Source organism: Talpa europaea (genome assembly GCF_964194135.1).
Source record: "Talpa europaea genome assembly, chromosome: 15".
Taxonomy (NCBI): Eukaryota; Metazoa; Chordata; class Mammalia; order Eulipotyphla; family Talpidae; genus Talpa; species Talpa europaea.
In genome coordinates this window covers 35,495,216-35,639,394 of record NC_140083.1, presented here as the reverse complement: position 1 = coordinate 35,639,394, position 144,179 = coordinate 35,495,216, and the positions used below count along the sequence as shown (strand labels likewise).

The 144,179-nt window shown below is 41.0% G+C and overlaps 2 protein-coding genes and 1 pseudogene across 10 annotated transcripts; 1 reads left to right on the top strand and 2 right to left on the bottom strand.

The window, feature by feature from the left end:
- Window positions 1–26,867: 26,867 nt before the first annotated feature.
- MDM2 (MDM2 proto-oncogene) lies at window positions 26,868–44,930 on the top strand (the record flags this gene model as incomplete). 6 transcript variants are annotated; one of them, XM_084255350.1, is made up of 10 exons in its annotated part: window positions 26,868–26,948; window positions 29,603–29,677; window positions 31,556–31,689; window positions 33,633–33,682; window positions 34,466–34,524; window positions 34,657–34,753; window positions 36,804–36,964; window positions 41,966–42,121; window positions 42,638–42,712; window positions 44,355–44,930. In XM_084255350.1, 10 exons carry the CDS (start codon window positions 26,868–26,870, stop codon window positions 44,928–44,930), a joined length of 1,464 nt encoding a protein of 487 aa, XP_084111476.1. The 6 variants fall into 6 exon arrangements, with proteins under 6 accessions (XP_084111476.1, XP_084111477.1, XP_084111475.1 ...); XM_084255351.1 differs by having other exon boundaries at window positions 34,457–34,524; window positions 41,966–41,980; XM_084255349.1 differs by having other exon boundaries at window positions 34,457–34,524.
- Window positions 44,931–55,630: 10,700 nt separating this feature from the next.
- On the bottom strand, window positions 55,631–111,095 carry CPM (carboxypeptidase M; the record flags this gene model as incomplete). Of its 3 annotated transcripts, XM_084255019.1 has the most annotated exons (8): window positions 55,631–55,870; window positions 58,691–58,839; window positions 61,782–61,934; window positions 65,151–65,321; window positions 66,015–66,199; window positions 68,562–68,734; window positions 77,715–77,812; window positions 110,933–111,095. In XM_084255019.1, 8 exons carry the CDS (start codon window positions 111,093–111,095, stop codon window positions 55,631–55,633), a joined length of 1,332 nt encoding a protein of 443 aa, XP_084111145.1. The 3 variants fall into 3 exon arrangements, with proteins under 3 accessions (XP_084111145.1, XP_084111146.1, XP_084111147.1); XM_084255020.1 differs by lacking the exon at window positions 61,782–61,934; XM_084255021.1 differs by lacking the exons at window positions 66,015–66,199; window positions 77,715–77,812; window positions 110,933–111,095 and having other exon boundaries at window positions 68,562–68,610.
- A 344-nt stretch (window positions 111,096–111,439) lies between these two features.
- On the bottom strand, window positions 111,440–137,616 carry LOC311185347 (acyl-coenzyme A thioesterase THEM4-like; annotated as a pseudogene). The gene is made up of 4 exons: window positions 137,526–137,616; window positions 130,496–131,068; window positions 111,852–111,976; window positions 111,440–111,766 (listed from the first exon to the last, which is right to left on the bottom strand). The product of its transcript is annotated as an acyl-coenzyme A thioesterase THEM4-like (transcript).
- Between the last annotated feature and the right edge of the window lie 6,563 nt (window positions 137,617–144,179).

The window sequence follows — 144,179 nt, the reverse complement described above, 5'->3', positions numbered from 1 at the left end:
AATCAAAAGATGGGAAGAAATAGATTGACAAGTTGACTTCATCAAGACTGATAAATTTGAGCAGCACATAAAAGTTTAGTATGAGAAAAGGAATTAATAAGTTACAGGATTGTAAATGTGAATACTTGTACAACAGGTTTAAGCAAAATTTTTAAATGTGGGATAATATTTGCCATATATACAGCACAGAAAGGATTGGCATTTATATTTATAAAGCATTTCCAAAAAAGGAAAACTCAAATAAACCAATAGGTACAAGGAAAAATAATAGAATAAATTATTTATATTTGAATTATTTATTAGAAAATAAATCCATTATATCATGGCCAATGAACATATGAATAGAAGCTGAACATCACCAATTACCAAGAAAAACTAATTATTTTAAGAACATTGAGAGAGCAATTTCAGCTATTATATTGGCAAAAATGAAACATTAATAAAATGTCTGGAAAACATACACACACTGATAGCAGGAATATAAAATAGGTAGGTCCACATCGAAGGGCAATTTGGCCATACTGAGAAAGAAAAATTCACATGTGCTATCAGCCAGCAACCCCAGACATTAGTGTCTACGTTAGAAAAACAATGACCTTTGTGCATAAGAAAACATGTACAAGCATGTCCCGTGCAAAGTTCCTCATGGGGGTAACTGGAAACCATGAACTACAGACAGAAGGCTGCTGAGAGGGTGTATACTCCAAGGACATAAGCAGTGGTAGGAGGCAGTCACAAGCATAAGGTAGGGCTAAGTCCACCTGGGTAGAGCTCCACAGCATTCTACTGGTTAAAAAGGTTAGTTACAGATATATCACTATGATACTTTTTTATGCAAAAAAAATATGAATGACACCACAGAATGAAATGACCTATTTCCAAATGGATACATGTAAATGTGTGTAAGTGCATGAAAGAAATGAAAGGAAGCTAACCTAACTGATAACCCTGGCTGCCTCTGGGGTAAAGAGGCTCAGCGATGTGGGTGGGCTTTGAAGGGAACTTCTCCTTTTCTATAATATTGCCCTCTTTCTCACAAGCAGAATTTCTGTGTTACTTTTTTAAATTTTATTTTTAAAAAGTAAGTCAGTCTTCTGGTCAACAACTGATGCAGATGAAATGTGTATATTCCTTTTAAATATATAGAAGTGCTACATCAAATAAAATTCAATTACATACAAATGTATAAATATAAATTTGAAAAGACATACATCGGGCCTCCCTGGTGGCGCAAGGGGTTGAGACACAACCTATGAAGCTGTCCGCAGCCACTGCAGCACTAGTTTGAGGCCCCAGCCAGGGAGCTACCCACATGGCGCAGCAGACCTCTCCTGACTCACCTGCTGCTCCCCTCAGCAGTGTATTTCAGTCGATCTTTCTGTTCTGTTCCCCACTTTGTCTCTGGTGCATCCTCTCACCCCCCCACCTCTGGCCTGTACCCCAGTTCTTGTATGCATAAATAAATAAATCTTTAAAAAAATAGACACACATATATAGCATAACTTAAACGCAAGAAAGTAATATTTTTGTACCAGAAATTAAAACGGAGTCCCCAAATCTAAGCAGTGAGAGCTAAAGCAAGGATCTCAACAAGCAAGCAAAATGGGATTAAACTTTGTTACTGGAGGCAAGACTTTAACCTATAAGTTGCAGCATCAGAAGCTAACAGAGTGTAGAGTAACCCAGGTCAAAAGGGACATCATGCTGGAAAGCAGTGGATGTGAGCACAATTGACATATAATAACCCATGGTCAGGAGTACCTCTCTGGCCCCCATATTATAGTGGATGAGGATGAGGGGAAATTAGCAGGGACAAGGGCAATCTAAAAGAAAGACTGAACATTTCTTTTTATCTATCTATCTACTTGTCTATCTTCTATTTATTTTTTTAAACCAAAATATTTAGTGTACTACTAATTTTTGAAATCCTAAGATGAGCTGTTAAATATCACAAGCAACTATGAACATTGCTATTTGAATGAGACTGGACACTGTTAAATTGTTTAAATGATCAGATTTATACAATATTGAACATTTAAATAGTTTTCCTGCTCCAGGTACAGTCAGGAATAAATGTAGGCAAAAGTAATGTGCGTGTTTTTATTTGTCTGAGTGGCAGTGAGTTAATTGTGCAACCCCACTACTTATATAACAATCCATTATGATAGTGTATATTGGTATATTTCCCCCACATTGTCTATGGTCACAGCCGATTAGAGCCGGTAAGGCAGCTGTCCTTTTGGTCCAACCAATGAAAGTAAGTGTACCATGCTGCTGAGACTCAGCTGCTGAGTGCTCTCCTGAACAATCCTTTGTTGAGCTTATGTTTGTATTAGGTCATTTGTAATTTGTCATTTGTGTTTCTTTAGCTTAACTTTCTGCTGTTTATTTTGGGTTGTAGGAAGCATTTTGAACCACATGGCAGACATACTCTGTGTAAGTGATGGTGTTGGCTCACAATAAAGCAACAAAGAATTCCAAGCTTTTTTTTTTTTTTTAAGTGTTAGAGTGACGTGAAGTAGGGGACTGACGCAAAGAAGATGCCCCTCCTCTTCTAAGTCCAGTCATGTTAGAAAAAATGTGAAGCTTTAGATCCACATTCCTATGAGGCAACTCCTCATCATGGAGAAGGCGCAGTGCCTTTTAAACCACTTTGAAGGAAAGCACTAGAAATTTCTGAGCCGTTGTTGTGGTTTGTTTCAACACCTCAGCCACCAGCAATAGCAGAAAACAGAGTGGTTGAACAGACTGCTGACCTCCTAGGCAGGATTTCTCTGATTCATCAAGGTATCCACTGAACATAGTGTAACAGGGTGGTCCCGAGGAAAGGGGGAGGTTCCCTGCCCCACCCAAGGGAGGGTGGAGCTGAGCAGGGAGAGGAGAAGCTGCAGAAGAGACTGAGGAAGGAAGCAGGATGGAGCCAGGAGACCTGGAGGAGGCACATGGAGCCTAGAGACACGTGAAGAAACTGTGCTTGTCTTTTGGTTGTGGACTGGGTGACACAGATGTGGGTGAGACCTGTGGGGAGGTGACAATGGCAGCTTTTATCTTGATGTTGATTTTGCTCTTTTCCTTCCGGGCTTGTGTGGTTGTTTTTGACCCTTTTCTGTGGGTCCCCGCTGGAAGATGCTTTAGACTTGTGGCAGGCTTTGGGGCCTTATTCTGGGCCGATCCCACATGGATGGAGTTTTACCCACGAGGGGACGGGTAACTTTGGGTGCTTCATTTAGAAACTAAACTCTTTGCCTTACCTGTATTGTTTCCTAGTTTTATTAAAGATCCTTCCCATTAAAGTCTCCTATGTTTTGTGTTGATGCGGCGGATGGCAGAACCCATTTAGAATAGGCAGGTTTGTGGGGTTTGGGCTACCCCTCTCCCTGTCCTATAACAATAGCAACAACCACCCCAACAGCCTTGGGAGGAAGACTTTAATGCCTCCCAGATACTGCTCTAGAGTCCTGCACACCAGTTCTACTTTGGTGAGATTTTGATTTGAAGCCCATGCCAAACTGCAGTGCAAAGACTCCATCTCTGCCTAAACTATCAAGTCTGCCAGTTCTGGGTTGTACCATAATTATTTACTTGATAATATAAATAATGATTCTCAGTATAAGTACAGAAATGATATTATTTTGTTAGAGTGACTTAATAAAGTGCCACAAACTAGGTGGCTCAGAACAGCAGAAATTTATTGTTTCGCAGTTCTGGAGGTCAGAGTTTGAAGTGAAGATGTCAGTTGGGCTGTGTTCCTCTAAAAGCTCTAGGGAAGGGTTTGTTCCCAGTTCCTCTCCTAGCTTTTGGTAGTTCCTTGCTTGTGGCAGCATAACTTTAACATGACAGTCTCCTTGTGTGTCTGTGTGTCCAAATTTCCCCTTTATAGAACACCAGTCACACTGGATTTGAGGTTTCCCCTACTCTATTGTGACCTCATCTTTACTATTTATACCTTTAAAAATCCAAATAAGGTCACTTTCTGAGAGATACTGGGAGTTTGGACTTCAACATATGAATTTTTAGGGAACATATTTCAACCCATAGCACCTACCTATCTTGTGTTATTCAGGGGGCAAATCTATGTAAAAGGATATTGGCTTACAGAATCATTGGAAAGGCTGAAGAACCAGCTTGGTAAGTGGGCAGGTACAGGGGAAGCTGGGCAGCAGCCAAAACAGCTGTCAAAATTTTGTCCCAAAATCTCGTTCCAAAGTCCGGTGAGGACATTTTTATAGGACCCTGTAACCATAGCTTACCCTGCCCCAGAATTTCAAAATTGCTATACTGTAACTTCCAAATACCTTCAGTCACCCAACCCAAGAATGAATTTTTCAAGATGTTGGTTTTTATATCACTATTTCTCAATTCTAAGACCAGGCTGTAAGCCTATATCCTAGCTGCAAGGGAGGCTGGGAAAGCAAGTGTCTCAGTTTTGCTTTAAAAGTATAAGGAGAAGGAAGTTGTCTTTCAACCAATATCCATAAAGTGGAGAATTCCTCAAATGTGAGAGGAGGTTCAGAGGCTAAGCAGTCAAAAGAAATAACAAATGTCCATTCCAAAATATGTTTATTGTCTCTGTTGTTGTCCAGGCAGGTAGTCACTGGAATCCTAACATTTGCACCATAAGCAATTCCTCACATTGTTAGAACTAGGCCTCATTAGGACCATGGGTTCTAACCATTAACTTCTCCCTCCAGTTTCTTAGGACACATCCACAATATATTTTTAAAATGATTTATTTATTTATGCATACAAGAACTGGGGTAAAGGCCAGAAGTGTGGAGGGTGAGAGGATTCATCAGAGACAGAGTGGGGAGCAGAACAGGCAGATCTACTGAAATACACTGCTGAGGGGAGCAGCGGGCGAGGCAGAAGAAGTCTGCTGCACCATGTGGGTCACCTCCCTGGCCGGCTGGGGATCAAACTCGTGCTGCAGAGGCTGCAGATAGCTTCATAGTGCTGTACTTGACCCCTTGTGCCACCAGGGAGGCTCCACATCCACAATATTAGATAACATATTACATATTAGGATTAACTAGGGCAACATAATTACAGGTAAGTAGCAGAGACTTTTATTTATTTATTTTTTAAAAGATTTATTTATTTATTTATACAAGCACTGGGTACAGTCAGAAGCACGGAAGGGTGAGAGAATTCACCAGAGCCAGAGCAGGGAGCAGAACAGGCAGACTGATGAAGTACAATGCTGAGGGGAGCACTGGGCAAGGCAGGAGAGATCTGTGTGCCCTGTGGGACCCTTGCCGGCGGCTGGGGATTGAACCGGCGCTGCAGAGGCTGCGGGCAGCTTCGCAACACAGTGCTCAATCGCTGCGCCACCGGGGAGGCCCAATAGCAGAGACTTTTATAGACGATTGTAATATAATCATTGGTAACCCCAAAATGAAAAACTGATGAAATGGATAATTTTCTAGAAAAAAATATAAATAAAAAATTGAATTCAGGAGAAACAAGAAATCTAAACAATCATTAGAGACTCCAACATCAAAAGTTATCTCTAAGCCTAGATCATTTAATAGACCAGTTTTATCAAGACTTTAATGAACAGGTAATTCCAGTTTTATAAAAGCTATTTAAAAAAATGGAAAAAAAAATCTCAATTCACTTTGTAAGACCATTAAAAACTTACATGTAAAAAAGATGACAAGCATATATAAGGGGAAAAAAAACACTTAGATCAATACCTCGACCAAAAATCCCTAATTTGTAAAGTAATGTCATTTCAGTGAAAAAAGTGCCAAAAAAGGAAAATCAATGTAATAACAGCACCTAAAAATAGTGCTAATTAGAAATATCTGTATAGATCCTTCTTCATTTCAAAAGTGTGATGATTGGGTACTCAAGTCATGTGTAAAAGTGTCTCCCTCCGATCTTGTTACTATGTCAGCACATTTTTGTCTTAAATGATATTATTTATTTTTTTAAGATTTATTTATGCATACAAGAGCTGGGGTGTAGGCCAGAGGTGCAGGGGGGTAAGAGGATTCACCAGAGACAGAGTGGGGAGCAGAACAGGTGGACTGACTGAAACACACTGCTGAGGGGAGCAGCGGGAGAGACAGGAAAGGTCTGCTGTGCCATGTGGGTCGCCTCCCTGGCCGGGGATCAAACTCATGCTGTAGTAGCTTCGGAGTGCTTCGTCGTGCTGACGCTTAACACCTTGTGCCACCAGGGAGGCCCTGTCTTAAATGATTTTAAAAAAGTATCAGTATAAAAAGTTTCTTTTTAAAATTATTCTGTAATCAAATATGTTTTCTTGAATGCACCGTGAAATCCCCCTTTTCACTGGAAGTAGGCTCCCTCAATGACCTCTCAATCCAAATACATAATTTTTCAGGTCTTTTAGTTATTAAAATAGTCTGCTTTCAAAAGGAAAAAAAAGAAAAAATAGCCTCATTTCAGTTATTAAAATTGATTCATTTTGAAACCTCAATTCATATCTGATGCAAAACATTCCTCCTTCTCCCACCAAGACAAGCTGAACTTGCAGCTCTGGTAAAGTGGAATTGGGGGTGGGATGTGGGATGTGCTTATTGCATCCCATTCTCTCTTCCCTGTTCTTACTGTGGTATGTAAAATTCCAAGTGTGACCCTCAATGACCCCTGTGCTTGCACAATACTCTCCCTTTTGAATATGTGTAGAAACTGGAAATATGATGAGATCTTATGCTGAAGGTTAAGTTATATTACATGGCAAAAAAGAAATTATCTGGGCTGGTCAATCCTAATCACAAGAGCCTTTAAACTCAGCGTTTTCCTAACTGGTAGCAGAGGAGTAAGTCAGAGATTCAAAGTATAACAGGGACTCAATGCACTGTTGCTGGCTTAATGAAGGGGGCCACATGCTAAGAAAAGCAGGCAGTCTCTAGGAGCCGATAGTGGCCCCCATCGACAGACAACAAGGAAAAGGGGACCGCAGTTGCACAGTTACAAGGACCTGCATTTAGCCAACAAGCTGGAAAGCAGCTTCTTGGATAGAGTTGCCAGAGAAGAAACCCCAATGGTCAGTGATCTATCTGTAAGGCTTTGTGACATCTGTGTAGAGAAACCAAGTTGAGCTTATAGGACTCTGAGATAACACACTTGTATTCCTTTAAGCTACTGTATTTGTAGTAATTCGTTACACAACAGTAAAAAATAAGACAAAACAAATGACTGTTACTACTTTGGGGTGGAAGGAAGAGAGAAGAGAAAAGAACCTTTCCCGGGCCTCCCTGGTGGCGCAGCAGTTGAGCGCCGCCCTGTGGAGCTGTCCGCAGCCTCTGCAGCATGGGTTGGATCCTGGACACCGGTGAGGAGCCCATATGGTGCAGCAGACCTCTCCTGCCGTGCCTGCTGCTCCTCTCAGCAGTGTATTTCATCAGTCTGCCTGTTCTGTTCCCTGCTCTGTCTCTGGTGAATCCTCTCACCCTCCTGCGCATCTGGCCTGTACCCCGGTTCTTGTATAAATAAATAAATAAATCTTAAAAAAAAAAGAAAGAAAAGAAAAGAACCTTTCCCTACATGATTGCCCTTGAAGCTTGCCCTCTCATTACTTGGACACAATCACGGTTCCTTTAGTATAAATAACTCCAGCTAGGAGGTGGACACATTTCTGACCCTTTTCTGTTGGTTGCCATGGCTTTTCTGTTTCTTACCAATTGGACATTAGTTCCCTCCTTTGGCCTAATGTCCAGAAGCTAATTCTCTAAAAGGTTCTATGGCATGTTCCTGGCAGGAAGTTGGACATGGGAATCTAAATGAAGCTCAACTTCTTTTGCCCCAACTTAACACAAATACACTTTCTGTAGTCTAGGCGCCAAGGTTCTATTTCCAAGGCAGTGGCCATCTTATGGCCTGAAGCAAAATTTCTTACTCCCTGCCATCTTCTTCAGAGGCCACTGACCTTTGGGAAATTTCAGCAACCTTCCCACACCAAAGCGGGGAAATGTTACTCGACCTCACTATGTCTCTTTTGCCAACTGAGTGGCTCAAAACTTTTAGACAAGCTATAATCACAAGTCTTAGATTTTGTTGGAGGATAGGAAACTCCTTTTCACTCTTCTAAAAGGTGACCTATTTTGCTCCTGGTCCTCCCTTAAAATTCAATGAAAAAAGTTATCAAACCAGTTGAGCCTGTGCAGTCCCTGAGGGAACTGAAGTCTCAGGTCAAGACTTCGACCTTATTTGAACTCATATGCGAACCGAGTAATTGTTCTCATCAGAGCAATGTCTCCATTGAAATCCCTGAAATACTGGGCCTCCCTGGTGGCACAAGAGGTTGGGCACCACACTGTGAAGCAGTCTGCATCCTCTGCAGCAAGAGTTCCATCCCTGGCCGTCCAGGGAGCAACCCACATGGCGCAGCAGACCTCTCCTGTCTCGCCTGCTTCTCCCCTCAGCAGTGTACTTCAGTCAATCTGCCTGTTCTGTTCCCTGCTCTGTCTTGGGTGAATCCTCTCACCCACTGCATCTCTTGTCTTTACCCCAGCTCTTGTATGCATAAATAAATAAATCTTTAAAAAAAAAAGAAATCCCTGAAATATTGATAACTCCTAAGGATATCAATTATGCTTAATAATTATCCTGTTATCCTATTCTTATTACAAATTCATCAGTCTTAAAAAAAAAAAGACCCATTATAACTAAGTAGAGTTAAACAGAGTAAAAACAAGATGGTTCAATATTAAAAAATCTATTACAATAATCTTAACATCTTAATAGATTAAGGAGAAAATTCACTTAATTTTCTCCAGATGCAAGAAGAAGCATTAGATAAAGTTGAACACTTTTTCATATTCAAATAAAAAACTTAAACCATGAACAGCAGGAAACTTATAATGTAAGGAAGGGCATCTACTAGCAAAAATAATGATGAATATGCTCTGAACTTTTATCCATTCTTTCTGTATCCCCCCCATCCATTAATATGTATCCCCTATTGTGTACAAGCATTTTAAAAATCAATAAAAGGGAAACTGAAGAAGTGACACATACAGGTACAATATTTACATCCTCATAATTATAAAATGGAACACCAGGCACCCAACTCTTAGCTATTACGAGGATTAACTCACATAATCTATGTGAGGTTCTCAGCACCCTGCACATGTAGATTGGGACCAATCTACATGTAGAACACATAGTAGATGCTCAATAAACACTGTGCTCATGAAAGTAGAAAAAAAAGGGGAGGGGAAATCTACCTAAACCTTACAGTAAACATCAAATCTCAGAAGCATTTTTATTGAAGTCCAGAATAAGACAAGGATGACCACTATTATTGCTGCTATTCTATAATATATTAACTTTTCTAATGGTTATAAGAAAATGAAATGATACAAGAGAGACAAATTGATGATTTTTAAATAGATAACACCATTTATATAGAAAATTCAAGAACATCCACTAAAATACTCATAAAACAAAATGCAGCGGCATTGCTGGCTGTTAGATCAAAATACAAAAATTGATAATTGTCTATGTAAGGAATAATGAAATAGAAATAAAGTAGGAAAAAGATGTAATTTATAACAGCAATAAAACTATAAATTACTTTTAAAAAAGCTAGCCATAGATACAGAGATTCTAAGGAGAAAATGATAAAACATAACTAGAAGATGTAAAGGGAGATATGAAAAAAAATGGAGCTACCCGTCATGTTTGTGCCTGGGAAGAATTCATACTGAAAAGATGTCAGGGTAACCTGTTAACCCGATGCAACTGGAATCAAAACCATAACATAATTCATTTTTATGAACTAAACTGATTTTAGAAGTGACATCCAAGAAGAACCCAAACAATATTGAAGATAGGAGAGCTTTCCCTGTTAGATATTAAAATTGAAAGAAAAAGCCTGTATGTATATTTAGCATTTGCTGAAATTGTGTCTTTTTAAATAACACTATTCATTTCCAAACATTTGGAATGATACTCGGAATTTGAACTACTTCTGTAATGTTAGACAGACTCAGAAACATTATGAAACTTCCAGAACACTGAAAAGTTGAGATACATCTTATTTTTTACAATTTTCTTTACAGATTAGCCTGTTGTCATTAATAAATACAAGTAGGTTTTGAACCAGAATAAAAGCCTATTGTGGATGGGTTTGCAGAGTTTAAGACCCAAAGATTATAAAGGTATCTACATCTCTTGGAACAAAAGGAGGGTATCAACAATTTAGCAGAAGTTTGTCCCCAGAAGAACAAGGGCAGAGTGTCATGGGCTAACTATGGACTGCAGAAGAACAACAGCAGCAGTTTTTACTTAATGTAAAAGTCACAAAATACAGGAGATGCTTTTAGAATGTGCAGATCAATACAGTATATTTTCTCATTTTGCTTGACGTTTGCAGTATTTCCTGACACCTTCAGTTTTGTTTTTTTTAAAAGATTTATTTTTATTTATTTATACAAGCACTGGGTACAGTCAGAAGTGCGGGAGGGTGAGAGAATTCACCAGAGCCGGAGCGGGGAACAGAACAGGCGGAAGGACCGAAGTACACTGCTGAGGGGAGCAGCGGGCGGCAGGAGGGGTCTGCACGCCATGTGGGACCCTCCTCTGGTGGCCGGGGAGCAGCCGGGGATCAAACCAGCGCTGCAGAGGCTGCGGGCAGCTTCGCAACCCAGTGCTCAACCGATGCGCCACCGGGGAGGCCCTACCTTCAGTTTTTATGTGGCCCTGTGTTGGCCTTTTGGTCATTTCTCTTCTTTTTTTGCTGGGTCTAAACTAACCCTGCTACCATATCCCAGATCACACGCCTCTCCTTTGAAGAACTCACTAGTTTTTTAAAATGTTTAGCCAATCATCACCTCAAAAGATCAGTCTCCAGGGCCTCCCTCGTGGCGCAGGGGTTTTAAAGACAGCGCTGTCAACCTGTTGCCAGCCACTGCAGCATGAGTTCGATTCTGATTCCAGGGTCCCAGGCTTGCTAGGAAGCAACCCACACCATGCGGCAGACTGCTCCTGCCTCTCCTGCTGCTCCTCTCAGCAATGTATTTCAGCAGATATACCTGTTCTTCTCCCCACTCTCTCTGGGGAATCCTCTCACACCCACCCCCAACCTCTGGCTTACACCCCAGTTCTTGTATGCATAAATAAATAAATCTTAAAAAAAAAAGTCTCCAGCCTGGATTCAGTTCCACATTTTCCATCACAGAACTTTTTGTTCCCTGGTGTGAAAGGTTCGGCGCGGTAAAGAAAAGGAGAGCCAGGCTACATTTCTCAAAGGGAGGGAAAGTTTATTGCGCTCCGGGCGGACCTCACAGACCCAGGCAGGGGTCAATGGAGTCGCGCACATTGTTAGGGGGAAGCAGGGTTTTATAGGGCGAGGAGAGGTCAGGTGGGTAGTTGGGCTCCTAGGGCAGGAAAAGTTTGTAGGGCAGGTAGAGGTTCTTTGTCTGAGAAGAGACTCCTAGGGGGAGGGGGGAGGCTCATTGTCTGAGTCCTCCAGGCAGGTATCCGCATTCCTGCCCCCCAGGTGGGCTTCCTGGTTGGCTCCTGCATTCTGGCTTCCTGCATGGACCTTTCATGGTGTATCTTCCAAAATTCAATAACCACCCAACTTTTCATTTTCCTCCAGAATTTTTGTTAACAGGATCATCATTCTCTTTGAATTGAAATTTATTTATTTATTTTAAAAGATTTATCTATTTATGCATACAAGAGCTGGGGTATAGGCCAGAGGTAGGGGGTGGTTAGGGGGTGAGAGGGTTCACCAGGAACACAGTGGGGAGCAGAACAGGCAGCACTACTGCAATATACTGCTGAGGGGAGCAGCAGGTGATATAGGAGAGGTCTGCTGCACCACATGGGTCACTGCCCTGGCAGGCTGAGGGATCCAATTGTAACAGGGTGGTCCCCAGGAAAGGGGGAGGTTCCAAGTTCCCTGCCCCACCCAAGGAAGGGTGGAGCTGAGCAGGAGGAGAGGCTGCAGAAGAGACTAAGGAAGGAAGCAGGTTGGAGCCAGAAGGAGACCTGGAGGAGGCGCATGGAGCCTAGAGACACGTGAAGAAACTGCGCTTGTCTTTTGGTCGTGGACTGGGTGACACAGATGTGGGTGAGACCTGTGGGGAGGTGACAATGGCAGCTTTTATCTTGATGTTGATTTTGCTCTTTTCCTTCCGGGCTTGTCTGGTTGTTTCTAACCCTTTTCTGTGAATTTGTTATAGGACAGGGAGAGGGGCAGCCCAAACCCCGCAAACCTGCCTATTGTAAATGGGTTCTGCCATCCGCCGCATCAACACAAAACAAATGACACTTTAATGGGAAGGAACTTTAATAAAAACTAGGAAACAATATAGGTAAGGCAAAGTGTCTAGTTTCTAAATGAAGCACCCAAAGTTACCCGTCCCCTCGTGGGTAAAACTCCATCCATATGGGATCGGCCCAGAGCAAGGCCCCAAAGCCTGCCACAAGTCTAAAGCATCTTCCAGTGGGGACCCACAGAAAAGAGTCAGAAACAACCAAACAAGCCCGGAAGGAAAAGAGCAAAATCAACATCAAGATAAAAGCTGCCATTGTCACCTCCCCACGGGTCTCACCCACATCTGTGTCACCCCGTCCATGACCAAAAGACAAGCGCAGCTTCTTCACGTGTCTCTAGGCTCCATGTGCCTCCTCCAGGTCTCCTTCTGGCTCCTCCTGCTTCCTTCCTCAGTCTCTTCTTCTGCTTCTCCTCTTCCTGCTCAGCTCCACCCTCCCTTGGGTGGGGCAGGGAACCTCCCCCTTTCCTGGGGACCACCCTGTTACAGGTCCCCACTGGAAGATGCTTTAGACTTGTGGCAGGCTTTGGGGCCTTGCTCTGGGCCAATCCCATATGGATGGACTTTTACCCACGAGGGGACGTGTAACTTTGGGTGCTTCATTTAGAAACTAGACTCTTTGCCTTACCTGTATTGTTTCCTAGTTTTATTAAAGATCCTTCCCATTAAAGTTGAAAGGTCCATGCAGGAGGCCGGAATGCAGGAGCCAACCAGGAAGCCCACCTGGGAGGCAGGAATGGGGATACCTGCCTGGGGGACTCAGACAATGAGCCTCCCCCCTCCCCCTAGGAGTCTCTTCTCAGACAAAGAACCTCTACCTGCCCTACAAACTTTTCCCACCATAGGAGCCCAACTACCCACCTGACCTCTCCTCGACCTATAAAACCCTGCTTCCCCCTAACAACGTGCGCGACTCCACTGACCCCCGCCTTGGGTCTGTGAGGTCCGCCCGGGGCGCAATAAACTTTCCCTCCCTTTGAGAAATGTAGCCTGGCTCTGTTAGGGGGAAAAGGATGTCCCAAAGCAAATTCCATATAGGCTTTGTGGACTCCACCCCCACCCCAGGTCAAAGCCAAAGACACTGGGAACTCCAAATCCCATCACCACCAAAGGAAGGTGGCTGGGACCTGAGGGTGGGGTTAAGCAGCCAGGTGGATACAAAAGGCAGACACGTGGGCTTTGAGGAGCCCCCATTTTTGGCTCTCCACCAGCTCGCAGCGTCCGGCCAGCTCTGAGAGTGACTTTGGTTTTCCAGGTCGTCAGATCGGGTAGGACGCATTAAAGACTTTATTTCCCTATTTTCTCCCTGAGTTGTACATTTTCCTTATTTCTTTTTCTCTTGTAAATAAACCTTTTATTAACCCTTTTGTGTGTGTCTGTAGTAGTGATGCCGGAATTGTCAGGCCTAGTCTCTCAGCCAGGAACGGATCCCAGGCTGCAGGGCAGCACTGAGCCCCGGCTACTAGACCCCCATGGGTTGGTGTCTCATGAAGCCGCAGCAGGAACTTCGCAGACGCTCAGGCAAGCAAGCAAGAAGAGGCAGGTCAGGTTTGTTTAGAAGAAAAAGTTTATTGAGGAGGAAAAGAGCAGAAATAAAGTGGGACTCCCAGGCCAGGGAACCAGGCCTGGGAGGGGCAAGGAAGCCAAAGTGGAGTCGTGTCTCAGGGAATATATACCTTTTTCCCCTCATTATTCTAAAGTTCCACCAGTCTCTCTGTGATTGGTTAGTTCTCGGCTGTCTCACTTAATTTGCAACTGAGTGGGGATCTTCACATTCCTTATCTAACAGCTTTCTCTTTCCCCATTAGTTGCATCTTTAAATTTATGGCCCAGTCTTCTGGATGGGCATCCCTGCATTGAAGTTAAACAGCTGCCCTTCTAATGTGACCATAAATTAAACCACTCTCCATTTCTCCAATCTCCGCCTCCCTTTACCACCTGAAGGAAACCAGGACTAGCATTAACAGTATTAATATTATTCGTGGTCCTGGGGTGTTTGTTTTCCTAATGGAATTGGTTATATTTCTTTGGTTGTCCTTATCTCTGAAGCCTCCCTAAATTCTTCAGAGGTCCCCTCCTGCACTGTCCCTAAAAACTGCCTAATAACCCTAGCTTGCCCTGTCTCGGTAGAGTATTCATAAGTCCCTTTAAAGCGCGCGGGTGAGGACCCACAGCCAGGAACCCGTTTAATATCGGGGTTGCTCTATAACAGCTTGGCGCCTAATGTGATTTGCAAGTTTCACCCGTGGTTGACCAGCCCAAAGTAATTTTTCTTGCGTTGGTCACCATAAAAGCGCATTAGGTCTGCAGGACTCGCAGTGAAACTCTTTGTTTCACGTCTTGAAAAGTTTTTTTTTCCCCCCGCGCATACGGCTGTTGTGGGTGTGGTTTTGACCTAAACGTGGCCTCAACCATGAACTTCAGCAGTTTAATCCCTAACTTGAGTTCTTTCAGTTTTATTCCGGCCTTGAATTTAAGTAGCCTTTTTCCATTAAATATTACCACCAGTTTGATAAGTGTAAATAATTGGATTAGACCTAGTTTATGGCACATGATTTTAATTCCGTATACATATGTGAATGGTTTACAAGCCATCCCTTTGCAGTCTGTGCTTCTGGGTGTTTTTTTGGTAATGTGCATAGGCGCCATGTGCTACATTCTTGTTTCTATGAGAAGTAGTGGTTATACTTCACATACTGAGAATGTGCTGCAACAAATTCAAGCTCTTAACTTAGCTATGAAACAAAAAAATCAGGCTTTTGAGTCAGCTTTTCAAAGCATGCAGGATCAAGTGCAACGACAAAATCAGACTTTTGAGTCAGCTTTTCAAAGCGTGCAGGATCAAGTGCAACGACAAAATCAGACTTTTGAGTCAGCTTTTCAAAGCATGCAGGATCAAGTGCAATGACAAAATCAGGGCTTTGATTCAGCTATTGGCAGTGTGAGGGACGAAAATCGTAACGTTTGTGAGTCCACCTTTAAAAGTGTGCAGGACCAGATACAGGCCGCCCTCCATAAATGGGATATGACGCAGAAGAAGGCTAGAGTAATGGTGCAGAGAAGAGATAAATGTTCTCCTTCCCATGAGGACTGCGGAAGGGCAGAGTTAGAAGAGGAGGAAGAGATTCGTTTGCTAAATACCTTAAACTCATCGGGACAAAGGCCTTCTCCACGTGAAGAGGCCCCTCCCGCACAGACTCCTGAGGCTTCAGGACAAAGGCCTTCACCACGTGACCAGGCCCCTCCTGAGGCCCCTCCCGCACAGATTCCTGAGGCTTCACAGCGTCCATTGCCCTCCAGGGAGGTAGTTATCATGGCGTCTCCTCCCCACACTAGGAGCGGCACCCATTTTGGCAGTAACAACCGCTCTGTGGCAGGACAGTTTCCTCTTCGCCAGCTGCCGATAGGTGGCGTGAATGAAGAGGGGAGACCTGCTGGGTACTTTTGGTCGCACCATCCTTTTTGCACCGGGGACCTCCTAACTTGGAAGAACTCTGTTCCCCCGTACCGGCAGGCTCCTAAGAGGATGGCGGACTTGTTTGCCTCCGTTTTTCTCTCCCACCGCCCTAACTGGGCAGATATACAGATGATGTTTCAAGTTTTACTAGGTCTAGATGAGCGGAGGATAGTAGTGAGGAAAGCCAGGGAGGAGGCTGAACGTCTCCGCCAACAGGATAGCCAATCCCCAGAGCCACAGATTGCTGTCCCAGAGGTAGATCCTAAATGGGACCCCAACAATGGAGGAATGGTGAAGTTGGATCTCTATAAAAAATGTTTATTGGTAGGACTGGAGCAGGGAATCCCCAAACATAAAAATTTTAACAAATTATTGGACCTTACACAAGGGGCTAATGAGGATCCATCAGAGTTCCCTGAGAGGATTATTCAGATGTATACAGACCACACGGATATAAATCCGGATGCCCCAGAAAATGCTCGTTTGTTCACTATGGTGTTCATCACAAATTGTGCTTCAGACATAAGGAAAAAGTTAGCAAAGGTAGATGGCGTCACAGAGATGAGTCCGTCCCAGGTAGTGGACTTAGCATTTAAGGTTTATAATAATAGAGAGGACAGGAGACCGAAACCTGCGACTGTTTTTGTACAAAGAGAGCACAGGCCAGGGTTTCGGGAAAACAGTAATGGACAGAGACGTGAACCCCTAGGAAGAGATCAGTGTGCTTTCTGTAGGGAAGAGGGACATTGGAAGGACAGTTGTCCCAGGTTACAGGGCAGAGGCAGACGCAGTAATTCCAGAAGGCAGGATAGAAGACTGAGGACACCACGACAGGATGATTCACGTAGGGGTTACAGGAGGGAATATAGGAGGAGTACACAGAACCAGGAACCAAGGAGAGAGGAGAGAAGACAGATGTTAGCACAGAGTAGAGGCTCAGATGATGATAGGGAATATGGACAGAGAAGTCATCGAGAGCCCAGCACAGAGGACAGGAGACCAGTGATAGCACAGAGTAGGGTCTCAGGTGAAGATAGGAGGGAATATAGACAGAGTAGAAGGAATTGGGAGCCAAGTGTGGAGGAAAGGAGACAAATGATAGTTCATGGAGAAGGTTCAGATGAAGAATAGGGGTGCCCAGGGGTTCCACTAGATCTTAAACCCATCAAAATAATCCCCTCGGAGCCCCGGGTAACCCTCGCTGTGGGGGATCGTCTGATTGATTTCTTGGTGGACACTGGAGCAACATACTCAGTTTTGAATTTGAAATTAACTAAAATGAGCAAAAAGACTGCAGCAGTCATTGGGGTTACAGGGAAGTCACAACAGACACCCTTCCTGCAACCTTTGGAGTGCCGGCTGGGCACCACACAGCTCCAGCACAGCTTCCTATACATGGAAGAGTGTCCAATCCCTCTCCTTGGTCGTGACCTTTTAAGTAAGCTCAATGCACGAATTATATTCTCACCCAAAAATCAGAGGTTTCATCTACAGGTTCCTCCAGAGCATGCTCTGCGGTTCCAGATGTTGCTTACTCAAGATGCTCCACCAAAAAGTGAAATTTTACCTCCAGAAATTGTTGAAAGAGTAAGTAAATGGGTATGGGCTGATGGAACCCCAGGACGTGCGAAAAATGTGGAGCCTGTAAAGATAGAAGTGATAGAGGGGAGCAAAACCCCGAGAAGGAAACAGTACCCCTTAAGGGAGGAGGCCTTGAGGGGAATTGAGCCAGTATTGAAAAGGTTCCTTCAATCTGGACTCATTCGGCCCTGTCGCTCACCGTACAATACTCCAATTCTGCCAGTGAAGAAACCCCATACAGGCGAGTACCGTTTTGTCCAAGATTTAAGGGCTATTAATGATATTGTTCAGGATTTACATCCCACTGTGCCTAATCCGTACACCCTATTAACTGCCATACCTGGTGACTATGGGTGGTTTTCAGTATTAGACCTGAAGGATGCCTTTTTCTGTATTCCAATTGATGTCCAGGATCAACTGCTTTTTGCCTTTGAGTGGCAGGACCCTAAGTCCAAGAGCACTCTCCAGTATTGCAGGACTGTGCTTCCACAGGGATTTAAGAACTCCCCAACTATTTTTGGGGAAATACTGGCTAGGGATCTCAGGAAGGTTCAACTAAACCAGGGTGTCTTATTGCAATATGTAGATGATTTATTGATTGCAAGTCCAGACTACGAATCTTGTCTGGAAAATACCATAGTGGTACTGAACCACCTGGCAAAATGTGGCTACAAGGTGTCACCTAACAAGGCACAGATATGCAAACAAACTGACGTATTTGGGGTTTGAAATCAAGAAAGGCAGACGGAGCCTGATGACGGAAAGAAAACAGGTAATTTCAGCCCTTAGAATCCCCAGTAACCGGCGACAGTTGTGCGGATTTTTGGGTATGGCTGGGTTTTGTAGGATTTGGATTCCTAATTTTGGACTAATAGCAAAACCTTTATATGATGCTCTCAAAGGCCTGGACTCTGAACCTTTGTCTTGGACTCCGGAATGTCAAAAGGCTTTTGATGAAATAAAAGTAAAGTTGAGGGCCTCCCCAGTGGAGCAGCGGTTGAGCGCTGGGTTACGAAGCTGCCCGCAGCCTCTGCAGCATCGGTTCGATCCCCGGCTGCTCCCCGGCCACCGGAGGAGGGTCCCGCATGGCGCACAGACCTCTCCTGCCGCCCGCTGCTCCCCTCAGCAGTGTACTTCGGTCCTTCTGCCTGCTCTGCTCCCCGCTCTGGCTCTGGTGAATTCTCTCACCCTCCCGCGCTTCTGACTGTGCCCAGTGCTTGTATAAATAAAATAAAATAAAATAAATCTTTAAAAAAAAAAAAAAAAAAGTAAAGTTGATTTCAGCACCAGCATTAGGACTTCCGGATCTTAGGAAGCCATTCAGACTTTATGTACATGAGAGACAGGGGATTGCCCTAGGAGTGCTGATCCAATTGTTGGGACCAGAAATGCAGCCCATTGCATATCTGTCCAAACAGTTGGACCACACCACTAAGGGGTGGCCTCCATGCTTGCGTGCTGTGGCTGCCACTTGTGACCTCCTACATGAGGCAGAGAAGTTTACATTGGGTCAGCCCATTACTGTGTGTGTGCCACATCAGGTCTTGACATTGCTGGAGCAGAAGGGTGGACTTTGGTTAACCGCTGGGCAAATGGGAAAATATCAAGCAGCTCTGTTGGACAATCCTAATGTGAAACTGCAGGTTTCTAATTCCCTGAATCCTGCCACACTGCTTCCAAGAAATGCAGACGGACTTGAGGATGACACTTTAATCCATAACTGTTTAGAAACCATAGACACAGTGTATGCCAGCCGACCAGATCTAACGGACCAGCCTCTGCCGGATCCAGAGTGGGAGCTATTTATAGATGGCAGCAGCTTTATGGATCAAAGCCGTCGATGTGCTGGATATGCAGTGGTGACGCTCCAGAACACCATGGAAGCCAAGGATCTTCCGGCAGGTACATCAGCACAGAAAGCCGAATTAATAGCCCTGACCCATGCCTTGGAACTCTCAAAAGGTAAAAGAGTCAATATATTTACTGACTCAAAATACTCTTTTATGATTCTCCACATGCATGGGGCCATTTGGAAGGAGCGGGGACTTCTTACGGCTAGCAACAAGGATGTCAAACACCCATTAGAAATCCTGGCCTTGTTAAAGGCAGTAGCTTTACCATCAGCTGTCGCTGTGATGCACTGTCCTGGCCACCAAAAGGGTGGGTCCGACTTGGCAAAGGGCAACAGGGCAGCTGATCGGGCAGCTAAGGCCGCTGCCCGTTCTGCCCTCCAGGGTGCACTCATCCCTCTTGTGGACCTGACTCAGTATGCTCCTGAATATACCGAGCGGGATGAGGAGAGAGCTCGTGCATGGGGATTTACTGAGTTTGACCCCAGCGCTACTTGGAGAGTAAACTCCCATGGGATGATACTCCTCCCGGAGGCCCTGGTTTATCCGGTGCTAAAACATCTTCACGAAGGATCCCACTATGGGAGAGATGCCTTATTAGAAACTGTGCGCCCATATTTGAAGGGACCATATTTGTATAGAATAGCACAACAGATCACCCGAGGTTGTCAACTATGTGCCAGGAATAACCCCAAGACTGACTCCCACCCTAAAGCCACTGGGGTTCAATATCGAGGCAAGTGCCCTTTTGAGGACTGGCAGGTGGACTTTACACAAATGCCTAGAACAACAGGCAACTTCAAATACCTGTTGGTTTTTGTGGTTACGTTCTCGGGATGGGTGGAAGCATTTTCCACAAAGACGGAAAAAGCTTCCGAGGTTGCAAAACAGCTGCTGAAGGAGATAATTCCTCGCTTTGGGTTGCCGGATTCTATCCAGAGTGATAATGGGCCAGCATTTGTCTCTGATGTTACTCATGCAGTAAGCAGTGCGTTACAGATCAACTGGAAATTGCATGCTGCATGGAGGCCGCAGTCTTCTGGACAAACGGAGAAAATGAACCACACCTTAAAGAAAACCTTGGCAAAACTGTGCCAAGAAACACAGCTTCGTTGGGACCAGGTACTATCCCTTGCCCTCCTCCGCATAAGAGTGGCACCTAGAAGTGGGCTACAATTAAGCCCCTTTGAAATTGTGTTCGGAAGACCCTTCCAGGCCTCAGTTCTGAAAGCCAGTCCGGAAATAGCTCAAGATTGCCGGATCACACAATATGTGAAACACATCCAGGAGGTTCTGGCAGTAATTCATAACTTTGCAACCTCGAGAATCTCTATGCCTCCTGATCAACCATTGCATCCCTTCAAACCTGGAGATCAGGTCATACTGAAGACCTGGCGGAGTGGGGATGCCCAAAACCAGCTGTCAGAAAAATGGACTGGTCCATATGACGTTTTGCTATGCACACATACTTCTCTGAAACTTGCAGGTATAAAACCCTGGGTACATCATTCCAGAGTTAAGAAAGCGCCAGAAGGAACTGACCCAGAGACGAAGTCCCATTGGTCTTGTGAACCCATTGAAGACTTGAGATATTTATTTAAGAAACAGAAAGAAACTTGAATGTTACTGACTTCTTTTCCAGTTATTGTTGCAGGATACCCAAGAACTCGTTTTTTTTTCTGAAGAAACCCTGAGAAAAAAACTAACATGCTCTAACCAATCTCTTCCTTTCAAAGTTTAGGAGATGTGAAATAACAACTAGGATCATGCATATGCTGACAGTATTTTTTTTTACATAGAAAGGTTTTTAATCTTGATTTTGTTATTTCCTATCAACTTTTGTTTTTTTTACTTTGAAGTTTTTTTTTCTGCTTGTTTTTTTTTTATTGTTACTTTGGCCTATCAGACAAACTGCAGTTGTATGGGATATCCCATGCGTGATGAATGGTAACTAAAGAGCTCTTTGTGTCTATATGTTGTCTGTATGTCCTTGTGTCTAACCGTCTTGACCTCCAGTGATCGACAAATTGGTATACATGGTGCCCATAGATGTTGGGAAAAAAAAAAAAAGTCTCCAGTTATGAGAAAAACTAAAGGTTATGGTTTGATTGTCAACATTGTGCTACTGAACTAAGCCGGTGCCTTCATAGAGATTGAATATTGTTGTTTCTGTTAATTTTCTGATATTTATGGCAAAGCTTCCCAGAAATCTAAATTCAAGTACAAATTTGGTAGCCTGTCATTTGACTGATGCAAGGAAATTTTGTGGAACCTCAGTAGAGCTCCTGAGACACTCCACAAAGTTTCTCCTTTTCCTCCTGGGAAGGCATTACATGAATTTGTTCTATTTGGCTTTTACCTAATAAAGTAAAACTGGAAGGGAAGCATTGTCACTTGGGAAAATGGTAAAACTTTGGTATGTACAAAATGTTAACAGTAGTATCTGGTATGTATGTAAATTGTCAATGGTGATTGTCACCTTGCAATATTGTATAATTCAATTGTTTCACATCTACAGAAATTGTTTCTGGAAATATAGGGAGAAAAGGTCTCAACAGATTCCTATTGATGGAACTGTTGAGAGTAAAAAACTTTCCTACAAAGGACTGAATAGACCTGGAAATACACCTGACATTTACTAAGGTTTCTTTGACATAATACTGGAAATTTTTTTATGCATTCTGTCCTGAATCCACGAAGTTTTTGTTTTGAATAACCAGGATCTGCAGAAAGGTTGCAATTTTTTTCCCAGCAAAGCTAACTTGTCACGTTTTCTCTCCCCTTGATACCAACACAGCATACAAATAGTGGTAGTAATTTTTGCTACTTATTTCAGAGTCTGTTTTTGCATAACTTCCATAGGGATTTTGTCTGTTTTAACAAAAAAATTGGACGTGAGTTAGATTGTGTGGCTTTGTGTGGAGTTCTTCCAGAAAGTTGAAAAAGAGCTGAACCAAGAAGAGGAGAACCTGTTTGCCTTGTTTGTAGGGTTCCAGAGACCTCCAAAGAAGGTGAGGAAGCTTGCCTCCATTGGCAGGACTGGACAACCCGGCCAACGAAAATGCCCTGGTACCTTAGAGAAGAGGAAAGCCCAGGTGGAGTCTGATGAGACCAACTTTATACCTGAAGCATACATCGACTGGATGCCACCGGTTCGCTTTGATCCTGTATGGAATATTTCAACAAAGCCAGCTAAAAATTGCTGTTAGTTATTTCTACCCTGTGATTTTATGCAAAAATAGGAAAAATGGTTTAAAAGTAGATTTAGTTTGCAAACTTTTGCTTTGCTGTTAAAAGTTTGGGATCAAGGTTGAGAAAATTTGTGTTTTTACATCAGTTGAACCATTTTAAGATTTTTTTCCTGTAATTTTTACATATCTGCTGTCTTGTTTTGGCTAACGCCTCCAGATTTTTTTTTGGCTTAAACTGATGAACTATTTTTCCTGGAGTGGAGGACTTTTGCTTTCCACAATGGACAAATAACTGGAGAGACTGGTTTTCTTTCACACTGGAACCTGACAAAATGTTCATCTGAGACTGCATCCCAACCTCCATATATTCGATCTTCATCACCATGGAAATGGTGGCAAAAAGTGAAAGGGGGAAATTGTTAGGGGGAAAAGGATGTCCCAAAGCAAATTCCATATAGGCTTTGTGGACTCCACCCCAGGTCAAAGCCAAAGACACTGGGAACTCCAAATCCCATCACCACCAAAGGGAAGGTGGCTGGGACCTGAGGGTGGGGTTAAGCAGCCAGGTGGATACAAAAGGGAGACACGTGGGCTTTGGGGGGGCTCTCTCTCCATTTTGGCTCTCCGCCAGCTCACAGCGTCTGGCCAGCTCTGAGAGTGACTTTGGGTTTCCAGGTCGTCGGATCGGGTAGGACGCATTAAAGACTTTATTTCCCTATTTTCTCCCTGAGTTGTACATTTTCCTTATTTCTTTTTCTCTTGTAAATAAACCTTTTATTAACCCTTTTGTGTGTGTCTGTAGTACAGTATTCATAAGTCCCTTTAAAGCGCGCGGGTGAGGACCCACAGCCAGGAACCCATTTAATATCGGGGTTGCTCTATAACAGCTCTCCTTTTCTTTACCGCGCTGAACCTTTCAAAAGTCTCATATGTTTTGTGTTGATGCGGCGCATGGCAGCACCCATTTAGAATAGGCAGGTTTGCGGGGCTTGGGCTGCCCCTCTCCCTGTCCTGTAACACAACTTGTGCTGCCTCGGCTGGCGCCAACTTGACACCACTGTCTTTAACCCCTGCACCACAAGGGAGGCCCCTGAATGGAAATTAGAGTCCTCCTGCTAGGGTCCTATGACAGCAGATTCATAACCATCTTTTGTACCTCTTGGAGCCTCAGGTAGTAGTTACACATGGTTAAGTTTTTCCTTCCAAGTCATTAAAGACAGAATCCTTCTGTTATAGAGCAACCCCGATATTAACTCGGGTTCCTGGCTGTGGGTCCTCACCTACACACTTTAAAGGAACTTATGAATACTCTACTACAGACACACACAAAAGGGTTAATAAAAGGTTTATTTACAAGAGAAAAGGAAATAAGGAAAATGTACAACTCAGGGAGAAAATAGGGAAATAAAGTTTTTAATGCATCTTACCCGATCCGATGACCTGGAAACCCAAAGTCACTCGCAGAACTGGCTGGACGCTGCGAGCTGGTGGAGAGCCAAAATGGGGGATCCCCAAAGCCCACGTGTCTGCCTTTTGTATCCACCTGGCTGCTTAACCCCACCCTCAGGTCCCAGCCACCTTCCTTTGGTGGTGATGGGATTTGGAGTTCCCAGTGTCTTTGGCTTTGACCTGGGGTGGGGGTGGAGTCCACAAAGCCTATATGGAATTCGCCTTGGGACATCCTTTTCCCCCTAACACTTCTTTGGTCCACCTCTTTCCCTAACACTCTAAATCCTATCTTTTTTTTTTTTTTTCTTGTCATCTGCCTTTCTTTTAGGGCTCTATCAGGGAAGAGTTAATTGTTATCATCCTTCAAGGCACAAAATATGTCTGATTCTCTTTGAGGCTTTTGTGAACTGCCAGGATAGTCACTGAGTAATCCTGTCTTCCAACGCTTACAACATATATCGTGTTCATTTGGCATTAACAAATGCCAACTTGTATAATTTAATTAAAGAAATTTTGGTAAGCATTTTATTTTAAAAAAATTAATTAGACTAGCCTAGCCTGATAACAAATTTACCTACAAAAGTTGAATAAATGGAAAAATTTGTAACTCAAAATTTTAACATTGCATTATAACATATGGTTCAGGTGCGCATATTTAAACATCCACACCTGCATACGCTGCGTAAGTTTACCTGTAAAGCCTATCATCAATATACGATTGATCCCTTTTACCACATTTACCTCTCTTCACACCCCTTCCCTTTTGTCTTTGTGTTGACAGGGGCCCGTAGACAAGTTTTTTCAGTTTTGAGTGACTAATACAGAAAATATATACCAACAGGGATACATTATACAAACCCAAATATTCAAAAAAGCATAGAGTGGAAAAGTAACCGTTTCCTTAAATCCCCAACTGTAACCATCAAACGCTTAATTTCTCCAACTGCAACATTTGTTTGCCACCATACACAAGCCAACGTTTCGCTATTTTAATCTCACTTTAATGCAACGTGTTTTGAGTTAACTCATTTATATGAAACGCCAGCGGCTGGCGGTGTGGGCTTCATCTATCACACAGAGGCTCATTTTGGTTTCTTTTTTGGTAGCGGGTCTTAGCATTTGCCCGACGTTTCCATCGCGGTCGGGAGGCGTAAACACATAAAATTTTAAAAAATCACAAGAGAACTTATGGGACTTCTGTAACAGGGTGGTCCCCAGGAAAGGGGGAGGTTCCCTGCCCCTCCCAAGGGAGGGTGGAGCTGAGCAGGGAGAAGAGAAGCTGAAGAAGAGACTGAGGAAGGAAGCAGGATGGAGCCAGGAGACCTGGAGGAGGCGCATGGAGCCTAGAGACACGTGAAGAAACTGCGCTTGTCTTTTGGTCGTGGACTGGGTGACACAGATGTGGGTGAGACCCGTGGAGAGGTGACCATGGCAGCTTTTATCTTGATGTTGATTTTGCTCTTTTCCTTTCGGGCTTGTTTGGTTGTTTCTGACTCTTTTCTGTGGGTCCCCACTGGAAGATGCTTTAGATTTGTGGCAGGCTTTGGAGCCTTGCTCTGGGCCGATCCCATTTGGATGGACTTTTACCCACGAGGGGATGGGTAACTTTGGGTGCTTCATTTAGAAACTAGACTCTGCCTTACCTGTATTGTTTCCTAGTTTTATTAAAGATCCTTCCCATTAAAGTCCCCTATGTTTTGTGTTGGTGCGGCGGATGGCAGAACCCATTTAGAAAGGGCAGGTTTGCGGGGCTTGGGCTGCCCCTCTCCCTGTCCTATAACACTTCCACGAAAGGAAGCCCCAAGCGTCCCGCGCTCAAGAAGGCGGTGGGCAGGGCCGAGCTCCGCACCAGGCGCTCGCCGCAGCCGGGGCCAGCGGCGCGCGCATGCGCCTCCTCCCAGCGGCGCAGGCCGCGGAGCCGTGACGCGCGCGCAGCTCCCGACCGGCCCCTGAGCCGAGGGGCGGGGCCAAGCTCCCACCCCAATTGGCCGCGGCGACGGGGCCTGGCGCGCGCGCACAAAGGCCTGGATGGGCCGCGGCTTCCGGCGCGCTCCTCGCGGGCGATAGGGGGCGCGCTTCGGGCGCGGGTCGGCGAACTCGGCTCTTCCCGGGGCCTGTGTGGCCCGGGTGGCTAGAAGGAAGATGGGGCTAGAAGCCGAGTCTGAGGGGTACCCCTAACCCCTCTGACCGAGGTCCTGCCGCTTTCGCCGCAGGAACCTCCTTCTCAGGACCTAGTGCGTTCGAGCGCCCTGTTGGCCTGGGCCCCGCGAGTGAAATGGTCGCCAGGGTTCATGGCGTCGGGCTTCCGCGCGCCCCGTGAAAGGAACTGGGGAGCCTCGGAGACCCCCCCAACTCCTGACGCGGAAAACTCCGCTTGGTGAGAAGTAAGTATCGGCCAGGGGGCGCGTGGTGGCTCTGGGGCTGCCGTGCGACGTGGGTGTTCCAGCTCGCGCTGGCCCCCCCCCGCCTCCGGCCCGCGAGCAGCCTTTGTGCGGGCCGTGGTGGGGGGCCGGGCGCGCGGGCTCGCGGAGGCTTTGTTGTGAGCGGCGAGCCCGTCGCCGCCCGGGAGGAGGGCGGGGTTTGGGGGCCGGCGTTCCGGAGCTGGGGGTCGGGGGGTGGGGCTCCGCTCGGGGTAAAGGTCACGGGGGCGCCGCGGGACGCCGGCCGCCTCAGGCTGTGGTCCCAACCGAGACAGGTGCGTGGGGTGTAGCCAGGCGGAGCTCCGCGCCGAGCCCGGGCGTGAGTGGGCTGGTTCGGTGGGAAGGTTGACTCAGCTTTGTTGCGCTGGTCAAGTTCGGACACGTTCCGAATCCGCAGTAGAAGGAGCTAAGCCCCGACTTGTCTCCAGCTGGGGCTATTTAAAGGGCGCCTCTTGCTGGCTGTACACACTGGCCTTGGAGATTCGTGCCTCGAGCACAGACGTGCAGCTCTCCCTCCCGATCCAGGTAAGGAGCCCCTTGTTTATTGGTTTTGCTTTTCAGTAGAGGCATTATTGATGTCCTTTCTACCCGAGTTTGCCTTTTTCACAGATGTTTCAAGTTGTTGTCATGTGTTTTTTTTCCCCCCCTCTCCTTGTAGGCAAATGTGCAATACCAACATGTCTGTTTCTACTGATGGTGCTGTAAGCACCTCACAGATTCCAGCTTCGGAACAAGAGACCCTGGTTGGTATTTTTGTCTGAAAATATTGTTTGAAAATAAAGTATTCCCACTGGAACGAAATGGTTCTTGAAATGAAATTTTATGTGTCAAGTTTCAGTTCTGCCATTCAGGCATGGGGTAAAGGTTAGCTGTAAGAATCAGTGTTTTCTTAGTCCTTTCACACACTGAATATAAAAGTGAGTTTCATTGCGTTCTTAAACATGCATAATAAAGCTTTGTTTAGTATATGATTGATATTTGTCCCCCCTATTTTGACCTGTTGGTATTTAATTTTTTAAGGAGTTTCTGAAAGTCGGAAATAATTCATGCTTGTTATAAAGATATTAGAAACGTACAAAGTAAAAACTGAAAATTTCTTTCAGACATGTCTCCTTTTAAATCTTTTTTCTATGTGCATGCCACTCCCCATGTATATTTGCACATATGAATTTAAATCTGTGTTATTGTCATGCATGTTATTATACAAAAGCAGTGTTAAACTAAGATACTGTAAATAGCATCCTTGACAATAAATCTACAGAATTCTTTTTATTATTTTTCCAGAATTCTTTTTGATGGCTACATAGTGTTCCATAGCATTAGTACACGTTTTAAAAAATTTGTGCCTTTAACTGATTTCTTAAATGCCTTTAGTTTTTGGGTATTAAATATAGTGCTGCTTTTTACATGATCCTTACACAAATGTTATGTGGATATTCATGTAAGAAAAATTTTACAGAAGTAGAATTCCTAGCTGTTAAAGTGTACACGCTTATTTCATTATTACTCATAACTTGCTCACCAGAAGATTGTAACTTCTGCCAGCACTGAATATTGCTGGTCTTTGTTATTATTTTGCCATTTGTGGGGAGAGGGTAAAAGCTACTGTAAATTGTTTATTTCTTCTGGGATTCGCCTTTCCTTACCTGTTGACTTTTCTCTTACATTTATTGTAGTTTGTTAATTTATAGTAGTTCCCTTTGATGTGAATTTGTCATTTACAAATGTTATATTTAACTTTATGCCGTCTTTACCCCCATGAGAAAGTTTTTATGAAGTCAGATGTGTTCACTTGTTGGATTTTGAATTTTATATCTTACTTTGAAAGAAATCTCCTATTCCAAGATTATTCAAATAATCCTGTGTTCTAGTATTTTTTTATTATTACATCTAAATTTTCTCTAGGATTTTTTCACTTTAGATGTAAGGTTAAGAATGGTATTGTCTTTTATAAGTTTTCTTACTAATGCATGTCTTTTGAGTTTTACTAAACTGATGGCTTTCCATTATAAGTTTTTTTTTTTTTAGCATTTTTTTTATAGAGGCATGTTTTATTTATTTATTTATTTATTTGTGTGTTTGTTTTGTTTATACATGCACTGGGTACAGTCAGAAGTGCGGGAGGGTGAGAGAATTCACCAGAGGCAGAGCGGGGAGCAGAGCAGGCAGAAGGACCGAAGTACACTGCTGAGGGGAGCAGCGGGCGGCAGGAGAGGTCTGCGCGCCATGTGGGACCCTCCTCAGGTGGCCGGGGAGCAGCTGGGGATTGAACTGGTGCCGCAGAGGCCCCGGGCAGCTTCGCAACCCAGCGCTCAACCACTGCGCCACCGGGGAGGCCCTCCATTATAAGTTTTTAATTTGAATTGTTTTATGTAGTTTGAAGTTAATAGAGCATATATAAAATTTTAGGAGAAAGGTAATTTTTTATGTTTTCTGAGGTTTCTACTTTGAATAACCTGAAAATAACCACGTTGAAAAGTGTGATCAGAACAATAACTAAGTGCTACATTTATTGTATATTTTAAAAAATTTCAGTTATTAAATTAACTGTTGATTAGCTGGAAATAGGCAGTTTTCTTAAATCTAGTTTTGAGAGATAGATCCCAAACTGGATGCTGTCAAATTCAAAGTGAAACAAAGGACTGGAGTATATTAAAAGAGGTACACAGGTCCCAATCCATTTAGGGGTGTCAGACTGTAAATGTACTTGAGCGTCGATAATTTTTTTTCGCAACATATAGCACTGTCTGGTGCATGGTAGAAGCTTGGTAAATGTTAGGTAGATACTGAAATACACCAGCCAAGAAGCAGCATGATATTGTAGGAAGAAAATGCCAGATTATAGTTGAGGGAAAGGAGTTGAAATTTCAAGCCCCTTAATTAATCTTGTCAGTTTGGGCTAGGTAGGTTTTTTAGCTTTCAGGAAAATAACTTGTAGAGAGAAAAGACTGGTAAAAGGACCCACCTAAAGATTTATTCTTTTCTCTTAGAGTCTGTAATTTAGCTAACTGTAAGTTTATTGAAGTATTCCATTTATGGCTGCTTGAGTTTAGCAGATTGTGGGCAGATGATGGAAATAGCTGGAGAAAAAATTCCCACTGCCTTCGTATGGGTACTGTTTCTCATTGCAACAGATGATATGTGAGGATTCTTATTATTTGCTTGATAATTAGATTTAGTATTTCCCCCCAGACCTCCTTCACAGTTCGTGATAATCATTTTATATAGTGTATTACATTTAGTAAAACCTTTATGACTTATTTCTTGAGGTCTAACCTTGTGGGGTTTTAAACTTTGTGTCTCTACCTTATTGAAATTTTTTATGGGCATGTTTGCTGTTGGGCTTATAGTTCTGGAATAATTTTAATGTGTAATACCAATTCTTTGTTCTTTCTAGGTTAGACCAAAGCCATTGCTTCTGAAGTTGTTAAAGTCTGTTGGTGCACAAAAAGACACTTACACTATGAAGGAGGTAAGCTGAACTAGAGGTTAAAGAGATACCTGATGTCTTACGAGTTATATATAGTTGTGGGAGAAATTGGCCATATAGAGGAATTTTCAGTAAGTAGCAGTGTTAAGTATTATGATCACTTAGAGTATAATTTTAAGCTGGAAATTCTAATTATACTTGAATTTCATTTCTCAGCTAGGAGAAATTTGAGATATTTACACTGAACATAGTATGATATGAAAACACTTGTGATATTTGGTGACAAAAACAGGTCTTGCTGGTAAAATGTGATTTGTTGCCTACAATTGTAATTGGAGGACAAGCTAAATTTCAGTTAAAAGTTAGTGAAAATAAAGATAGAAAATCTTTTTCCATACAAATTAATGGACCCCCTAAATTCTATCCAAGAACTTCTTGGGCATCCGTGGATCCCAGGGTAAGAGCTTCTGCACTAGAGGGACATGAGTACAGTATACTGATCTTTCTGGGATAGAGGTGAGCTGATTCATGAACATATGATCTGTTTAATGAATACATTTCAATGTATAATTCTCTAGCTTTAAATTTGGGCACAGAACTATGATTTTCAGTGAGAGATTGGGCCATCTTAGGCAAAATTTCAATATGAATGAAATGTGCCTGTTCCCCATCTCTCCCACTGAGTTTATGGAGTTCCTATTGCTTGAAGTACCAACAAATGTTACCTGTATCAGTATAGTGAGAAGAGATTCCGGACCCTTTTCCTTTTCAGCCACACTTTTATAAACTTCCTTGAGGGATGTTTGGTAGAAGTTTAGGTTCTCTTTCCCCTTTCCCATTACCTGTCAGCCATCTTTCCAGTCTGAAGTTATGTAGGAGTATTTCTTTATATCTGAAGCCTGCATAGCCAGTTGAAGTCTACAGAAAGTTGCTTGCAGAAATGTGTTAAGTTAAATGATGTTTTTGGGATTCTTAACTTGAGTTTGATATTTAATATATAATGATGTAAGGAAACTAAAGTATGTATCTGGTATAAGCAATAAGAAAAGACCATCATGAAGAATAAGAATGCTTATGCTAGATCATAACAGTAATGTATATGTTGTATTATCCAGTTGTAGAATCTTTGTTCTGGGGTTTATAGGAGAGAAATGGAAGCTAATATGGGGCAGTAAAAAGAACCTGGGGTTAGGAGTAAGAAAAAAATGGGTCAGTTTCCTTGTTTCTAATCTATGAAAGAGGAATGAAACAATACTTGCAAAAGTATATTTATGAACTGTAAAACACCATACATATTTAGGTGGTAGCCAGTAGGTTTCTATGTCAATATCTTAAAATGTATTGCTGTCTATTTTATCTTAATAGAGGACACAGAATATAGTTTATATATTCAGGGTCATTATTTTTGTTATTGTTGCACAGATTTTATTTTGATATCTTGGAGGACTGACTTCACATTTACTGAAATCTCCCAAACTGTTGTAAGGATATAATTGGTCAATTTCCTGTCTGTCTTATCTGTAATGACTTCTGAGGCTATTGAGGTAGTGTGGTGTTTGTACTATTTACTAAATGGCTTCAGGTCACTGTGATATTTATGTTTTTGATTCTGCTGCTTTTCATTGCTATCATTGGTTTTGCATTTTGCTGCTTTTTCTCTCTAATACCTTGATATTAGCAGCATTAAATCTTCAGGAAAAAAGACATTTTAAAATTTATTCAAGTAAGTTGGAGAAGCAGTGTCTTTTCTTCAATCAAATTAAAAGGAAAATATTTAAAAGCAACTTTTTTTAAGAGTGTAGAATGGTTATCCTAGATGGTCATGGATGTAGGTGCTCTTTAGATAAATGACATCATTGAATGTATTTGAAACTAACAATAAATTTTAATTAATCATCAGAAATCATATTTCTATTACAGGTTCTATTTTATCTTGGCCAGTATATTATGGCTAAAAGATTATATGATGAGAAACAACAGCATATTGTGTATTGTTCAAATGATCTTCTAGGAGATTTGTTTGGAGTACCAAGCTTCTCTGTGAAGGAACACAGGTAAGTTCTTCAGTTTTGGCCATTGTAAAAAGCCATTGGGTAGCAGTATAGCATATTGCTTGGGAACTTGAGCTCTGGAATCTTACAAACCTGAGTTTGAGACCTACCTAAGTCATTTACTAGTTGCGTGACCTAGATAAGTTAATTTACCCACTCTAAACCTTAGTTTCCCCAGTTTGTAAACTAGGAATAATATAAATATGTGGTTGGAGGTTATGATGATACAGTATATGAAGAACATGTGTTTGGCATTGAGAAAGCATTCGTGTGTTAGCTACAGTTACTGCGTATTAAAAAATAATATTATTGCGTCCACTTTCAAAGCAGTCTTTATACCACCATGTGGTAAAGGCTTAATTTGAGCCTTAGGTACGTTAGTGATAATTTCCGCTCTCAAATACCATGATGGCGCTTAATCAGTTGAATTTAACCCAGATAACATTTGTAGAATTCTTCTACTGGCAACTGAAGAATGTTTTTTCCAGTCATTTTTATATTTGGAATTCTTTGTCCCATTTGGTTTAGCACAGTGTGGAATCATGCATGTATATCTTAATAAATGGAGTGAATACCTTATACTTGAAACAGTTAACTAGGTTCTACTAGTATGTAATTGATCAAGAAGATTATAAAAAAGATGGTAATAAAATGGTATGTTTACAACTTGAAAACAGCTTCGTTATTTTATACATTCATTACTGAATATTGGGAAAAGACAGAAAGCTTGGAAAATAGGGAAAAAAATGACTAATTTGTCATCAAAAGGTAGTTTACCAGTCCTTTTCATGTGCCTGTTTTAACCAAGGTGTGAAAATACCACATTTGATTTTTGTCTTGCTTAATTTAATATTATATAAGCATATTTCCATGGACAAACCACTTTTGTCTAATATTTTTTTAAAAATTTATTTTACTTATGCATGCAAAAACTGGGGGTGTAGGCCAGAGGTTTGGGGAGTGAGAGCATTCACCAGGGACAGAGTAGGGCGCAGAATGCGTAGATCTACTGAAATACACTGCTGAGGGGAGCAGCAGGTGAGACAGGAGAGGTCTGCTGCACGATGTGGGTCAGCTCCTTGGCCTGGGAGCAAACTCATGCCGCAGTGGCTGGTGATAGCTTGATAATGAGACTTTAATCCCTGCGCCACCAAATAGGCCCCACTTCTATCTGGTATTTATGTGATTTTATACCTGACGTTGAGATATAAGCTCTACATTTGTAAATTTAAGAAATAACTATATTAGTCATCTCGTAGCATTTGAGTATTGACTTTTCTGGTAATGTTTAGATGTGTAGTTCCTGATACTGAAAACTTTAATTCTAATATTTTGGTGGGAACATTAAAAATGATGTCTTGTGACCAGTAAATATTTCCTGAAATTGTTAAAAAGAAGGAAAAATGTACCATGGTATCAATAACTGTTGGAATAAATGAATTGGCTTTCCGTTAGGTTATAAGCTCCAGGAGGGCAGAGATTTACTTACTTCATTTTTTTGTTTTCTCCAGGTTCTAGAACAGTGCCTGGCACTGTTCAGTCTGTATTTATTTAATGGATGAAAACAGCTTTCTAATTTTTAAGATTAAGAAAGAGAATCCACTACATGAGTGATTTCTAGCACAGAGCTAGAAAATTTCTGCTTGACAGTAATCTGTGTCCTGCACTCACACTCTCTGGAGTGTTTTTGTAAAGTACAAACAAGGCACATTCTGGGAAATAGAGATGTGAAATCTTTTCAGCTAAGAGAGCCCTTGGTGTTTATTAAAAACTGTTGTATGTAATTGTTGTGATTGGTGCTTTTTAGGTCCTAGACACTTGCCAGTGACGTAAATTAAATGCAATAATTTAAAATTTAGTTTACGTGTAGTAGATCATATGCGTTTAAAAGTCCAGTTCAATATGTTTTTAAAATGTACATTTGTTTTTTTCCCCCTTCCTACCAGGAAAATATATACAATGATCTATAGAAACTTGGTAGTTGTCAATCAGCAGGGTAAGATAATTTTGAATACCATAAATATATACTGTAAAAATATTTTAAAGCTATTTTGTGTATATGCTGTCATTCTGAAATTGTCTCTTTAAAAGTTGCTTTAATTTTAGTGAACGAGAATGACGAATTTAAGAGGAAGAAATACGCATCACCTAAAATAACATGATACTAAAGTTGTAATGTAGATTTGTGATAATGTAATTAAATATTGTGTTACCCATCAGTTTAAGCCTTGGTATATCAGAATTAGAATTTGTTTTGAAAGGTTGATATTTAAAAGGTGTAGATCTACCTTGAAATATGTACTGAAAGGCTTTAGGAACTAAGGTGAATTCCATTTGAGTTAGGTAGGACTGTTTGAAAGGATGGATAATGGACAAGACTTTGTTTACTAATATGTGAGTAAGTGACATTTTACTTCCCTACCTCTAGACGTGTGGTTCTCAGCTGGGTATTTTGGGGTTGCATATCCCTTTGATAATCTGATAAAAGCACTGGGTTCTTCCAAAAAGAAACACATAAATATGCAGTGATAAGCTGGTAAATATTTAACAGCCACTCTCAGGGAAAAGCCCTTATTTGTAGTGGTTGTTAATGTCAGTTGTATAAATAGCTCCTACTATGGCCATTTCCAAGCTACAAGCATGGAGTTGGGAAGAGATATATACAGTCTGCTTGTGAATACTGTTAGATGTTGGCTCCAATATGCTAGACTTTTTAAAGCACTTTACACATATTAGCCTACTGAATTTTCACTTTTTTGTTTCCTATTAGAACCATCAGATTCAGGCACACCTGTGAGTGAAAACCGGTGTCATCTTGAAGGTGGAAGTGATCAAAAGGTATCACTTTGAAATAAACTCAAACCCATTCTGTTAGATTTCTTGAAAATTGGAAAGGGTATTTCAAACAAAGATTCTTTTTTTTAATTTCCCTGATGTTAAGTTTGTGGGTTTTTCCCCCTTAATGCTTAGGACTTTGTGCAAGAGCTACAGGAAGAGAAACCTTCGTCTTCAGATTTGGTTTCTAGACCATCTACCTCATCTAGAAGGAGAACAATTAGCGAGACAGGTATATGTGAATATTTAATTTGCACTTTAAAATAACTTTTTTAGTGTTCATTCTCTAATGAAATGAGTTCATTGAGGATCAGTAAAATTGTGCTTTTTTTAGTTTAAATGGATTTCAGTTTCATTATTTTATAAAATACACTTGGCTTAAAAATTGTTTTCTTTAGCAACATTTTTGTGGTTGATTACAATAGACACAGTTTACTGTGCCTCGTTGGAGTTGATCATTAGTGAGCTCTCTTTTTATTCAAGACAATAGAGGACAAGGATATAAACTGATTTAATCATTATTTTTAGTCACCTTGGCAGTCATCTTTTACAGACAAAAGATAACGGAGGACGATACTGTTGCCTGATGAGAAAAAGTCATAACTTCAAACTGATTCAGGAGAGACTTCATCAGATTAATGATGTAGAATGGATAAACCCAGACTAGAACTTGAACATAAGGGCAGCAAGAGCAGGGGTCCTCTTATTAAATACCTGGTACTGGTATAAATGGGTATTTGGGGAAAAAGATCATTATATTTGTACCTTATGCCCAAATGAATTGCAAAGGAAGTAATGAAGTAATTTCAATACATTTGAAAAATACTTGGACAGTAAGTCAGAATATTAAAAATCCAAATAACATAGAACAAAAAGTCCAGAAGTTTTTCATAGTAAGTGCAAACTAACATATATGAAGTGATTTTACAGATACTAAAATAGGCCAAAAGTTATTTTTTTCTGGTCTATCATATTAACAAAGATAAATTTTTTTACTCATTCTTGTTAACCTGTTTGTTGGCACTTAATATATTAATTGGGATACATGGTTAAATCTTTGTGGATTATAAAAGAGTTGGAATTTCTACCATTATCCTAGTAACACCACTTCTAGGAAGCTGTCCTAGGGATATTAATGAGAAACTCAAAGATGATATGTATCGATATTATGTATAGGATTACTTAATCACTAGGAGGTATGAAACTTTTTTCATATGCTTCTAATCATTTGTATTATATGAATTACCTTTTTATTCTTTGACTTTTTTCCCACTCAAGTGTGTCTTTTACTTGATTGTGGTAGGGCTTTGTATAAAATAGATATTAACCGTCTTCTACTACATATGTTATTTTCTCCTAGTCTGACATTTACCTTTTAAGTTTTTTTTTTAATGTTTTTTTTTTTTTTTAAGAGGCATGTATTTTTTTTTATTTATTTGTTTGTTTGTTTGTACATGCACTGGGTATAGTCAGAAACGCGGGAGGGTGAGAGAATTCACCAGAGCCAGAGCTGGGAACAGAGCAGGCAGAAGGACCAAAGTACACTGCTGAGGGGAGCAGCGGGCGGCAGGAGAGGTCTGCGCGCCATGTGGGACCCTCCTCTGGTGGCTGGGGAGCAGCCGGGGATCGAACCGGCGCCGCAGAGGCCGCGGGCAGCCTCGCAACCCAGCACTCAACCACTGCGCCACGGGGGAGGCCCTACCTTTTAAGTTTTATGGTATTTTGTTTTCTTGTAAATTTAATTAACATAGTCTAATTGTGATTGTCTTTTTTCTTGAAGATTTCATAGTGTCATATCATACTTAATCACCCGGTATTATAAGAATATTCTTTTAAAAGTGCTTGAATGGTTCTTTTTTGTGTGTGTGTTCTGTAATCCATTTAGAATATATTTTGATGTCTGATATAAGATAGGACTCTCATCTTCCTGAGAGATGTGGTAATCTAACTTTAAGTCAGAGATAACTTAATGTAAAATGAAGTGGACTGTTTTCAACAGTTTGGATTTCTGTTGAAAATACAGGGTACTGAGGAAATTGTGACTTAATGGAGATGAAGTTCTACAAGCTTAAAAACCTTAAAGAAATACAGTGATCTGCTCTAACATTCAGTTGGACAAATCTATTTAAACTGCTAACTTTTGAAATGAGTAATTCAGTATTTTTCTGTTTAATTTCATTGAAATTAAATTTTAGTACAAATAGAAACTCGACAGTTAAATTTTAAAATAAATCACAAAATAGCAATCAATGTAATTATTCTGTTTTCCCTTACATGTCAAGAAGAAAATTCAGATGAATTAACTGGTGAACGACAACGAAAACGCCACAAATCTGATAGTATTTCCCTTTCTTTTGATGAAAGCCTTGCTTTGTGTGTGATAAGGGAGATATGTTGTGAAAGAAGCAGCAGCAGTGAATCGACAGGGACTCCATCAAATCCGGTAATTTTCTTGTTTTAAATGAAACAGTGCTCTTATTTTAAAGATCTGGTTTTGGCAGTTCTAATAAGCATTCAAGTAGAATGCACATATGAGATACGTGATTGCTAATATACACAAGTGGTCCATTTTTCTTTCAAATAAAACTATATAGATCTTCCCTACTCTCCATCTCAGGCTTGAGAAGGGTAAAAAAAATAGTGGAATTGGGTGGGGGGAGGGGTGTATATTGAAAACAAGTTTTTGTTTTTTTTTAAAGATTTATTTATGCATACAAGAACTGGGGTGTAGGCCAGAGGTGCGGGGGTTGAGAGGATTCACCAGAGACAGAGTGAGGAGCAGAGCAGACTGATCTACTGAAATACACTGTTTAGGGGAGCAGCAGGCAAGAGAAGAGAGGTCTGCTGCACCATGTGTGGCATAGAACTCGTTCTGCAGTGGCTAGTGATAGCTTGATAGCGCTGAGACTTAGGGCCACCAGGGAGGCCCTGGAAAAAATTTTTAACTATTAATAGTAATGTCACCCTACTACATATTGGAGAATCTTTGGGCAATTTCACCAATAGTAAATTAAAATAAACTGGAGTTTACAGTAGTCCGAGAATTCAAATTTAAAAGTTTACTTTTAAGGGCCTCCCTGGTGTTGCAAGGGGTTAAGATCCGCACTGTGAAGCAATCTGCAGCCTCTGCAGCACGAGTTCCATCCCCTGCCAGCCAGAGAGAAACCCACATGGCACAGCAGACCTCTCCTGTCTCGCCTGCTTCTCCCCTCAGCAGTGTACTTGGTCATTCCGCCTGTTCTGTTCCCCACTCTGTCTCTGGTGAATCCGCTCACCCTCTGCATCTCTGGCCTATACCCCAGCTCTTATATGCATAAATAAATAAATCTTTAAAAAATAAAAGTTTACTTTTAAGAAAATACAGGAACAGGGCCTCCCCTGGTAGTGCAGCACTTGAGCGCTGGACTGTGAGGCTGCCCTCAGCGTGTGCCGCGCCAGTTCAATCCCTGGCTGCTGGGGAGGGTCCCACGTGGCACGCAGGCCTCTCCTGCCATGCCTACTGCTCCCCTCAGCAGTGTATTTCGTCAGTCTGCCTGTTCTGTTCCCTGCTCTGGCTCTGGTGGGTTCTCTCGCCCTCCTGCGCTTCTGACTGTACCCAGTGTTTGTATAAATAAATAAATAAATAAATTAAAAAAAAAAAAAAGAAAATGCAGGGACAGAAATGAAAATTGGTTAAGTTAGGTATCTTAGATTTCTCCCATCCAAGTACTAACCAGGCCCGACCCTGCTTAGCTTCCGAGATCACACGAGATCGGGTGCGTTCAGGGTGGTATGGCCGTAGACAAGTTAGGTATCTTAGATTTCTAAGGCAAATTTATCTTGAATATTTAAAGTGAAAAAACCATTTTTTCATTATAGGTATCAGTAAGTGAGCATAATCTCAGCTTCAGGTTTACTGAATATAGGTGTAGATATGAGGGAAGATCTGCTTACTGATTGCACAGATGATGAGAGAGTGTCAGTATTTTTTGATTATTGATACAAAATTCCAAAGTGTTAGCCAGAAGTAAAATTGTTGGGATGTCACTGAAAGAAGTTTGGTAAAACTTTGTTAACAAGAATGCTTGACAGATGGAGTATTTTCTTGTCACTAAACACTTTTCTTTAAAATGTTATTAAATTTGGAATCTTATTTGTGATGACAGCAGTGTCTCGGTCATTCTGAATGTTAGGGATCACTTTATAGTTTCATAGTTATACATATATATATATATATATATATATATATATATATATATAGGTGTGTGGGGCTGAACTGATTGTGATAGTACATTTTTCTCTTGCAAAGCAGTGATTTCATGGATACAGATGTTACCACTAGGGTTAGTATTTAATACAGCTGTTACCTGTGTAAGCCACTAGATGGCTTGGTGAGTTCCTCTTAGAGCAGATTCTTCAGTCAGTAGACAATTGTCTGCCAGGTTCCATTTGGCACTGGAGATAATAGTGGTAATAAAGATAGGCACAGTCCAGTCCTCATGGAGAGATAGATCATCACCAATTAATTAAAATTTTAATTAATGCTATAAAAATATATAAATAATCTGAAATTTGAATCCAATTAAAACTTGATGTGTACTCAGATTTTATGTTTGGATAATTTTATTGCTTACAGATGGTTTAAGTAAAATTTCCCATTAAACTTAGTCTTTTGTTAAAGTTATTTCAGAATTCTAGCTGAAACAAGATATTAAAAGATATTTAAACTCTTCATTCTTGGTTTCTACCTGGGACACTACCTTTTTGGAAGCAACATTAAGGGCATTTTTTTCTTATTGTTTGTCCTATACTTCTAAAAATCCTGTCTATTAAAGTCTGTTGTTCTTCAAACAAGGGATCAAAAGACGAAAATAGCAGGCAAACTATAAATCGGAGCCATTCAGCTGGGGAGGGGGCAGGAGATGGCGAGGGATCAAAACCTGGGAAGGGAGAGCTCAAGAGACTGATGATGGTTCACGGGTGTCTCGGTGGTAGTAATTTTATGAGGATTACACACTTGAAAGGAGAATGAATGATGATGTAAAAAGTATATAAATTAAAAAAAAATCTTTTGTTCTTCAGGCTAAGTCCCTAGTTGTGAAAACTTTCTGTCGGGCCAATTTTTTCCCCCCTTCATTTTAGCTTGCCTCATATAAGAATGCTGTGGTTACCATTTGATGTCCACATCAAATGTTTGTGAAGATAATTTAAAGGGAAGTGCACTTGCTGTCCATCTTCCTTTTGAGTTTTAATAAATTGGAGAACTAAGTTCTAGGCTTGATGCTAGGAAGTTTATCTCAGGTGGGAAACGTGTTTGCAGGAGGGAACTTGATTTCTAAATGGGAAAACAAGGATTTGGGTTTGAAGTAAGTTTAAGATCCTGTAAACTGATGATTGTCACAATGGGAATTCAGGGAAAAAAAGGTTTTGGTTTTTTTTTAACATCAGAATTTAAGATCTTTCCAGACCAAACCTGTCAAGTGCTTTTAAAATACATACGTTTAAACGTTTCTGCATCATTCTCTTTTGAACTTTAACTAATTTTTTAAAAACAACTTAATAACTTTCTTCATAGTCCCCTTAGAACAAAGTGGGCAAGCTGTATCTGAGAAGGATTGGATAGTAACTATTTTGGCGATGCATGCCATAAGGTTCCTGTTGTAATTACTGAACTCTACTGCTGTAAGGCAGAAGCAGCTATACATGACAGGTTAACAATTGGGCATGGATGTGTTCAGTGGAACCGAAATAAGTGTGTAGTGCACCATAGAAGATGCTTTTCTGCGACTTAATTTTTCTAGTGATTTACCTCATTCAAAATTTGTGCATGAGGAGTTAGTTTATTGAGATATCCATTTTATTTACTTTTTTAGAGATGTTATTCTGGTTTGACTGGTGATTTCAACCTGAGAAATTGAGTCCTTGGTAGGAATTAGAATTGCTTTAATTTGATAAATGTTATGTTTACTGCTTCGATCTTTATATATAAACTATTACATATGATGGAAGTTTTAGATATTATTTAATCTATACTTCTTTCATAGTTATGAAGCATTGTGGCCTTCACCAGTTAAATATATTCAAGGTTAAAAAGTCATTTAGTGGCAAATCAAGAATAAGAATGTGTATGTTGACTTCTAAACTAGAGTGCTTTTTCTAGTTCTAGACTTCTACTTTTGTACATGTCCCTACCCTTAGCCACCGACAGCAAATGAAGTCCTAAAATGAGAAAATTTTTTAAAGGATTTATTTATGCATATAAGAGCTGGGGTACAGGCCAGAGATGTGGGGAATGAGAGGATTCACTAGAGACTGAGTGGGGAGCACAACAGGCAGATGTACTGAAATACACTGCTGAGGGGAGCAGCGGGCGAGGCAGGAGAGGTCTGCTGCACCATGTGGGTCACCTCCCGGGCTGGGGATAGCTTCATAGTTCTGCGTCTTAACCACTTTCGCCACCAGGGAGGCCCCTAAAATGAGAAATTATATGAGCAGACACAGAATTGTAAAAGGAAAAAAAATTGAAAGGTTGTCCAAAGAAATTATTCTCAGTGTTCTTCAAAAAACATAAATCTTATAATTATTGTATTCATTGTGGCTACTATTAGTCCACCAGTCTCAAGATACAAAGATGATATGGTCTTGATGCTTAAATTGTGTATATTCAGATAAAAAGTGTACATTCAAAATTATGTTTTGCATTATTTACATTATTTACATTCATTCCATTCAGTGGTGTCAGAAAGATAATTAAAGTTGGAAAAGCTCTTTAAGTTACCATATGGGCAAAAGCCTTGTCAAAAAGGGCTGCACAGGACTTAAAACTGTCAAGTTATTCCAGGTAGAGTGGAAAGGTGTAGAAATTGACCTGTGAAGTTTGGTGTAGGAGACAGTCTAGATTTGGCTGGTTGTTCATGTTTAGTGGAGGGGAGTGAGTATTTAGTTGGAGATAAGATGAAAATGTTAATTCAGTTGTATGTACTTGAATGCCAAGGTCATTTCAGCATTTTTCCTTTATGTAATACAGTTTTGAACAGGGAAAATAATGTAATAAAAAAGAATCTTAATCCAGTATCTGTGTGCAGGGTGGATCTGAGGAGGGAAGTACAAGCACAGATGAGAGTCGGGAAGCTATTATGGAGGCCAACAGGCAATACAAAGTAGCTTTTTTTTTTTTTTTTAAGATTTATTTATACAAGAACTGGGGTACAGGCCAGATGTACAGAAGGGTGCAAGGATTCCCCAGAGACAGAGCGTGGAACAGAATGGGCAGACTGATGAAATACACAGCTTAGGGGAGCAGTGGGTGCGACAGGGAGAGGTCTGCTGCGCCATGTGGGTTTCTCTCTGGCCAGCCAGGATCTAACCTGTGCTGCAGGCTGCGGACAGCTTCACAGTGCAGCGTTCAACTGCCTGTGCCGCCAGGGAGGCCCTAAAGTGGCATTTTTGTTTCTTCTGATTTTAGGATCTTGATGCTGGTGTAAGTGAACATTCAGGCGATTGGTTGGATCAGGATTCTGGCTCAGATCAATTCAGTGTAGAATTTGAAGTTGAGTCCTTGGATTCAGAAGATTATAGCCTTAGTGAAGAAGGACAAGAACTCTCCGATGAAGATGATGAGGTAGTGTTTTTTTCCTTAATTCTGAAGTTGCTAAATACCTTCTAAATTATTGATTGGTGAGATAGAAATGCATTCAGACTTTACTTGAAATCTTTGCTTCTTCATTTGTTTAAACTAGAATAATGTTTTGTGGACTTGAGGCTTTTCCTTATTTATCTTAAAACTGCTTATGCCAAGAAGTCAGTAGACCTTAATGAGGATTCTTAGTCTACTCAACAAATACTTAATTAAATTTTCATCTTTTAATATTAACTAACTTTTCATAAAAGTCAGATATACTTGAAATTAACACGTAATATCTCGAATGTGTTACCTGGAGGTTACTACCTTCAGCACTTTGTTTCAGTTTTATTTGATATCTCCATATTTATAAAATTAAAATGTTTGGGCTAAATTTTTGGCTTTATTCATTTTAAATACTTTTCTGTTGAATTGTTATAGTGAATAAGGTTTTCATTTTTTCCTTCCCCTTTACATTCATTCCATGAATTGATGCTAATGGATTTATTTTATTAGGTATATCGTGTTACTGTGTATCAGACAGGGGAGAGTGATACAGATTCATTTGAAGATCCTGAAATTTCATTAGCTGTAAGTATACGTTTACATTTTTAAGAAATTGAAAATGTCTTTGAGGTCAAGATTAGAAAAATGAGATGAGGTAATTTTATAAAGCTAAAATAATTTTTAAATTTTTTTTAAGATTTATTTATGCATACAAAAACTGGGGTACAAACCAGAGTGTGGGAGGGTGAGAGGATTCACCAGAGACAGAGTGGGGAACAAAACAGGCAGATCCACTGATACACTGCTAGCCCGTAATTGAACTCATGCTGCAGTAGCTGCCGATAGCTTGATAGCACTGAGACTTTAATTCCTGTGCCACCAGAGAGGCCCCTAGAATTTCAGCTTTAAAAGAACTTTATTATGGAAAACTTCGAAGTATGTACAGCACAGAATAGTCTGTGTATATATCTCTGGTATCTTTAGATAATGTGGTAAGATTTGCCATTAAAGAAGTACTTAAACTTTTACATTTCATGCTTTACTGGGTTTCCAAGGTATTAGGTTTTTTTTTTTTTAATTGTTGCTTTAACTTTTGTTCTGAATGTTGTCTTTTATTATATTTGAATAGGAAATCTCATTTTTTGGTCTGAATTAGAAACTGTTATTTTTATTTTTATTTTTTTTTAGAGGCATGCTTTATTTATTTATTTTATTTGTTTGTTTGTTTTGTTTATACATGCACTGGGTACAGTCAGAAGTGCGGGAGGGTGAGAGAATTCACCAGAGCCAGAGCGGGGAGCAGAGCAGGCAGAAGGACTGAAGTACACTGCTGAGGGGAGCAGCGGGCGGCAGGAGAGGTCTGCGCGCCATGTGGGACCCTCCTCCGGTGGCCGGGGAGCAGCCGGGGATCGAACCAGCGCTGCAGAGGCTGCGCGCAGCTTCGTAACCCAGCACTCAACCGCTGCGCCACCGGGGAGGCCCTAGAAACTGTTATTTAAACGCAAATCCGAAGGTGAAATTGTAACATTGTCAAAATTTTTTTTTTGCTCTGTTAGAAAATAATCCTATTGACTCATTTGGTTACGAGAAATGTTTCAGACATAGCTCTTGCACTTTATTGAACTCTTTGAAACACCCCCCCCCCCCACCTGTCCTCACTATCACGAGATCTTTATTTTGGGAGCAGAAGAAAGGATAAACAACTAAGGAACATATGTTTTAGATAGTGAAAGGGACAGTAATTTTTAATTGGCATTGATGGTTAAGAATGTTTTTGTCATTCCTTTGTGGATGAGCTTAGGGAACACTGAATCCATCCCTGGTTTTAGAGTACTGACGAGGGAGTCTTAGTGGTAGATTGAGCAGTATTGTCTAGCTTGATTGGGTGGACATTGGCTACAATATACAAGGGTGAACCTTAAAAGGAAGTAAAGTACAGAATAAAAGATCCCATAGCACTTGCTTCCGCTAAATGAACAAACTGTATCTGTGAATACATGTTTGTATATGATTTGACTGGAAAAAAAAAAAAGTACTAACAATCTCATATTTGAGGAAAGACTGACATGTTGTATATTTTATGTAAAGCATGAAATTCTGAAAATTGAGCTGTGTGATGATAAATTTACTTTTTATATACCTTTACATTTTACATACATTTACCTTAGGCTAGCATTACTCTAATTAGTTAATAAAGATTTATGGAAACTGTCTTATTTCATTGAAGGACTACTGGAAGTGTACTTCGTGCAATGAAATGAATCCTCCCCTTCCACCACATTGCAATAGATGTTGGGCCCTTCGTGAGAATTGGCTTCCTGAAGATAAAGGAAAAGAAAAAGGGAACATGCCTGAGAAAGCCAAACTAGAAAACTCAACACAACTAGAAGAGGGCTTTGATGTTCCTGACTGTAAAAAACCTACAGTGAATGATTCCAAAGAATCCTGTGTTGAGGAAAATGATGATAAAATCACACAAGCCTCTCAATCGCAAGAAAGTGAAGACTATTCTCAGCCATCAACTTCTAATAGCGTTATTTTTAGCAGCCAAGAAGAGGTCAAAGAATTAGAGAGGGAAGAAACACAAGACAAAGAAGAAAGTATGGAATCTAGTTTTCCCCTTAATGCCATTGAACCTTGTGTGATATGCCAGGGTCGACCTAAAAATGGTTGCATTGTCCATGGCAAAACAGGACATCTTATGGCATGCTTTACATGTGCAAAGAAGCTAAAGAAAAGAAATAAGCCCTGCCCTGTATGTAGACAACCAATTCAAATGATTGTGCTAACTTATTTTCCTTAGTAGTTGAGCTGTCCATAAAAGTTGAATTATATATTTCTAACTATATAACCTAAAAATTTAGATGTGAAATTTTTTATTTTTTCATCTATTTGAGTGAGACAGTATCTCCATGTAGATACCTTTTCTGTATTAAAATTTACCTACTTTGGGAGGACAATGGAATAGTTAGTTCTGTTTAGGAAAACTACATTTCTTTTTTATATTTTATATATTTTATAATTAATTTAATTAGAATTGGATATATATCTCATCCTTTACTCCATCCCTCATTTTAAATCATTTCCACTTCCTCTTAAATGGGGAGTATCTGATCTTTTTAAAAAATAAAGTGGTGCATTGAAACATAACTTAGTATCTTTTTGTGAAAGGAGAAGAAATTTGTATGGAAGATGTAATACTTACATTTTAGATACTTTTAACTTCCAATTCCTAGTTTATCTTTTTCAGAACCTCTTAAAATATTTCCACTTAAAAAGAAATTGTTAAATTTGGTACCATGTAAATAAAAATGCACTTCTCATTCTCCATTTCTTCTCAGTATAGTAAGAGCTAGGTGGTCATGATGTCAGATGAGAAGTCTTGAGCAAGACAGTACTTTATCAGCAAGACAATACTTTTCATTTATCAGCAAGACAATACTTTTTAAGAGCCTCACTAGAAGAACGTGGAATTATTCTAGAGGTCTAGTCTGTATATTAGGCGCGTTCCACACTTAATTTAGTGAAATCTATTGTTTTCCCTCTTTTGGAAAGCGATTTTTATTTTTTTAGGTAATATTGGTTTACCTCAGTATACATAATGCAGAAGTAAAAAAACAATTCTCAGACACTTTGAAATACCTTCTTGAACTGGGTTGGTTACCTGGTTCTTGGTACTTACATGAGTATCAGACCTTTGTTTAAGGCCAGTTTTAAAAATCCTTTAATTCACAAAAACTAATTCAGAAATTTAATAATAGGGACTGTTCATTTTTAAACTAGCAGGAAATTTGTAACTTCTCTAAATTGGGCAGAAATTATATGTCATTTCAAGAATGAAGAGATCAGGACATAGGATTTTGAAATATCTCAGACTGCATAGATTCACATCTTGATTTATTACATAAATATGAATCTTAAGAAGAACCACTTTGATTAGAGGTCCTGGTGTTTTTCTCCTATATGACAGATGTACATACTGAGATGCAGACACTGCTCGCTTCGGCAGCACATGTACTAAAATTGAGATGCGGACAGTAAGCTCATCTATTAAGTTTGCAGTAAAACTGTGGAATAATTTTGTACAAACTTGTGTGTGCTGGTTACAAACAGTGCATTGTGTTAAACTTTAAAAACAAATACCATAGACATACTTGATTTACCCAAATGGCTGAAGGAATCAGTACCTTAGCTACAAAATGATCCTCAAAAACATTAAAGCTTTATTAATTTGGGATTTATAATACTAGGACTAAATAGAATTGGTCCTTTGTGAGAAGGAAAGATTAAATGTATGCAAATAGATAACATGTAGCATCCCTGTGCTCTCATTACTAATATAGTCTTGTCTAAATTTTTAGGATTAGTATATGTTATTTATTGATAAATAAACAATTTATTAAATGGGCGACTAATTGTTTTAAGAATGTGGTTATTAGCTCTTACACTTCTTCCATAATGTAATGAGTTTTGTTAAAATAGAAATTGTATTTGGTTTTTTCGTTTCTGTTTTTTTTTAAAAATAGAAATTATGTTTGAATGTCATCTTTTTGGCTAATCAAAGGTGCAAGTCTGAATGTGTTTTATTGGAAAGGCCATACCTGTCCAGTCATCCCTAGTTATCTATGGGGGTGGGGTGGTCTTGGTTTCAGAAAACCTCACCCAGCCCCATAGCAAAATTCTTGGATGTTCAAGTCCTGTATATAAAAATGACATCATACTTTCATATAAGCCTTTATACATTCTCATATACTTTAAATCGTCTCTAGATTGCTTATACTACTTGATGCAATGTAAATGCTGTGTAAATAGTTATCATGTGGTATTGTTTAGGGAATAATCACAAAAGAGTCTATACCTGCAACCTTAGTAGGCCTAACTACATAGTGGTTTTTTGATTCATGGTTGAATCAATGCCTGTGGAACCCACAGACTTGTCGGCTTGACTGTACGCATATCAGTGGGCAACTTGATGCAATTGGGAGCCTTCAAAGCATTGAATAACACCGCCTTGAGAGAGTAATTTTACATTTTAGTAGGGGTGGGAAATGCTAGTTTCTTCTTAACCTTGTTCATTTATGTTTAGGATATAGCAGAATGACTTGAGTAGTTCTCAGCAAGTGATAGTGAAAAGTCTGGAAGGAATGTAGCCAGGGCACTTGTCAGCATGAAGAACCCTATTGTAATTGCCTATTTATTTCTCTGTTATCTGTGAAGCTAAATTCTATGAGGACCTCTTGATTGTAATACACATAAATAGGAGCTCAATAGAATGAATCAAAGCATTGGGACTGAATCTTGAAGCTCTCTTTAAAGCAAAGACCTCTGTGCCCCAAGCCAGATGATTCACTGGTTTCGCTTAGATTTTATTTTAACAGGCATTTTATTTTATTTATTTATTTATTTATTTTTTTAAATGTAGATTTATTTGTTTGTTTGTTTTTGTTTATACATGCACTGGGTACAGTCAGAAGTGCGGGAGGGTGAGAGAATTCACCAGAGTCAGAGCCGGGAGCAGAGCAGGCAGAAGGACCAAAGTACACTGCTGAGGGGAGCAGCGGGCGGCAGGAGAGGTCTGCGCGCCATGTGGGACCCTCCTCCGGTGGCCGGGGAGCAGCAGGGGATCGAACCGGCGCCACAGAGGCCGCGGGCAGCTTTGCAACCCAGCGCTCAACCGCTGCGCCACCGGGGAGGCCCTTAACAGGCATTTTAAAGGTATTGATTTGTGTTTAGGTTTGAAGGCTGGTGATAACTGCAAGTTGTCATGGCACTGTGTTGTGAAGCATTTGTAGTTGCACTTTCTGGCATGGATTGCGTTTTTTGATTCATGGTTGAATCTATGCATGTGGAACCCACATTGGACTCGGAGCTGAGTTTTGATTTAGTTCTTACAAAAGAGTACTTAACTCAGCTTAAAAAAGAAAAATTGTTTAAAGTTTGTGGCTGTGTATGTAACTACCATATAGTCTGCTTCATTTGTTTATAGGGAATTTTTTACATTTACAAATAATGCTGTGAAAAAGTAAGTGATTGAAAGCACATTAGTAGAAGATGCTCAGAAGTTTTACAAATTGTAGAATGGACTACTAACAGGAGCTAATGAAAAGCAACAGAAAATAGAAAGCAGTGTGAAATGATAAGCATATGAGAGAGTCCCCATGTGTTCAATAATTTATTATAAGTAATGGATTTGTAATGGTGTATATAAATATTGTTAGAATAACATTTTGAGTTAGGAACCATACTTGTAAAACATACTTGAATTCTTTTTCTTTTTTAAAGATTTATTTTTTTTTTAAAGATTTATTTATGTATACAAGAATTGGGGTGTAGGCCAGACCACTGCTGGGGGTGAGAGGATTCACCAGACAGAGTGGGGAATAGAACAGGCAGACTGAAATACACTGCTGAGGGGAGAAGCGGGCATGACAGGAGAGGTTTGCTGCACCATGTAGGTCAGCTCCCTGGCCGGGGATCAAACTCATGAGGCAGTGGCTGGCGATAGCTTGATAGTGCTGTGTCTTTAACCCTGTTACCACCAGGGAGGCCCCATACTTGAGTTTTTTTTTTTTTTTTTTAAATTTTAAAATTTTTTATGTCATTGTTCATTTTTAAACAATATTTGGTTTCTCCCACCCCCTCAGGTATAGTCCCCTTAAGAGTTTCCTTCACCAATGCACCAGTGCACCATCACCTCAGTCCCCTGTGCTCTTCTTCCTCCTCCTCCCCTGCAGGATGTCTCTGATTCATAATTGTCTGTTTTTGCTTGTGTTTTGTACCATTATTAATTTTTTACCCGATGTCTTACTTGGTTCCCCTATATTCTTGCTATAAGTGAAACCATCCGATATTTTTCTTTTCCTTCCGGCTTATTTCACTGAGTATAATTCCCTCTAGCTCCATTCCCATTGCTGCAAATGGCGTGAGTTTATCTTTTTTGATTGCTGAATAACATTCCATTGTGTATCCATACTTGAATTCTTACTGCCCTCTTTTAAAGGTCTCCCTTTTAAAAATTCACATTTTAAAAATTTATAGACATACTCCCTTCATCCTTGTTTCACTTCCATTCGTCTGCCTTCTGAAGAATGACTATTCTCTCAACAACTTAAAGTCAATTTATCAAAATATTTTTTTTCACGTTTCCACATTTTCAACTTTGTCTTTTTCCTGTTACAGTTTATTTCTTGGTTAAATTTTAGTACTTTTGTGTGTTTGCTTTTGGTTTATACCTTCTCAGACCTCATCCTGTATTACTAGGACTTCCTTCAAGATGATAGTAACATCTGCCTGAATCAGCTTCACTGACTGGTTTTCCCCATTTTTGATTCATTATAGATTATTTACAGATTACGTTCCTTCCCTTATTTGAATATATTTTTTAAACTTTATTATGTTGTTTGTTGAATATTATCTCAAATGTTCTGCCTGATCATTTTAGACTTGCAGAACTCTGTGTGAAACAGGTGCTTTTCTTTTCAATGTCTGTTGACAGTAACAAAGTTTTATTTGCGTCCTTACACTGCCTTGACTTAGTTTTCATCATAGTGGAGTAGGAAGGGCTAAATTCAAATACTGAATCTGGTACTTGCCTAGTCACCTAGAATTAGACACAAATGTATATATAGCGCCTCAGATGAGGTTTGTCACTTATTGAGAGCTTCTAGTAAGTGACAGTTTAGTAATATTCTTGTAGACATTCACCATAACTTCCAAAATTCAGCTGAGGTAGTCTTGAATTAATCTTTTTCCCCCCTACATTATCTCAACTCAGGTGTTCTGTCACATTTATACTTGTATGTTCCTTTGTATCTTGTCTCCACAACAGACTGTAGCATCCTTTGGTATCCTTCCATGTGCCTGTTCTGTGCACAGTGGGGTTCAGTACAGGATGTTGATTAACAAAAGCAGCCATGCAGTTTTCTCTAATTTACAAGGAGTTTTTAGAAAGTCCTCAAAAGTATTCTGTGTTCCATAAATTACCTAAATGACAAAGTAGAAACTACAAGGAAATCGTGGTCTTTAAAAATTACAGTGTCAGAATTGGGAAAGTTTTTTAAAAAAATTCCTCTGCATTAAACTCTTTTACCTCTTCTCACAGTTTATTTTGTTTGAGACATGTGAGATCTATTTTTAGCTAAGCACTTTTTTATCCCCCAGGCAGAAGCATCACATTGGGAGTTCTCTGAAGGTATCCACTAATAGGTAGATCTCTTAACAGTATGGACAGAATACTCCCAAAAATGGATTGCTGGACTAGAGAGCAAAGAAATGATAGGCATTTTATTTTCACTTTGATCTTGAAATCCTACACAATCTTTCAAGCATGAAGATAAATTCCATAAAAACTATTCACTTGTGTTGAAGGACAAATACTGCTGTCAACTGGAAAAGAAAAATTGACATAAGTTAATTGCTATTTTAGTATAAATGCTGGAAATGTTCATTGAATAATAAGGGGTTGGTAGTAATGGGTGTCTAAGGAGGTGCACATTTCAACATTGAAGTCTAGCTGAAATTTATCAGGTAATTTTGCCAAACTGGTTCCATAATAGAATGAATTCTTTTGAAAATAGAAAAATTGTTGGAAATTTATTTTCTAAATTGATATTTACCACTTTTTAGAAATTGGTGTCTGTAAATTATCCATTTCCTTGTCTGTATGTCTTATGTACTATTTGGTTAGCATGTTTTAGAAGGCACACATGAATTGGAGCCCAGCCTCTCCTCTGACTTGAAATTTGGTACTAGAGATTGCACTGATAAAGGCTATTTCAAAACCAGTTTGAAATTAATAATAGAACAAAAGACTTCCTCTATTTTCCAAAATGTGTTTGAAAATCTAGAAATGTACTTTCAAAGGGATGGTACCAATGATCAATTATTTAAGAAAATGGTTCCATGGCTAAGTATGTTTGGGAAATCCATTTCATTCCTATATGATTTCTCAGACCCTTTACAAGATCAATGTGCATTGTGAATATGCAAAGTTCTTTCAAACTAGCAGGCACATGTTCATCCATCTGTTTGATGAACAAATTAATTGGAAATATATTAAGAAGGCTAAATATCAGATAATAAACTTTTCCGGAAGGACTTTGAGTTTTGAGTTGTTGCAATATTAGTGACTCATGAAAGGTCATAAATTTGTTTCTTTCCAGCTTTTATTTGGTGGTAATCAATTCTAATATGTGGCCTTTGTTACACTTGCAGAAGTGTTAGTTTTCAGGATGTAATGTAATGGAAAGAAAAAAAGCATTCATTGTTTATATGAATATTCTTTATTGAGGATGAGAAATATTCTTAATTTACTCAAATCAGAGGTAGTCATGGCCCCTACCCAATTAACTTTACAGTCTTAGAAACTTGTGCATTTTAAGCTCTTAATAATAGCACAAAAGAAAATTGAGGAAACTTGTTAAGTCAGCTATGAAACCCCTATGAAAAGGCTTTGGAGTACACATCCTACGACATAAGGTGGTTTGTGAGCAATACAATATAGTATCTGCTTATTGGTCACAAGATGCAAAGTCCATAATGAAGTTAGATCCTTCCCCAATTTCTATTAGGGAGCTCTTTTGTTTTCAACAATCCTTTGTGAGGAAGTTATAAGGAATCTCATAAAATAACCATCACCTATATTGTCACTGTATAAAATAACCCAAATTTTTTCAATAAGCAGCTTACCCTAATGCAGTGAGACAGAATGCTATGCGCATGTGTGTGTATGTGTGTTCTCTAGGAAAAGATAGTCCAGAGTCAGATACTTTTACACTGAAAAAATAGACCTAATTTCTTGTATCATTTTGGGGGAACTGTTACAAATGTAAATTTGCTTCTGGGGGGAAAAAAGCCACAAGGTTGCTTTTTTAGAAAGACTTCAGAAATGTTGAGGAGAGGCTCTTAATACTTCTGTTTTATCCAACAGTTCACATCTGAATGTGATAAATTAAGCACCAAAATCAACACTGATACTTATTGCAGCAACTTAACATTTTTCCAAAATACTCCCTACCTCCCAGCACTTATTCATGCTACCATTTATCTTGAGTAGGTACATGAAAAAAAGCTGTTTCCTTAAATATTATTAAATCATCATTCTAGCTAGTCAGTGTTTCAGTTCTCAGGCCAATTCTGTTTGTATTTGAGGCAATTTGGTCTTTAATAATGTAGCACCAAGATCGAACCAAAGTGTGACTATCATATGCTGCTGCTACTGACAGTCATAGATCAGTCAAGCAGGAACCTTCGTTTTATAGGTAAAGAAACTGAATGTTAGATGGGTTTTAAACCAGTGCTCCTGCCTTATAATTATTCTTTCACATGCTATCTTTTCTCCCATTTGAAAGCTTTGCCATGTTGGTTTCTCTATAAAAGAAATACCTGAATTTATTGAGAACCTGGGGAGCATAACTACCAGATTAGAGAGTGGGGAACAGTAGGAAATGGCAGAAACTTGGGTAGCTGGTCTGACTATGGTTGGAATTCCATTATTGTTTCTTCTACTGGATACTTCATTTGATCAGTGGAGGGTATAATGGGTTCTTCTATACTTTCATTACAAACTGTCAAGCATGGTGTCATTGATGCATAATATCTATCCTAAATCTGCTAAATTAATTCAGGTATGATTTGGAGACTTACTTTGCTTGTCTGAATGATTTTAAGTTGATACTAATAACATTTCTGATTTTAAAAACATTTTTTAAATTTATTTTAAGGATCGTGAACCAATTCAGATTTTGGTTCCTGCCCCTTCAAAAACCGTTATCAAGGGTGCCTCCCCGGTGGCGCAGTGGTTGAGCGCTGGGTTGCGAGGCTGCCCGCTGCCTCTGCAGCTCCGGCTCAATCCCCGGCCACCGGGCGAGGGTCCCACATGGTGCACAGACCTCTCCTGCCGCCCGCTGCTCCCCTCAGCAGTGTACTTCGTCACTCTGCCTGCTCTGCTCTGCTCTGCGCTCTGACTCTGGTGAGTTCTCTCACCCTCCTGTGCTTCTGACTGTACCCAGTGCTTGTATGGATAAATAAATCTCAAAAAAACAAAACAAAACTGCTATCAAGGAAAAATGAGAACTTGGAATGCCTGATTGAAAAGTTGTTAAGGGCTTGATGGTAAACCAAATTGAGTTTTATATACTTTTATATGTAATATATCAAAATCATTTTTGGCAATATTAAGATACTTTCAGTATATAATAAATTACTTTTTATTTAAGTAAAAGTCAAAATATTGAGGTTACCAGATTTTATAAGATGAGGTTGAGAGACCACAAATTCTGCTTATATTAATGTGTGATTTTGTTTGTGTAGAATAAGCTTAGCATAGGGGTAGCTCCTAAATGCCCAAGTGTTTCCCATACATCTGTGGTTCTCATCATTCACTCCGTAACAAGTCCAGTATAGTTACATTTCCAGATCCTATAGAACTTTATAGAATAACAAAGGCAGTTCATTTTCCATATGCAATATACAACACTTAGAAATTTGCTTGCCAGAGTTGCTTTTATCCCGTTTGATGCTCCTCTGTCAATTTTTTTTTTTAAGATTTATTTATACAAGAACTGGGGTACAGGCCAGATGCACGGGAGGGTGAGAAGATTCACCAAAGACAGAGCTGGGAACAGAACAGGCAGACTGAATAAATATACTGCTGAGGGGAGCAGCGGGCGAGACAGGAGAGGTCTGCTTGCCATGTGAGTAGTTCCGAAGCTGGGGATCGAACCGGCACTGCAGAGGCTGCACACAGCTTCACAGCGCTGTGCTTAACCACCTGCGCCACCAGGGAGGCCCCCTCCGTCAATTCTTACATAAAATGTTTTTAGATAGGTTAAGTACAGGCTCTCATAATGGAGAACAGTTGCTTCAAATTGAGTACTAGTTGTAAATATTTTGTTTTCTGATTTTAAAAGGTAGCTTGTAGTGTGTTAACTGGTAACACACAATTTTATTATGAACCTTTGGGTAAATGCAAAATCCAGTAAAAGCACTGTATTTACATTTATTTTTTGATACACATATGAAAATATTCTGACAGTTTTACTAATGAGCTAGAGATTGCCAAAACAATACTATTTTCATAAAATGATTCAAAGCCTGTATGGGGTAGACTGGGAGTGGCAGGCTGCAGGAATTCTATTCATTCATTCCCTAGTATGTGCTAGGCTCTGAGAATACAGAAATGAAAAGTTTCAATAAGCCCTGGCTTCTAGGAACTCAGTCTGCCCCCCCTCCTCCCCCCAAAAAATCACAAATGGAAGTAGATCTTAAGACTGTTATAAATTCAAAAATAATTTGGGGAGCAGAGGAAAGGCCATTTAACCTCAGTTTGGGAGAGGGTGAAATGGATGGTCAGTAAAGGCCTCCTAGGAGTTGATACCTGAACTATTAAAGGAGTAGAAAGGCAATATAGTGGGTCAGAATGGCACACCAAGCACAGGGGACACAAACAGCATGTTATGTGAGTAGGAACCACAAGCACTTGATGTTTGATGTTGTTTTAGGCAGCCCTTAATCCCTTCACCAGTACTGTGTGTAGGATGGATTTGAAGAGGATAGGAGCAGGAGACTAGTAAGGTGGTTGTAGTGGTGCAGGTGAGCTATGGCGGCTGAAATGAGGCAGTCTATGCAGCCTTGGAAAGAGGGCAGAACCAATTTATAATACATAAATTGACTTTTCTGACCAGATATGTGGGATAAAGGAGGAAGAAGTACGAAGGATAACTTTCAGGTTTCAAGTAATTGAGACAGAACACAGGAGAAAGAGCAACTCAAGGGAGAAAAGTATGTTTGATTTTCAACATGAGTTTGAGGTATCTGGGCCACACCAGGTGAATATGCCCAGTTGGACATAAGTCTGCAGCTCAGGTAAGAGGATACAGTTACACATTTGGGAGTCATCAGCATAACAGACTTGCAGAAAGGCAAGGACTCAATTGACCTGGGGCTCTATAGACGCAACCTTGTCATCCCCTGAGGCTCATATTTTCTTGTGCCACTGAGATATGGTTGCCTTTTTTCCTCATATTTCCTTAGAAGATTTGTAAAACTCCCCAGTGTTCTCATTTTCCTCCTGCACTGAGAACTAACATTTGGCACTTTCTCTTCACACATAACCCTCATGGCAAGGCGATTAGTAAATGTTCATCTTCAATACTTGTATTCATCTGGCTCTCTGTATACAACATTAAGTCCTTTTTTCTTGTAGGAACATTTTGTTTCTGAAGTTTACTTTCTTACAAATTTCTAAGATTATTTCAAGATTAAATGTAAGTGGGTAGTACTTGATAGGTTGATGTCTTGCATTCATCATCAAGACCAAATCATTACTTTTGTATCACCACACACTAGTTGTTGCAGGATTTGGAAGCAACCAATTCTCTTCTGAAGAAAGGATGGTGGGCTTTATCGAGTCAAGGTCCCACGGAGAGCCTTAGCGTTGCAGTAGCCTGTCGTGAGTGATCCCTGATTCCAGGCGGTGATGAGAGCTGAGTTTCACATTTTGCTTTATTTGAGAAATATGTGAAAAAGAGTCACCAAAAATACTAACAGACTAGACTGTGTTACAGCCGAGTGACTTGGCAAATTATATAGAGGGATGGTAGGACACAAAGGATTTGATGGTGGAATGAAATCCAGTTGCCCTCTCAATGGAAGTAAAATATCCTTTTTAAGAGCACTGAAGTTCTGGGATTTTTCTGGAATAATCACCTTTGTTAGGAATGGATTGTGCCCAGGGACTGTAACCTAAAAGAAAATAAGAAACAATTATGTTTTTTTTTTTTCCTTTTTTTTATAGAGGCATGTTTTATTTATTTGTTTGTTCGTTTTTCGTTTATACATGCACTGGGTACAGTCAGAAGCGCAGGAGGGTGAGAGAATTCACCAGAGCCAGAGCGGGGAGCAGAGCAGGCAGAAGGACAGAAGTACACTGCTGAGGGGAGCAGCGGGCGGCAGGAGAGGTCTGCGCACCATGTGGGACCCTCCTCCGGAGGCTGGGGAGCAGCCGGGAATCGAACCGGCGCTGCAGAGGCTGCGGGCAGCTTCGCAACCCAGCGCTCAACCGCTGCGCCACCGGGGAGGCCCAGAAACAATTATGTTTTGTGGTGCTAACACTGAAAACATCGACACAGAACTAAAATGCAGCTTTTATGAAACATATATAACAATCTCCTGGGCTTCCATGGCTAGTAACAGCTTTAGTTCTGCTTGCTGAATGAGTTATCTGATGTCTGTTGATATGGACCATAGTTTTCAATGCTATTGCCAAGAATTACCAAGTGAAATAAAAACAGATTTGGAGATTTATCTAGAGATGTAAGTAAAGAGAAGGAAGCAGACTGATTTTGCCCCCATCATTTTCATGGAGAGCAAAGGTGAACAAGAGTAGACTCTTTCCCTTTGTCTCAAGTCTGTACTTAATATCCTCATTGGGTATCAAGATTTTATAAGTGGAATTTTTTTCTCAATTCATTTTTTTTAAAAAAGATTTATTTTTATTTATGCATATAAGAATTGGGATATAGGCCAGAGGTACGGGGAGGGGGGGTTGTGAGAGGATTCACCAGACAGAGTGGGGAGCAGAACAGTGGATTGACTGAAATACGCTGCTGAGGGGAGCAGCGGGCAAGATAGGAGAGGTCTGCTGTGCCATGTGGGTCAGCTCCTTGGCGGGGGATAGATCTCATGCCACAGTAGCTACTGATAGCTTGATAGTGCTGACTTTAACCCCTGTGCCACCAGGGAGGCCCTCAATTCATTTTCCCTGCAGCTGATCTTGGAGTACAAGTTTATTGATTCCTTAAAAAGCTTGGTTTTATCTGGCTTTATTCATAAAAGTCTGAATCTTCAGCCAGATTTGTTTCTCGGTGGAGAAAATGATCAGGAAAAATAGGACAAATGTTAAACTAACTATAGACCATGTCCACTGAGAAATACTTTTATTATGTATGGTAGAGAGGGAAACAAATGGAGAACAACATTATAGAATCACTAATTGCTATTAATTTTAGCCATTCATTTTAGTTTTCAAAGTCTTACCTTCTAATCTTGTTCTAGAACTAGTAGCTAAAGGCAACATGTACTATATTAGTCTAATGGAAAATGAACAATTTGTAATTTTATTGTATAAAGGTGTGGCTCATTTCTCAGACTGCATAAAAAATTTGGATTTAGGTATAAAAGAAAATCCTTTTTTTTTTTTTTTCACAGAATAGGAAAGTCTCAGTAAATAACAGGGTAACAAAGGGCATTTTTAGGCAAAGATTGCAGAGAGTTGAGGTCTTTCAAGCTCTAGTCATCTTCTCAGTAGGAAGAGAGAGTCTCAAGAAGAGTATTAGCAATTGGGCCTCCCCGGTGGCGCAGCGGTTGAGCGCTGGGTTGCGAAACTGCGCGCGGCCTCTGCGGCGCCGGTTCGATCCCCGGCTGCTCCCCGGCCACCAGAGGAGGGTCCCACATGGCGTGCAGACCTCTCCTGCCGCCCGCTGCTCCCCTCAGCAGTGTACTTCGGTCCTTCTGCCTGCTCTGCTCCCCGCTCTGGCTCTGGTGAATTCTCTCACCCTCCCGCACTTCTGACTGTACCCAGTGCATGTATAAACAAAACAAACAAACAAAACCAGCAAAACAAATAAATAAAGCATGCCTCTATAAAAAAGAAAAAAAAAAAAAAAAGAGTATTAGCAATTGATGAACCCCTCTACTGAGCACTATGGTGAAAAACTATACTTCACTGAAGCTCTGCTTCCCACAGTTTTGTAATCTGAAAGCCATCCTTTCATTACATCTAAAGATGAAATGAACTAGAAGTTAGTTTTGCTACAGCCATCTCTCCCAGGAGTAGAATGACTGCTACCATTGACATCAGAACCATTTAGCAAAGTAGAAGAATTGTTAGTATCTTAGAGAAATTCATAACAAGGAAGAGGAAGCACAATCTGACCAAAATCAAGTACACAGTAATTTAGTTTGTTCAACTAGTTTTGGCTCAAACTAGTCCATGCCTCTTCCAGCACTATGAAATGACTTAGAAACAAGCATCTGAATAGAGTGAAAAACTGGAATTTTACTTGCACCTATTGAAAAAACTCATTCTCATCTTCTAATGAAAGAACTGCAAAATAGATCTATCCTTTCCTTAATATAGCGGTAAAACTTACAGATCAAATTTCACTTATAATGAATTCTAAGGAATGTGTCCCCATTCACTTTTTGATAGCAGAAATAGTTCATGGAATGGATATTAAAATGGTATTCCATGAATCTGGGAAGCATTTTGGCTGTGCTGTTAATCTTCTAAAAAAAATCTTTATTCCTATTTTTATCATAAAAGGTTATCCCAAGATAAAGGATTTTATTTTAAAAGTCAGTGGCCAATTGGGAAGAAACATGATTTGTTCTGTCATTCCTACCTTTCTCAGCTCTTGCCAGTTGTACATTTGATGCTGTCCTTTGCTTCTGTTCTGACATACCTACTTTTGGACTTTTCCTGACTTACTTTAGATTTCTTCTGGGTGAGTAATTATTGTGAGTTCTATATTTTAATAATAGTAAATAGGACTGCATACTTACATTTATCTTATAGGACCCAGGCAACAGAAGGAGATAATACTCTCCAAATTTGTTGGTTCTATAAGGGCAGATATGTTGTTTGCCTTCGACTTCTACAATCACATTGGGTAACGGATTTTTATTCTGATCAAAAACTTGACCCTTTACACCTGCAAGACAAAAAGAGAAATAAATGTTGATGCCGTATTTCATGGCATATGAAAAAACATAATTATTTAAGAAAAATATGCTTGAAATTTGTTACCTTTTTTGAGTTTTGTAAGTGTTTGAGAAGGAAGATAAACTTTTAAATTGAGATATAATTGACATGCAACCACGAATCTGTTCCCTTTATCTATGAACTTGATTTTTAAAAATTTTATGTATAAGTGAGACTATATGTCTATGTCTTCTTTGACTTATTACATATAGTATAATATCCTCAAGGTTCATCCATGTTGTCATAAATGGCAGGATTTCATTCCCTTTTTTTGGCTGAATAATTCCAGCATGTATATATACCATGTTATCTTTAGTATAGAGGCTCCTCTGAAAATAAAAAACAGAACTACTGTATGATCCAGCAATTTCACTTCTGGATACTTATATAAAGAATATGAAAGCACTAATTTAAAAAGATGTGCACATCTATGTTCATTGCAGCACTGTTCTCAATAGCCAAGATATAGAAACAACCCATTGATGAGTTATTAAATGAAGATGTGATATATATACATGATGGGCAACATAGACATACACACACACAAACACACACAGATGCATATATACATCAGTGAAATCTTGTCATTTGCAACAACATGGATGAAACTTGAGGGCATTATGCTAAGTGAAACAAGTCAGAAGGAGGACAACTATCACGTGATTTTACTTGTCGAATATAAAGCAATAAAACAAAAACAAACCTTTAGTTCTGACAACAGAATAGTGGTTACCAGAGGAAAGAAGGGGGTGATAGGGGTAGAGAAGGTAGAGAGGGTAGATTAAGTGGCCATGGAAGGTAACTAGGTATTTGGTGGTGCGTGTGGCATATATAGTTGCAAGGTGTCAAGGAGTACAGCTGAAACTTACACAGCGTTGTATACCAATACTATGTAAGGAAAGACAAAAAGGTGTTTACTCCCATTACTCATAAATATATTCTTTGGCTTCCTACTGAGCACTGATAAGGAGAGAACTTTCTACCAAGTAACAATAACCACACGATATCAGTATTTTTGAAATAGGGTTTCATTAAGTTAGAAACAAATGCCTGTCTTAAACCACAAGGGGGCATGGTTGACATGCTAACAGACATATTTTTAACTGAGTTGTGTACATCTGATTATAGGAGCAAACAGCTAGATAAATGTGTTATTTTTTATAACACCTAGTATAAATGGACTTGTAAGCTCTCCAAAATAATATGAACAGTTTTGCTGCAATTTGTATGTTATTTAAACAGTTTATAAATCTCCTTCATTGGCAATATTATGTCCAATACTTCAGAGTCCACCTTAATTCAGCACTTGGCAAACAACCTTTACATCAAGATTGAAATTCCAAAAACAGTAGTGCAGTTACCTGGAGCATATTTCATGTTCAGTTGCATTCCCATGTTGACGCTGATGAAGGAAGAATTTTAGAAAATAGGCAGAGTAACACACTAAAGGATCAAAATAGATAGAAATACAATAGAAAGACTAATTAATATGTGCCTCATGAGGAAAGTCTAGTGGAGAAACACCAGAATGCTAAGCAAGAAAGACCCAAAACAAAGTTTGAAGACATAATGGGAAAGGAGAAAGACTAATAATTTAATAAGCATTATTAAGATGCTGGTGGAAAAGATCTTTTTGTAACCTATATCATAAATGACTCCTCCCAGTTTACCAATAACTTCTATGAACTTGTATTCAGGGAATGTGGGGCTCGGGTTGGAGATGCAGGCATGAAAGGGAGAAGGGACATCCATTTTAGGGATGTGTGGCCAAGTGAAATTTGTAGTTAGCTTTTTACTCTTACCCTGTGCTTTGTACTTGGCCCTAATATTCTGCTTCTGACTTTTCTCTCTCTCTTTTATTTAGCAAGTGGGAAGGTCTGATGTGAAACATGCTGAAAATTCTAAGAATTATGCAACTATGCAGCAAGCCCAGGATGGAAACCTCCGCAACACAAACATCTTCCACTTTGACTTGATATGGTAACGTAACTATCGTGTCAGATCCTGATCTGATTCTTCCTCCAAGTTGTTCTGAATGAAGAAAGGTAACTTTAACTCTGGCAATGCACACAGCCTGCACACCCTGCCCGGGGAGACACAGTCTGGTTAAATAAACCTGAACTGTGAAGAGTCCATCCACATCACCAGCAGTGTGTTCCTCCCCTGTGCAATGGTTTTCACAGTGTGGTGGCTGTCCCAGCACCATCAGCATCACCTGGGATGATGTTAACATTCTGGAGCCACTAAATGAGAAACTCTGGGAGTGGGGCCTAGTAGCTATGTTTTGACAAACCATCCCAGTGAGTCTGCTGCACACAAATTGAGAACTACCCTCTTTCCCATTTATTCTGTCCACTGTGATCCAGGCCAGACAACAGTCAAATAACAGGCTGGGACAACACCCAGTGCCAAATGATCTGGCATAATCGAGGGTCAGAGGGGTTGAAGCTAACGGTGCTAGGTCACCATCCCAGTTCTAGGGAAAAGTGCAGATGAATGTCCACTATTTTCCGGGTCTGTGATACTGTGTGGCAAGTGACAAGCAATGTTGATGTTTTTCTAAGTAAGTGACCATATAACAAAACAAGAACTCATTTTTTCTGCTCTTTCTGCCAGATTTCCAGGTAATTCAACATGTATGAATGAAAGTACTCCAGATTTTACACCCCTATATAAAAGTCACATGCACCATGCTTTCTCTTATATGAATTGGTGGGCACTGCCTTTCTCACACGCTATAGATATTTATGCAGAGAGAATTTTTTACCATTAGTTCTGGTTCTAAAAATGAGGCAGCGCCTAGAAAAAACAGGGGCATGCATTTTCTCAACCCAAAAGTTTACGAGATGCTGTATTTTGTTAACAAAGAATTACTAAGGAAAGCTTACAAACCTAGGTGCACCTGTTTCATATATTCAATTAATGAGGCTCTGTTATCATTCCAGAAAGATGTAAGCTTCTCTGCACGAGGGTATTTACAGCACGACAACTCCAATGTGATTTCAAAACATTGAGCCCAGATGTAGTTGTAATCTTGCATTCCACCTAAACACAAGCATATTTCATATTTTTAAGGTCTAAAATTGGAGTGGAGACAAGTATGGACAAGTGAATAAGACAGTTGCAAGGAAAGTACAGGTAAACAGGAAAAGATGAATTTGACATACTAGCATGGAAAACCATTCTATTACCAAGGCATGACAGGTAATCCTAAATATTCCCATATGGGTAATGGAGCAGACCCAAGTGAAGTGTGACTGCACCAAAGTTAAAGGAAGTGTCCTTTTTCTGTGTGTGTGTATCTAATATTACAAAAAGGATTCTTCAGATTACTGAATTACATTTTAAACAGATTTAGAAATATTTTAACAGAAATATTACTCTAAGTCATTCATTAAAAATTATGTAATACTAACTATATTCTAATTTCGGAGACTATTAATGGGCAACATTTACTGAGTGTTCATTATTGCTAGGGACTGGCTGAAGAACTTTGTATCAACTCATTAAATCCTCACAGCAATTATTACCTGCATTTTACAGGGAGGGATTGATCACAGATGGTAAGCAACTTGCCCAGGGATTCCAATGGGTGAATGGCAGAGACCCAAGACAGGCTCTTACCCATCTCACCAAGCTGCTTCTGGGGCTGAAAGAGAGGGGCATGGAGCTAACTCTTCGAGGGCAAAGACCCCCCTGTTGCTTCTGGGGCTGCTCGCTTTCTAGTGCTTATCTCTGGAGACCCTATTTTCAAAGGGTTATAAACAAAACTTTTTATATTTTAAAATCTCTAAATTGGTATGTCTTAAATTGGATGGCTGAAAAAACATCACATCATCAGTTTGGAAATTTTTTACTTTTTTTTTTTTTTAAAGATTTATTTATTTATACAAGAGCAGGGGTACAGGCCAGAGACGCAGGAGAGTGAGAGGATTCACCAGAGACAGAGTGGGAAGGAGAACAGGTAGACCTACTGAAATACACTGCTGAGGGGAGCAGTGGGCGAGACTGGAGAGGTCTGCTGCGCCATGTGGGTAGCTCCCTGGCAGGCTGGGAATGGAACCCGTGCTGCAGAGGCTGTGGACAGCTTCACAGCGCTGTGCTCAACCCCCTGAGCCACCGGGGAGGCCCAACTTTCTACTTTTTTCTTGGTGGTACATTGTTTTACAATCAGTGACATCTTGGATTTGATAAAATACAGTAACTTTGAAGGAAGTAGTTATACTTGATATCTGGCAAGAAGATGTGTATTATGTATTCTCAGTTCCTTTAGGGTACCTGGGGACTACTGAAATAGAAAAAAACTCAAGAAAATTATCAAAATATTAAATGAGGACCTCCCTGGTGGCACAGCGGGTTGAGTGCAGTGCTGTGAAGCTGTCCGCAGGCTCTGCAGTGCGGGTTCAATTCCCGGCTGGCCAGGGAGATTCCCACATGGTGCTCAGGACCTCTGCTGTGGTGCCAGCTGCTCCCCTCAGCAGAGCTTTCGGTCCGTCTGCCTGTTCTCCTCCTCATTCTGTCTCTGGTGGATCCTCTCACCCTCCTGCGCCACGAGCCTGTACCCCAGCTATTGTAGAAAATAAATCTTTAAAAATAAATAAATCTTAAAAAAAAATAAATCTTTAAAAAAATATTATATGAAAATATTATTTGAATATCTTGTAGGTCCAGATTCTAGCCAGAAAGAACTTTCTATTTCTTTTATCTGTTTTTATATTTCTCTTTGATCTCTTTTCCACCAAGAAATAGAAAGGGAAAAAAAAAGTGGAGAGAAAAACAAAACAAAAGCCCTTGTCTGGAAGACTGTGTCTCACGTCGAATGAACTTAAATAGCAAAACAGATGTGTAAAGCATGCAGGATTGAAAATACCAAGTGTGGAGAGCATGTAGCTCTGGACAAGGTAAGTTAGGCCTCTGAGCTTAAGCAGAATGCTTTGTTCTAAGCTCAAAGGAATTGGCTCTGCCTGCTGTTTTTCTCAGAAGGATACACAGCTTACACGCAGGTACACCTGGCAACAATTAATTCCCTGCAGCAAAATTAGGTTCCTACCCATACATCTGAATTTGTCCTGGCAGTTTTGGGCAGTACACATAAAAGACAGCTCTGCCACTGAGCAGAGGGGACACTGTCCTCATTATGAAAAATGACAAAGGAACTATTCCAAAAGCCCGAGGTTGGGGTGGAGAGGCCGTCTCTTGGACAACAGAAATTTGGGATGTAGTAGTGTCTGCTTGGCCCTGCTGTGGTCAGTCGTGGTCTCTGCTTATTTACATTACCCAGAAAGCTGGCAGAGTGCTGCCGGGACACGAAAGTACTAGAAATGAAAGTACCAGCTTGTGCAAGACTAACTTGTAGCCTGTGCATCCAAAGTGACAAGTGGGGAACTGGTTGTGTGTAGAAATGCAGACTGCAGCTTGCTCTTGGATGGGTCAGGCCATAACCAGTCTCCATGGGGGAACTTCTCATGGAAGCAATGGAAACCCAGTTCCAGCCCATCTGCCCTCTCACCTTCCATCCTAGGTCCCTTCTCTCTCTCAGTTCCCGGACTAGCACAAGCTCTCTGACAAACTCTTCTGTTTATTCCTTCTGTTAAGAACATTCCCCTTCCTATGTCCTCAACCTTTTTCTTCACCTGGCCATCCTCTGCCAAGGGTGGAAAATGGGAGCCCCCTCCTACATCCAGCTGGAAGAGCTCTTTTGTTTAGGCTGCAAAGTGACTTCAAAATCACAATATTTTGTGTACAAATTCAGCTTGTTTTACAAACCGGAAGAGCTGGCATTATTGGAGCCTCATGGCAAGATGGCAATTAATTGGAAGTAGCAGCTGTCCCCCATTAGGTGACACATAAGCAATAAATTTCTCCAAGGTCTTCACTACTCAATGTTGTTACTTTGGCTTTATACCCATGTGGTACACAGCACCTTCTCTAAATCTCTACTTGTATCCTAATTATACTGTCACCACGATTATTCATTTGTATATTACTCTTCCCTAAGATCTTTCCCGACAGTTCCTGGCTTGTCGTAAGTAAATGCTGAATAAGCCTCAGAATGAATAAAGGAACAGGCAGTAATGAACAATTCTGGGTATCCCTCAAACACCAGTTACCCCTGCTGCTCTGTGATGTTAGGTGACAGAGACATAACTGAAGGGGCTGCACTATGCCTCACAAACTTTCATCAAGTGCTGGAGTCAACAAAAACCAGCTGGTACCTCTGGGTGGAGACAATAAGAAAGGTAGAAAGGAAGAGAAACTCACCCTTAAGTGGATACCAAGAGTACCCATTTATAATTCCATTTCGAGAGTTCATTTTATTTTTACACTCATCTCCTTTCTTCATGACAGGATTTCTTGAAGCATAAGTATGTGCAAGATATTGAAAAACATCATCATCAGGGGTTAAACTCCGCAAGTGTAAGGTCCCAGTTGCTGTACATGAAAGACAAACCGGGACCTTTCAGTTGACTTCAGAGTAAGAGGGAATATGCACCAGCAAATAAGCAAGGACATCATCTCATCACACACCAAGGCTCTAATTTCCCCAGAGAGAAATCCTCTACCCTCTTCCACCAATGCACCCTCTCCTCTTCTTCCTAGTTTTTAATGAACACACAAAGTGATGGACAAAAGGTAGATTATATTCAAACTCCTCCAAAGCCAGCTTAAAAATTAAATATTCTCTTACTTAATCTTGCCGATTTCTGGAGGCCAGTCAACTGTCCTTAGGTCCTACAGACTAGGTTAAGTGAAGCCTCTGTAATGTTTTAAGTCTTTAGTTTATACTGCATCCCACAGAATTTGAAAAGGAGTTCTAAGCTATTACGCATCTGATCAGCAAAGTCAGATTTTTTCTAACTTTAGCTGTTTCCCCTTGTGTGATAATCCACATCCTGACTATACTATTCACTGAAGAACATCCAGAAATCCTGTTGTCGCTCTGCCACACTGCCCTTCTACTGTTTATAAATTGCAGGAAGGTTGGCTTTGGGCTGGGAAAAGGAGGCGCTCTCTATCCCGACCAGAGCAGTTAAGTGGGGTGGAGGGAGGGGAGGAGTTTGAGGAGTTTCACCATTTAGAGGCAGAGTTTGCAGCTCGTTCTGGAGCCGGCCTGTGTGCGCTTACCTGGAACACCATTATCAAACGGGTAACTGGCTACCAGGGCACCGCCGTGGAGGTTCGCAGAGAGGACGAATGTCTCTGTTTTCAGCCACTCCATGACTGCCCTGGTTTCAGGCTGAGTTGATACATTATTAAATTCAAAAGCATCGGGGAAGTTTCTATTCAAGTCATAGTCGTTACTATTTTCCCTTTAAAAGAAAGAAGTTTGAGGGTTTACGGATGGTATGTGTCTGGACTCAGGTGTTTTCCCAAATATGAAAACGAAGTTGGTGGGTGGCCACTCAGGGGCTCCAATGAGCCACACTTGGGCACTCACACCTCTGGGGGGACTTGCTCTGCCCATGGGCCAGTAACTATTTGATGTAAACAGGGGTTTGATAAATGTTTGCATTTCAGAGCTTTTAATCAGGGAACTCTGAGACTCCCAATACTAGCCAGCTGGAGATGCCACATGAAGAAACAGAACCCGGGTGACTCCGGATATGTGGTCCCAGGTTAGCTGTCTCAGCCGACCCCAGCGGAGGCCCCAGACATCATGGCATCAAGATTAGCCATCCCCGCCCTGCCCCAATTCCTAACTTACAGAACTGAGAGTAAATTCGGGGGTTACATACTGATTTTTGGTTACATAGTGATTGATAAGAGAAACAACAGGGATGTGCTACTTTATACAAATGAATTTCTGGAAAGTGGACTGGTCATGTTTAAAATAAAGTTGAAAGGAACCAAATGGTGAGATTTTATTTTTGATGAAAGTAAGCAAATTTTAAACTGCACAAATATATATTACATTTGAGAAATTCCAAACTTCCTGAGGCAGATTGGAACAAAATAAACTGTTGAAATCAGAAAAACTGTAATACTCACTCTATTTCTTGTTAGGTCTGGTTTGTTCTGGCCTAATGAAAGAACGAGTATTTACCGAGGGCATATGCGTGGCCTCAGGGACTCAGCAACGGTAAACATAACACACAGGATTCCTACCCTCAGGTAGCCAAGCATTCAGTGGGGAGAGAGGCATTTATTATGCAAGCAATTAGACTTTAAAAATTGTGTTATAAAGTTAAAAAGCCAGGTAATGAGAGAATGTAACTGGGGACCTCATCTGTGAAAGGTCAGGGAAAGTCTGTTTAAGCAGTGTGTAGGGTAAGGAAAAATGTCGGGCTTTTCTGCTCTCCTGCCATCAGGATAGATGATGGATCCTTGTGGTCCTGAATGCATGCCTGATGGCGGGCACCTGGAGTAGGGTGTGGGCATAGGTAGATGGGATTCACCTGGGCTGAGACTGGGCTTTTAAGGGCGGCGTCACGGGGATACCAGCAGAAGCCAAGAAGCTGAGAACGAACAGAAGCCGAGAGAGAAGCAGAGAAGGCCGGAGAGCCCAGATAGAGTGAAGACTTGCTGGGGGCTGGGAGGCCTGCCAGCCTCCCGGCCCCCCAGCACCCCTGCCTGCCATATGCCTGGTGAACCCCAATAAAAGACCTGCAAAAGCCACTAAGGACTCTGACTCCTCCTTTACCCGGTCTGCATGGGATCAGAAAACCTGCACTGTGGTCCATTCCTGCCTCTACAAGTGGAAGGAGTGAGGAGTGGAAAATGTAGGTGCACAGCGTCAGAGATGAGAAGGAACTTGGAAGTTCAGAAGAAGATGGTGGTTGCAGGGGGAGAAATGGGGTGGGCATGAAACTGGAGATACCTTCCACCCCAACCCATGGCTCCAGCACTGGGCCCCATGAGCGGATTGCAAGCAGTGTAAGGGCAGCTGGTGGTGGCATTTTACCCAGCGGGGCTCAGGTGGGGCTCAGGTTGCAGGCAGAGGCCAGCAAGGAAGGTGAATGGGTGGCTCCCCTGCCAGCTGCCCCAGGGCATGCAGGCCCTGGCTCGGGGCTGTAGGTAGGAGCACGGGACCCCACTGGGCCAGGTCCAGCAGTGTGGCTCCCTCCAGCTGCAGGCAGTAGAGAGGCCTGCGGATTTGGTGCCTGGATCCTAGAAAGGGCTGTAGATCAGGTGGAGCTATGAGCTGGTTGTTGTTAGGTCCTATCGGCCATCCCCAAAACAGTCCAATCAGACTTGCGGGTGGGGTGGGGGGAACCCTGAAAGAGGATATATGGCGGGCATGAGCCAGTTTGAGACTGGATGCCAAAGAAGAAAGAAGCATGCAGAAGCCAACCTCAAAATATGCCAAAAAGCTTTATGGGAAAGCCAAATTGCTTTGCAGAGGCCAGAAGCCCCCTCCCTCTGGTCTGCTGCTGACACCAGCTGAGAGAAGCCCCAGAGGCCCCAGGCCTGGTGTCTCAAAGAGCTGTTCCGTCTTGGTGTGGGCCAAAGACTCACAAAGAGCTCTACCGCTGGTCTGTTTCAGGCATAGGAGTAAAGCAGCTTCACGCAGGATTTTACTTTTCCTCCTCAAAGCAATGGGCAGCCCTGAAGAGTTTTCAGCACAGCAATGACAGGACACAGCCTAAAAGCTGGTTCACTGACAGGTCTGATGGGGGGATGTTGTGTTGCTTTGTTTTATTTTTAAATAAAAGTAGGCTGGTGCATCCTTACCTTCCATTACTATAATAACAGTCAGGCTTTTTGACAGCTTCGAATCCATCTGGGTTCATTGAAGGCATGATATGTATCCGGGTACTATTGATTAGTTTTGTGATTTCGGGGTCTTTTCCATCACTAGTTACGAGATACTCAATTAAATGAAGCAGCAGTTCTCGGCCTACAGTCTGTGTGTGATAAAGAAAAAAGGGGATATTATTTACTTAATCAGAGGAAAATAGCCATATTTCCTAGCCAGGAGCTCTACACTTGATATCGAAGGCTAAACCCAGCTGTGAGATCCCTGTTTCTCAAGTGTTCTGATACCCTGGGCAAGTGATAATCACTAGCTGTGCTAAAAATTATTTGTCAGTTATTTTATTTTATTTATTTTTTTAAAAATAGCAATGAGATATATCTCACACTTGTGAGAATAGTGAGAATATTTTATTTATTTATACAAGCACTGGGTACAGTCAGAAGCGCGGGAGGGTGAGAGAATTCACCAGAGCCAGAGCGGGGAGCAGAGCAGGCAGAATGACGAAGTACACTTCTGAGGGGAGCAGCGGGCGGCAGGAGAGGTCTGTGCTCCATGTGGGACCCTTGCCGGCGGCCGGGGATCGAACCTGCACTGCAGAGGCTGTGGGCAGCTTCGCAGCCCAGTGCTCAACCACTGCGCCACCAGGGGAGGCCCGTAATTTCTTTTTCTTTCTTTTTTTTTTTAAAAGATTTATTTATTTTTACAAGCACTGGGTACAGTCAGAAGCGCGGGAGGATGAGAGAATTCGCCAGAGCGAGAGCGGAGAGCAGAGCAGGCAGAATGACGAAGTACACTGCTGAGGGGAGCAGCGGGCGGCAAGAGAGGTCTGCGAGCCATGTGGGTCCCTCACCTGGCTGCCGGGGATCGAACCGGCGCTGCAGAGGCTGCGGGCAGCTTTGCAACCCAGCACTCAACTGCTGCGCCACAGGGGAATTATATTCCCCGTAATTTCTTATTTTGAGAAAATATCAAGTTCACTAATTTTAGTTTCATTGAAGTTTCACTTCAATTTACATTTCAGTTCAAATTTTCTTGAGTTTATTATGTTTAACTCAAGTAAAGTTGAATTTTGTATTTATTTAAAAATACTATACATGACACATTTAAATTTTATATCCTACTTCTTTTCATTTGCTTACTACAGAAATACATCGATGTCTAGAACAATGTTTGGCAAATATAATGGTGGTTATTTCTGAGTGACAGTATTCTAGATGATTTTTATTTCTACTTATTTCTCCAGTGTCACTTCTTAAAGAAAAACTGTTATTTACACACACACACACACACACAAACACAACAATAAAATCCTGAGTGTTTCCAGGAAACAAATGTGTAACCAAGGTATTTTCTATTTGTCTCTATATTCCCAAAGAAATCAGTAATTTCTCAATTGCAGAGGAAAAATAAAAATCTTGGCTGTATAATAAAAGAACCAATTAAGAGTCAGACAATTTAAAAAATGCTGAGGTAAAGAGATGAAATTTCAGAGGGAGTTAAAGTCCCATTTTTTGTTGTTGAGCCATATTTTACTGCCCTGGTAAAAGCAGATTCATGCCAAATATTATTCAAATTAATTCTTTTCAACCTTAATATGTTGCAAACACTCATTCATGTTTTATGTATAAACCTCTCTTCATTTAACATAAAGTCTTTGAATATGAAACCTTAGATAGTTCAAATTTTGAAAAAGAATGTGGTCAAAACTGTCTCCATTAACTTCACCAGTCTCTCATTTAGAACACACTCTCTCTCTAAGCATGTAGACTTAATCAAGGAATCCCTAACTCAGAGACTGATAGTCTGGAGGAGCTCACCATTCTCTGGAGTCACTGATAATTCACCCAGTAGTTAAACTGGCAATAACCCAGGAAGCAGAAAATAAATTTTGGTTCACTTCAGTCAAGTTAGAGGGCCTCCCTCGTGGCACAAAGGGGTAAGTCTCAACACTGAAGCTATCTGTTCAGATAGCTCACGAGTTCGAGCCCCAGCTAGGGAGATACCCGGGCGTAGAAGACCTCTCCTGACTCGCCCACTGCTCCCCTCGGCCTTGTATTTCAGTCTGCCTGTTCTGATCCCCACTCTGTCCTGGCGAATCCTCTCACCCTGCTGCACCTCTGGCCTATACCCCAGTTCTCGGATGCATGAATAAATAAACCTTTAAAAAAGAATTTACTAACTAGATAAAAATGATTATTCTTGTTTTTCAGAGAATTTTTATAAACAATTGAATATTTTTGAGGAAACAACTACAACTTAGGCAATGTGTTGAGAGTGAGAGATAGCAAGAAAATTACCCAAAGTCACATTGCCTAACTGAGGACATCTTGCTATCATCTGAGATAATGGTAGAAAAAAGCTTGGGAAGTTGCATTTGGAAGGACAAGCTTTATTGTTTCATTTGAGTAAGTGTAGAACTTCTATTGCGAGGTGACAACACAGTCAGCCTTTATCAGGGCAGGGCAGGCATGATTTCAGATATGTCCTGCTACTTATGTTAACTATTAAAATACCCTCTAGATAAAGGCATTTAGACACACAACTACATCTCACAAACTCTTTCATACCTGGCAGGCTTGTGAAAATGATGTAACCTTTATTTTTAGGTTGAAAATTATGGACACTGTTGTCCAGGAAAGGTTTTTCCTTTCAACCTATATACCTCTGGAATACAATCAACTATAAATGTGAACATTTATAAAATGTGAAAATCTGAGGGCTACATGGATATTTCAAAAGTCCAGGCCAAATAAACCATCACAGTAAAAAGAGAAATCACTGTTGTTTACAAACAGAAACTTTAAAACATCTCTAGTGGGTAATCAGGACTCAGAATTGGCAATTCAGTTAAGCTGAACAGACACATATGGGATACCTACACTTACACCTCTTCAGACCATGGACCCTGGGAGGCCCAGGCACCTTGTGAGCCCATCCTCCAACCTGTACTTTACCTGTCACTGGATTAGTTTAGGCCTACAGCTGTCAACCTTAAGCATAGAGCAATCCTCACTTCAGTATTTCCATTGGAGAGGAATTAGAGCTGTATTAACAATCTAGAGATTGCCCAGTACAAAATTTTTTTCCCTATAAAATTTTAAGCAGGGCTTCCCTGGTGGCACAGGCTGGTTGGGCACAGCGCTGTGAAGCTGTCTGCAGCCTCTGCAGCGCAGGTTCCATCCCGTCAGGTCGGGAAGCTACCCACATGGTGCAGCAGACCTCTCCTGTCTCACCCACTGCTCCCCTCAGCAGTGTATTTGGCTCAGTCTGCCTGTTCCCCACTCTCCTCTCTGGTGAATCTGCTCACCCTCCCACACATCTGGCCTGCACTCTGGTTCTTGTGTGCATGAATAAATAAATCTTAAAAAAAAAAAATTTAAGCACATGGGATAGGGGACAGGCACAAAACAGAGGGGGGAGGGCTTTAGAAAGGAGCAAGGAGTGATTTTCCTAGGCCCCACGTTTAGGGCCTGTACTCATGTTCAGGCTGAGAGTAGTAGATATTCCCAGTTTCAGGGCACAATTCCAGTTTTCAGTAAAGTTCTTATTGTATGTTATTAGTCACTTTACTACAAAATCAGCCAGTAGCTGAATGAGCTCATCAGTAGGGTTAGGGGTACACAGACGCACTCCCTAATGTTCTGAGTATCTGTGGAATGAGGGAATGGTGGCGCCCACTCAGAGTGTGCTGGCATCATCCCTTCATTTAAAACCAGTGATAAGACTTGAGGTGTGTCAGCAATGCCAATTAGGGGTTTACATAAATTAAACCTAGAATTAGAGCTTCTACAATTCCACATACATGTGTATGCAAAGGAGGACCTGGATGAACTAGAAAAACAGCTGCCAGTCTCATTAAAACGAGGATGGTAGAATCTCAGGCACTTGTTCCTTATTCTGAAAACAGCATAAACACCAAGTGGCAGAGGGTGGGAACTCTGTCATAAGCTACTCATTGTGATTCCGCAGCAACCATGGAGGGGGAGGGGCAGAAAGGTCAGAGAAGGGACTTGAGGACAGTGTTACTATAAGAGCTGACTACTTTTCTATGTGAGGAATGAACCCTAATCTCAACAGTTCTAGAACTGCATAGCCATCCACACAGTTAATTAGCAATCACACATTTATGTGCTAAAATCAATAGAAAGAACATTTCAAAGGCTGGGGAGAGCAAAGGAGGCAGATCCATAGCTGGATCTGCTCTTTGCCAACACTGGATTCAGTTTATAACAAAACACAGACCTGGATTCCCTTTTTGGTAAATGAGACAAACAAATATGCCTTCTGTAGAGGTGGTCAGAAGTGACCACTAAAGCACGCAGTGTAGCTCTGTGGCTACAAGTGTTGGCGATTGCTACTACTTTCTTGTAAGGTTCTATAACTCACCCGTGCCTCAAGCAGGCAAGAAAAATATCTGCAATAGTGCCTTACCCTTTGTAAGAATAAGAGAATAATGAAAATCATACAGAAAAGAGAAGGTTTAACTTCATTTCTTTTGTAACAATATTTGCCTACAAATGGGCATTTTCAGTTGATTTTGCTAAACACAGTTTGCTTTTTTGCATCCTGAGTGTAACCAAGCTAATCAACCTGACACTTACCATCAGCCAAATTAACTCATCTTCACAATTTCTAAATGCATGTTAACCAAAATGTTTCACCTAAATCCAACAAGCATTTAGATCTATCTTCCGACTTGAAGTAAATACAGCCACAATTCAATGCACAAGGAGAGAAACAAAAAATCCAGAATTTGGGACATTCTGTAGGACTGATAACTGATCTCCTTGTGAAACTATTGAAGTCCTGATTAAAACTAGTGTCATGAAAAGATTCTTTCAATGCTAGATTAAAAGAGATTCAAGGTACATAGCAACGAATGCTATGCATGGTCCTGCACTGGATCCTGATTTGGATAATTCTGGGGGCATTTTGAGGAGAACTGGAGAAACCAGAAAGTAGAATATATGACAGGATAAACTGGGGAGGGGAGGGCCAAAAGCAAGGTAGACTAGGGGTGTTTGAGTGGTGGGTGTGGTTATGGTAACAACACCTGAGGGGTGTTGTTATATAATGTAAACAAATATTAGAGCAAAAATAAATAATAATGATAAAAGTAATTTTATTTATTTAATTTTTATATAATTTATATATTTTTTACATCATTGTTCATTTTTGTACAATATTTGCTTTCTCCTCTCAGGTGTAGTCCCCATAGAATTCCCACCACCAAGTCACCTGTGCACCATCGCTACCTCTTGTGCTCCTCCCTCCCCTGTTTTGATCCCTCTCCTTTTCCTCCCCTGCAGAGTGTCTCTGATTTATAGTTACCTGTTAATTTTTTAAAATTTATTGTTACTATTTTTTTCCCTGATCCCTTATTGGGTTCCCCTATATTCCTCCTAGAAGTGAAACCATCAATATTTTTCTTTTGATAAAATCGTAAAAGGTCACAATGGAATTCCCAGACATTACCTCCCACATTGTCAGATTCCAACAGATAAAAAAAATTTGGAGCAGTGAAAAAAAAAAGAATAAACCTTTATTGGCACAAAGGGTATGTAGTATTGATACCATAATTGGAGGTTTTCCAGCCTAGTCTCCCAGCCAGGAACGGATCCCAGGCTGCAGCTGCAGCAGCACTGAGTTGCAGCCACTAGACCCCCACGTTTGGTGTCTCATAAAGCCGCAGCAGGAACTTCGCTGACGCTCAGGCAAGCAAGCGAGAAGAGGGAGATTTGTTTAGAGAAAGAAAAAGTTCATTAAGGAGAAAAGGATCCAAAATAAAGTGGGACTGCCAGGCCTAAAAGTAGAGTGGTGCCTCAGGGACTATATATCTTCTTTCCCTGATTATTCTAAAGCTCCACCAGTCTCTTTGTGATTGGTTAGTTCTTGGTGGTCTCACTCATTCTGTCTTAATGTCTCTGTGCCCAGAACTAAATCTCTTATCTTAGCATCCTTTCCTTTATTGCCCTTGCCGAGGAACATCCCTGTCCCTTGTCCAGGGGTGTTTGATTAACCCCCTTTGGAAGCTGTTGCCCTTATCTCTGGAGCTTCCCTTATTCCGTTTGTTGCCCTTATCTCAGAAGCCTCTAACTCTGCCCAAGCCCCTGCCTGCACTGTCCCAGAAGCTGTCTAATTAACCCTAACTTGCCCCGGGACACAGTATTGTAATATTAACTTTACAATGTTACAGCTAGCAAATTAATATATAACTTATTAGATAAAAGTGCACACACACAAGCATCTGGAAGGCTACAGAATAAGGAATTAAAAGCACTCATTTCTCAAAGGTCAGTATACAACTTTTTAAAAAAATCTGTATGTTTTCTAAGATGTACACATGTTGATTTAGTAATAATAACAGGTTATTTTTCACTTCATAAAGTCCTGCTTCTACAACAAGGCATAACGAAGTCAGGTAAAATGTCACGGGGGTGCACAAGCAGACGTGACCAACCAAACTGGGCCTTCCTGGTGCCACTGATATGCACTGTCATCCAGCCCAGGTATTACGTGTGGGGCGCACGCACACACACACGTGCACAAACTCTCTGGGGTTAAATCCGGGAGAGAAGAAACATTTAAAAATAATGTGGTTAATTCTATCCTGGGAGCACACGTACCTGCTGCTGGGATCCTCGACATGAGGCCCACAAACCAACGCCTAAGAGATTCACAGACCCTGAGATCAGTTTCTAAGTTTGTGGCAGAGACGCAAGGGAAGGTTGAGAACTGCTGTCCTAAAATGCCCGCTATGCTGCTTTTAATAGCAGGCTTTTGAAAAATCTCTTTGACTTCAGAAAGATCTAGACAGAGGAATAAGGTGGTTAAGCCCCTTGGAGTGAGCCCTCCCTGCTCCTGCGTTATGTTTTCACCAGCCCCAGTTCCCAGCAGCACCAGGAGGAGGGTAGAATATAGAAGGATCAGAAGTTTCCAGCTGCCCAGAGCCCCCGGACACTGCTACCATCTGGGCTACATGGGGGCAACCGGGCTTCAGATCCCCTCCCCAAAACATACAGGCTTCTCCCCCCTGCCTAATCTCAGTCCTCAAAGAATAAAAGTGAACCAGAGAGCCCTGACTTGATGAGATACACTAACTACCCAGAGAGCTAGATGCCAGGCAATTGGGAAAGTGCATGAAAGGAACAAGCAAACACAGGGGTGAGTGAGGGAATGGACTCTTGCCCATGTTTCAAAGTATCACTTCAGAGGGTTAATTTCTGAATAGCAGACTGCGACCTCCGAAATGCCAGGAATTCAATAAATAAACTACAGAAGTCAGTGAGCCCCACATGTCTCTTATTAAAAATGGACTCCCGGGGACCTTGATCAATAGACTAGATAGCAAGCAGGAGAGGAAGTCTGGGCTGCTGTCTGTACTAAGCAGTTGTCTTATTAAAAACAACTTTGGTCAGACTCTCAGAAATAGTAAGGCCTTTAAAGGCACAAAAAAGTCACAGGGGGTTGAACTTCCATCCACACCACAAGTCAGGTTTAAAGACCTCTCCCTTTCTTTCTTTCTTTCATTGTTCTTTTTTTTTTTTTTTAAGATTTATTTATTTATGCATACAAGAACTGGGGTTTAGGCCAGAGGTGTGGGAGGGGGGGGGTGAGAGAATTCCCCAGGGACAGAGTGGGGAGCAGAACAGGAGGATTGCCTTTATTAGAGGCAAATGTTTGCATCTGAGCACGGGTGGCAAGGAGCCTCTCTCAGCAGGACAGGTTGGGTGGCATACCTGGAAAGGGCAGGCTGTATGTGTCACCAGGTGGGTCCTTCTCCAATAGAGCCTGGGTTAGGGGAGGGTGAAGTTGGGACAGGAAGCTGGGCACGGACTAGAGCGCGCCACCCACGCTACTGCAAACTCACAAGTGCTGTAACAAGCCAGCAGGTGGGACTTACTGGAATATGCATTTACTTTGACATTCCTTAAAGTTAAGTGTAACCTATAGGGTATTATGCCTATTCCTATGTAAATTTTCTTCACCAACGATTGGGAACTCCCTTTTCCTTCTACTTGATGGCCCAGTTGTGTGGAGTTCTGGTGACCAGGGCATAGTGCAGTTGTTATCTTAAAATACCACGAGGAAGGGAGGTAAGAAAAAAATTGAGGGTCTTCAAATGCCTAGTGATGTGCCTAGGAAGGAGGGAATGGTAAAAAGGTATTTTGCAAAAAAAGAAAAAAACCAACAAGCCTACTCCTCCTCCCCCACACAAAAAAAACCCACACAAGCAAGCAAGCAAGCAAGCAAAGACCTGTAACAAGGGGCCTCCCTGGTGGTGCAAGGGGTTAAGATGCAACCTATGAAGCTTACTGCAGCTGCTGCAGCACGAGTTCGATCCCCAACCAGGGAGTTGCCCACATGGCACAGCAGACCTCTCCTGTCTCGCCTGCTGCTCCCCTCAGCAGTGTATTTCAATAGATCTGCCTGTTCTGTTTCCCACTCTGTCTCTGGTGAATCCTCTCACCCCCCACACCTCTGGCCTGTACCCCAGTTCTTGTATGCATAAATAAATAAATCTTTAAAACAAAAAACAAAGACCTGGAACAAAACAAAACCAGAATTTATTCCTGCTAGATTGGGAAAGCGGCAAGACATGACTACAGAACAGAAGAGTGTTTGTGCGTGGAGGCCATGACAGAACCCTCAGAGTGACAGTTTAAGTTTAAGCATTGACTTTGCGATTAAAAGTGACAAAAGCATTTTTTAAAAAAAGTTATTAGGCATTTGGGTAGTTATTAGGCATCTTGGATCTTCTGATTGTTTTGGCTTCAAATATAATACAGTTCCTTTGCTGGGGCCCCGGGGTGCTGACCTGGGACGGCACACAGACCCAGGAAGGAAGGCGTGCAGGGACTTGACAGTTCAGAGCGGCGCTGTGGGTCTTCCTGCCCCACAGACAAAACAAGCTCGAGTTGCCGTGACAGGGCCCCAGGTAAATAGCCAAATGGTGCTTTAGTTGCTGACCTACTTCTTTAAGTTCCCTCTGAAGATTTCACAGGTGGACCTTTCCAGATTCTTTGTTAAAATTCATGTGCTGCTTTCTGAACATTTACACAGAAGCTCAAAAAGACTTGAGGGGAAGTTTCTCTGTCGCATTTCAGATATTCAGGTCACATACATACCTCATCTCCATGCATATTTGCCACGTACTTGAACTCCGGAATCCCAATTCTGTGTTCTTTTGGAAACCGCCCCACGACAAGAACCCAGAGGTTTCTGCCTTTACAAAGAAAGAAGAAGATAAAAAGAAATAAGTTGTCTTTTAAAATGACAAATGAACTATAGGAAAATGAAAATTGAAAACAACGTAGTTTCTCCTTCCTAAATACTTGGAGGTTTCCTAGCGACTGATACTCAGATCACTAACACCTCCTTAAAATGCTTAGTTTATAGCCAGTCAAACCATTTCAATTTAGCCCAGATATTTAAACTCATGTTTTTATGTGATTTCCTCAAAGTTGAAGACTAGTTACTAAGGAAGGTAGTTCTCATTTTTCCAAATTAGTTATATATTTTGCTCCGATTCCTAGTGCTTTATAGGAACAATCTTGCTAATTCACACAATAATGCAAATTTCAAATATAGGTGATGGTTGCCCAGGAGAGCCTTTAACTCACAGTGCAAGGAAAGGGGGGAAATAAAAGCAGCAACAAGGAAACATGTAACAAAGAGGGAGATGGCTTTAAATTAATAGGTCCTAAATCTTATATTCAAACGCTAACATAACAGCCCCTGGCTATGCTGGATGTGGGTGAGTCATGTCCAGTAAACTGGGGACACCATCCATCCTACCAACGCCTCAGAAAAAATCTCTAAGTTCTAGTGTGGCCATAGATGGGTGGAGACTAAAGATCAACGAGGATTTGCTCTGTGTAGAGGATACAGTTGGTCTCTGGCTCACAATCTCTCAGGTAGTCCCCTTGTCAGACACACTAAGATGGAGATTTAATGAAACTTGACAGATGAGAAAATGAATCTTTAGAAAATATTAAGTAGGGCCTCCCCGGTGGCGCAGCAGTTGAGTGCTGGGTTGAGAAGCTGCCCGCAGCCTCTACAGCGCCAGTTCGATCCCCGGCTGCTCCCCGGCCACCGGAGGAGGGTCCCACATGGCGCGCAGACCTCTCCTGCCGCCCGCTGCTCCCCTCAGCAGTGTACTTCAGTCCTTCTGCCTGCTCTGCTCCCCGCTCTGGCTCTGGTGAATTCTCTCACCCTCCCGTGCTTCTGACTGTACCCAGTGCTTATATAAATAAATAAATAAATCTTAAAAAAAAAAAAAGTTAAAAAAAAAAGAAAATATTAAGTAATCTGCTTATGACCACAGACAGCCAATAAGAGGCTGTGATTTGAACTGCAGAGCTGAGATTTGAATCCTGGCCAATTTGACCTCAAGTCCAGTATCCTGATCACTAACAAGACTGCCCCTTCTTCAAGAGGCTTGGCTTCCTAAGCAATTAAATGAAGGGATACCTTTCAACTTTAAAATAATCTCTTTTAATAAAACACTATAAAACTAGAGATTGGGATATTTATATTTGATATTATATATACACAAAGTTCAAATATCTATGATATCTAAACCTCACACAGTATTCAAGAGCCCACAAAAGGAATTAATGGGTTGATATTGAGCTGGCTTCTGAAGGATTTCACCTCTAGGTCCATAAAACAGGGGTCCCACAGGCTGAGGAACACTCAGTTGTCATGAAGAAAGCAAAGTGAAACTGATACTTGATTTGCATTTTACCATTTATTCCTACTTTATTATGACAGTACTTGAGGGAAATTTGTCATGCTAAGGTGACATGTTATGTTAAATTTAGTTACTGAATTCTTAGAAAAGACCCAGAAAATGCAGCTGATCAGATCAGTGCTACCTGTTCAGGGCAAAATCCTCACTCCTTCACTTACATGTCCATTAATTAATTAATTAACCAATTAATTTATTGTTTGTCAAATGATCCTTTTCTGAAACATTTCCTTTTTAGCTATTAACTAGCTAAACATTCCACCCCACCACTATTGAGGTCATCTATGAAGTTGGGAGGGTAGAAGCCACCTGTCAACATTGCAGCCCACTGATGGCCCCAGGCTCTCTTTAATGGTGCCGGAGAGCTCTCTAGTTCACTATTGGTGAACTATGTGGGGCTATGTTGACAGTCTCATCAAAGAGGCAGTTCCACTGTACTTGATGTTTTTCTGCTTCTTTCTGACTCTTGGCAGGTCCCTGAAGGTTGTAAGGGCAGAGGCCAAAGGTATCACCTGGATCTGGGCTCGTTTGTTCTGAATGGTCATTTTCATTGCCTCCTCAAACTGTTCCAATCACCAGTTGCCTTGGTGATATCATCACTAACTTTTTTTGGGAGACAGACCCAGGTTGTCAATCTTGTGGGTCAGGGCAGACTTGGTACTGACTTCCCTATGGCTTCCTCTCTTTGATTTCACTGGGGTTGAACTTAGATGGTGCAGTGGAGGCAGCTGGTGTCAGATGAGCCCTGATTTGGGACAACTGAAGAGTCACCTTTTTCACCTCTGAGCCAACAGCCAAAAAACACACCCATTTATTAAGTACGACTACATAAGGGCATTTAACCAGGTGATCAGATTACATAGAAGTGTCACATCTCCTATGTCCAGGGAGTTGCTGATTTACTGGAGAACAGCAACATGCAAATATAATTACACGAGAGTGTGACCTCTGGTCACAGAAATGTGTGTAAGTCACTGTTGTAGGTACAGACTAAGAAGAGATGGTTAACTTTTTCCAAGGAGGAGATCATGAAAGCTTTACAGATGTAGGTATTTATAACTTACTTTTGAATAGAGTTCTAAAGATGATTGAAGTTACCATGTGGACAAGCACAATTCATCCAGTGATCTCCCACCAGAATCACCTAATTAGAATCTTCCATTCCCAATTCTCAGGTTATTTGGAGCTTCAGTTCTTCAAAGCTCACATTTTCTGAAGCAAGTGAGGTTAGTCTATCCAAAAGGTTCAGATAGATTTTGCTTAATAAGCCCAGAGTAGGCCTCTTGTTCCCTGGGTATAGGAACTAGGGATCAATCAAAGCTCTTTGAGCCTTGGGAGGGCTATTACCATTACTTAAAGACTGCAGATTGTTTTGCTTTGAGAGTAGTGAGGTTCATGAAGCACAGGGCAATCTTCTGTTCTTGCCTAAGTCTTTTATTCCTACTTAATTGAAGAAGATCCTTATGCCCTAATTGAAATAATCACTGCTCTCCTTTTCATGACTTAGAATAGTTGGGAGTCTCGCCCAGTTCTAGGTATATCAGCAAACATGTTGTAGGGTAAGTGAAAAAGTATCAGGCTTTTCTGCCCTCCAGCCATTAGCATTAATGATGGATCCCTGGGATCCTAGATGCATGCCTCACGGCGGACACATGGAATAGGGTGTGGGCATGCATAGGTGGGCGCACCTGGGCTGAGACTGGGCTTATATGGGCGGCCTCATGGGGACGCCAGTGGAACCAGCAGAAAGAGTAGAAGAGAAAAAGCGCAGAGAGAATGAGAGTAGCAGCAGAGGAGAATAGGAATGCCAGAGAGCCCAGAAAGAGTGAAGACTCGCTGTGGGCTGGGAGGCCTGCCAGCCTCCCGGCCCCTTGATACCCCTGCCTGCCATGTACCTGCTAAAAGCTCAATAAAAGCCTGAAAAGCCACTGAGGGCTCCAGGACTCTACCTGTCTGCTTGGATCATAGAGCTCTTGATCTGTGCCCTTCCTGCCGCTACACATGTCTTCTCCGAGACTCTCATCTCTACTTTCAGAGTAAGGATGAGGTCACCTCCTCCTTACCAGTCATGTGAAGTCTCCCCTTCTCTGTCCTTGAAACCCCAGGTCTCAAAACAAAGACAAATACTTCTGGTTTCTCCATTTGTCTTTAGAATGAACAATCAAATTCTTCATACATTTGTTATGTTTCTCCTTTGCTAACCAGTCAGATTGATTAGTCATGTAGTCCGAGAATAACCCAGAGGGGTATGGGATGATTTCTTTTGTGCCCTGACACAAAGAACTTTTACTGAGTTATTAAGCCTGGTTCTTTTGCAACTGGGGCTCCCTCAGAACAAACAGTGGGCAAATCGGTGTCCTGCCCCAGAAAGCTTCATGCGGGCAGTACAAGTGGCAGTAGGTTGTGGGCATTTTACTGCCACCCACCAGGGCTCAGGCAACAGGCAGAGGCTACCAATGATGGCAGATAGCAGTGGTTTCCCTACCAGCCACCCCAGGGCATGCAGGCCCTGGCTCAGGGCTTCAGGGAGGAGCACCGGGCCCTACTGGGCCAGCTCCAGCGCTGTGGCTTCCTCCAGCTGCAGGCAGTAGAGAGGCCCGTGGATTTGGTGTCTGGATCCTAGAATGGACTGATCAGGTGTGAGCTGTAAGCTGGTTAGTAAATGGTCCAATCAGTGATAGGATTGAAAATGGTCCAGTCAGACCTGTGGGGTAGGGGCAGAGTAGGGGTTTTGGGGGGAGGGAGGAAATCCCTGAAAGAAGATATAAGGCAGGGCAGGGACCAGTTAGATGCTCCGACTGGCATACTCAGGCTCACTCTGTTCCTGAGCTGGACTCTGTTCCTGACTTCTGAAGAAAAAGAAGCATCCAGCAGCTGACCTCTGAAGAAAGAAGAGAAGCCAAAAAACTTTGCAGAGGCCAGGCCGCCACACCTGCCTCTGGCTTGCCTCTGACACTGCTTGAAAGGCCCTGGGCCTGGTGTCTCAGAGAGTTGTTGGTGTGGGCCAACAACTCATGGAGAGCTGTTAACACGGCATTTCTGACACTACCACATCCTGGTGACCAGAGCTGTCCAGCACTGCTAATGAGTGACCTGCACTCTGTCTGGGTCACTTCCAAGAGCTGTTAATTGTCTGGCAGTGCCTCCCAGTGCTGCTGCCTCTATTGCTGTCCAGTCCAGCATCCGGTGCTGTCCATCCTGACTTCAGACTGTTGCTGTGGACTGCCGTGGCATCATCTCAGTGGCTCCGCCTGTGAGCACATCCAGCTGCGGTGAGTTGGCTCCTGGCCTGCAGGCCACAAGCATTTTGTTTAGGACTTCTGGTCACTATGGACCCTACGTGGGATGAGCTAGCCCGGCACTTGTGGCCTTGGGAACTCTCTGTTTCCCCGTTTGTTAAATAAACTGCATTGTTGTTCCCTGAGCCTGAGTGGTCTTGCAATTGTGCGTGGGTGAAGAACCACAGTGACCTGTTCTCTATCTGGCCATTGTCCTTTTGACAATATTGACCTACTATAACCCCCCTCTCCCTGCCCTATGGCACTCTTTCAGTAGCCTGATGGCCAAAGTAAAGGTAATTTAAACAAGATTTTTTTTTTCTACCATTGTTGCAAAGGCTACCTTTATTTGCAAAAGCAACAGCTAATTCCAGTTGTGCCAAAGAGTTCTCAAATGTTCAGCCTCTTTTCTTTACTACAAACTAAATTTTGATTCCAAATATTTCAGTGTATTCAGGAGTTCACTGGGGGGTTGACACAAATCCCAGGATGTGGCATGGGTCTCCAACTAACTGGGTTTGCTTGGGGGATCAGGAAAAGTTTACAATTTAGAATGATTCACAAGATCCAAAAACAAGCAAGCAGACAATGCATGCTACAAGATTCTGCAGGAGTTCAGAAGTGGGAGAAGCTTGGAAAAATGATGGATAGCTTCAGTGGGTGGGGAATGAAGGAGTAATTCCCACATCAGAATTACCTGGGTCCTTATAAAATGCCAATTCCTGAACTCCAACCTCCATGTCCTTAATCAGACTCCACGGAAAAGTCTGAAACCTGCATTTAACAAGATCCTTTGGAGATTCTGAGGCCCAGTGAAGTTTGAAAACTGCTAAGACCGAAGCAATGAACCTCCAGACAGATTTGGGAAGCAGTTGATCTTTATGTAAAACCATCTCATTTTACATATAATCATGAGCATATTTTGGTGTTAACACATGCTGTTCTTTCTTTCGTTTTTTTTTTAAAGATTTATTTATTTATGCATACAAGAACTGGGGTGTAAGCTGGAGGTGCTGGTGGTAAGAGGATTCACCAGAGAAAGTGGGGAGTAGAAAAGGCAGATCTACTGAAGTACACTGCTGAGGGGAGCAGCGGGCGAGACAGGAGAGGTCTGCTGCGCCATGTGGGTCACCTCCCTGGCCAGCAGGGTATCGAATTCATGCTGCAGTGGCTGGCAAGAGCTTGATAGTGCTGAACTTTAACCCCTGTGCCACCAGGGAGAACCCCCCTTCTCTTTTACTTTTTATATGAATAACTTTTATAATCAGATTTTATAGTCACAATTTAAAGGTAAACTTAATGAAATTCTTTTTTTCCTTGGTTGAAGTCATTGCATTATCACATACGTTTCAGGAGCTCATTATTGGGAATCAGCATGGGTATCAACTATATTAAGTGCACCACTTAAAGTTCAAATCTATCCTTCACCTTACTAGTGCCCATTTTCCCTTCTCTTCTCCCTTCTGGTAACCACTCACTGATCTCACAGCCTCAGCTTTATTTTTGTTTAATTTAGTTTAATTTGTTTAATTTTGTTTAATTTAGTTCATCTGTTTGCTTGTATTCTCTATATACCACTTCTGTGTGAAATCATATCGTATTTCTTTCTTTGTCTGACTTATTTCATGAAGCATAATTTCCTTTAGGTCCATCTATGTCCTACCAAATGGCAGGATTTCATTTTTTTTAAAGATTTATTTATGCATTCAAGAACTGGGGTATGGGCCAGAGGTGTGGGGGGTGGGTGAGAGGATTCACCAGAGACAGAGTGGGGAGCAGAACAGGCAGATCTACTGAGATACACTGCTGAGGGAAGCAGCGGGCGAGACAGGAGAGGTCTGCTGTGCTATGTGGGTAGCTCCCTGGCCAGGGATCAAACTTGCACTGCAGTGGCTACTGATTGCCTCATAGTGCTGCATCTTAACCCCTTGTACCACCAAGGAGGCCCCAGGATTTCATATTTTTTTCATACCTGAATAATATTCCTGTGTGTGTGTTCATTCCATGAGGCTTAACTGACATTTCCTGTTGAGTGAGCCAGACTTGCCTATGAATATAGGAACTTGTCAAAAAGGAGCTCAGGGGTCCTGCTGCTACTGTGCTATGAGCAAGTGCTTGCTCTGCCTGGCAGCAGTGATGGCACTGGGCTATGTGTGCTGAGGGCAAGTCTAAATTCTACTTAGGGACCTCTTTTGTGACTCAGTTTAACGTATGGGTGTTGGGACAGAGGGACAGGAGGCATCTGTGCCCTACCTCTAGGTAGGTTTTAACTCTAACTCTTGCTGCACTGGAGTTTCCCACTGCACAGAGATCTTTGTGTGGGGTCCTATCTGCTGTGAGTGTGAGCCTGGGCCAGAAGAGGCTGGGGGACTCAGTGGTCATCACCAGGGCTGCTTCAGGGGTGAAGCTGTGTGTCTGCAATCTGAGAGCCATTCTACCTGCACCTTTTCAACTAGTCCACCAGCAGTAGACCCAATGGCCACCTTTACACCCAGCATTCCTGGCTTCTTGTATACACTGATGGACCCGGCCTGCACTTGGAGGCCTCAGTCAGCTGAGTGTAGCAAACCTGCTAATGAACATGGGGCTGGGGTTGGGGGGTAGAGACTATCACCTAGGATTGCTGCACCTTCATCAGTCTTCACAGGCATCTTGTCATCCTAATCCCTCCCCTCCTTACTGCCCAGTGGTCATTCTCTGAACTGTGTAATTTACCTTCACACATTTTTCATTCTTTGAGGTTGTAAATGTAATTGCTTACTTGTATAATGCCTGTCTCAATTAGAGTAATGCACAAGAGCACTGTCTGTTGTGTTCGCCATTTTGTTTGGTTTGCTTGTTTTGTTCAGTGCTATATCCTTGGCTCCTAAGGGTGCCTGGTGCATAGTCAGTGTTCAATAAATATCTATTGTAGCATTTCCAAAGTCTTTGGCACATCTTTAGAGCTATGGTCTTTCAGTCAATACTGGCACATCAGCTCCATATTCCTTTCGCTGGCTTTCAAGGTCCTCTATCACCCCACTTTCATCATATTACCCACTAACACAAATGCTCCCACTGGCGTCAGGATTCTTTCTGTACCCCAGGCTCAGCCTCAATCTTTGTATCATGCTTAACCTAAAATGCATCACTGGATTTCTTGCCTTTCTAAATCCTAGGTATTCCACAAAACCTAACTCTGATAAAGCTCTCTAGATTATTCACTCATCCTGATTTCTCCCTCTTTAGATTAGATCTTTAAAATGACATCTCAACCATTGCCACTGAAAATCTAGTCAGTTACATCAACAAAAAAAAAATTCTGCCTCTTGGTTAGCTTTCTATTTCGTGTAGAAGAGTCTGGTTTTCTTTTCTTTTTTTTTTTTTTTAAATATTTATGCATACAAGAGCTGGGGTACATGCCAGAGATGTGGGGGCTGAGAGGATTCACCAGACAGAGTGGGGAACAGAAAAGGCAGACTGACTAAAATACACTGCTGAGGAGAGCAGCAGGCGAGTCAAGAAAGGTCTGTTGCACCATGTGGGTTGCTCCCTGGCCGGCCGGGGATTGAACTTGTGTTGCAGAGGCTTCAGATTGGGGTTGCTTCATAGTGTGGTGTTTAGTCTCTTGCACCACCAGGGAGGCCTGAGTCTGGTTTTCTCAATTGGGTCAGCATTGCCTAATCTGTCATACCCTTCTTCTCCTCTACTGTGTCCACCACGTGCATCCTGGTCATCCTCCAGAACTTAGGTCACCTTCCTAGCAAAGGTCTCTGCATTCTTGGTCCAACCATCCATGCCCTATGGACCTCAGATGTGGTCCCTTGTGACTTGCTCTGGCTAATGAAGTGTGGGTAGAAAATGACATGCTACTTTGAGAAAGAAGCTTTACGAGCCAATGCATGGGTGCCATCTCTTTTCCATTTATCACAACATAGAGCAGCCTCTATTAAAATATTGCCTATCAGCTTAGGATATGGAAGGAAGATGCTAGGGAGAAGAATCACAACTTACTGACATTGCACATGTAACATGAATGAGATAAAAGTCCACCAGATTTGGGAATGTCAGTTTATAAATAAGAGATTCTTGAGCTTGCTCAGGGATACTTTTTCAATTATAAAAAGGAAAGGAAAAATATGAAGATGAGTTGGAAATTTTTCCTTCATTCTTGATTTCAAGACTGTCAAAACTTCCAGAGGAGAGTGGCTTGTCTCAGTTACTAGCCATTGACCAAAACAAGATGGTAGGAGAATCTTCTGCCTTCTTGCAACTCTACTCTCATTATTCCCACTAATCCATTCCTGGTTCAGAGGATGATGAATTAGTTTCTCTTGCTCTAAAATTTTTAAAATTCCTATAAAATTATAGTAATTAAAAAATTGGTTTCAAAAACTGACCATAATTCTAATGTCCCAACTGAAATAATTTCTCCATGTCCCCTTCTAGCCATTTTTTTTTCATATAGAAGACAGGAAACTTTTTAAATCCCCAAGGTAAAAACCCCTAAAGACCTCATACTATAAAAAGCTGAGAACTTTCCTTTTTTTGGTCCCTGGGGAGAGATGTCACAGATAATCAGCTCATCTCTTTGAAGAAAATAGTTCAGCAATAATAATAGACAAGTCGAGTATTAAAGTACAATTAAGTACAGAAAGATACATTTTTATGTTATAGTAAAAGATGTAATAATTACAGCTAGCATATACATTTATTCTCCATTTGAGTTTTCTCCTTTATGGTTGATCGGGGCATTCTGGTTCAGTGTTGATGTTTTGCTCCCTTCTCTGTTGGCCTTTTTATTAAGAGTCCTGTAGGTGTCACACAGCTGCAATTTATGATGAGGTCATCGGACCCGCCAAAAAAGTTTGTTGGAAGCCTGTTTATCCTCACTGCTTATTTACTGCTACCATAAGAAAACATCTTTCAGTGTCAGGAAGCTATGGCAATTAATAGTAATTTCCCCATAAACTGCTTTGGAGAATGAAGACTTTTTCAGTCACCCTGCTCCCTGAGTTTGTGCCCTAAAAAGCTTTCTTTGTGAAGTGAAGCAAACCAGAACCCAGACAGGGGAGACTGACCTGATAACAGAAGAAGCCAACATGAGGTTGCTTCAAGGACTAAACTTACCACAGGACACTTGATGGATTAGTGGGGCTAACATAGGCAGGCTTCTCACTAGTATCACCGTTCTGAGGTTTAAACCTCACAACTGAATCAACAGTTTAATAAGGACATCAAATCTGGCATTTCAGTAACACACCGACTGCCTCAAAACAGCATCTGAGACTTCTGAAAAGATTTACAGTACCCTAAAAGATTTACAATACCCTATTAGTCACACCTTATACAGTGGTGAAGTGCACAGGTTCTAGAATCAAATTTGGGATTTAAATCCCAGCTCTGCCATTACTAGTGTGGGTCTGCTAGACTTAAGCAGCCTGTTGGGCCACCATTCCTTGTTACCTGCAGTTCCACATTCCTTTACAAGGTCAGAACTGGCCTTCAGAAACCAGTCAATCAGTCATAGAGCCAAACCTTACAAGGTGCCTATCAAATCAATCAAGAGCAGAAAGCTTGCTCACTGTGGGAAGTCTATGCATCATGAGGTATGGCCAGGAACACCCAGGGGGCTGAGGACCAAGGCATAAAACATGCTCCCAACTTATATATCATGAGGTATGACCGGGAATGCCCGGGGGGCCGAGAACTGATGTATGACAAGGGACACCAGAAGCTGATCAAGGGAATGCTTTGTTGATAAGATTGGACCCATGGCCAGGGGTCTGGGGTCTGGTTTCGATTACAACACTTGGTCGTCAAGCAGATAAGATTTATCTGGTCAGCAGACTCATGTCCCCCCATGAGTTTTTGTCTCCTAGATGACAAAAACACATTCTTTAGTTTCACCCATCTTTTTCTCCTTGTCCTCCTACTTCATGTAACTGATGTTGTATGATTATTCTATCAATAAAAAGGCCAGGATCTTGCTTGTCAGCATCCATCTTGCATTGTGCAGCCTGCTCCACAACTCCCGTTTCTCTACCAGTGTGGTGTTGCTGGTGCAACAACTAGCTATGTGGTATTGGGCAATCTGCTTAATCTCCCTGAAGCAGCTTTCTCATCTGTGAGGTGGGGTTAATGGTACCAACTCCTCATGGGGTTCCTATGTCAGTTAATCCTCACAAAATTCAAAATTCGCCAAGAGTACCAGAAACATGGTAAGCATGCATTTGTTTGAGGACCTCAAGTGCACAGAATTGGCTGAGGACAAACAATAAGCCCTAGCGTCACTGCTATTAAAGAGAAAATTCAAATACAGTGTCCATACATATGGCTAGAGACCTTATGACAACAGTCGGCAAAAATGTATGTTCCAGATGATCTGTAGATCAGTTCAGGTAGACCAACATCTACTAGGTTTTGAAGACACTGAAGTGTAGATTCAGAAAGTGGAGGGGGCTGTCTGGAGATATCATTTCCTTCAAAATCTACTGCCACAAAAACTGTCATAAGCTTTCACACCAACAGACACCAGGTGATTTACTTTTTTTTTTTTTAAATAAATTTTATTTTTATATTCCCCATACAACTGCAACCCCCTTATTTTGACCCCAATCCCTTCCCTCCTGCCCCCCGCCCCCCAAAAAGTGTCTCTGGTTCATAGTTGTTTGTTGCTTTTGATTTTCACTTTCTTATAGTTATTCATTTTCCTGATCCCTTATTTAAGTTTTCTAGATTCCTGCTATGAGTGAGACCATCCGGTATTTTTCTTTTTCTTTCTGCCTTATTTCACTGAGCATGATCCCTTCCAGCACCATCCATGTTGCTGCAAATTGCATGTGCTTATCTTTTTTGAATGCTGAGTAATATTCCATGGTATATTTGTACCACATCTTCTTGATCCAGTCATCTATTTTTGGGCATTTGGGCTGTTTCCAAAGCTTAGCTATTGTAAACAGTGCTGCTATAAACATAGGGGTGCAGGTGCAGGTGATTTACTTTTTTAGCCCACAGAGTAAATCTTTTTTTAAAAAAAGATTTATTTATGCATAAGGTCTGGGGTACAGGCAAGAGGAGCAGGGAGTGAGAGGATTCACCAGAGAGAGTGGAAAGCAGGACTGGCAGACTGACCGAAATACACTGCTGAGGGGAGCAGCGGGCAAGACAGGAGAGGTCTGCTGAGACATGTGGGTAGCTCCCTGGCCAGCTGTGGATTAAACTTGTGCTGCAGTGGCCGGCAGTAGCTTGATAGTGCTGTCTTTAACCCCTGCACCACCAGGGAGGCCCTGAATCTTATTCAAGATTCCCAGGACAAAATGCCTGAGGCTGGTGTACAGGTTGCCACAAGGGTAGGTTACCTTGGCTAATTGTGCCAAAGCATTAGCCATCAATACATCTTTCACAACATTTTCTCACATGGCTCCCGTGCCAAAGTGCAAAAAAAGAGGAAGGGGAGGTGGACTGGGGCTGCGGCAGAGGAAAGTATGAGGCAGAGGCCTGAATGCCACCAGTCTGTGAACAAAGGAGAAACCCTAACTCATCCAGTAGATATTAAACCATGTGAAGACCATAGGTTTGCGGCTTTCAAAGCCCCTTTCAATGTATCCTTTAACAAAATCACAGCAATTGTTTGCATCAACAAACTCAAGAAGCTATGTGGTAATCGCTAACCTTTTTTAAAGGAGTGGTGAATATGAGATTTATTTACCTACCTGTTTCTGTTTATTTTTTATTTCTTTAAGGATTTATCCATGCATACAAGAGCTGGAGTACAGGCCAGAGATGCAGGGGGTGAAAGGACTCACCAGAGTCAGTGGGGAACAGAACAGGCAGACTGACCAAAGAACACTGCCACAGGGAGCAGCAGGCAAGCCAGGAGAGGTCTGCTGCACCATGTGGGTCTCTCCCTGGCCAGCCGGGGATCAAACTTGTGCTGCAGAGGCCACAGACCACCTCATAGCATGGCGCTCAACCCCTTGTGCCACCAGGGAGGCCCTCTGTTTATTTTTAATATAGCCAAGAAGAAGATGAGCATATATGCCACCATAGCCCTGATCATTTAAACCATGAGCTGGTGCTAATTATTTTTTTGTAATAAAGTAGGATATTAAATTTGCTGTACCTACCATTGCAAAGTCAATACAAATATAACTATTTGCTTAAAAAAAAAAAAAAAAACCAACACTACAAGCCCAGTACCAGGCATTCACATCACTGCAACACCCTTCAGAAATTACCAATGGATTTCTGAACAACATCAAGGGGCATCATGGGTTAAGTGCTTTAGTCACAAGTTCTACTGTCTTGGAACTTTTCTGGAGTTTCACTGAGAATTTCAGGGTTACAAAGGGGGTGGCCTATTGAAATGACATCATAATCTGGAATCTGAGGAAGAACTCAAGATTTCAGAAATATCTACCTGCTTAAAATAATGATAGTATTCATAATTTCCAAAGTTTTTTTTTTTTCCACTCACTTCATCTTACTTAATCTTTAACAGAACCCTATGGATGGGTGGGGCAGACATTACTATCTTCACTGTAGAGATGAGAAACAGGCCCAGGCACCCTGGGCTTTTCACTGTTTGTTTGATTTACTCTAAGGTTGTTCTGCATTGCTTCTGCAAGGTAAAACCAAACTTCCTTTGTGACCACCTTAGATGCCATAGATACTTAACCTTTCCTCCAGCAAAGAACTTGAGGAATGTAACTCTTAAATCCATGAGGCATCTAACTCCCAAAACAAAGCAAAAGCTTGGTCTTCCATGGCCCTCTCCCCACCCCACAAAGGCAACTATCACTTAGTCGCTTCTTCAAGCAGTGGCATTAGACTCCTTGATGAGCAAAGGTTTTCTGGAATGTCATGTATTTACTTTCTTTTGTGATGTGTTTACTTTCTTTTGTGTGTCTAGAAACTTTAGGACACTAATTCCTTGCCCTTTAAAGACCATTTTATAACTGCAAAGCAGGCCTGTGTACACATAGACAAAACCCAGCATTTATTTTGGAAGTCACTGTTTCCCAACTGTTTGGCTGTGTTTTTTACAATTGACTGACCATAAGTCTTTCCTAAGCTGAAGGCCACAGCATTAACAATGGTCTCTCATCCCCATATGGGCAGCTTTTACTCAATGTGTGCAATTGAGCAACACTGAGAGCTCAGACTTTGAAATGTCCATCAGAGCAGACCCAAGATTCTATGGGTCACTGACACTGAACATTTTTAAGGTCAGAAAATCTCCCAGGCTCAACTCTTAAGCTTCATCAAACTGTGCAATTAGGTTCTATCTCAGATCAGCTCCTTCCTCTAAAATGAGTGTTGAGATAGGCCTGTTTCTGAAGGCTCATGAGGAAATGCAGCTGTTACTAAGCCATCTGAATTTACTTACCTATTAAAATATATCTGGATCTCTGTTAGTGTGTATGTATTTAACAATGTATGCCCTGCCAGCTTAACAGAGGATAGGTGGCATCTTGGTCACATAGCACGTTGCTCACTGGCCGACTAATTTCAGGAATGAGTGGGCCACCTGACATGTCAAAAGGCCTACAGTTGATTTCATGCACATGAATGATATAAGTCAGCCTCTTGAAAGCATCTCCTTCTCCATGGGCTGTGACACAGAAACCTTAGTGCAAAAACCAAATGATTATAAGGAATCATCTCAGATTCTTTTTGGCTCTATTAGGCACTTTCTCACAAGGGGGGACCGTAACTTTCACTCACTTCATGTCTGCAGGGACAATCAGCTCTCACCCTTCATCTGCAGAACATGGTGGCCAACCTTTATTGTTTCTGACAATGTGCCTCACTTAACCTCAGTTGAGTTGAAATGTGTAGACAGTGACTGTATTTAAGTTGTCACCTATTTCACTTCACACACAATCAAATATTTGAACTGAAAGGATGAGGCTGATACTTAAGGGAAGATGGGCCATGAGAGGGCTTCCCTGGTGGCTCAAGGGGTTAAGCACAGCACTGTGAAGCAATTCGCAGCCTCTGCAGCATGAGTTCAATCCCTGGCTGGCCAGGGAGCTGCCCACATGGCACAGTAGACCTCTTCTGTCTCCCCCACTGCTCCCCTCAGCAGTGTATTTCAGTCAGTCTGCCTGTTGTGCTCCCCACCGTCTCTGGTGAATCCTCTCACCCTCCCCCACACCTCTGGCCTGTACCCCAGTTCTTATAAGCATAAATAAATAAATCTTTTTTAAAAAAAGATGGGCCATGAGAGCTGTTAGGGTTTCCTCATTGCTCAAGTAGGCAGGGCTCAGCTAGAATTACTAACAGGACAACATCTCGAGATAGCACTCAGAATTACATGAGCTCTTAGAGACCAAAGACAATGTACTGCTTTCCATTTTAGTGCACGTGTAAATAGTAATGAATCATATGATGAAGGCCCAGTGGGAAGACTGGGGAGAGCCTTTGTGTTTGGGTGGAAAGGGAAAAAGAGGCACTGGGGGTACAGCTGGTGATAGTCATGACTTGCATCTAATGGAGATCAACTTTGGTAGAACAGAGCCAGGCGTGGCATTTATCCTTTGTCTATTAAGATGCAGGAAGATTTTTTTTTTTAAAGATTTATTTTTATTTATTTATACAAGCACTGGGTACAGTCAGAAGCGCGGGAAGGTGAGAGAATCACCAGAGCCAGAGCGGGGAGCAGAGCAGGCAGAAGGACCGAAGTACACTGCTGAGGGGAGCAGCGGGTGGCAGGAGAGGTCTGCGCGCCATGCGGGACCCTCCTCCGGTGGCCGGGGAGCAGCCGGGGATCGAACCAGCACTGCAGAGGCTGCGGGCAGCTTTGCAACTGAGCGCTCAACCGCTGCGCCACCGGGGAGGCCCTGCAGGAAGATTTTTAACCTGGTAGGCATGAGAAGGATTCAGATAAGCCATGTTGCAGGCACTTTATACAGAGTTTATCTGTTTTTATGGATTAAAAAAAATGTTACTGGTTAAGATATAGCCTACCGTGTAAATTCAGTTATCTCAATTCTTTTGCTCAGCTTATATAGTCCTGTTGCTTGTCAGCGTTAAGCAGAGAAACAACAGTCTCACCCAGTAGCACCACTGTGTTTCTTATAAGTGAATCTCTTGGCCATCTGCAGCAGGGTTACCTGGGGGTATCTGTTAAAACCGTAAAGTCTTGATTCCTGCCCAGAAGATGAATCTCTGGATGTGAATTCAGGAGCTTGCATTTTTATTTACTTCAGTTGACTATCACATATATGATTAAAACACTCTGTTTAGTAAAATACAATCTATGCATAGGACACTGTACACTGTACAGTGTGGATTTCATAAACTGTACAAGTAGGTGTGTAGCTGTTAGGGGGAAAAGATGTCCTGAGCTTATTCCATGCAGGCTTTGTGGACTCCACCCCCACTCTGGACCAAAGCCATCAAGACACTGGAAAGACAAATCCCGTCACCACCAAAGGGAAGGTGGCTGGGACCTGAGGGTGGAGTTAAGCAGCCAGGTTGGGTATAAAAACCAAACACGTGGGCCTTGGGGGCTCTCCCTCTGTCGCTCGCCTCCTGGCTTCACGGCTCCTGGCTCACGGCCAGCTCTCAGAGCGCCATTTGGGATTCCAGATCAGCGGATCAGGTAGGACACATTTAAAACTTTGTCTCCTACTTTTCTCCCTGAGTTGTACATTTCCTCATTTCCCCTTCCCTTGTAAATAAACCTTTTATTAACCTTTCATGTGTGCCTGCAGTAGAGCATTGATAAGTCCTTTTAAGCGCACAGGTGAGGACCCACAGTCAGGCACCCCATTTTGTATCGGGGCTGCCCTGTAACATAGCCAGCACCCGAGAAGCACCCTTGTGCCTACTTCCAGGCACTATGCCCTATTGTGGATTCACTTATACTGTTGTGTGTAAATGTAAACCATTCTCAGGGCTGTCTACTATTCCTTCAAGTGATGCAAACCAGACTGAAGCATGAACAAACTTATCCCTGCCTGGATATGCCGTATCTTGTACCTAAACATTCTTGCCTCAAGTTTTTGCCACAAGGCTAGACTCGCCAGAAATTAGAACTTACACAGTCGCTGAAGTCACAGAGCTGGTATGAAGTGCAGATGGGCCAGAGAGGCAGGAATGTTTTTCAATTTCAGAACGGCTCCTTCCAAAGAGTCTGATAACCATGGAGGCATTACAAGTATCTTTTCCTAACAGGTTTTTCAGCTCATCAGAGCATAATTCTTTCCTGAGTACTGCTTCTGCTCAAATAGCCAGTTTGGAGGCCTGGTGGTTATTCTTAACTAGAGCCAGGTTACCTGGGTCCAAATTGCAATTTTGCAATTTCATGTGTGACACTGGGTACCCTCTTTAATTCTTTGGCATCTCAGTTCCTTCATGTATAAAATAAGGCTTACAGCCGTACCTTATGGGGTTGCTATGATGTGAAAATGAGCAAACACTTAAAAAGCACTTAGAACAGGGCGTGGTACATAGCAAGCAAATATCATGTTTGGTAGAAGAATTGGTATCTCTAAGCTCATCAGTGTAACATAGACACTAAAGGGCTTCCCCGGTGGCGCAGCGGTTGAGCGCTGGGTTGCGAAGCTGCCTGCGGCCTCTGCCGCGCCGGTTCGATCCTTGGCTGCTCCCCGGCCACTGGAGGAGGGTCCCACATGGCGACCAGACCCCTCCTGCCGCCCGCTGCTCCCCTCAGCAGTGTACTTCGGTCCTTCTGCCTGCTCTGCTCCCCGCTCTGGCTCTGGTGAATTCTCTCACCCTCCCGCGCTTCTGACTGTACATGTATAAACAAACAAACAAACAAAACAAATAAATAAATAAATAAATAAACATGTCTCTATAAAAAAAAAAAAAAAAACAAAAACCATAGACACTAAAGGGTGGAATACCAGAGGAAGAAAGGTCCTGAAGTGAAGAAAGGTACTCGATTAATCCAAACTGATTCCCATTCCACCCCCTTTAGAGAATTATCTAGTGAAGTCTTGTTCACTTGTTGCCCATATTTATGCCCATATTTATATAACATTCTCTTCCTTAAATTTAAAAACTGGTATTTAACATGGCTACATACTTTAGTAGTCCACTGTTATTAATGTCTGGTAGCCAGAATTAATGGAAATAAAGTCAATCATTAATCGAAGGTTGGATTATTTTTAGATAGGGTACTATCCCAACCTCATTTTTGACCCACAGAACAGGATAATAATTCTATTACATTTCAACTAGAGATACCAAAGAATCCAGACTCAGATTCATTCTGGCTTGTTTACAGGTTCTTGTATTCTGAAGCTGTGACACTGTGTAGTTGAGATAGTTCCCACATTCTTCAGGTGTAACTCTGGTGACACGGGTTTCAGCCAAGGGTCTTCTTTGTTCCTTTGTCTTTACCTAGAGTTATTTTGACCCAAATTTAACTGAAGCTACAGGCTTCTTCCCCACCACTTTACCTTTTCTCCTCTTGTTATCTGCTCCCTAAGTGACTTTTATAAATCTTTATTGTTCTTTCTGCTTACAAAAATCATACACTTTTTAAGATATTTAAGCACTTAAAAATATTTACTGGAGGATGTCAAATCTGTTCACACATGAGTCTATTCACAAAACTAAGTTCCAGGTCATAAGAGGCCAATGAGAATTTAGTAATGTCTTTTCTTAAGTTTGTTCTTCATATGTAGCTACCTTTAAAACATATAATCATTTTAAAAAGTTTAAGTTTAAATGGCAGGGTAAAAATTAAGTGTTTAGTAATCTTAATTTCTGAAATCTTGGTAAGAAAGAGAAATGGGTACAGGTATTAAAATTGGGGAGCTATCAGAATAAGGGAAAACATATTTCTACTTATACCCCAAAATATATTTGTAAACAATAATAATACAATTTATTAGTGGTTCAGAACACAGACCCTGATGAGTATAGAGTGCCTGTACAAAGTGCCTCTGTACAGAGTACAGAGTTTATGCTTCAGTCTGGAATGCAGTGGTTCTCAATTTGGTTTGCATCACTTAAAGGAATACTGGACAGCCCTGAAAATGGTTTACATTTACACACAACAGTATAAGTGAATCCACAATAGGGTATAGTGCCTGGAAGTAGGCATAAATGTGCTTCTTGGGTGCTGGCTACACTCTGGTCTGCTATTTAGTAACTGGGATCTTTCATGTGTTTGTTACGTAAGTTGGGATATTGGCAACTTAGAAACATGGCACTGTTTAAAATACTTGAAACTAGAAGCTACCTATGACCTGTAAGATCACACCATGGTTCCTATTAGATGTTTTGGAACTCAAATGCTCAGACAGTTAACTTCTCCTACTGGCAGCACTCTCTTCCATTAGTTTACTCTATTTCCCCAGAATTTCCATCTCCAAACTGAACTGCTCCTCACTATACCACATGCAAATTCATGCTGCTCATATGTCCGTTAGAGAAAATATAGTTTGGATTGCTGATAGAGTAAGCCTTAGTGCTTGGCAACCTGGGATTCTGTTAATTTATCCAATCTAAATGTTATTTTGCTTTCCTTCCTTACTGCATTTCTAGCTATACCTCCAACACATAAAGCTTTCCCCCTTCAGAGGTGAGAAGGACAGTTACTTATCTGATCAGACCTTGTGATTCCTGGGTGAACAGGAGGAGCTGAGGGTGGTCAGGATAGGTCAAGCATCCCCCTAATGCATCACCATCTCCTCCCAGATATTAAAGAACCTGAGTGGAGGTCCTACGCATCGGGCAATTTGATGCCATATGCGCATTACTTCCCCAGAGCTCCTGCTGCCTTAGCATCTAAGGTATCTTAGTGGGTGCACTTTGGAAAATTCAAAATTCCCAATGGCCAGATCTGCTCACTACCCTACAGATGCCAACTTGTCTATCAATGGCATCTGTAAAAGTCTGAATCCCAGTTGTGAGGCAGGAACTCCAGAGGCCAGGCAAAGCAGTAGAGGCAGTTAAGTGTTTCTTAAAATTTTGGCATATTTAGAGAAAATATCATCCCCCAGTATAGCAAGGATATGGGTGTGGACGGTCAAGAGTGAGATCTTTTGCCTAACTCAATACATAGGTGATTAGCCAAAACAATCTGTTATTTACACAAGCTCCTAGCACTTGGCTTTACACACAGGAAATATCCAATATTTTCTAACACACACACCTTATTTTGATCTGTTTCAGGGGGCTATCAACCTTTGGAAGTCATCACATATACATGTGCCACTAGATAGAACATTAAATCCCAAAGGACAGGAACAGTGGCCCTTGGCACCTGCCAGAGTCCAGCTCCTTGCCTGGCTTATGGTACATCTTCAGTCTATTCTTGCCAAATGCAAACATTTTCATTCTACTCACTCTGGTCATGGGAATTTAGTCTCATAAAGTCTTCTGAGTAATCTTGTTTAAAAAAATTAAAGCTGTCTTCTGTCTTCTTACCCACAGAAATATCCCAAGTCACCTCGACAGAAGTTTCCAGACTCTAGGGACTATTAAAAAACCGGAAGAACAGGACTTTGAATCCTGAGAGACCAAGGCTTGAATTCCTAGCACTTCCACTTACTAGCTAATAGTAAGTTGTCTTGGGCAAGTCACACATTCCTCACCTCACTTACCCGTCTGTAAAATAGAAATATTACCTAAATCCCAGATTTATGTTAGGATTTTTAAAATTGTATAATAAAAGTGGCTAGTACATAGAAGTAGTCAATCATGTGTACAACTTTATAGCTATCCTCAAATACCCATTTGCATTCCTTTAAAAAAAAAAAAACATTTCCCAAAGACAGTACAGAATGTCCTATGAACAGTTCCCTTGGGGCTCCAAGGATTGCAATTTTAGTGAAAAGTTACGTGAGTCAAAATATTTTCCCCATTTATCACTGTTCCTTAATCTTTTCCCAAAAAAACTCTACAGTGACAAAATCCTTCTAAAACTTTATGTTTTCCACTGCGTACAAACTAAGAGAGCCTAGTTCCTAGGATGCTTTAGAAATCACCACCAAATATTTCCCCTTGACCATATACACAAGGTAGTCTGGTCTCCTAAGCATAAAGGGCAGAACAATCCCACCTCATCCTTAGGCTCAGTATGTTTTCCCATTCACTTTACCTGGAACTCCTACCCCTCACCTGACTGCCTCACACCTTTACTCAAATATCAGCTTCTTGATGAGTCTTTCGCAACTCTATCAAGCACATGGGAACCTCAGACTCCTGAAAGTTCATAGCCTCGTTATAATGCTTTTCCCACTATAGTGACTGGGTGTAAGGCTCCGCGCCCTTGTTCCCAAAGGAGAAGGTCCAGGTCTTGGTCTTTGTATCTTTCCACATAGGATCTGGTAAACAATAGGTGCTCAATAAATGTTTATTGAATGAATATGTAAATGAAATACTAAAAGACATATTTGAATTAATAACCCATATCTAAAGATATAACTTTACATCACCAATTCATCTATGAAGTCTATTTTTTCTCAGCTCTACAATGTAATTTAAATAATGTAACACAGACTTTATATATAGCTTATTATTATTTTCTTTTTAAAAATTATTTCTTTATATATTTATATATTTTTTACATCATTCTTCATTTTTGTACAATGTGTGCTTTCTCATCTCGGTTATAGTCCCCATAAAATTCCCACCATGCAGTCACCCATGTACCATCACCATAGTCCCTTGTGCTCTTCCCACCCCTGTTTTGATCCTACTCTCTGCTCTCCCCACCCCACCTCAGAATGTCTCTGGTTTATAGTTGCCTGTTGATGTTAATTTTTACTTTATTATAATTACTTTTTTTTTCCTGTCCCTTATTTGGATCCTCTACATTCCTCCTAAATTAGGGAAATTTGCACAGTATCTGGCAGATAATAGGGTCTCATTAAACTGCAGTTGAATTTCTTTTATTTTCCCATGCTCAGTAATCCTACTGAATAGTTTTCCTAGAAAATGAGACCAAGATTAAGTCTCCCCCCAAATACAAATGACTTTATTTTGTAATAACAATATTATTCCAAAATTACTTTTAAATAGAAAATATCTGCTCCTATGTTATACTATTGGTGTCAATATAAATTGGTATAGCTACTACAGAAAATAGTATGGATAGTCCCCAAAACATTAAAAATAGAACTACCAAAATACCCAGCAATCCCACTTCTGGGTATCTATCTAAAGGAAATTAAGACGCTATCTTGAAGAGATATCCACACCATGTTCCTCGCAACATTATTCACAATAGCCAAGACACATAAGCAACCTAAGTGTCTATTGACAGGTAAGTGGATAAACAAAATGTCACACACACACACACAAACACAATGGGCTGACATTCAGCTATATAAATGAAAGAAATTCTGCCATTTGTGACAATGTGGATAAACCTTGGGTGCATTTTACTAAGTGTAATAAGTTAGAAAAGACAAATGCTGTATCTCATATATACAATCCAACAAAGCTAAACTCATAGAAGCAAAGGATAGATTTGTGGTTTCCAGGGGTTGGGATTCATGGAAATGAGGAAATGTTGGTCAAAGGGTACAAAATTCCAGTTAGAAGATGAGTAAGGTTTTTATTTTTATTTTTTTTTGATTGAGCTCATGCTGCTGTGGCTAGCGGTAGCTTGATAGTGCTGAGACTTTAACCTCTGAGCCACCAGGGAGGCCCAGAAGATGAGTAAGTTTTAAGGATCTAATGTAGAGCACGGTGACTATAGTTAGTGATGCCAAGAGCATACATCTTATGTACTCTGACCACCACCCCAAAAAAACAATAATTATGTCAGGTGAAGGACGTGTTAACTAACCTTATTTTGTTAATCATTTTGATATATATTTCAAATCATCATGCATACTTTATACAATTCTTTATGACAATTATATCTTAATACTGTTGAAAAAAATAAAGCATCTTCTTAAATACTCTGGGATTTCTCTTTGAGATCTGGATCATTTATCTCTATCAGATTCTGCATAAATTTGGCATACACAGAATTTGACGAGGAAGAAAGAGTTAACACAGCCAGTCTGTTTTACTACAGACATGGCAATGACCCTTCCCCAAACTCTGAGCACCAAACTCTTGCAATTTTAACTAATTAGTGATGTCATGTTGTACCCCTAAGGCACTGGGTCAGGACACACCAAGTTGAAAATGTTGTTCTGAGTAAAAATGAAACTTTCAATGAGGACTACCTTAGTACCTAATGTGGGTCTGTATCTTGAGCTCTGGGCTGCTGGGACTTGTGTGAGCTTCCCTGGTGGGTGTTAGTACAGTTCACAGCTGGAGTGAAACATGCATATGTGGGATTCTCATGGAGGAGCAGGAACACCTATGATGACCCCTCTAGCTGTTGCCTATGTGCGTCCTATCCTGCTGTTCCTGCACTGTGCCCTTTGCCCAGTAAATGGTGCTGTGAGTTCTTTTTTTTTTTTTTTTAAAGATTTATTTATTTACGCATACAAGAGCTGGGGTACAGGCCAGAGATGCGGGGGGTGGGGGTGAGAGGATTTACCCAAGACAGAATGAGGAAGAGAATAGGCATACTGACCAAAACACACTGCTGAGGGGAGCAGTGGGCGAGACAGGGGAGGTCTGCTGCGCCAGGGCTGCCTCCTGGCAGGCAGGCGGGGGAGGGGGGGGGTAAGGGGGGTAGAGGAGGGGGGGGTCGGGGTGTCAAACTCATGCTGCAGAGGCTGGAGATAGCTTCACAGTGCTGTGCTGTGCTTAACCTCTTGCACCACCAGGGAGGCCCTCTGTTGATGTTCTTTTCATTTGTTTTGTTGTCTTCTATCTCTGCCAGACTCTAAATGTTAGAGTGTCCTATAGTCCTATTCTGGCCTCCTAACTTTCTGCTAGATTATTTATCCTGAGACAATGCATCTTCTTGTTGATTCCTCTCAAGTTTATTTCTGCAGTCAAACCTCTCCTCTGAAATCCACATTCATACCCAACTATCTACTAAATACCCTGTCACTGGATGGCTACCAAGGAAATCCATGCATGGAAAAACTCTTCAGCTTTGACCTACATAGAGTGCATGTAACATATAATATGAATATATTTGGGCTTAGGATACAAAGATGAACACAGCCTGGTCTCTGTCCCCAGGTGTAACTTAGCTGGATCTACTGAAAGATGCTCAGCAAGAAAAGCACAAGAAGGTTGTAACTTCCCAGGGGACTAAAAAATGTTTCTTGGAGGAGGTAACATATTGAACTAAGCCCCAATTAATTAAATTAATGATCAAATGGTCTCTATTCATTCCTGCTCTAAAAATGTGACTATATGCTAACCTTCACCTGACTGTATTTATAACATACCTGTACCCTTTGTTGGAAAGGAGTCTCAGTTATGTGTCCCAGTAACTGTCAGTTTGTGTGACTTCAGTTGTTTTCCTTAAGTGTGGTGCTGGCTTCTCAGAGAGCTTCCTTCTCTCTAAGCACTAATTAAACAAATAGAACAATTAATTTAATCAAATAGAAGGGCTGCTGAGTTGATTTCTTCTACTGAACTCTGTGATAGGGTGAACTTCTTAAATGTAAAGCACTATCATTAATGCTTCCATATCCTGTGCCTTGAAGGCTGTTATCTTGGGCTCTGGGTAAGTTCAAGAGAAGTCTGTGGACATAACTTGAAGGGAACTTGTTTGAAGTTGGTAGAGTTTTTCTGATGTGCAAAGCCTTCCAATTGAGCCAATAAACTATGCTTATGGCAGGATTACAGACCAGAGAATATATACTTTAAAAATATCTGATATGCAGCAATCCTCCCAAACCAGAGAGAACATTTTGAATGTGCAATTTAAGTCCCTTTCATAAATTCAAATTAGGACATACTAACCCTAGAAAAAACTACTATGCATTAAATTACCAAGGAGCTAGGAAGAAGATCAATTGTTTTAAATCACTAGATAGGAAGATTTGATTTAATCTCCTCCTACCCCAAATGCAAGCTGATATTTGCTATAATCTTTTAAACTTTTTAAAGATTCTTTTTATCTTGTATTCTTTGTGAAAGGGATATTTAAACACACAAACTAGAGAAGGAAGCAGCTAATGGCAGTTATCTCTCAAGTCCAGACACTGCTGTCACCACAGTGTGACTTTCAGACATACATGTTCATTGATTAAGAACAGTAACAAATCCCCTTTGGATGCTGGCTATGTAAGTTTGAGGTGGGTTCTTATCAACTCTCATAAGTCTGTGATTTTAGACAAATAGTTGCTAATCCTATCAGTGAATGCCTCCTTTTTCATGTCTGATATATCGCATCTCCTCCTTTACTATACTGGCATAAAATTCATAGAAAATATAATACATTTACATGCATAATTTTTAAAGGATCAACATATTGTTCTGTATATGAAGAAGTAAAAGGAAAGCAGTGTATAGTAACATACGGTAGGAGAATGTAAAAACTTGGGCACAATTTGCTAGAAGACATAACATGAAAGTCAGATGCCTATATTTATACTTGAGAGTCACCATGAATACCTCTATCACAAATGTTAACTGACTGTGTAGTCATTAGCGTTAGGATTTTATGAGTATAGAATATCTCTTAATAAAGTTCAGAGCAAGACCAAATATAATTTACCCTTAATTTCCCTATATTTACATTCCTAGAAAAATTAGTATATATCAAAATTGTGGGGGAAGGCAGCTTGTGTTTATACATAAAATAGTTCAGTTGTAGGCTAAGATAATTATAAGGTGGTCTTTCATCTAAGGAAGATATTGGAAATGTAGGGAACAGCTGTTTCCTATGTGGACTATTCATGCATTGCCTATAAGATCAGCATGTTGTTCCCTTTCCAAAGACTTGTAAATTATGGCCTAATACTCCCCTTACATTTCCAAATTTCCCTCTAGGGGGCGGTACTGCTCTTAATAAGATCCATAGTTCTCAACTCAGGAGAAGGTAGTTTGGTGGGTGGAGGTCCCATCAGAAGGCAAACCAGAAACTCAGCCTTCTTCTTTTGCCTCAAAACCAAGGAGTTTGTGCACATAGAAAAAAATTCAACTCTACACCAAGAAAAGTAATTTAAATTGTTTTGGATGAAACTTGTGAATATGGAAAAGAGATGAAGGAACTCAAATGATGATCACTCAGCACATAAAAAAACACTTAATACAGGCTTTTTCTTGGATTGGAGAGGATGCCTGTCAACATTTTTAGCATCACAGGGATCAAGTGCAAGAGGTAGAGGCAGGAGAAGGGGTAAGGGCAAGAACAGAGAGAGACATAACAGGAGAAGCATTTCTTTATAAGCCATGAGGCTTATGGGTTGAATATTTGGCACAAGACAGACTTGAGTCCCAATCACCCCGCTGTCCTTTACTAAATTGGGACAATCTGTTTAATCTCAATTCTCAGTTGGGCATTACATACCATGGTTACAATGAGTAAGAGAAACATATATGTAAAATGTCAGGCAAATAGAAAAAATTCACTTGATGTTGGCCATCATCAGTATTTTTAAGAAGATTCAAATGCCACTTGCCCCTACTATATTGTTTAGATATATTTGAGATTTGGGATAAAAATGTTTACCAGATTTAAGAAACAGAAAAAATTTTGCATGGCTTTTTGGATATTTTATCTCAATTTTCTCTTTTAAAATGTCATATTACAAATGTAGGGAATATCTAAATCATTTCCTTATAAGAATACAAAGGCATGGGCCTTCCTGCTGGCGCAGCATATTGAGCATAGCACTGTGAGGCTGTCCACAGCCTCTGCAGCGCCAGTTCAATTCCCAGCCGGCCAGGGAGCAAACCACATGGTGAGGCAGACCTCTCCTGTCTAGCCCACTACTCCCCTCAGCACTGCTTTCGGTCTGTCTGCCTGTTCTGCTCCCCACTCTGTCTCTGGTGAATCTACTCACCCTCCCGTGCCTCTGGCCTGTACCCCAGCTCTTGTATAAATAAAATCTTTAAAAAAAAAAATACAAAGGCAGTGCCTTTAAGAAACACTATGGTTATAAAAATAAGGCTGATATCCCAGGTTTTGGCACCAAAAAAAAAAAATAAGGCTGATAATGTTATAGAGACATCTCCATAAAAGGAGGAGGTACCACATTCCCTGTCCCACTTAATGATGGGTGAAGCTGATCAGCCAAGTAAAGCTTTATAATACAGAAGATAGTTCCTTCTCCTGCCACCTGACTTGCACCCTGGTATTGCTGGGAAGGAGACATTGTCCCAGCTTAATGGGACCTTCTTCAGAACCCCCAAACTATAGTTCCCCACCAAAAGGTACCTTAGTCTTGTGGTAAGCTTTCAGGCCTCAGTGGCTCCACTTCAGGCTGACCCTGTTCAGCTGGGCATTTGCCCACAGGAGGGGGGTAATTTGGGTGGTTCATTGGGAAAATAGCCTTTCTTCTCTCTCTATGAGTACTCATTCTATTAAAGTTCTTTCACTAAGTCTGCTTTGCCTTGTGCACACAGATGACCAAACCCCTTTAGCACATGCAATCTTGGAGGTTCTGGGGGTACCCTCAGTCGTGGGCTGACAAAAATCCATAAATTGTTTAAGAAAAGGACTTTGTATTTCAAATTAAAGAATGGGGAAAGACTTGCTAACCCAATATAACTTTAAGTCAGAAAAATACATATTACAGCTGAAATTCCTAGATTTTAGTGATATTGATATTTAGTACTCAAAATATCAATATTTGTACCACAAAGATCATTTTATGTGGTCCTGTAGGACCACCAGAAAACTGACTTTACCATCATACTTGAGAAATGAGCAGACTGTGACAGAAAACCAAACTCAATGTGCTTTTCGAGAGCAATAGGCAAGCCAAAATCTATCCAGTAAGAGGCAATAAACAAGAGCTAGATCTATGTATGTGACTACAGCACACATGGCTTTAAGGCAGGAAACTAGGCTAATTCTAAGGCGATTGCTGAGCATCTGAAATGGTATGAAGAGTCTCGCTAGAAGAATTTTTAAAAATCTGTTAATAAATATGGAAAGGTGAGAGTTCTTAGGTGAAATGCATGTACAATAAACCTTCCCTCATCCTTTAAATGTAACAATGAGAAACTGACATAATAATCTTCCATTATTATTTTTAATTACTACCACTACTGCTGCTACTATTACTATAAGAAAACATAAGACCACTCTTAGCAAATTTTTAAGTATACTATACATTTATTGTAAACCAAGGGCACTATGCTGTGCAGTAGATCACTAGGGAGATACTTATCTTGCATTACTGGAACTTATGACAAATACCATAGTATATTTTCAAACCATTAATGCCAGTATGGTAAGTATACATTATAGAAGAATTTTTTTTCTTAGCATATATTTCTCATGAAATTATAAATCAATACATTGTTCAAAGAAGGCAATTTGGTTACATGTATTTAATACATAAAACTGCTTAAGACCCAATAATTTCCTTTTTGGAACTCTATCCATAATAGAGCTAATGTATCCCAAATAGCAGCTTTTATGTAGCACTTGCTCTGTGTCAGGCATTATTCTATTAGCAACAACCCAAGGATATATGTTACAAAGTATAGTGTCTAAAAAAAACGTGAACTTAGTCATTGTAATTCTAAAGTCTCTGGTCTGAAAACTTTTACTGTTTCATCTGTGAGGATGTTCACAACAGCAGTGTTTAGAACAGGAAAAGTTCAGAAACCAATTGTGCATCAGTGGGGTGTAAGTTAAGAACAGTAGATCCATTGATGCAACACAAAGCAGGCATTAATAATCAAGTTTTAGAAATATGTCTGTTGGCTTACTGGATGGTGAAGGCAAGGGGCGGGAGGCAGTGTCAGGAAACGGTGTACTTATGATTCCAGTTACCAAATGTTTTTTTCAGGTGATGGGATTTTAATTTTATCTAAATGAACTTGAATTCCTTTTGAACTCAGAAAAATACTATTCACAAAACTCTCTAGATCAGCACACCTCAATCAAAATATGCACGTCACAGATGTAATTTAAGATATTCTCATAACTGGGCCTCCCCTGGTGGTGCAGGCGGTTGAGCACTGTGCTGTGAAGCTGTCCACAGCCTCTGCAGCATGGGTTCAATACCGGCCGGCCGACAAGGGTCCCACATTACTCGGCAGACCTCTCCTATTGCGCCTGCTGCTCCCCTCAACAGTGTATTTTGTCAGTCTGCCTGTTCTGTTCCCCGCTCTGTCTCTGGTGAATCCTCTCACCCCCTGCACATTTGGCCTGTACCCCGGTTCATGTATAAATAAAAAAAAAGATTTTTATTTATTTATTTATACAAGCACTGGGCACAGTCAGATGTGCAGGAGGGTGAGAGAATTCACCAGAGCCAGAGCGGGGAACAGAACAGGTAGACTGATGAAATACACTGCTGAGGGGAGAAGCGGGCGCAGCAGGAGAGGTCTGCGAGCCATGTGGGACCCTCATTGGCTGCCGGGGATTAAACTGGTTCTGCAGAGGCTGCGAGCATCTCCTCAGCCCAGCGATCAACTGCTGCGCCACCAGGGGAGGCCCTAAATAAATCTTTAAAAAAATAAAATAAAATATTCTCATAACCATAATACATTAACAAAAGAAATGGGTGAAATTATTTTGAAAATATTTCTTATTTAACCTACTAATCGAAAATGTTACCATTTTAATATACAGTGCATAAAATATTAATGAAATGTTTTACTTTTGAGTGATAAGTCTTCAAAATCACCTTTAGTACATCTTAATTTGGTCCACTCACAGCTCTCAATAACTAAGTACCTCTTGGCTACCCTATTGGCCAACACAGCTCTAGATCCTTGGCAGACGCTGTACTTCCAGAACAAAGCGTGATGACAAACCCTCTAAAACAACCTCAGTCTCCAGTAACCATCTGTATCTGTGTCAAACTACTGCTTTAAAGGAAAAAGAGGAGTGCTGGGGAGAGTTTGAAGACACCCTCTAACATTTCTCAGCCTGTGATCTTCAGTAAGTTGACTTTTCTGTACCTCGTAGACCAGGTTTGTAATGAGGATAATGACTACTTTGAGTTGTTGCAATTTAAAAAAGCATTAAAACACGTAATATGTGGAAAGCACTTAATAAATTATTTTTATTCTCTACCTCTTTCCCCTTGCAACCTTCCTTATTCAGATAGTAAATGTTAGACTTAGCAGGAGGCAAGACAAAAATTCTCAAACAGGGTAGCAGGGAATTTAATTTTAAATAGTACTAGAACCAATTTTTTGGGATGTGCAGAGGTTGACTTAAAAAATCAATAATAAATATATTTGTATTTTAAAGGAAAGCAAAAAAGAAACAACAATAAAAACTAAAAGAACAAAAATTTAAAAGATAAAAAAGATTAAAAGACCTGATGGCAGGGAATGAAAGGCACAATATTGCCTCATCAGGTTTTTTTGCAATCCATTAACAAATAAATATAGATTGTTGAGGGCCTCACTGGTGGTGCAGGGGTTAAAGTCTCAGCACTATTGCCAGCCACTGTGGCATGAGTTCCATCTCCAGCCAGCAAGCTAACTCACATGGTGCAGCAGACCTCTCCTGACTCACCCAGCGTCTTCCCTCAGCAGTGGATTTCAGTAGATCTGCCTGTTCTACTCCTCACTCTGTCTCTGGTGAATCCTCTCACCCACCCCCTGCACATCTGGTCTGCACCCCAGTTCTTGTATGCATAAATAAAATCTTTAATAAATAAGTAAATATAGATTATTGAATGTGCCAGACATCCTGTTAAATAAAGGGGGTTTGAATAAAAAAGGGAGGTGCTCCCTTCACTGAAGGAATGGAAGAAGGAGCCAATGAACATTGCATCATTTCCAATTTTTCTCCATTCAGTTTTCAGTTCTTTCTTGAGCTGCTCCTGTTGTTTCACCTAATGTTATCTTTACCTAATGTTATCTTTTTTGTTGGGTCATGGGGTTTCCTCCAAAAGGCTTAACTGAAATATGGTCAGTTTACTATGGCTGAATCCAGGTGAAGCATATTTATGTGCTCAACTTTGGTGTAGGTTTCAAAGACTTCAAAATTAAAATTTGAAAATTACAAAAGTAACAAATTTGTTAGCAATTAAGCCAATTAATGTGACCTGTGTCAATGGCTTTACAGGTTCACTGTATATAAGATCATCAGAAACCTTACAGAGGCTTGGAAGAGGTGAATGATTAAGAAAATTTATATAATCAAGAAGATAAAATACTACACAGCAACCAATTCACTGGACTCCGATTTTGTCAATTTGTGGATATATGCAATGAAAAGATGTAAATTGGGGGCAGGGGAGAGAAGCAGAATAGAATCCATGATTACAACAATAAAATGAATTTATAAAACTAAACATTTATTTGGTCAGGTAGAAATATTACTTTTTCTCCTGGGTAGATTGCTCAGTGTTCATAATAAAAATAACATATAGCAAATCCTGCTTGCTAAGCCAAGTTATCATATACCAGAGGGCAGGATGACCAGGGAAAATTGTCTATTTAGTGAAAAGAGCATCAAAGGAGCACAGTCTTTGAATGCTCGTGCTAACATGCAGTGATACTTAGGCAGCCAACTCCCAGTACTAGTGTACAGTTTAATATACCACTTGGAAACTAATGACAGATTTGGGATTTTTCTTAATCCAAGTAATTTTTCAGAACAACATACTCAACACAAACATTTGACCACTAGTGTCAGATTTTATTTTCACGTGGTAACTCCTCAATCCTTTAATAACCACAAGAATGCATATGAGCTTGTGAGGGCCGGGGAAGCCTGCAGACTTTCACTGTTACTGTGGTTTGATATTATCATGGCAAATCAGAAAAGCTGGCTCACATTCAGGGAGACCCCAACTTTCCTTCAAAAACACTTTGTACTTGAAAACATTAAAAGCTTACCAAATCATAGAGTACTTAAAATTAACAACATCCTCATCATCTTGTGGTTAAAATGATGACTGAACAATAACTCAAACGGGTTGTGTTCTATATTTCCTTTATTAATATAATTAGTATTCTTAGATCTTTTGAAATTGCTCTTCTCTAGCCCTAGAGGGAAATGATTTCAAAAGGTTGAATACATACGCTGATTCAAGATATGGTTTCTCACACATCCAACCTCTATAATTTTGAGTTATAGAGCAATAGACAGTAATTCTGGCACCAACTCTTTGGCAATGTTGTTTTAAAACAAAGATACCATTACACACATAGTCCTAGGTTTTTATCTTGCACTGCATGTAAGTAAATTTACATAATACCTCTTTCATAGAAGAACCATGACCTTAAAATATCTTTGGAAAATGATTAAAAATACAGTCACCAATTCCAGTTGGCTCAAAAGCTCACAGCTAACATGCAGGTAGAGTTTGAACACACCTTTTTAAAGAGGTGAGATCCAAATTGCATAAACTTGCCAAAACTCTTGATTTAAACTTTTCGTGTAATCTTTTTGGGGGTTCCATATTATAAAAGAGAATTAAGAAGTAGTATCCAATTATTTGCCTTGTTCCCCAAATGTCCTGGGGTACAATCCAGGTTCTAAAGCTCACCTATCTGAGTGATCTTACACAACATACTTCATTTCTCTATGACTCAAATCCCCAATCTATAAAAATGAGAATTTCTTCATATAATTATATTTGTATTTATTAAATAACTCCTAAATTAAAACATAAAGCAATTAAATGATAAAGGTGGAAGAGCTCAGATCAAGAAGTACCAATTACAGCTAGCTAACATATCGATTATCCAGAACAAGAATAATTTTAAAAAGTCTTTAATTGGTATCAGAGACTCTTTTTTTTTTTTGCATAACTTTAAACTAATCATTCGTGACACAAATCATACCACAGAACTGTATTATTTAAAATTAAAAGAAACTTGTAAAATGATAGTTTGGAATAACTTTAAGCCATAGGCCTTAATTATACAAGGCAGAAATTTCACCAACAGAACTATACTATTAGTTTAGAAGAGATGCGACCAAATGATACTAACAGTCCAAATCATTTTTAAAGGCGCCAACAAAAAGGGAAACCTTAGATAAACGAACTTCCTTGGCAGAAGTTTATCTGGAAAAGGAATTAAACTTACTCCAGGTTACCAGTGTCTGCAAGACCCAAAAGCACATCGCCACTAACGCATAGGATTCAATGACACCAAATGACAGCGGAGACATTAAGTAAAGTTCAAACCTCCCTACAACTCTCCCGACAAAACAAACCAACAAAACACACAAAAGCAGAAAGCAACCCACACACAAGGCACTACTACAACCGCCTGGAGACCTCTGAATAGCTCCATGGAGAGGGGACAGACGACAGGCGAAGGCACATTTAATGAATGAAAGCGAGGACTAGTGGGTGGCAAAGAGCCGAGCCACGGACCCTACCTTTCACAGATTTCCCAATACTGTGCAGGTGAGTGATAGAACTGTAGTTATGGGCAATATTCTTCAAAAAGGCTTCCATTGCTTCCTGGTGGTGGTAGCCGAAATCCAGCGCAGCAGCTGCCAAAGGCAGCAGCAGCCCCAGCCAGAGGCGCGCGAAGTTCATGTTCTGGAGATGAAAAAAAAAAAAAAAAAGAATAAAGTTGAGGACAGATAAGGACAGAGTGGAGGGACGTTGCTAGCTCGGGCTCAGCGTTCTAGTCGCAGGTCTCCTGCCACTGGACTCCGCGCGTCCTAAGGAGGTAAAACTTGGAAACTACATCCTGGGGAGTCGGTGCAACCCGAGCGCGGACAGCAGCCTCCCGAGCCTTCCATCCCGCCGCCCGCCCCTCCCTCCCTCCCCTGCTCCGGGCGTCTGGAGCGCCCGGCAGCTGCTGCAGCTGCGCCCAGGCGCGCGCGTCCCGAGCCTCACCCCGGCCCCGGCGCGTCAGTCCGCCCGCCCGCCGGCGGTCACCCGGCCGGGCCTGTCATTATAGCCCGGCCACGGGGCGGGCGCGCCCGGGCCCCGCCCCCGGCGCCTGACAGACGTCCCGCCGGCCCACTCAGGCGCCGCGCGGGGCCCGGGGACCGCGGTGGCGCGAGCGGGCCGGGTGTCCCCGCCGCCTTCGCACCTGGGCGAGCCGGTACCCGCGACGCGCCGGGAGCCGAGAGCGCGGCGGCCAGCGCGGTGGGGCGCGCGGAGCTGCGGGGAACCGAGCCCCGCTTCGCAGTGTCCGTCCGGGCGCGCACCCGGGTTGGGAAGTGCGTGCGCCCCTCGGCCACCGCTCCACCCGCTGGCTAGGTCCGGGGCGCTCCGCCGAAGGGGTGTTGGGGCGTTGGGTGTGTCCAGCTGCTGCGAGTTTGGAGATGTTCAAAACCTCACCGGGCGGGTGCGAACCCGGCTCACCCGGGGCCCCGGGACGCGCCGCGAGAGCCGGGTGCTCCGAACCCCGCCGGGGTTCTCGGCCCGGGCCACGCTCCCGGCCCTACTGCGCACGACAGCGAAGTCTTCAAGCGAGAAGAACGTGCGTAGACGGTTTAAAGGCCGTCGAGTGTGGAGTCTAGGAAAACTTTCTTACTTGGTGCATGAGATTTGAATAAATCGGAGCTCAGTTTAAAACTGGAAATCACACGCTAGAAAACAGAGCCACCTCTGTAAACCTGGCTCTTCCTCCACCTAGGCGCCTTTGGCCTGCTCCAGGGCTCCCTTTCTAAAATGCTTTTTCTTGGAAGGACTGGGTGGTCGCTGTGGGCACTAGGAGAACAGGACTTCTCCGAAACCTAAGAGACTTCGGTGCAGGCAGACCTCGCCCGCACCTGTCCCGCGTCATCTGTCAGGGTAATGGGGCACTTGTGCCAGCAGTCTGGTGAGTATGAAAAGTCTGAAAACCACTGACTGATCTGGGATAAAATTCCTCGTTTATAGATTAAAGATAAAAAGTCGGGGTCCCACTTCAGACAAATTCAACAGGATTTATTTCAATGAGGCCCAGAAATGTGTTGTTGTTGATTTTTTTTTTTTTTTTACACTGCTTAAGTGACTAGACTGTGCCTTCAAGAATGGAGAACCCCTAGTAATCGCTGTCACCTTCTTTGTTGTCGACACAGGTTGTATTGTAGAATTGAACTCTTAGAACCCCAGAGGCCAGCTGTGATTCCCAGGCAGTGGAGAAGGGAGGTGGCAGAATTAGACAACAGCATCACTTGATATGGATCCTAGTCCTGGTCCTGACTCTCAGTGGCTGCGTCAATTTGTTGGAGCAACTGAGTGCAGACCAAGGGCGGGATTCCAGCTACTGACGTCAGGCACCGACAACAAGGAGGGCAGAGCATGTGTGCAGTAGTGTGGTCTGAACACCCCTAGTCTCCTGAGCAGGGCACTGCTGGGAAGAGTTGTGGCCATTTTGTGAACCTTTCCAAGGGAGAAATACACGTGGGCTTGATTGCTTTTTCCTTGGAGCTGTTTTCGAAGGCAGCTGCCCTACCTGGAGGGTGGAGGGTACTAGCAGCCCCCTCTCCTACAACCCCCTCCCTACACAGCAGCAGCAGGCCTCTGCCTCACCCTGCTGCCCTGGTGGTGGAAGGACTTGATGAGTTGAGCTGCAGAGAACAGCAGACCTTATCACACCTTGTCAGCTGCCACTCCACCTTGCGCTATTGGTTGGTAACTGGACCTTCTGCCTCTCACTCTGTCCTGCTAGTTTTCTACCTCCCCTTTATCCTGTTGGTTAAAAGAAATATTTTTTTCCCCTTTTCCTGAACCAAAGGACATTTTGTGGTGTCAGATGGCTGGACCCAGAACCATTGAGAGCAGTTCTGATCTGGTGACAGTTTTTAGACCATTTGCCTAGCAGTGGGCTGTAAAATAATGTTGATGGGCACATTGTAAAAACTGCAAAGTATCAATTTATTTTTTCAGATCTAGTTTAATTCATAACTAAGCAGAATTTTCTAAGTGTTGTGAAAATCTTAATATGATATTATTACTGGGTTTTTGAGTGAATTTTTTTTTTCTAAAAGGTGTGCATAGTTACTATGCTAAATGTGATTTCTGCTAGATGGCTTGAAGAAGTTTTCCTTTCATTGCTTATTTTCTTTTGTTTCTTGACTATGAGACATGAAAGGAAGGGGTGTGGGGTTTGAAGAGATTAAATTTAGGCAAAGTTACTATAAGGAATGAAAAAAGGAACTGACTACGAATGTAGTCAAAGATTGCTCTCATGTGATTTTAGAAATCATACATTTGTTCTAGAAGTGGCAAGTATATGATTTTCTTAAGGGGTGTAAAAATTAGTGACTGGAGGCAGTGATGGCTTTATCAGTTGTGGGAGGGAGATTGACAAGGTTTTTGTTCCAGAAAAACAAAGAAGTTGAGGTATAGTTGAAATTACTACAGCTTTGGAGTTCACACTAGGTAGGAAGCAAATTCAGCAGACAGCCAGAGAGAATGGAAACAGGAGATAGGACTGAAGGCTGAAGTTCTAAAATCTAGCAAATAAAGTATAGTCCAGAGACAGCATTGGAATCAGCTGGGAATTGTTGCACATACAGGCTCCCTGGCCTTACTCTAAAACTACTGGGACAGAACATGCATTCTAATTTGATTTCCTGCGACTCTTAGGTACATTTGAATTGATAGACACTGGTCTAGAGATGAAAAAGGTTTAATGTTAGAATGTGAAAAATATAGAAGAATAAAAGGCTGGCCTAATAGAATAAAACACTAATGGTTAAGACAAAATCCAGCACCCATTCCTTGATTAGCTCATAGTGATCTAAGGATAAATGGGAATTTTCTTATCTTAATAAAGACTAGCAACAACAAGCCTATAGCCAGTATTACACTTGCTGGTGAGAAAATCTAACCCTTTCCACAAAGATCAGGAAAACAAGGATTTTCCCTCACCACTCCTTTCCAATGTCATGCTGGACGCCTCTGCTAATGGAATAAGACAAGAAAATGAAGGAAAAGATATACAATAGGGAAGGAAGACACAAAACTCTCTTTGTTCACAGACATATTAGTCTGTGTAGTAAATCCATAAGAATTGACAATAAAATTCCTGGAACTAATAAGTTATTGTTGTAAAATTGCAGGTGCAAGGTTAATATACAAAAGTCAATTGCTTTCCTTTATAGTATCAGTGAAAAAGTGGAATTTAAAATTAAATATATAACATTATTTACATTAGCCCCCATCCAAAGAAATACTTAGGTGTAAATCTAAAATATGTACAAAATCTATGAGAAAAACTACAAAGAGCTAAAACTACAGAGATATGGTCCCCCCCACACACAAATATAATCAATTGGCCTTTGACAAGGGAATGAAAGTGCCTTATTCAGATCACCCCAAGATTTTCAGATCTTGTATCCTCAAAACTTCCCATTTTGGCATGCAGTGTATTTTGGGTTTAAAACAATGAAATTCTTTGAGGCTGAGGATGTGCTTCTGTGCTTGTCTAAGTCCTTCACCTTTCCCTAAGCTAAGGTAAAGTAAAATCATCACATCCTAAGTTTCAGCTTTTTTCCTAATCAAAGACCTAGAAGAATGTAGTTTGGCGACTCATCTAAAACATCTGTCCCAGCATCTCATCTGTATTCTCAGAGCAAAAGATGAAGTCATTTCCCTTCCTTGTTAGGTGTAAGAATGAAATCAGCCCCACCTCTCTCCCAGGCACCTCAGGCATTCAGCACTGAAATTATATCCCTTCTCCCTAACCAAAGATGGGATCGGTATAATTATTTTAGTTCCCCCCCCAACATTATTAAATAAATTTTCCACTGCATTATGATGATGAGATTGTGATTGTTTGTCCAACTCAAGAAGAAGCCAGAGGCATGGGGGGTTACCTTTTGCCTCAGCAGGAGAAAAAACAATCCATTGGAGAAAAGATATTCTCTTCAACCAATGGTGCTTGAACAACTGGACATTCCAAAATAAAAAAAAATTGAATCTATACAGAGATATCATACCCTTCCAAAAATTAACTCAAAATGGATCATAAGCCTAGATGAAAAACACAAAACTATGAAACTTCTAGAAGATAACACAGGAGAAAGCCTAGATAATCTTGGCTGTGGTGGTATCTTTTTTTGTTTGTTTGCTTTTTGTGTTTTTTTAAAAAATTATGTATTTACTTTATTCATGCATACAAGAGCTAGGGTATAGGTTAGAGGTGTGGGCAGTGTATGTGTGTGAGAGAATTCACCAGAGACAGAGTAGGGAGCAGAACAGGCAGATCTACTGAAATATACTGCTGAGGGGAGCAGTGGGTGGGATAGGAGAGTTCTGTTGCACCATATATGGGTTAGCTCCCTGGCTGAGGATCGAACTCAGGCCATGGTAGCAATAACGTGATAATGCTGAGACTTAACCCATGTGCCACCAGGGAGGCCCTCTGGGGTATCTTTTGAGACACAACAACAAAGACAAAAATCATGAAAAAAATAATTGAATTTTCACTTCACCTCTTTCTTTCCTTTCTTCCTACCTGCCCTGCAAACTGCAGGCTCCAACACTACATGTAGAAGCTGTAGTCTTATATAGGCCATTTAAGAAGCTCTGATAATTGCTTATTTGAGGCACAATCTTTAAAACAAATCCCTCATTCAACATTAAGTCCTCAACTTTAGGCAAAATGACTGTAAGTAATAAACCAGGTCTTCAAATACTCTTATTTTGCTCAACGAGTATTCTTTTTTTTCTCATCAATGTTATAAGGTAATGATGTTGATGACATGAAATTTTTTAAAGACTGCTATGTGTTCCTCCTAGTGGTTCTGTTTCTCTGATTGAATTCCAAATGGCACAGAGGGTTAATCATAGAGACTTTTAAAATTTTAAACCCTGATTCTACCACTCCAACTGTGTGACTTTTAGCAACTTATTCAGCCTTACTGAGTCCTAATTTCCCATTTATTAAATGGGAACAATAATTCTTATCTTCTAGGAGTATTGTGAGATAAAATCATATAATAATGCCTAGACTTCAATAATATGAAAATTTAACATCTGTGAAGTCATTTTAAAAATGGAACTGGAAAAGAAAAAAATCACATTATCTGTCTCCATGAACTGAGCCAAAGACCTTTGGACTAGGCAAAAACCAATTGTTTTAAGAAACCATCAGGCACACAATCGTTGGGGAACTGATTGATCGATAACTGGATTTTTAGTCTTAAGATAGAATCAATCAGCTCCCTTTTTTTTTTTTCTAGAGAATCAGTAACCAACTAAGTATAACCAAGACAAATTTAGCCTGTTATCACTAATCAACTCTTTTCTTTAATCATCCACCTCATCTTCTCCTCTCATACCTCCTCTCCCTTCCCGCACTGACCTCTTTTGGGTCACATTTTAGGTTTTCTACCTGAATCTGTGTATCAAGGAACTGCAATTCTTTCATCCCAAATAAGTGTACTTTGTCTTTTTAATTGACTCCTGAAATTTTAATTGACAAAACAGGGGAGCAAAATCTTCCATCCCCCCCCAAAATGTCTCTTTGGCATGAGGTTTGTTTCATAGGGGGGACTCTGAAAACTGGATGGAGGTTGGCCATTTGTAAGAGACATTTATATGTGTAAAGGAGTATCCCTCGCTCTATCAGGAAAACCTAATTTCTCTGACTCATCAGTGAAAAAGGCAAAAACAGACATACCTTTGTCTCACATGCCTTTCCTGGAAACATCTCATAATGGACCTTTTCCTTTCTCCCAACATCCTTTGTCTTTAACTGAAGTTATTTAAGGCAATAAGTTAAGCCATTTTAATGAATTCCTAAGTTGTACTGGGTTTCTCCCATGTATATAGGCATAAACTGGGGCCCGAAGAAATCATTCTGTAAGTCTGGGTTGTTCTAGGCTGGCAAATAAACAAGCATCATGTAGACAGATGAGAAGAAGTCATATGGACATTCAATAATAGCATGTATACTTCCTGTATAGATGTGAGTGACAAACACGATTGAGTAACTTGCCCTACATGACTTTAGATACCACTTTAAGGAGCTTGTTTAGGACATGGGAGGTTGAGGGAGAAAGGGGAAGTCGGTTAGAATGTTTACTGGGGGGAAGAAAGTCACTTCTGCCTTTTCCACAGGAAAGAAAGGGGTTGGATCTTCATGGGATAGACTCTTGGATTGAGTGAAGTTCAGATGTAAACAGCAAGAGCAACTTCCACCCTGTCTTCGGAGTCTTTCCCATGAAACAAACCCCTTGCCAAAGACATTTTGGGGTGGCAGATTTTTGCTCCCCTATATGTACTGTTATTATTAAATTTCTTCTATTTTCTAGTCAATCTGCTTGATGTGAATTTTATTATTTGTCAGTCTAGAAAAACCTAGAAAAGGGGGCTGCTCCCTTTTCCCATATGGCACTGCCAGGCCCCTTGACCACTGGATCTTGTGCCCAAAAAGGGAAGAAGGAAATAGGAAGAGCTGAGTATTGCTGAGCCCTCCTGGGGCGCAGAGGCCTGGCTTTGAATGTGCCTCTTGACTAGGAGTGGAAATATAAAGCAACATCAGTCTGTGTTCTAGCAAGTAAATGTGACTTTCTTCATCAGAAGAGGAACAGAAAAAAAGAATCAGAGACCATGAGTTACAAAATGTGCCAGTGAATGCTTTGGGGAAATCATGTGAGAATAGGAAGTTGGAGTCCTGTGTGAAGATATTTGCTGAATTGAGGCTTCATCTCATTGTTCTTGGGGCCTGTGCATCCCCACCTTTGCTATAGTGCAGGAAGTTATTTGGGGTGCTAGAGACTTTCATATCCAAGTGAAAAAGATGGTGTAGCCTCTTGATTGTCAATTTTACTTAGAGATTATTGGCAGAGCAATGGAGCAAGGAAAGGCTGTCTTATTATTTTAAATGTAGCCACCAGATATAATATGGAACAGAATGCAAACCTTGCTACTGATTCTGAAGGGTGTTTTTCTGGCTTCCACCAATTTAATGCCATGCAAATTTTAAAAGAGCCAATAATAACTGGTTTTGTTACAGAGAGGAATCTCCATTAAAAAGTGGAGGTTCCATATTCCCCTCCTCACCTAATGAAGGATTGAGCTGAGCAGCAAGAGGAAGCTAGAGAGAATGTGGAGAACAGAAAGAGGACATATGTGGAGGAAAGAGACATGTGAAGAACTCTGCTTGCTTCTTGGACTTGCACCAGGGACTAGGGGATATGGTAGGAGACTCATGGAGTCAAGGCACCCACACTTAAGGGCCTCCCTGGTGGTGCAGGGGTGAAAGACACAGTACAATCAAGCTATTGCCAGCCACTGCAGCATGAGTTCAATCCCTGGCCAGGGAGCTGACTCATGTGGTGCAGGAGACCTCTCCTACCTCTCCTGTCTCCCCCGCTGCTCCCCTCAGCAGTGTATTTCAGTAGATCTGCCTGTTCTGCTCTCCACTCTGTCTCTGGTGAATCCTCTCACCCCCTGCAATGGTCTGGCCTGCACCCCAATTCTTGTTTTCAAAAATAAATAAATCTTTTTTAAAAAAAGAGACACCCACACTTAGAAGAGACATGGGTGAGAGACATATGGAGAGGCTGTTAATGGCAGCTGTTACCTTGACTTGTATTTTGATTTTGCTCCTTTCATCTCACACTTGCCCACCACTTCTGTCACTTTCTTATGGTACCCTGCAAGAAGGCCTTTTTGCAGGGTATTAGGGTACCATATGGCAAGTTTTTATTCCTCAGCCACCCCACTTTGAACCAACCCTCTTTGCCTGGGCATTTACCCACAAGGAATTGGGAAACTATTATCCTTTCTTCTTGTCTTTTTCTATGCACAGTAATCCTATTCAAGTTTGTTCACATTGAAAGTATGCTTTATCTTTATGAGGCAAATGGCAGAACCCAATTAGAGTATGCAAGTTTGAGGGTTACTCCCCAGTCTTCATACTAACAGTTTCAAGCAAAGACTGTTATTGTGGGTCTGTTACTGGGAAGTTCATTCTCATACAGGGAACCAGAAATGATACTGGGCAAAACCAAGGGGGTGCCCATTAATCCCAAATTGTTAATGTGAAAAACCTACGTTGCCCATTTTAAGGGTATGCATACAGGCAAAGAAAGCAAACTGCTCAAAGACTTTTAATTGGTGAGAAGTTCAAGCGGTAGAGAAAAACAGAGAGAAGAAAAAGGATTTCCAATACCAGATTCCCTACCAAACTCTGAAATCATCCTTTCCATTGAAGGCAAAAGCCTAGCTCTTTAGGGAGGGTGCAGAACTGCCAAATTGCCAGAACAAGTCCAAAGTACGTACTGACAGAAACCACAAGCAAGGGGTTGAATAGGTCTTAGTGAATTGGACAAAAGGAGGGTCAAAATGTACTGTTCAAGCCGAATCCAACACAGAGTCAAGATAATGTCTGCCGATGTCTCTAAAGAGTCTGTCTGCCAAAATGTTAAAATTGCCAAGACCAAAGACCAGGAGCTGCTCTCATTTGTTTCTCCTTCCTCCTTGATCCTCATTACACACACACACACATACTCATACACGTCTATTTGTGCCTTGCTCCTTAACCTTCCCAAGTGTTCCCATTCTGGAAGGTTAGTTCATGGCAATTATAGTCCAAATTATAGTCCAAGGCATCTGAGATGTTTGAGGCATGGAAGTGAGGGTGGGGAAAACAGCACCCATTCCTATACCCATGGCCTTACTCCTCCCCCTGACTTGGTGACACATCCTGTAACAGATCACACAATAGTAGCAGGGTGCCAACTGCTCTGAGCCACTCTCAGCTTGAAAGTGGCAGGGGTGGGGTTCTGGTTTTATAGGTTTTATCACCTGGGTGGGACAGCAGTGAAGCAGGGTATTGGCTGCTGGGGGTCTTGTGATGTTAAACAACAGGAAAGCAACAAACAAGGAGCAGGCCCAAGAACCCTGTAACAATCTTTTTTTTTATTTTTTTAAGGATAAAATTTAAGCCTTCAAAGAAATGTCACAGTTCAGAAGAGCTGCTTCCACCTATTCCCTCAGATCCAGGTTAGTGAACACAATATCCTTCTGTTCTGATATTGGGTATACCTGGAAAGAGAAAGAACTTTGTTAGTGTACAACCAAGAGGTATTCAGGGACCCCAGACTGTTAAAGGGAGCATGCTCTGAAAGGGTCTGACCACCAGTGTGCACAAAGGCAGAGTAAGCAAACACTTAGTGTGGAAGATTTTTAATAGAATTGGTGTACATAAAGAGAAGAAAACATAATAGTTTCCCAATAAAACCTCAAAAATTATCCATCCCTTTGTGGACAAATGTCCAGCCAAACAGGCTCAGCCAGAAACAGGGCTACTGAGATGGGAAAGCTTGCCCCAAGTCTAAAGTACCTCTGGCAAGGAACCACAAGAAAAGGTTAGGCAGACCCAAAAAGCTGGTACAGGAGAGTCTCAAAATTAAAATATATCACATAATCTACTATGAAGTCAAGATAAAGCCTGCCATGGTCTCTGCCAAGGACCAGGAGCAGCCTCCCCACATGTGTCTCACCCATGTGCCTCTTCCTACAAATGTCAGTGTGCAAGTCAAAGCTGGAAAAGCAAGAGTCAGAGCGGGCATATGTTCAGTTATAAAGTAAGCATGGCCATTTAACTCTTAACCTAGTCCCCAGCAGCTCCCCATTCAGGAAGTCAGGTTCATGGTGTGCTGGGAGTTGTAATTCTTGGTGGCTGAGATCTCTTGGTGTGGAGATATGGGTGGTGTCTGTAAAAACATCAGGGAGTGGATTGTTCTTCTAACAACTTGAGCAGAAACTGGCAAGAAGCATCAGCTCAAGGCCCAGGTGAGATTCAGGACTGTTTAATTATTCCTGAAAGTTGGTACTTGCCAGACACCACCTTGCCAGGTCCCACTTATACATGATTTGTGGGGCGATGTGCAATTGAAGATGTGAAGTGCCTTGTTCACAATATATTAAGAATTTTAAGTTGGTGAAACCAAGAGTATCAAAACCAAGGGCCTTGAAGACTGCTATTTAAAAACAACAAACCCCAAATGGAATTGATTATGGCAAACTCTACCTAACTAGCCTAATTGTAGTTTCAGTCTCTCCCCAAAGTGGAAATTTAAACTAGTCAATTTGGAGTTTTCTGATCAGCATTAAGAGAAGGTGACTTTGCCTGAATCTTTCTTTTCTTTTGCTAATAACCTGTCTCACTCTCTTTTTTTTTTAATAGAGGCATGCTTTATTTATTTGTTTGCTGGTTTGTTTGTTTGTTTTGTTTATACATGCACTGGGTACAGTCAGAAGTGCGGGAGGGTGAGAGAATTCACCAGAGCCAGAGCGGGGAGCAGAGCAGGCAGAAGGACCGAAGTACACTGCTGAGGGGAGCAGCGGGCAGCAGGAGAGGTCTGCGCGCCATGTGGGACCCTCCTCCGGGGGCCGGGGAGCAGCCGGGGATCGAACCGGCGTCGCAACCCAGCGCTCAACTGCTGCGCCACCGGGGAGGCCCTGTCTCACTCTCTTTCTGACTATAAAAACCTTACATTTTGTAGAACTTCTTGCACCATCTTTCCACCTGTTAGGTGGAGTGTTGCCCAGTTCATGAATAGTTTGATAAAGTCGATTAGCTCTCTAAATTTATTTCAACGAATTTTGCTTGTTAATACTGTGCAAGTCCCACACACACAAAGCTGGCTCTGCCAGTTTCTGTCCCCTCTTTCAAATTTATCTGGGATATTTCTGAGACATAGCAAAGCAATAGCTGAGAAGAAGGGAGAGAAACCCTCGCCTATTGTCCTACTTATCATCTTTTCACACCTTTTTTCACACTGTCTTTTCACACTCTGTTCCCAGAGTCTCTGCCTTCTCCAAATTGTTGGAAAGAGGACGGACAGCAAGAGTGAAGAGAGGTTCCATATTGTCAGCTCTACCGGTATTGTAGATTCTGAAGGATCTTTGTCTAGCTGTGACCAATTAATCCCCCACAGATTTTTGAAAAGTCAATAATAGGTTTCAAGTGAGAAATGTTTATTGGGCTCACACACTAGGAGAGGTCACACTGTCCACCTGAGAGTAGTGGAAACCTGGTTTTAATGGGTTGGTTACTAGGGGTGGGTAATGATCCCATGATTTGGGTCATGCTAGGGCATGCATAGAAAGCCTATATGCCCCTTTATATGTTGTATGTCTCATTAGCATCTTAAGTCTCCACCCAGGGGTGAGTGGTTCAGCATACTAATGAGACCTGGGTTACTTCTGCATTGGTCTTTTGCCCTCTGCATCTGCATAGCTATCAGGTTTTACAATAGCTTGTTCTGGAGCAGTTCCCCAAAAGCTGTTGCTCTGCAGACCGTTTGTTTTTCTTTGGTGATGGATTGACCAACTCCTGTTAGCCTGGGGGCTCAGTAACAGGAAAGTTAAGTAACGAAGGTCTAGGTCTAAGGGTTCTAGAATAGCATCATTGATGCCTGCCTGAATTTCCTCATGAAAGTAGGAAGGAAAACCATTTGTGGTTAACCATCCACACCTTGCAGTTAGGTCAGAAGAATAGAAGGCTTGAGCTGTGCTAACTGTGATATCCTGGTCTATTTGGAATGATTCTAGTTGAAGTTGGATGGCAGATTGTCTTCATCGAAAACTTATAGGTATCCTAACCAAAACTGTTATTTCTCAAGAAGATCAGCTCAGGCTAGGGAGGTAGGTACCAGTTCATAGAAAAAACTTTCCCTTCAAGTTTTCAGGGCGGGACCCAGCCCAGGTTGTTGATACATATTCCCCTCAGGATTGCGTAATGTACTCAAGGAAGTGCACTTCCCATTGGGTAATGGAGAACTTCCTTCAACATGTATATCCTTTCTCCTTTTCTCTTTAAAGGATCTTCTTTTGTGGTAAAAGATTTTTTTTTTAATAGTTATTTATACAAGCACTGGGTACAGTCAGAAGCACAAGAGGGTGAGAGGATTCACCAGAGCCAGAGCGGGGAACAGCACAGGCAGGCTGACGAAATACACTGCTGAGGGGAGCAGCAGGAGCAGTAGAAGAGGTCTGCATGCCATGTGGGATCCTAGCCGGCAGCTGGGGATCAAACCAGTGTGGCAGAGGCTGCAGGCAGCTTTGCAGCCCAGCGCTCAACCTCTGTGCCACCAGGAGAGGCCCTGTGGTTAAAGAAATTATAGAAACAATTCTTTCTTGTTTTCACACCTGGAATATCTTTCCTTCTCCCTGTTAGAAGTCTATCTGACTTCCAAGGCTGATTTCAGAAGCCACAGTTTTCTATGTCTCTTTTCTGACTGTCCTAGTCCTGTATCCCTTTGTTGATGTAAGCCTAAGATGGTGTTTAATATGTAACATCTACTGTGTATAAAATATGTCTGTACTTGGAATTCATTCATTTATACACATTTTTGACTTTATGACTTTAGTGCAGCTATGGTTTGAATGTTTGTGTCCCCCCTGAAATTCATCTGTCGAAAATCTAATACCCAAGGTGAAGGAACTAAGTGGTGGGGTCTTTGGGAAGTAACTAAAGTCATGAGAGTGAAGGGGATTATCGCTCTTATGCAGAAGATCCCACAGGGTTTCCCAACCCCTTCAACCAAATGAGGATATAGCAGAAAGACTGCTGTATCTGGACCAGAATGCCCTCACCGAACACCCAGTCTGCTGGCACCATGATCCTGAACTGCCCAGTCTCCAGAACCATGGAAACTAAATTCCTGTTGTTTATAAGCCACCTAGTCATAAGTGTTTTTTATAGCAGCCTTCTCTGAGTTCAGAATTGGATGATAGTGGTAATCCGGATTGACTCAGTTCCTGCTCCTGTTGTGGCAGCCTGGCAGTAGAGAGTTCTTGTTAGTTTCTTGAAAGTGGGGATGGCTTCTTACTAATTTCTGTGTCTCCTTCAGCAGCAAGCACAGTCCTTCTTTTTACTATCTGCTCAGTAAAAATATTTGAATTGAATCGTCTATGATACAATTTCAGTCACTTTGTGACAAGTGAAATAAAAGTGTTTCACAATTCTAGACAAATGTTTTGCTAGCTGTGGGATTTATTATAATGTGACTGTCTCAACCACAGAAGTCAATACCATGTGTTTATGGCAGAGTTGTTAGCATTACAACATAGAAATTCATCCAGCATGAGTTACTCCCAGTCAGGTTTTCTATTTTTGTTAGACTTTTTTACAATTGCTTTTATTAGTTATTCCTTCATGATGTCTTGGAGAGCTACCCCATAAAATATTAATGCTGGCTATTTAGGAGCTCTTTCATGGCATTTCAAGATTTATGAGCTATGTAGGTGGCAATGAAAACTTCATAGCATCTTTTTGTTGTGTGCCGCGTGGTTTAGAGGAAAAGCACCTTTAAGAACATCATATGCTCCTAGACCAGCACAGATTTGGGAGTATTGCCTGCCAGAATGAGGAAGGTGTATATCTCTTCAGTTTCTCACTCTTTTGTTATAACTCTGGAGTTGTCCTGTCAAGGTCACCAAAGACCTCTAATGGCTACATATCTGTTTGCAACTGATGTGGCCTCTCCCCATGTTCTGGCACAGTTTACATGCCCTTCCTTCAAACACTTCCCTCTCTTGGTGCTGAAACACACTTGGTCTACATTTTTATCCTTCTCAACCGGCTCCTTCACTAAATTCTCTGCTTATCCTCGAACTGTGGTATTCCTGAGTCTTCAACTTCTCTACTCACCCAATCTCTTTAGATACTTTCATCCAAACCCATGACTTTAACTTCCATCTCTGCCAGTGACTCCCAAATTAAAGTTTGTTTCCCTGATCTCTCCTCTGTGCTCTGGACTCACATGTCTGAATGCTCACTTGACATTTCTTCCTGGATGTATAACAGGCATCTCAAACTCAACATTTAACAAAATTTAACTTTTGATTTTCCCTTCAAAACCTTTTCCACCAGGGCCTCCCCGGTGGCACAGTGGTTGAGCGCTGGGTTGCGAAGCTGCCCACGGCCTCTGCGGCGCCGGTTCGATCCCCGGCTGCTCCCCGGCCACTGGAGGAGGGTCCCACATGGCGCGCAGACCTCTCCTGCCGCCCGCTGCTCCCCTCAGCAGTGTACTTCGGTCCTTCTGCCTGCTCTGCTCCCTGCTCTGGCTCTGGTGAATTCTCTCACCCTCCCACGCTTCTGACTGTACCCAGTGCATGTACAAACAAATAAACAAACAAACAAATAAATAAATAATACATGCCTCTTTAAAAAAAAATAAAAAAATAAAAAAACCTTTTCCACCAAGCTGCCCTGCATCCACATTTCCCATCTCAGGAAATGACACCACCATGCATTCAGTCTCTCAAACCAAACATCCAGACTCCTCCCCTTCCCTCCCCACCATATGCAGTGCATAAGTTAACGCTGTCAATTCCATCTCCACGATACATCCTTACTCTGTCTACTGCTGACACCTCCACTGGAGCCATCTGACCCAAACTACCATCATCTGTGTCCACTTCCTTCCCTGCTTCCTTTCTGGTTTCTGTAGTCTCATCACAACTCAAATGCCAGAGGGTTGTTTAAAAACAAAAGCAGATCATCCTACTTCCCTTCTTACAAAACCCAGTGGCTCCTAGTGATATGAAGAATCAAGCCCCAAACCTCTGCCTGAGTCTGCATGAACTGACCCCTACCCGTCTCTCCCCAGGATCACCCTGGGTAATCAGTCATATGTTCTCACCATAAAATCTTTGATCACATAGAACTACCTCTGACATTAGGGCCTTTGCTCTAGTTCTTCTGATGCCCCGGACATGTTTTTTCTAAACTGTCCTATGTCTGGTTCCTTCTCTTTCAGGTTTCAACTTCAGTGTCATCTCCTCAGAGAGGATTTCGTTGGGCATTTACCCATAGTCCCCAGTCTTTTCACATCACCAAGTCTTATTTTCATGGTAGCCCTTATGGCTAATATTTTCTCTTTTTTCTTAAAAGATTTATTTATTTATGCATACAAGAACTAGGGTACAGACCAGAGGTGTGGGGGAGGAGTGAAAGGATTTACCAGAGACTGAGTGGGGAACAGAACAGGCTGATTGACTGAAATACACTGCTGAGGGGAGCAGCATGCAAGTCAGGAGAGGTCTGCTGCGCCATGTGGGTATTTCCCTGAGCAGGGATCCAACTTGTGCTGCTGTGGCTGCGTTTCCCTTCATAGGTTTTGTCTTAACCCCTGAGCCACCAGGGAGGCCCTATTTTCTTACTATTTGTTTATGGAACCCCTCCCTACATGCCTGAAATAACCAGTTCTGTTCATAGGCTTCCACCTAAGTTAAGAAGTGTTTTAAAATTCCGATTGCCTAGCTAGAAATTTCAACATTTAGAGTCATTCCATTGGCCACTCTTTTTTTTCTTTAAAGGAAATGCTTTTTTTTTTTTAAGATTTATTTATTTTTATACAAGAGCTGGGGTATAGGCTAGAGGCGTGGGAAGGTGAGAGGATTCACCAGAGACATAGTAGGGAGCAGAATAGGCAGACACAGATATACACTGCTGAGGGGAGCAGCAGGAGCACAGGAGGGGTCTGTGGCACCATGTGGGATTCTCCCTGGCTGGCCGCGATTGAACCTGCACTGCCAGTTTCACAGCGGGGCGCTCAACCCGCTGGGCCACTGGGGAGGCTCATCTGTTGGCCACTCTCTTGAACTATCAGTGCAGTGTTACTGTCATGTAAAAAAAAAAATTGCCTAAAGGAGACAAGTATATTGACAAGGTTCATCAGAACATCAGCCTGAGTTAGTAATCAGATAATTTTCCATCTTGGGAATCAGAGGGAGTAGGAGCCAATAAATTCTAAGGAAAGTGTGAAAGAATATGAAAAATTGGGGGCAGTCCCCAGTCAGAATGATACGGATGAAAAATTAGCTGGAAGGAAGAGGTTGTTCTCTGAGAGGCCAAACTTGGAGCGAGGTTGAAGAGATTCACTCGCTACTTGCCATGTGCTAGCCTAGTGTTCTGTGAATTAGGGATATGGAAGAATTGGGACAGAGTTTGGACCACAGTACCTTCTGAAAGAGCTCACTCCATGGTGATTTCTGGCAAGAAAAGGTCATCATGTTTAATAAATAAGGCAGAAATATATCATTCTGCCTCATCCCCAGTCTTTTCTCCCAGTATCAGTTTGTGTATCTACTTTACAAGCAAAAGTCCGTTAGCTTCAGGGCTTATAAAATTCAACACAACATACAAATGTAAAAGTAAATGTTACTCTGCTGGTTTGAAATGAACTTGGCCAAGAACTCTGATATAGATACAAATACATTCTTTGTTCATTTTTATGAACAGCCTTTTTATGACTTTTGAGACCTAGTTTAAATCAGCAAAAGTAAGAATTAATGTTTCTGATAGGTGTTGGCCTTGTAAATCTGAAAAGAAAAAAAAAAAAGGAATCACATTTTCTATAACATATGAATGCACAAGTGATTCATTCTTTGGCTCAGGATGGAAACATTTATTTTTGGCAATCTTGATTCTTCTTTCTGCATTAGCTTCACAGATTTTTATCAATAAGATGTAGACAGTGGATGGACTTTATTCACAAGGAAACATCACGATAAATGGAGTGACTAATGTCCAACAATTTGAAACTTGTAAATATTTATGAGAAAATTGTATTCATCTTTGTGAGGATTTGCTACTGAAGCTTGGAATATAATGATTATGTGCTCCAGCTCCTAGATTAGTAGTGCAATGCTACATGGCAAAACCAGTATGAGTATTTTGTATAAAATAGCTGCATTGACTCCTGAGGAAAAGGGGCAATACTATCTCTTTATTGATATGACCTCTTCTGTGGTTAAGCCTAGGCTACCATGTTTTGGAATCAGTGACCTAAATCCTGGACCAGCTAGGTAATATGCAAGACCCAGTACAAAATGAAATGTGGGACCACTTGTTTAAATCTTAGTAAGACTTTCAAAATGGCAACTGCAGAGCATTAAACAGTGACTGGACTGGACTGTCTTGAGCCTACATGACTGGACTGTCTTGAGCCTAAGAATCTGGGCCTTTCTGTTTTCATTTATTCACAGTCCTTTTTTAGATCCTTAAAATGATCCCATCAGGTGAGTTAAACATTCTTTTACTACTTTTCCCTATTTACCAAACCAATAAGAAGGGAACTCTTTCAGTTAAGCATGCTGATTTACTGTAACAACTTAGGGGAAAAAATCAAGTGTTTAACTGTGAACTTCCATCAAGTGAGAGAAAATAACGTTTAAAACAATTTTTCTGTGTAAGAGTTTCGACAAGGGTCTCCTAATTTAAGCTTAGATTCTTTCGGTAAGAGTTTTCAGAACATTAGCTCCAAATATTTATGAGCCCATGCAAATATTTTAATGCTTCCTGCCTGGTCTGGTGGTCTACATGTCTAGGTGATCATCATAAATACTTGGGGACCATTTAAAATATGGCTTCCAGGGTCCACTGTAGACTTACACAGTTAGAGTCCTCTGGGCCTAGATTCCCAGTGTGTATATATATATATATATATATATATATATGTATATGTATGTATGAATATGCATACATATGTAATATATAATATATATAAAATCCTCGTGTGTGTGTGTGTATATATATGTAATATATATATTATATATAAAAAAATCCTCTTGACCTGTAGGTTTCCCCTTATAGCTGAAAGTAAAGTTCCAATTTGGTATGATATACAATTCAGTGTTAGTTTTTTTTTTAAGTTTTATTTATTTATGCATAGAAGAGCTGGGGTATAGGCCAGAGCTGCAGGGGGGTGAGAGGATTCACCAGAGACAGAGTGGGGAACAGAACAGGCAGACTGACTGAAATACACTGCTGAGGGGAGCAGTGGGGGAGACAGGAGAGGTCTGCCTTGCCATGTCGGTTACTCCCTGGCTAGCTGGGGATCAAACTCATGCTGCAGAGGCTGTGGATTGCTTCATAGTGCGGTGCTTAACCCCTTGCGCCCCCAGAGAACCCTCAGTGGTTTTTTTTTGAGTCTGGAAATGCTATTACCAATGATTTGAATGGAAAAAATTTTGAGCATTCCTAAACCCCCCAAATAACCTACCCTATATACCAAAGAAAGTCTACTTTCAGATAGTGGGGAAACCTATGCTTATCTTGACTTTTTTTTTTTTCACTTTATTCAATGAGGCAAGTGAAAGCCTATTTGAGAGCCTTTAAAATTGAGTATTAGTGGGCCTCCCCGGTGGCGCAGCGGTTGAGCGCTGGGTTGCGAAGCTGCCTGCGGCCTCTGCGGCGCTGGTTCGATCCCCGATCCCCGATCCCCGGCTGCTCCCCGGCCACCTGAGGAGGGTCCCACATGGCGCGCAGACCTCTCCTGCCGCCCGCTGCTCCCCTCAGCAGTGTACTTCGGTCCTTCTGCCTGCTCTGCTCCCCGCTCTGGCTCTGGTGAATTCTCTCACCCTCCCGTGCTTCTGACTGTACCCAGTGCATGTATAAACAAAACAAACAAATAAATAAATAAAACATGCCTCTATTTAAAAAAAAAAAATTGAGTATTAGAAATGATCTTTGTTAGTGAAAATAGAAAGCTTTGTTAGTTTCAGTTTATTGGGTTCATACAGAAATTCCCAATAGAATGTTCACAGAAAGTGGTTGGGAGGACAGTAAGAGTCATTAGGAAAAGAAGGCAAATACACGTAGTATTTAAACCTGTATTATATATATTTAATTTCATTTTTATTTTGCGCCCTCATACTTATTCCTTCCTTTGGTTTTCTGGCATTTCCAAGTTTGTGATTAGGAGTTTCAATGTGAATTTTTCTCTGGCCAGCAATGGGCAGATACCACACTTGTGCAAGCTTAGAGAACCCATTCAATTCAGGAGACAGAAAGAATTGCTGAGATTCTCACAGGGAGTGTTTCTTATTAAAAAGCTCGGAAGGTAGAAACAGCTCCTGGGGTTGGATTCAGATTTGTTCAGGAAGGTTGGTGTTAGCAGGCTTCACCCTACAGGAACTCAGCACTCAGGGAAAAGAGCAGAACAAGGACAACAGCTTGTTCTGGAGGAGGGAGAGTTTCGCAGATGGGTATGGAATTCAACAGTAGCTCTTTTATATCCAACTTTTGTTAGGCTCCAGCTTTATAAATAAGCTTGTTGCCTCTGAGTGCAGGGTCTTCTCATCAACACATTGAATGTTATAGGAAATAAACAATTTCCGTCTTTCACCTTTATCAAGTTGGATATTGATTACACAACAAAACTAAGGACAATGGGTCTTTTATAATTAATGTTGAGGTTGGCAGTCATGGCAACACCCTGGCTAGAACCACAGACATACCAACAAAGAATCCATTATGGTGACTGTGGCACTTTCATGAAGGAATCCAGGTGCTCCTTGCTGGTAAGAAGCTCCTTGAAATAAGCAAATTGTCCTTTCCTCAGCATCATTATAGAACATCATGTATTCAAAACCCAGGCCATTTCATAGCATCCAGAGAAGAACTGGGCTTGGACATTTGCTCTTCTTTTATGATGTTCCAGTCAAGAAAAAGGGTTTTGAAATCTTGAGTCCTCTGAGGAAATTTAGAAGTATAAGAAAGCAAATATTTCCATGAGCTGTCTTCACAATCCCTCATAAACTGGTCAAAGAGGAGCCTATGTCTTTGCTCCAGCTGGGGTTGAAGAGAGAATGGTCTTTGTGAATGATATTCCCAGAAGAAAACCAAATCTATGTGGGTAGCAGGCCCCACCCCAGAAGGTACCCACCTTCCCACCAACCACTCAGGGCTCTGAACTCTTGTATGGATATATACACACACATGTAAATTTAAAAGCAATTTTATAATCTCGCAGGTCATCCTAACTAAAATCAGCCAATTTTGGAAGTGCTTTATTATTTTAAATATTGTTTCCTGGTTTTTTTAGTAGGTTTTTAATTGTGGTAAGTACATATAACATAAAATGTACCATTGTAAACACTTTTCAATCTACAGTACAGTAAACTTAAACCAATTTTCAGAATCAATTCAATGCAACCAATTTTCAGAAAAATTTTCAATTTTCCATCTTGCATAACTCAATACCTATTAAACAAAAAACAAAAGGAAAAAAGGGAGGAACCCTATTAAACCATTTCTATGTCCCTCAGCCCTCGAAAACCACCATTCTATTTTCTCTCTCAATGAATTTGAATACTCTAGTGTTTGGTCATTTTGTGGCTGGCTTATTTAACTTAGTATTATGTCCCCAAGACTCATCCAAGTAGCAAGTATCAGAATTTCCTTCCTTTCTTAGGTTAAATAATTCCTATTGTATACACATACTATATTTTATTTATCCATTCATCTGTCAAAGAGCATTTGGGTTGCTAGGCTTTTGTTTGATACTCCCAAAAGGCTGATCAAGACCTCCCTTCAAAACAAGGGCAGTGTTTTCCCCAAAAGAAATTCTACTGAATAAAATTTCTCTATTACCAACAGCAAATGTGTGGTTTTGGCTGCCAGGTTAAAAAAAAAAAAAAGGAAGTAAAACCATCATTAGGTAAATTATTGCTATTGCTGTTACTTAAGAAAGATATTAGCCCCTATGTGAGAGCATCCTCATTGGTAAATGCTGTCTAAATAGTAATCTTGACTTATCTTTGTAGTTCATTTGCACATGGTAGCTTGAAACCTTTGCTGGAAGATTCAGCTAAGGACGTCTTGATTTTGAAGACCATTTTTCTTGCCAATATGAGTTCATGGAGAAATGAAGTTCATCAAGTTCATGTAAACTCAGCTGGAACCTTTATATACATGTAGTAGAGTTAAGGGAATCCATGAACTTTCCATAAACATCCTGAATGTGCTGTTACAAAGTCCCCTTCCAGTCAGTTCTCTTGCTTCCTCTTTTCTCCACCTCATCCTCTTTGATTAGAATTACAGGTTTTCAGTAATTACATGTGACTTCTGCTTGCCTTATGTAAAGGGAATAAGTAAGATCTGTTCCTCAACAAGATTATGAGACACCTTTTCTAGAGGGTATTGCTAGTAATGCTAGTGTACAAGGGAAATTGTCCTGTACTCCTCTTGGTTCTTATAGGCTGGTAATGATCAAAAAGCATGGAGAGATAAGAGAAAAAGCCATAAGAAGTCTAATAAAAAAGCATATATACCCTCTGTATGCATGGGAGAAACCCAATATGACTGAGTAACTCCTATAGGTTTGGGTCAGCATCTTAAATAGCTAAGACAAAGGAGGTTGCAGTGGATAACATGGGTGTCAGTTAGGGTGTTTTCTGGGGAAAGGAAAGGTACTTTTACCTCTCTGCTGAAAAAAGATAAAGGCATTAGGTCTTCCTGGAAGAGCAGTACAGATATTAAACATCAAAAGCAGTCTCTACCCAGTCTTCAGAGCCCTTTCCCTAAAGTAAACTTCTTGCCAAAGACATGTTTTGGGGTGACAGACTTTTGCTCCCCTACTGTAGGCTGAGTTCAGATAGAGGAAGGAAATCATGAGCATTTATTCACTTTGCTATCTTCAAGCAGAAACTTCACATCTAAACAACTTCAGTCCCTGAGGGGAATATGCCTATTCTGGCCTCCAGGCCTCCCCTCAATTGGGTTCCCTTGACCTGGAATGCTAGAATCTTCCGCCCTACCTCTTTGGATGCCAACTTCTCTGGAAGAATGAAAGTTGGGGTTTTGTTTAAAATTAATTGGTTTAGCTTCACCTATTTATTTTTATTTGCATAAACTACACAAGAAAGAAAATGTTTCAGATATTTTTCATAGGCCCTTAATATCCAGTCTTTCATACTAATTGAATTCATTATAATAGTATCAGTGAGGTCTTCCTTGCTAATTATCACAAGGTTGGTGAACAAGTTTAACCTCCTATGACAGTTTACAACCCCAAACACAATCTTTGCAACAGGATTATAAAATTTAGAGTGTAGTTCTGCAGTACAAACATTCATAGTTTCCAAGTTGTGAATCAGCCCCTTGAACTATCAAAACATACCTCTGAATGTTACAGAAACACTGCCCTTCTTAGGAAACAGAGCAAAACCTGACTTTATGATTGCAAGATACAGAATTATTATAGCTTTACCTTAAATTTAATGGTAATAGGTGTTCATACGTTCTCTAACCCCCCTCTGTGTTTTTTTAAGCAGTGGGTGTGGAACCCACTTTCAGTCTGTAACTGCCATGTTGAGATTTCTGGGCAATTGCTGAAGCAATCGACTCAGTAACTGGTGACCAGGAAAGATGCACAGTGTTCCCAGCCCATATTCAAGCCCTCAAGTGGCACGATTACTACTAACCTCCTGATCACAAAGCTTTACCTAGTTTTAAGGGCATGTTTAAAATTCTAGCTCTCTATCTGGGTAATAATGTGTGCAGCTTAAAATGAGAGCAGATGTGTTGTAAACAGACCATCAGTTCAATGTCTCCACAGACTCCATACTACAACCTTCTGCCTAAAGACTTGTCAAGCAAGCTGAAAGTTTCAAAGCAAATGATGAAAGTTCAGACCACTTGCCTGCTTGACCCATTGAGAAATATGTTTTGATAAGAATGATCAAAATATATATCTCTCATCTGTATTTTTTTGTTGTTCTTGTTTGTTTGTTTTTATCCATGGTTCCTGGCAAACAGCTCCCAAAAGCCTTAGAATTTTCCAAACGTTATGATAAGTGGAGGTAATGTTATTGAAGATAACCTTTGGGTATAACTGAGGATGGGCCTGGTTGCCAGGGAAACCAATATGAATAAAGGGTGAAACTTCAGTTTGCCCACTGATTTCTTAGGAGGGCAGAGGAGATAGAGCTTGAGTTCAATTGCCAATGGCCAGTGAGTTAATCAGCTATGCTTATGTAGTGAAGACTCCATAAAAGCCCAAGAGAAGGGGCTTTGAAGAGCTCCTAGGTCAGTGAGCATGTGAAGATTACAAGAAAATGACATGTCTGGAGAGGGCTGGAAGCTCCATGCCTTTTCTTATACCTTGCCCTATACATCCTTTCCATTGGTATTTCCTGGATTACATCCTTTGTAACAAATCTTGTGAGTTAATGGGTTTCCTGAGTTCTCTGAGCCATTGTAGTAAATTAATTGAACTTGAGGAGGAAATTATGAACCCCTTCAATCTGCACCAAGTCAGAAGCACAGGTGACAGCCTGGGTTTGTGGCTGGTCTCTGAAGTAGAGGGTAGTGCTTGGAGACTGAGACCTTTACCTGAGGAATCTTCAGATAGATAGTGTCAGAAATGAGTTAAATTTCTTGGCCCCCACAACTTTGGTGTTTAAGAATTGCTTGTGTGGGGAAGCTGAGAATCGGTGTGGAGAAGTCTACAGATATATCTGGGTATGGGAACCTTAAATACCTCACCTGTTTATATTCATTTGCATAAATCACAAAAGGAGGAAAAAGTTTCAGATATATTTAGATATGAGGCTTTTGGGCATTAGAGGTCCCACTTTGGACTGACCTCTTGGGTGTTTGCCCATGAGGGGATGGATAATTATGGGCATTTTATTGGGAAACTATTAGAAATATTCTTTCTTTTTTTCTCTCCCTATGCACACATTCCACTGAAGCTCTTTCACACTAATATCTGCCTTTGTGCATGTGGATGGCCAAATCCCTTTCAGAGTGTACACCCTTTAACAGTTTGAGGTCCCTGGGTATTCCTCAATTGTGCACTAACAAGTTTGTTATAACAGCCTCAAGGAGGTCTTGTTAATTATCACAAGGTTGACGAGCAAATTTAACCTCCTGTGATGATAGTTTACAGCCGCAAGTGAAGAAATATGATTCTCAGCAACAAAATTCTAACATTTGAAATGTAGTTCTGCAGTGCAAACGTTCACCGTTTCCATTTTGTGAATCAACAGCCACTCCCTATAAAACATGACAAGAAATATTAAGAAAGAAAAAAAGAAAGGAAGGAAGGAATCAAAATGGAGTGATCTAAGTATGGTTAAATGAAAATGGAGTCAGGGGACTATTGAGGGAAGAGCCCCAGGCATGCTAAGACACATCCACCTCTAGGAAGGAACTGAAAAAAAGTCAGTCTACCACACATCTCCAAGTATTGTAACTTGACCAATCATTGCTCAATGAACTTTTCCCCTGATTTGCATGCTTTTGCATCAATTGGAGTTCAACTGACTTCCACCTAATTTTTGTAATGGACTGCCAATCAGAATTTGATGGGTTTTTAATTCTAATTTTCATAGCTGACTTGTATGTGAGCTCTCCCAATTTTTCAATATAAATATACGCCTCATTCCACCCACATCACTTGTAACATAAGTTTCCACATTGCCACCCTCTGTCTCAAGACTCTCTCAGTCAATGTAAAAGTTAACAAAAATGACCTAAGCTCAGACCAAGTCCCTGCTTGACCCTTTAAAAATTCTCCTTTGTTCTAATCCTAGTAGAACACACAGTAGCAGCCCTTCCACCTTCATCCTTGGTTGTGAACCCAGGTCTTGATTCCTAATCTAGAATAAATACTTTCTTGATTATATTAAGTGAGATTCTTTTCTTTTTTAGGTAACACTGGTTTACCATCTGGTATTTGTCTTTCTCTTTCTCACTTACTTCAGCAGGCATTATCCCTCCAGTTCTATCCATGTTGTCACAAATGGCAAGAGTTCATCTTCTTTTTGTAATTGAGTGTTATCCCATCATGTGTATGAACCACATCTTAATCCACTCCTCTGTTGTTGGTACTTCGGTGGTTTCCATAACTTGGCTATTGTACATAGTGCTGTAATAAACATAGGAGTGCATATATGCCTTCTACTTAGTATGTTTACATTCTTCAGGTAGATACCTAGTTGTGGAATTGCTGGTTCTATTTTTAAAATTTTGAGAAATCTCCATATGGTTTTCCATAAGGACAACATTCCCATCAACAATGTACAAAAGTTCATTTTACTCTGGGTCCTTGCCAACACTTGTTCAGATCTTTTATGTGGGCCATTCTCACAGGTATGAGGTGGCATCTCATGTGGTTTTGATTTGCATTTCCTTAATGATAAGTGATGATGAGCAGTTTTCAAATGCCTGTTGGCTGTCTCTTTGTTTTCTTTGGAGAGATGTCTTTTTAACTCTTTTGCCCATTTTATGATTGGGTTACTTGTTTTCGTTTTGTTGAGTTGTATGTATTCTTTATTTATCTTGATATCAGCTCTCTGTCTGATATATGATGTACAAATATTTTCTCCCAGAGGGTGTGTTTTTCTTTTATACAGTCTGATTATTTCTTGGTTGACAAGGATAATGATGACTCAGAATTATATAAAGTTAAAAGTATTTTTGTCATAACTCAGTTTCTTGTCAAGCACTATTAAAATGCCTATGGTCTCAGCTATAATTTTTTTTTTATAGAAATAGCATTTCTTTTTTTTTTTTTTTTAAAGATTTATTTATTTATTTATTTATACAAGCACTGGGTACAGTCAGAAGCGCAGGAGGGTGAGAGAATTCACCAGAGCCAGAGCGGGGAGCAGAGCAGGCAGAAGGACCAAAGTACCCTGCTGAGGGGAGCAGCGGGCGGCAGGAGAGGTCTGCGCGCCATGTGGGACCCTCCTCCGGTGGCCGGGGAGCGGCCGGGGATCGAACTGGCGCTTCAGAGGCTGCGGGCAGCTTCGCAACCCAGCGCTCAACCGCTGCGCCACCGGGGAGGCCCTCAGCTATAATTTTAAACAAGGATGAGTAAAAATAAAATTGGAATTTGCAATAATTTAAATTCCCCCTCTGTATCTCAGGTTAATCACAATTTCTCCAGGAAGCCTTCCCTGAGCCCCCAAAGAGAGAATACAACCTGTAGCCCCATAATATACTTATCATATTATAATTCTCTTTGCCTGTTTCTTTGAGCACCCCACTAGACAGGAGACTTCTGAGAGCAGCAATTCAATTTATCTGCTTTTCAGTTCAATCCGCAGAGCCCCAGTAGGCATGAAATGCACATTTGTTGAGTAAATGGCTAAATATAGAAATGAATGAAATGTTAAACATCATAATAGGGTATTAAATAGCTTATACTTTTTATTAATTTGTTAAAGCTTTAATTTATTAATCCTCTCATTAAAAATTTGCACAATCCTCACAGATAAAGTCACTGAAAAATCTTTACTCCTTTTTTTGCCAACACCAACAATGGCCTCTGCAGTCCCTCTGACTGTCTTCATTCTGTTCTTGTGTTTCTTGTGCTATTTTCTTGAGGTCTTCTCTTCTCATATAGGTCATGTCTTATAAGTCTAAGTTTGGGTTCACTTTTTTTTTTTTCCCAAATCCAAGGAATTATAAATCATACCAAAGTCAGCTGTCTTGCCATCTCCAAAATGGAATCTGGATCTAAATACAGATATGACATAGGAGGTAGCCTTGCACATTTTAGCTAGTTTACCACACACTTCTGTCTTAGGAACTGTTGTTGCCTCCCCAGGGTGCAGGATGACAATGACTATTTATTTCTGCTCAAGCTGTCGGTTGGTCATGAACTTCCTGGTCTGGATGATTACTGTGTCATTCAGGCTGGTGATCGATTTTCAGACAGCCACAGAGAAAAATAATTTTCATATATTCTAAATCTCAGTGGTGTTCATGATGATTATTAAGATGTTCATTCAAATTTAAAATAACATTTTAAAATACTAGATTAAAAATTTCAATGTTGAAAATGCTAGATTAAAAATTTTAATGTTGAACTCAGCTCAAATGACACATTTTCAGTGCTGCCTTCTCTAACCATCTTACCTTACATTGTACCTGACACTGGAAGGAAGTGAGTTAATCAGGTTATTTTTCACCTTGCACTCAACAGACAGCCCATAATCTTGAAATGCTGTGTTTTCCACCTTTCAGGCATCTAGCAAACAAGTTGGGCCTTGCATTCACAGCAAAGTATCAGTTGTGTGGCTACGGGCGCTTGCAGTGTAAAGGGGACCCAACTGCTGTTCTGCCTCCTCAGTGTTGGAATCTCTCTCGTCTCTTTCTGCCTACTGTGGATATGCACCCTGTTTCATTATAAAAGGCCTGCAAAATCCACCGAAGGCTCCAAAATTCTCTTTTCATCTGCAAAATTGACAATGAACCTACCCAGCCTGGTGTGGTTGCACAGCAGACACTTGCTCTTGTTTTTCCCTCCTTCTTTGCATGATGTTTAAAGAGCCATCTGATGCTGTTCACCCTTTGTCTTCCTGCTGTAGGGGAGCTCTGTGGCAGTTGGGATCAAGAACAATGCCTAGCGTATGGTAGCAGCTGATGAATAATTGCCTTTAAAACAAATTTTGTCATTAAACACTAATGTCAATGGAGAGCAATTGATGGGGTGAGAACAGAGTTAAACAAGGATTGTCCATTATCTGGAGTCTTTGACACCCATTAGGCCATAGCCCATAGTAGGGGTACAGTCAATATAGTGACCTGGTAAATTATATGATCCTCTTATGTGTTTTTTCCTTTCTTTTCCCTTCTATTTCATTAAAAGAAAAAAGTCTTACCCACTTAACCGCTATCGTGACCTGCTGACAGTTTGAAAAATAATGATTTAAAGTGATTTTAATTAATAAAATAACAACTCATAAAAAATAAGGTAATGACTGCCTTCACCACGGCACCACAGGTATGTCCTGGAAGCTCCCTGACAGTGCTATTGATTGCTGAAAATAGACCAAGAACTCATTTCAGTTCAGTAAGCTTATTTTTCAGGTCTGTTGGACACAAAATACATTTTTCTTCCTAAACAACTTATTTATTCAGTGTTGCTCATAAGGGAAGTTTATGCTGTGTAAATAACATTTCTTAATGAGATGTTCCAACATGCTAGTGAAAATTCCTTTTGGAGGCACATTTAGAGGGGAGTAAAAATGAAATCTATAAATAATTATATTTGAATTATCAGCATAGATGAAAGATGTCTTCAGCAATGAATGGTTATAATAAATTTCTAGGGAATTATGTTCCTTTGATAGCTAAAGCTTTGTTTCATTTTATAATACAATAGGAATTTAGATGGGAGACAATTTTTTACCCGGAGTTTTAATATGAAATATATAATAATATTTTTCTAGGAGTGGAAAAAATTGTGTCTTCATGTTAATGTCTATTATTACTGAAAAGGAAATGGTCCAGGCAGAACGTATTTGGAACAATACATAAAAGAGCAAATACAAATGATTAACATATGGAAATGTGTTTAACTTCACTGGAGTTTGAAAGACAAATTAAAACAACAGTGAAAAATTTCAAGAAAACATTAAGAACTTTTTTTTTTGTATCTTCATTTTTTAAAATGAGATGACAAATATGAGGAAGAGTACAAGGACTGCTGGTAGGAGTGAAAATTGCTACAACCCTCTAAGAAAACAAATTTGCAATGTAGTCTTAAAGATGTTTTATCATGCTAAGAATCTATTTTGAAGGGCATCACCTGAAATTTGGAAAATGTTTTTCTCCATAAAATTAGTAACATAATATTACTTTATAGTAGCAAAAACTGGAAATAATGTTTGAACTAGAGACAAATGGGCTAAAACCTTTAATAATATCTTCATACTTATTTGTCTGTTTTTTGCCTCTGTGTGTATAGACATGCATTTTTTTGTTCTTCCAAAATGGGATAATTTCAATAAATTTTCCAATTATTAATATATTGTTAATACCTTTTCATGCCAATAAGTATTATCCTATCACATTATTTTTAACTGCTGCATATATTCTGCATTATGACTATACTATAACATTCTTCACCAAATTGCCTACTTTTGATATTTATAAACCAATGTATTTCAAAGTGACTCTTAGTAAACCATGAAGTAAGGGCCATGACTCAGTCTTTTTTATTAAACTTTAAGTATTAAATCTTTAACCCCTGGTAGCACAAAAAATCTTTATAACAAATTGATAGAACAAGTCATTCTTTAACTATAGTCTTGTGTGTGTGTTTCCATATGTTTTGCTTTATATATTTCTTTCATCATTTTTCATTTTTATACAACATATGCATTTTCATCTTGGTTATAGTCCCCATACAATTCCCACCACCCTTGTTTTGATCCTACTCCCTTCCTCCCCTCCCCCATAGTGTTGGTTATACTTTTAAGTTCAGTCTGGAAAATGGAAAATTTCACATTAAATTTATAAATTGATTTGAGAATTGATGACTTTACAATAATGAATCTTCTCATCCAGAAAGAAAGTATATCTCTTCACTTATTATTTTGTGTTGTTTTATGTCTCTAATAATTGTTGAGGATTCTCCATATAGGCCTTCATATTTCTTAAGTTTTAACTTTCATTGGTGTTTAGTATTTTGTTTTGATTTTATAAAAATATTTCCATTATTTTTTTCCATCTGAACACCAGATGGAAAGATACCAATGTTTATACGTTTATTTTGTAACTGAGCATACTGAATTCTAAAAATATTTTCCCACCTAAGTGGCATGAGTCAAATGAGAATGAGAACTATGATATGTAACTAAAAAGTTTTGGTCCTATCCTTCCTTCCTCAACCACATTTTGAGTCATTTTCATTTAATTAACTATAAGTAGCTGGCCAGAGAAAACAAAAATGAGAGTGTAAGGATATCCAAACCTCCTGCTTGGAAGAGCAGAGTGAATTTCCAAGTAAACATGGTTAAACAAGGCATAACAGGACCCACCTGCAGTTGCTTTAACTGCCCTCCACCCTCCCTTTTGTCAGCAGCTGCACATCCTGAAACCCTGTTCTCCCTGAACAGGAAGAACATAAAGGACCTCTGGGGTAGGAAAACCCTGTTCTGAAGCCACCTGTATATATACATCATATTGAGTGTTATTATATTCATTTTACAAATGAGCAAACTAGACCAGAAAGGTTAAGTACTTCATTCACTCTTTCAGTTAGTATGAGCACCCACGATCCACTAAGCCCTCTTCCATCCCCACCGTGATGAAAGTTACATTTTAATGGGACAGGTATGCATTAAAAAAAAATCATCCTTGTCCAAGGTCAAACCACTGAATTCTAAATCTGGCTGCTATGCCCAGGTCACAGCAGAAGAGATCACGGGTCTGTGAGAAGGTTATCAGCCATACACTGGAAAGACTCAAGGATGGCATGACCTTCTAGACTGACCACCTTCCCTGCTGTGACTCTACAGAACCTTTTTATGTGTTCACTTTCAGGTTACCTTTCCTGACCCCATGCAGCCCACCTACCTACCAAAGACAAGACAGAGTTCCTGTCTCATTCTTTGCTAACTCAATGCCTGTTTCAAACTAAGGTATTAAAAGCTAACTTATTTTAGCAGATTCCAAATAATGAGGCCTATGCTCGATTTTCATATACCTAACACATCAGCATGCAGAGAAGTAGTTGAAACTTAGGTAAAGACTTTCAATATCATTCAAAATTCCCCTTAGCAATAGGGCGGTGGGTTAAAGGGCTATCACCTGAAGCTATGTGGATTAACCTCAATTTTTTTTTTACATGAATTGAGTTTTACTTAATAGAACTCCATTTACTGTCCTCTTATCATCTTATTAATAAAGCTGTCTGGGGTTCAAATCAGATTCTCTGCTAATCACCATCCTTGGCCCCCAGGGGGATTTCGGAAAAGTCAGTGGGGCAAGATTTGGGGGCAGATGGGTCTGTCTTTCAGAGTGTGCCTTGCCCCTCTCTCACAGACTGAAATTTTCCTCGCAGGTTAGTTCTGGGCTTAATGAGTGGGCCTTCAGGATAAGCCCACTCAGGGAGTTTGGGTTCATGATCCACCTTGAATTTGGTTGGGAAGAAAGTTGATCCGGAATCACAGAAGGCCAGAGGTGAATCAGGGTTTTGTAGGAGAAATTGGAATGAGGTTGGGGCAATCTTTCCATCCATTTCTTCTCGATTCAACATGAAAGTATGTCAAATAACATGGTTTCACTTCCATTTAGCTTCTTTCAATCTGAAAGTCAACTCTTCTCTCCAAAGGAGGGAAACCTGTATGAACTGAAACTAAAATAAGTTAGCTCAGAGCCCTGAGCACTGAAACTGTCAAATTATCTTTTCCAAATATCTAGAGTTAATCTTCACTTACTACTTTCAGATTTCATCTAGATTTAAATTTTTTAAATATAAATATTTATATTCTCTAATTCCTTTGAAATCTTTGGGATTAAGTAGACGTTTATCTTAATCCAGGGTTTATTTGGGAATCCTAGGAACTTTATGAAGGATTTAAGTTGCTTTTATTAAACATTGTTGGTAGTTTAATACAGGGAAAATATTTTCTTTATTAATTTATAGAGATGTCTGCTATTATTAGTCCCTTAGAAATAGGTTTAAATTTTTAACTGTAATTACAAAATAATTTGTGTTTTTGTTATTGCCTTTGTTGTTTTTGGAGCTGTGAAAACTAGGAAGGAATGAGGAAATCTAAAGGAAAAAACACCCAGATACCCCATAGCCTTTCTATTAGCACTGCACAGAATGTGGTTTATCTCTGTGAGTTCTCTGTAATTAAGTGGTTTGGGCAAATATGGTAAGCACACTTGCTTTGGAAAACCTTACATGCCTTAAAAAAAAGGTTTTTTTTTAGTACATCATGTGAAATCTTTGCAAACAGAAGATCTTTTATTTATTGACAAAGGGAACAGTCATTCTAGACAAGCAGCTCTCTTGTCTTCCTCAAAAATGAGAAAGGGAATCTGTTCCATATTTTGGTGCAGAGTAAACAGAACGAAAACTGCATTTTTGTGTGTTATTTATCCTTTATTTTGTGAATGCATTCTATCCGGTTGTGAAAATTATTTATGTAAAGTTGCTCATGCTTTCTGCAAAATACCTGAAAAAATCAGAAATATTCTTAAATGGTTCAGAGTTAAGCACTACGTAACTGCCAAATTGAAAGTATTACCTGTCCTTGGGAATTTGAGATAAAATAATGAAACTGGTAGAGTGGTTTTCTTTTTTTTCCCATACATTCCTGGATGGGCAATTATGTATTCATTGAAAGTATTGGTCAAGTGCCCTGGCATAGCTTGTTTTGTAAGGGAGACAGGCAGGTAAACAAATAAATACAAGGCTGGGGCACTCATGCCTGTCTGCCAGAGACCAGGAGGAAGAGGAAGATGCAAATCACAACCTAACAAAGCCCTGGTATAAAAGCTTTACTGATTTCATCCAACACCGTGCAGACACTTAGTTACTATTCATTGCCTGTCTGCAGGTGACCACTGACCATAAATCAGGAAGAGATAGTGAGGGTCTCTGAGTCAGGCAAATTCTATTTCAAGAGCCTTTCCAGGAAACATGCTGTATTCCAGCCCTCTTATCCTTTGATCTAAGCCTCAGAATTGAGTCTTCAAAGAACACAATGGAGTCACCCTAAGTCTCCAATTAATAACTTATTGTCAACTAAGTGTTTTTGACTTCTCAGTCACCTCCTCAGAGAGTCCCTCTAAGACAAGTGGATTTAAGGTGAGGGTAGTGCAGCTGTATTCCAGATTTCCAGATCCTCTTCCCTTGCAGGGATCCTTTCTAAATCCTAGGAGGAAGCCTAGCAATCTTTTCAGATGCTTTGTCTATTTTGTATTCATGGCAAAAGTAAGACATTTTAACCATCATTGATTAAAATGTAAGGCTACTCTTGTTTTTTATTCCAGTTGCCCCTTGGTGGGTGGCATTGGAGTGATAACTGGTCAAAGGGAAGGTTGAAGGATTCATTTCATTGAGTGTAGGGGAAATATGTAACTGACTTTCAGTATCTTCCTCAGGAGGGTCCATTATTGCTAGAGCTCTTGATACGGTAATCCTTTCCTGGAATACTATTAGGGTCGCT